The sequence below is a fragment of the Centruroides vittatus genome, unplaced genomic scaffold, assembly GCF_030686945.1.
Source record: "Centruroides vittatus isolate TY-2023 unplaced genomic scaffold, ASM3068694v2 contig_476, whole genome shotgun sequence".
NCBI classification, from domain to species: Eukaryota; Metazoa; Arthropoda; class Arachnida; order Scorpiones; family Buthidae; genus Centruroides; species Centruroides vittatus.
Window position 1 is genome coordinate 79,136 of NW_027122268.1, and position 144,179 is coordinate 223,314.

Consider the following 144,179-nt stretch of genomic DNA (forward strand, 5'->3'; position numbering starts at 1 on the left):
ATACCATCGAGCACGTTTCGCGCGATTCTTATACAAGTGGTAACTTCGTTTTATATTTATTATTTTACATTAATTATTTTTATTTTGAATAATTTAAGGATTGAAGTGTTACTTGTCCATACATACTATCCTACTTAATATTTTTCACATTTTTCACATAGAATCAAAATAGAAATAATCATTAGTATTATTTTTAAACCAATTTAAATACCAAGTATAGTGGGTGCAATTGTTGTATGCAACAGTAGTACGATATTAAAGAAAACTAGAAGCAAACCTAATTGTAATAACATAAAATATATTTTTCCTAAAACATATCCCTAATTATGTTTTCATTAGAAAATATCAGGTTTTCGCTAAAAATGACAAAATAAGGAAAATATGAATCAACCGAATTCTGATAATTGGAATCCGAATATGTCACGAATATCTACAATTCATTTTACTCCAAATAATGATTTATGATTCTCTTGTACTCTCTTGTCCAATAAAATGTATTGAATTTGTGGATATAATAAAATTAAAACAGTGAATTCTGTGTGTACCGTCCTTGTAATCCAAATAATGATTCTGGTAGACGATCATACAGCAATGGTTAGGAAAATTTTCGTTTATTTAATCAAATGCATTTCGGGTTGGTTTATCTCCCAACCCCTCTTCAGTGCTGTTAAAGAATACAAAGTATGGTAAGGTTTCCGACAATATTAAACATCACGTAAATTGGAATACAACACATAAAACTTACATATCATATGTTGGTACATTTTTAAAAATATTTTTCTATATTTTAACACCAAGGTGTATTACATTCTCTATAACATAAAATTTTTTTGTGATTTAATACAATTTGATAAAAAATATACACAGTTATTCAATTTAGATTATTTATATAAAAACTTACATTTGCAGTGAAAGTGCTTTGTTCCTAATGAGGGTGAAGATGAGTAAAGACTAAAAAGACAGGCGTTTATCCGGTCTTGACCGTGTTACAGTTTACTGACATGTGTTGTAATGTTATCCAATACATTCTTGGCATTCCGAACAATGGGGTGTGCTTTAAACGATGTTTAGCGTATGGAGGTGTCCTCTATTAATTTGTACCATTGGGAGTTTATTGTCATACCATCGGAAATATTAATAAGATGCTCTTTAGGGTGTTTTTTAATTTCAATGTGTTCTTTAAATTTCCGTTTGTATGGATCTTTCTCAGAATGTAAAATTCTGATATTGTTTTTATTAATTTGACAATTATTTTCTATTGTGTGGGTGTACCGAGGAGAAGTGTTATGTTTAATTTAAGGCGGATAGCAGCTTCATGTTCTTTAATTCTAGTTTTCTAATATTCGGCCAGTTTCACCAATATAAATTTTCGGGTTATGACAGTTGCATTCTAGTTTGTAAACTGTTCCAACACTCTTAAGGATGTTTGTTCTGTTGCTGTATTGTTTATTAACGTTATGATGGATAGAGTTGGATATTTTGTTGGTCAAAGATGGTGCCAAACTGATGTTGTCTTTTTTAAGGATTTTATTGCAGTTTTCAAAGATGTTTTTTATATATGGGAAGGGCTTATATATTTTGTCTGGTTTGTATTTCGTATTATATCTGTGTTTCCAGTATTGTTTTTGCCATGTGTTTAATTTCGATTTGGGATAGTCGTTAAGTAAAAATTTAGTTTCTAACTCTCTTAATTTAATTTTCCGGCAATTATCATCTGATGTTCTTGTGTAAATGTTTTTTAGTTCCATGACAAAAATATTCTTTTTTATATTTTCCGGAAGATATGAGTAGTAGTTGATGGTTTTGTTAATTCTGTGTTCATATTTCTTCGTATGGGTTATTATTTAATTTAATATAATTTATATTGTTAATCTGTTTTATAGTTTTCTTTTTTAAATTATTAATATCTATTATGATCAGTTGGTCGGTTTTGTCAGCTTTAATTATTGAAAGATTATTTGTTATAAGGAAATTTATTATATTTTTTAAATTAGTTTTAATTTCCTTAAAGCAAAGAAAATTAAACACTAATATAAAATTTAAGCAGATATGAAAGAAATAAGGTACAAGGGAAAATTTAAATAAATTAGCAATATATATAATGTAAAGTTATGCTTGATTGATTCGATAGTTTTCATATATCCAAAGTCTGATTGGTTGTAGTTTCGAAGCTTTCATTGGCTGTAACTCACCGACTGCTCCGACTCGACTACAAATATTTAACTTTTTAAATCTGTCCGACTGGAACGACCAGTCGGTGGGCCGACTGCTGTTGCCATGGCAACACGACTTGGAGTCGGACCGGTCGGTCCATTCGGTCATAGTGTGAAACAGCCCTAATGCAGAGGGATTGTCTTCTCACCCGTCTAAATGCGCTTTTACCTAATTTCGGTTACAGAATGGGATGTTTGGGAAGTCAATAAGTGTCTGTATCATGATCGTCTTTAGACGAGGTAAACGGAGCAATTTGTCCTCCTTTAGGATCGAGTAAAAACTTCCACAAATTATAATTATAGAAGACTGTGATGCCATCTTGTATTCTATGATCTATTTGTGAAAACCCGCTCAAAAATTAGATAATGTAATAAAAATTTCTTCATGTATTTACTTGTCTGCAAGCTTTGTCCGTCCTTCCCTGGAAAATTTTGCCAACAGGCATGATATAATACTGTACTATGCTTTAGATAGACATTATAATTTATATATATATATATTTCCTATAGGAATAAATATTTAAAACACAAAGATATGATATTTTAATTTTACGTACCTTTTCCTTCTTACAATATGTTAAAATGTTTCGTAAAAACAAAATTTATATATATGTTACACCGTATATTTAGCCTAGAATTCAACCGTGCAGAAAAATTGTATTACTATTATTAAGTGATTATTATTTTTGTTTTATCATCAAATATAATTGATGTTATTTCGCAATATATTTAATTTTTTGTATAAAAGGATAAGAATAAAGCGCTTTTCTCCTTTACCCTTTTTACCCTCTTAATCGAAAATAAATAAGTGGAAAAGATTTTTCCTTTACTTGTGAAAATACATACGAACAGAACTTAACAGCAGAGAACACTAGCATTATTTATAATCGCTTAGTTATTGATCAATTTTAAATTAGTCTTAATTTAGCTTTAATGAAATTATTATGAGTCATCATTATCACGTTGCATGCCATTAAATGTGTACTGTACAAGGATATGCCGAAATATATCTTTAATTGTATAAATAAATATATAAAAACAACGTTTAACAAGAATTACTCTGTTTCCGTTTATATTTTTTACTGAAATATATCTTGTTATAAAGAGAAGGGAATGTAACGAGGACCTTACAATGTACTGTACGGAACAAATCGGACAAACCAATCTTTCTCAAATAGTTTTATTAATCGTACGGAATAAACAACTAATTGCCTGATTCCTACAGACGACGATATTCTTACCAATTATAAGAATGGCAACGGTACTGCGATCGGACTAGTAATTACGACAAAAATTATAAACTAATACGCGATTAAACTAAGAAAAATATACAATTCTTTACACAGAGGTATATACAGTAGCCATATTTCAAGTCATACATTGTTATGAAATACGGTTTCCTTTGTCAGCCACACGTGGTTATTACTTGGCTCGTCACATATATATCATTTAAGATTTTACGTAAATAACGCTCTTACTAGTGAATCGGGTGATCTTAGAGTCTTCTTCAACACTTGTATATTCTGAAGAGTAGAACCACAGCCGGATGGAATTGGAATGTCTTTTAACATTCCTCTTCCTTTTTATCCTTCTATCTCTATCTCTTCTTTCTGTCCAATCTCGCTAGATTCTCCCCGCATAAAAAGTGGCTCACACGTGGAAGCGTTTTCCTTTATATCTCCCACCATCCGGGGCTTCGTCTACGACGTTTGCTTTTTCCCGGCCAATCCAAAACCGCGATACAGCCATGACATCAAGGGCGGTACAGGACACGTGACAAAGATGGCTGCGTGTTGCAACTAAAACACGATACTTATCTCGCAGCAACGGAATGAGATTACATTAACATTTCAAAATATCAAATTATAACAATAGTCGCGGAGCACTACAAATGACAGAATGCCGAGTTTGTTATGAAGACGTCACACGAAGATTACACAATGAGCCACTTATAAAAGAATATCAAAGACAGAAACTTTTTCATATTCTATTTTAAAATTGTGTTTTTTTAATACAAAAAGTTTGATCTACTAGCCCGTAACAAAAAAGTGAATTTGATATTGTTATTATGCAGTTATTAATTTGTTGCGATACACAACTTATACACATTCAACAGCAGGTAACGAAGCGAAATTCATTTATTTTTCTCCTTTAATATCGTCGATTCAATTTCATATAAAAAATATAATACTCGAATTTCGTCAACCTATTTTTTCATCACGTAAGGCAACACAGGAACATCATATTACTTTACTCACAAATAGTTGATTGGATATAAAACCACTAAATATTGTAGCTGGTTTCGGGTTTTTGCCTGACCAACTGCAGGCACGTGACGTTTACCGAATTTACTGTCCGCGTCTAACATCTAAACACAAGAGTCACCTTACAATAGGAAATATCTTCCCGCAGATACACTCCTTCGCAGATTGCTCTCGTCTTACGTTACGCTACCTCACACAACAACACTTTATTCACTTAAAAATCGCCAAATATAAAACAGTAGTAAAAGTAGACCAAGTATAAAAGCCTCCGAACATAAAGTCAGAGAAAGTCAACCGCGGAGCAAATTAGTTCCTGTTTCAATTCTATATAAAGAGCTGTAATTCGACTGTAATTCGCAATACTAAATTGTTTCACCCAGAATCTCCCGCTGAAGACGGAATGTTAGAAGAATTCTTTTACATTCTAGCAAGAGTAAAACATTGTTACATCCCTCAACTACAAGAAAGACATTCACAATTTTGTAATCTCTACTTTCTCTTAAAAAGTATTTCGCCATGCTTATCAAGGGAAATTGTAATATACAGTCGACTACGCATAAGTCGACACCCCAAGGGAAAGTGGAAATGTGTACAGTAGCAGCATACAGTAGCGTAGACTTACAAAACATTGTGTTCTCCATTTACAATTATTCTGTAGATGAAAAACTGAAAAATTCGTTTAGTGTTGTTTGTTTCGAGCACTTAACTGTTTCGACTTTCTTTTTCAACGATCACGAACGCCTCGAAAACATCATCTTCGCAATTGTCAATTGTCGGCAAGTAACCCCTAAGGATTCTTCGTGCCTCTAGCGTGAGAAAATGCAAAATTGGATTCTGGTGTGACGTTGATGTAGATTGTATATTTTTCTTTTGTTTATCTGTTATTATTTTATACATAAAAATTCATAAAATGTTAAGGCATTTTATTTAATATGTATATATATTATTAATATTAATGTATTATTATATTATTAAATATATTAATTATATATCAATAAATAAATCGACTCCCCCTTCTGAAAAACATGAGTTCGTACCACACGTGCGGAGTGAATTCATTTTTTCGGGAGGGGTGACGACTTATCGGAGTGTGGGACAGAAAAAGTATGTCGACTCATCCGGTGGTGTCGAGTAAACCGGAGTTTTTTTAACATTAATGCCTATGTAAGTCGGCCGGGACTACAAAAAGTGAGTTCGTACTCCACTGCGGAGTGAATTCATTTTTTCGGGAGGGGTGACGACTTATCGCGATTCGACTGTATATATATATATATTCAGTACAGCAAGAAGAAAAAATACACCTTAAACATAAAATTACTGTATATATATATATGTTTAAAGCTTGTACTGTACGTTTAAATTGTATTTTAAGCTCTATAAATGAATTATAATTTATTATTTTTATAGTAATTTTTATTTACCATTGAAAACTATAATACTATTATAGAATGACTTTAGATAATTTTTGTGAAAAAGCCGATTTAATAATTCATTCACAAACTTTCATTCAAAACATTTAATTTATTAAATACATTTTTTAACATTAAAACATCACACATTTATTATTCAGTTAAAGATTCAGGAAGCAACTGTACAAAATACACCGAACAAATGTCGATAAAATTCACGAGTTTCTAATTTGTTTTAATGTAATTACTTCGGTTTGTAAGGTCCAATAATCTTGCGAAGTTCATCCAATTCGGGAATTCGCTCCCATTTTTGATTGATCGTAATCAGCTAGAAAATATATGTATATATGCTTAATTAAAATTTATATTTTAGATAGTTTTAAAAAGTCATTTTGTGTCATAATAATAATACAATTAAGACATTTTTAATTTAAGTGTGTCTACACTTTTTTCATTTGTATTATTCCTTCAACGGGAAAATTGTTGATCATACACACTTCTAATTATCATGTTAATCTAATTTATACTTTGAAAGTGGTATTTGAAGAATCCGGAAAGAGCCTATTGTTCTATTTTTAAAAAATAAGATTATTTCTATAACAGGACTTTTCTAAATAAACTGCTTTTGATATAGTTAATAAATCAAACTTTTTAATACGAATAAAAATCCATATTAAAATCCTACCTTCTGTGGTTTCTCGGGATCCACCAATTCCCATCTCGGACAGGCTCCTTTTACAAATCTGTAATTTTATATTAGAATAAACATGTTATTTAATTTATAATTTTATACATTTCTAATTAAAAATGTCAAAAGTAAAAATGAAACGAGACATAACAAGTAATATAAAATTTTTTTTTTTAAAGTCAATTCCTACTTAGGTCGACAAAGAAAAATTTTATTTCAGTTACATTTTATGAAACGTCACGTACCTTGCATCTAAGTTGTAAAATAATTGATATATAACAGAAGAGACCATTCCTGTCGCAGCGGCTGCCGTAATAAAAACTAATGGAACAAGCTGTAAAAAATCAAAAAAGCCATTCACGTTTCCTTTTATTTAAGCAATTTATGATAAATATTTCAATAATAAATCATATAAAAATAAATGAAAATATACGGCACTAAGGTGTTACTACGATACGATTTAGAAGATAATTGTTTATTACCAGTTTGTATTATAAAAATTAAAAATATTAACGTCGGTTATTCATTTAAAAAATCCCAAATACAATTCATCGATAAAAGAAAACAGCGTCGATTACTTTTAAAAGTACTAAAATTATTTCTATGACTGCATTGTGAAAACAACGGATTAATATACTCAATAAATACATATTTATGTGTTCATCATAATTTAACGATATTTTACATAAAACTTTCATACATAAAGTAAAAAAACTATTCATTTTAATTCACTGGTTTTCTTTTTACTTCGATCATTTAAAAAAGGTTTAAGAATAAGTCTAGAATATCGAGTTTAATAAATATATTAAGTTGTATCTAGTAACATTTTTCGAGATTTCAATTATCTTATAAATAAACTGAAATACATACCTCCGGATGTGTTCTCATTGTGCGCAAAGAAAATAACTTTCTGAAACTGTCCATTAATGGATCCCGTCCGGGACAGGTACCACGAAACTTTTCAAAACCCATTTCAACTTTATTCTATAATTTAAAAGTGTATTGAAAATTAACTTATCGTCAACAAAACATTTCTTATCTAAATTGCTTATATCTAATACATTTCAATTACCTACATAAATTTTAAAATTAAACTTTTCTTATGTATAAATGAATAAAGAGTATTGTTCATTAAATTCAGCTTTTATTTGCGAATCTGAACTACGTAAACTGTCGCTGTTCAAAGGGAAAGTACATGAAAGTCTGTTGTCAAAAACACATTAATTTCGAGTTGGCTAGGTACTGTTCAACAACAGTTATGAATCGCGATCCACGTTACAAATCGTACTGCAGCGAAAAATATAATTCAGAAACTCGCCATGCCTTAGCCTATCTTAAAACTAAGAAAACAGATATAAGAGATATATAGAAGAAACGAAGTGAATTGATACCTCTTGTCTCAAAATGGTGAATGGTGGAGACGATGCAGTCTTAGCTGGTCAAACGTGATCCTACACACGACTTTTCAACAAGTGGCTCGTATTTACCGGTCCACCGGTATATATCCTTCTGTCCAGCTCCCCCCGCTGGGTTTATTGTCCCCCTAGGCAACATATCGACAATACAAAAGCAATTAGGAAAGTGGCCAGATGGCCGAGCGGTCAAGGTTAGCAGTAGGGTTTCTTATTTCCCGGTCTTTTGCTTGTCCCGGGATTCCGGGATAAAAGTGAACTGTTTCCCGGGATATAATAAATTATTTTTAAAATATAAAAAATATCTTGAAATCGAATGATATCATTATTTTTCATTTTTTAAAGTAATTTAAGTGTTCTACAACCTCCAAAATCGTATTAATAATGATGTGTAAAATATATATTAAAAATACCTTTGAATTACGTAGAAAATTCACAAATAAAAAAAAATTTGTTAAAGTTTGTTCGAAACTGCTTATAACAAAAATTGCCTACGAATTGAGTTAAAAATTTAAAGAAAAAAACTGAACTTTGATCAAACTTCTAACTTAGAAAATGATATTTTTTATTTAAATAAAACATAATACAAATATTACTGTAAATTTTTATAATGAGATTTTAAGAAACAAAGATGGTCGATACTCCGATCACTCAATCTGGTTCTTAATTTGGTAATAAAAAGTCCTGCTGCCGAGAATGCCCTTTCTGATTCAATCGATGTGGGTGGAATCGTTTTTAACGCATTTAACAGAAGACAGATGTTGTGTGTTTTTTCACCTGTAGCCTCAAAGATTTCTATTTCGTTCTCGAGACGCGTTTCAGTACTGCTTTTGTTGTCCACTTTTCTTGATCTGTCTATCTCAGCTTCTTTGATAGCAGCATCAAGCTTTTCAGCTAAAGTCATTGCAGATGAGCTTGCGACATCTGGTAGTTGATCTGTATCACCGGAAGTAGAATCAGTAGATACTTCAAAAAGACGATCTAACATCTGTTTTGCTGATAAAATTAACATAGTCTTGGTTGGTAAGGCTGGCAAACTTTTTTCACTTGGGAAAGTTGAAACTTTTCCATAATTCTTTCCACTATTGAGATATTGTATGAGGCCAGTCAGTTTTACATTTCTTCTCTCTGCTATGCGTCGAATAAACGACTCTTTTAGTCTTCTTGAAAAAGGTGTGTTTAGTTGATTTAACTCATTTATAATAAAAGAAAAAATACCTTCCGATGAAAGTAAAGTCGATCCTCTGTTGCCAAGCTTTTCTGCTCCAGCTTTTAATGGCTGCAGTGATGCCACGATGTCACGAATTACAGTAACTTCTTGTTTGTCAAGATCAAAATTGTCCGTATCTTTATTACAGTCAATGATTGCTTTCGATATGGATGATCTTATTTTAATAAATCGCTCTAACATGGCTAAAAGGCTATTCCATCGGGTTTTGGAATCCAGAAATAAGTGCAAATTTTTCCCATGTTCCTGTTCAACGTATTTTTGTAAGATGTTATTCTTTAAAGGTGATTTGCGAAAAAATTTTGCTATTTTTCTAACCTTATTAATGATTTGAGAACAGACGATTTCATTACCTAGTGTGTCATGTAATTCAAATGAAATATCTATATCGAAAGGATCTTCAGCCAAACGCTCACACAAAACACTTTCAAAATCAATACTATAACTAAAGTCTTCTTCATCTTTCTCAATATCGTCATTGCGCTCTTCATCTTCAGTTTGAATTTCTTCAGAAAGAGGGACTGCTACTGAAGTGGTTGACTTTTGGTACAAAACATCACATACCGCTAAATGAATTCCGTGTGCATAACATAACTGATGCTCACATTCAATTAACCTTCCAAATTTCACCATTACAGCTGCACCATCAGTAACACAAGCCACCACGTGTTTTTCTAAAGATATGTGAAATTCTTTTAACTTTTCTTTGATTACTTGGACAGCAGTTTCTGCAGGTAGAACATTGGAAATCTTCACCATTCCTAAGTTCCAAAATGTTCCGTCACTTTTGTGTATGTTTATATTTAAATACCGGCGATTGTTTAGTGAAGTATATTCATCCAAGGATAAACTAAACCTTGATCCTCCATTTATTTGGCTATCAATTTCAGAACATAATCGTTGTTTGATTTGTTTGTAATGCGAATGGATGAGATCCATTACATCTGATGGATTTTTTGGTAAAGTGTATCCTCTGTCTGTCAATGATTTTCTGATGAACTCACTTTTTGTAATAGAGTTGATAGAGATGCCATCTAAAGTCGCAAGTTTTGTTACTATTTCTTCACACGTTTCTTTTTTAATAAAAAGCGATGGTAAGGTTTGTTGAGAGGCTAATCGCTTACTGCTAGTTTCTCCAGTTTCCTCGGCTGTACGCTTAGTACTAGTGACAGATAATTTGTCAATATTATGCTTGTTACGCAGATGTCTGATAAGGCCGCTTGTTGAAAAACCTTTACACTTTATCTGTGTTTTACATTCATTACAGGTTGCAAATTCTTGTTTCAAATCCTTAACGAAATATTTCCAAACAAATGATTCTGACATTCTTGATTAAAGGGATTGGTTACGAACAAAATAAATTATAAATTATAACGTAGTATAAATGTAGATAATAGGCGATTACAGGAAAATCCTTGAGTTAACTCGCAGCTCACAAATTCACAAAAGGAAGTGTGACATATGCACAATTTATAAATAATTTTAATTTCAGTTATTCACATCAGATTTGTTAAATTTTACAGGATTGTATTATCTTTCAACTTTAGGGGAGTAAAGCTTTTTTTATTTTCTCCCGCGAAAGTAATAGATTCTACTAGTCCCCCACTTTGAACGACAACAAAGTGCTAATCGTTTTATTACTTTGTTTTCAAAAACTCCCTTATCTGTCAGTAGTGAGTTAAATGACTAACAAATTGTTTTTGCACTCGGGGGAATGTTTTCTTTTAAATTTAACAACTAGTATTGACAGTAATGAAGTCTATAATTTTGTTTTTAATAATTAAAAAAATATTGATAAAATAGCCAAATAAATGTTCGGGTCACAATTACTAAATGGTATTGCTACGTAATAAACATAGATTTTAATTGTTGCAAAATTGAAAGTATTAAATTTGTAAATAGCGTCCCAACTGAATAAAGTAATGAATAATCTGCCAAGTATTGAATAATGTCACCGTAGTGTGTCTGTAAAAAAGCAAAGTAAACTACAACACGGTTTCATCAGAATCAAAAGTATTAAATTTCTTATCGTGTTATGATCGCGAGACAGCACAGCGATAACACCGAGCGAGAAAATCGCGTTGTCAAAAAAGCTGCAATAACTTATTTGAAATTAATTGGGATTTGGCCGGTCATTGAAACCAGGAGAAAAAGATAGAATGTGTAGTATTATGGTAAAGGTTAAACGTTCCACATTGTTATTTTATTCAATTGCAATTGTGCTCATAATAATCGCGAGAATACAGAGCTCTCACTCTGCCAGATAATTCACTGCAGGTGGTAGTAAGGAATTGTTTTTCGCAAAATTTCTGTAAATATATATATATATACAAATTTTTAAAACCTCTGTTGGAATCACTTCAGAACGTATCAATTGAGGATTACTACAAAGCCCGCAGTTCAACAATTATTTATTTTTGAGACATATAAACAAAAAAAAACTAATAAGCAGGCTTAAATTAATAAATATAAATGCATTCCGGCATTCTGACAGTTTATGAGTTAATTATACTTTCTATTTGTAAAATTTCTTCAATCTTAACACAAAATAAGAAAAAAGTGAACTTTTAAAAAAATTGCGGGATTTCCCGGGATGAGAAAAATTTCCCGGGATATTTCCCGGGGTAAAAAAACAGCCGGGATCCCGGGATCCCGGGATCCCGTTTCAGAAACCCTAGTTAGCAGCCTGCTGCCCTGGGGGACCCGGGATCGAATCCGGACGGGTCGAAAAATCCCCAGGATGTTTTCGGGGGGTTGTCCGTCCGGATATGTCGGTCCCCGTCTCTCACCACCCGGCCGCCCCATTGTGGGCCGGTCCGAACCCGTAATGGGCTTGCTGTAAGAGACCCTCTTAGTGCCCACAGGGCGGAAAGAGTTAAAAAAAAAAAAAAAAGCCATTAGGGAAGACACAAAAAAGTACCACTAAACATTCTAGAAATGTATATGAACAACGAACAATGGTGGCGTTAACTAGAAAAGCCTCTTTGTTAAAAGACAGTTTCGCTTTAAGTTAATTAAGCTAGCAGCTGTAGCCTTAGCAGCGACGTCCCCGCACGTTTAGATGGCTGCCGCCACAAAATATACGTATTTTACGTACTGTGTGTCAAATCAAGTTTGTCACTTACGAAATTGTATTTTAATCTGCTTATAGGAAAAATTAGAAACGCAGTTCTACACATAATCTTCTGTTCGGACATAAATATTTTCCGATTTATTAGTAAAGGCACGTGTTCTACTCACGTTGTTGTTTACAGTTTTACGCAATATCGTATTTTCTCGATCGACTGCCTCCGATATTTTACAGTCTCGGAGACAATTATGCGTCGTTTCTGATTAAATATTTTTATTCGTTCAAAACAACGTATATAAAGAGCCCAACAACAAAAACGAGTAACACGGGTGTAAAAGTGTTGCCCACTAAAGCGGAAATTTCTTAAAGCTCTTTCCATCAGCTTAACTAAAGTAGCTTTACGCTCCATTAACTTTAAAATCGAAAACAAAAGATTTCATTAATCATTCAATATGCTTTAAACTTTGCACTTTGAAATCTGAATGAAGACTGAAATGTCGTTTTAAATAAATAAATATTTATAAAAATACTATAGAATAGTTTTGAAACATTTTAAATTATATTATAATTAAAAATATTTTAAAACTGTTATTATTATTAATGGTAATAGTCTCGAAGACATCGCTTTTAACGTATAAAACAGAACATTCCTCGTGTTTCTAAATTTATCCCATTTCGACGTTCCTGGTTGTAATTCTTATCTCAGCGGCACACTCAATATTTCATCTTGGGGAGCCGAGTTCAACGGATAAAACACTTTTTAATGCGAATTCAATAAAATTACCATCCTCTTTGATAGCCAATTAATACCTGACATAGAAACTGAACACTGAACACACGACACAATATAAATTTAGAAAAAATGAATTTTAATAAGGAAAATACTTCTGGAAGATTCACTATTGTTCCTTTTACTTTGTAAAGGTGCCAGGGTCCCTTTGCCCATTCCCTGCTGCGCCACTGGATTACTCACGCTGAAGTTATTTCTTCCAATCAATTCGTCTTATCGATTCAAATTCTTTTCGAATCTTTTTTCAGCTGAAATATTGTAATATCCTGACTTAAACGGCTAATATCGTCAGCTGTACTTAAGCCGACACTAAATATCGCTTTAAGTGGGTTCCAAAGAAATCATGGCGGAGGACATCACAATACAGTTTTTATTTGAGAAAACAATCAGGTATACAATTATGCTCGTATGTGTGTAAGATTAGCATCTAAATACAATTACAAGTAAAACTAATTATTACTTTTCTACCAATGTCTACACCATACTCAAACGTCACTTTATAAGACGAAGCTGTTATCCACGGATATTCCTTGTTTTGTATTGAAAGTTAGTTTCCGGTGGCAATTTGCGTAGTCGGATAGGTGCATTTGAATACAGAGTAAGCAATGGGCGCGGGCAACAGTGTCTACGATTCTGTTATCAGTTACACTCGTAACTGATAAATGGGGGTCATCAGCTATTCTTCGTGTTTCGATTCTAACTGTCAGCAGCCCGGTGGCAACTTGCATTACATATCGAATTTTCAGTGTAGACTACTTTCTCTTCTCTTTTCTCTAACATACGGCTTTACACATCTGAAACGAGATTTATAATTCGTTCTAAACGTAAAAATAAATCAATCATGAAGAGGAATGTAGAGTCACTCAATAGATCTCATCATCTTTCTTTTATTTCAGAGCGTAAATATTCCTACGATGTACAAGCTTTTATCTATGAAATTCGGACACTTAATTTAACAAACCTTCACTTTTATTAATAGATTATAGCGTAAATTACAAATGTTGATAAAATTGGGTTTACTATAATAGAAGTTTATTCTTTTTTCGGTTGTAAGGGTCATCATAAAATCGAAGTTTTTATTCAACTTTATACGAGATGTTCATCGCAAAACACGATAATATTAGTTTTTGCCTACATATTAATGTTAACACGAATGCACGAGTATATGCAAGGAAAGGTCCGCGGAAGTCGCGAAATTCGCCCATACTTTTAATATTAAATTTCGTGGCAACGCAACAATAAAAGTCTGTATATACTCTGTAATAAGAAATTGTCAGAATTTTATTGTTGCGAACGGTTGTATTTTCAGTTCGTGCGATTAAAAATTATTTATTTCAAGTGTTTTTTCAGTTTTTATTTATTTGCTGCGAGTTTATTGTTAGACTACGGTGTTTCTATATTTATGCATTTTTGAACATTGTTAAGCCGAATATCATAATTAGTGTCAATGATTTTCCGACAAATCGCTATTTGCACGACAATTGATCGGTTTATTCGCAGAGACGACGAATGAAATCCTTCCACTTATTTTGGGACGTAATTTTTACTCTTGTCATTGTTAATTTTCGTTAAGCGCAAAGCAAATCGAATTGTTAAAGCAAAATGGAAATTAACAATACGTACATTAATAACAGTTTATAATTTATATACACATCGTATCCCATATGAAATTTGCACCGTTATAGTCTAAACTTTAATTAAACAGAATAATTTCGGGTTATTCGTCATCACGTTTTCTCTATTTTCACACATGTTTTGTGTTATGGCAATGGACACGATTGTATAATTTGTAGAAAACCGGTTTCTCTAATTATATATCGAACACTAAAAATCTCTGAAAAGTTCAAATTACAATATTTATTAAAGATTTCATTATAATATTGATTTGTGACTTTTTGTTATAATTAAGACGTCATCTGTCATATTTTTAAAATTATTTTTTCATTAGAAATCTTACAGTGTACATTAAATACGCATATTTTCTTAACGAATACAAGTTGCATTTTCATAATAGTCGTTTCTTTCTTTTGCAGAATGGAGAATTTCAAAGAAGTGGCACACCTCGGCAGACGATAAGCGGGAGGAAAGCGCCTCGTCGTCTTCCGCTTCGGTTCGAGTGATTCGGGTGCTTCCGAAAGATGTCGAGGAGCGCGAAGAGCGCGAGTCGCCTACACCCGACAACAAACGGGTGGTTGTCATCACTCCGAACGATAGCGCCACGCCTGTCGTCGACTACCTGGGACGACGCTACCCGGAAGTTACAGAATGGACGGTGGAGTGTCGATCACGCGAGATAAGACTCGATGGACAAGAGTCGAAAGTGATGGTGGAAACATCCGTCAAGCGGAAAGAGCCTTGGTGGAAAATGCTTTTCTTCTGCTGCATAAAATAAGCCTTTTCTCTGCCGAGGTTTGCTTTCATCCGTGTCCACTTTTCACCGAATGTGACTGCCACCCGAATGCGACTTTCTTACCCGGAAATGACGTTTCACTCGGCTACGACTTAATTCACCGGACTTGACTTTTCATCCCGAATTAGGTTTTTTCCTTTTCAATTGACTGCCAGACACTTCTGCAGTGTCAGATGACTCGTTGTTCCACTTCGATTAAATTAATAGTCATAGAACAACGACAGTTAGCTGGTCGGCAAAGTGACATAAGGCAGTGTTTGTCGAGTTTAAAGACTGTGTTACGATATTGTTTAATCGTCTATAAATGGAGAAGGCGACTTATATTATACGGACATTCACACTATTTAAATCGTTTAACTGTTAACATATTTCACCATAAATAGCAAATATTGGTCGCTAGTATGCATTACAAGAGGAAATCCATTTCAACGTTGAACTTAAATAAAAAAGACTGTAGTCGGTATACGTCCAAACCAGAATTATAATTATTTCAACAATTAAATTTATAAATCGAATTGTTTTAAGCGTATATAAACTTTTATATTTAATAAAATTTAATATTTAAAGATTCGATATTTATCAAAATAAATATTAAAATTCCACATTTTTAGATTCGTTAAAACTTTCTCTTGCCTCCGGTGCGAAATTACCTTGTGCACCGAATTCGAGAATGACCACGAAAATGCTGTTAGCGAGGTTTAGTCGTTAGTAAATAGGCATATGTATATACCGGTAATTCAGTGGCGTAGCGTAATGGGACGGCACGTATAGGGGGCGGCAAAATTTCACAATAAATAATAATATCTTGTAAAAATACCTAAATAAGGGGGCGGCTGACACCCATGCTACGCCACTGCTTTACCTTCATTAGGAACAAAGCACTTTCACTGCAAATGTAAGTTTTTATATACAGGGTTCCTACTCAAATTTTTGATTTGAATTCCCTGACTTTCCCTGATTTTCCCTGACCAACTTTGTCCAAATTCCCTGACCCTCACATTTCTTACAGTGTGGAATATCGACATAATAAAACAGCATTTTATTTACTGCGAACATCAAGTATATCTATCCCTCTTTTTGCCTAGTTGTATGTTTCAAAGACCGCCACATTAAAAAAATACAGTATGCATACATCCTGTAGAAAAATGTATAATAGAATCCACAACTTCAATGTAATGAAAAAATAAGCAATTTACAAATGAAACACGAGCTTTTTATTTTATCATCATTTATCAATATTATTTGTATGTAAATCTAGTAAATACAAGATAGCATAAAATCAACAAACAGTATTCTTTGATATACAAATAGTACTGTAAAAATCGATCATGTAAAAAAAAAGAAATAGTTTTCTTTTGTTAACCACATTATTTCAAAATGGCGTAAAAATAGATTGTATATAAAGAGGGATAGGTGTAAGTTTTTACTATATCTTCTCTAACAAATCCACTAAATCTAGCAAAAAATTAGCTGATTGGCAACTCATTAAAAGAAAAAAAATGTTTCGTTGCCACCATTTTGATTTTGGTTTCAGTGTAAAGGCCAGAGTTTTAATAATTATTTTTAATAATTTTTATTTATTATTTAATTTCGCGTTAAATTTTGTCTTTGCATAAAATTTTCTTAAGAATGCAGATAAAATTTATCTGTTTTAACCCTTAATTACAAATTTTATAATTATTGCAAATCATATCACAAACCATCTTTCTCACTTTTATAGCAAATGAACTAATGTTTTCAGCAATCTTAAATAGCCTTTCTCAGGTTTAACATAATTTCAAACGTCAATTAGAACATAAGATTTGAAACTTTACGTTTCACTTGTGAGATATGATGATTCTTTCCCTTTGGGAAAATAAAAGGGATAAAGTTAATTCTCCCAACGTCAGGAAAGTCGAGGGACTAATAAGTTGTGGGAAACATGGTACAGATGGACGAAGACACCTCTTTACCATTTAACCCGTTTATTGTAAAAATATGCTTACAATATAGCTAAAGTTGTCTTCGTTTCTGGTCTTAAGTTCATAGTGGCAGTAGTGGAATCTGGAATTCAAAGCAATGTTCAGTGAATGATCCAGAAAGGAAAGTTCATTTGATTTCTGTTTGATGTCTAGCACTAACATATATCACTCGTGCTTTTCCTGAGTTAGAAAAGTCCTCCTTTTGAAAGGCAACTGTTAATTTGTGGAAGGAGAAGGTAGCCCTCGATCGTTCCCTGGATTGGTTTCGAACCATCACCCACGCTTTATGATGGGGGATCTAACGGATTCTCTGATTTACTTACGTCAATTGAAGAATCCGAGTTCACAGAAGTATTCATTGTCTTTTCAAACAATGGAAAATTCAACTCCAATCCAAATGATCAATCTTGAGAGCTGCACTGTCTTGACTATTTCTAAAGTTTCTATAAAAAAATTTTTATTCATTCCTTTTTTTTCATCTAATAATTTAATTTTTTTACGTTTTTCTATTTTGGGTGAGACTTGTATTCCTATGACGTCATAGTATTACGAAAATTAGGATTCTTAAAATGTATAGAATTTAAATAAAATAAAATAAATACACTCAAACCTGTTTTTGTGCGGTGAATAGGAACCACATAAAAAAAAGTCCACGTGGAAAATAACTCAAAATTGTACGAAATAACTAGGAACTTGCTTTTTTAACTCCTTGGGCCTTTTTCTGCAATCCTTAATGGGGGAAAATCCTCTAAGAAGTTTATTTTTTATATTAATTATTTCCACTTAAATACGAATCTAACATTTAAAAAATTTGCCGGGAAATAATTCCCGCGAAATAAACACCCTCCCAAAAAGTGGCTTTACAGAAAAACTATATAAAAAGTTAAAAGTAATCGTTAAAAAATACTTTTATTTGATAAATATAGCTGCAGGAAGTGTTATTATTTCATTTAACAAGGCGTGAAATTTCACACCTGCAGTCTACATTTAACACAATATTTCTGATTTTTATGCTATTAAAATACGAGGGGACCGAAAAAAAGGTAAGAGAAAAAAATTTTAGTTAATAAAAAATGAAAAAAACTTGATGTCATAGAAAACATCCAATAGAGTTTTAAAAAATTTTACAGAAGTCAATTATGTTCCAATTTGATTGAAATTTTCATATACCGCACAAAAACAGGTTTGAGTGTACAGAAATAAACATCAAACGAAATTACAATTATATGTTAATAAAATATAGAAGTTCAGCGCACAAAATCGTAACTACAAATCTTTTTCTTTTGCAACATAACTATAAAAATTGTTTTGTTGTTGTTTCGCACAAAAGATAATCAAATTTATTTTAATTTTTTAGTAATTTAATTAATTTTTTAAAAATTTACCACCTTTTTAAATTTATAATTAATTATAAGCGAGTTAACATTGGTTAAACTATCGGATTACCTAGTTGATTTTCAAAATGATAACTACGGTATATCTATTACAAGTATGATGCCTAAATTTGCCAAAATCAGTGGATATTTGTTACCAACATCATTTCTGTTAAACTAATTATTAAACTATGTATCGAAGTTGTGGAAATTAACGGGAGAGGCGGGAAAATACACTTGCAGTACAGTTCTTTTCAAAGAAAGTTGTAACAACGAAATGTAAAAAACTACTAGTCGGCGCCAGCATTTTACTGTAAATGTCGGGTAGCTATTTATAATTTTTTATGTTGTATAGTAATGTTTTAAACGTGAAAAACAATTAAATCACGGATTTTTACTGATCTATTTAGCTATTTTGAAGCGAACAATCTAATAAATTACGATTTCAAGTTTTAAAAGTTTGTAAACTAATTTTTAATTAGTTATTTTTTATTCTAATTAACAAATTCATCTTTTTATAATCGCTGAATTATTAAAATTAAAAATTAAACACTATTACATAATAGTAGTTTATCCTGTTATTAATCCACGACTGTAAAATTATATGGCTTCGGAACGGTGAAAAGAGCCATTTCGGATTCAAAACAGATTCTGGTATATTTTCTTATTAAAGATTGCGGCATTACTTCTTGCCGCCTGCAGATGGCTACGCTTAGTCAGCCATATTCGGCAAACGAAACCAACGAGGCAGTTAAGGAGACAAATTCCCTGACTTTTTGACAGTTTTCGACAAATTCCCTGACTTTCCATGACTTTTTCCGAAACTAATGAAAATCCCTGACTTTCTCTGATTTTCCCTGACTTTCCAGGTGCGTAGGAACCCTGTATATAAATAATCTAAATTGAATAACTGTGTATATTTTTTATCAAATTGTATTAAATCACAAAAAAATTTTTATGTTATAGAGAATGTAATACACCTTTGTGTTAAAATATAGAAAAATATTCTTAAAACTGTACCAACATATGATATGTAAGTTTTATGTTGTTGTATTCCAATTTACGTGATGTTTAATATTGTCGGAAACCTTACCATACTTTGTATTCTTTAACAGCACTGAAGAGGGGTTGGGAGATAAACCAACCCGAAATGCATTTGAGTAAATAAACGAAAATTTCCCTAACCATTGCTGTATGATCGTCTACCAGAATCATTATTTGGATTACAAGGACGGTACACACAGAATTAGTATACACAGCAACCATACTTACTACGTTAATAAAACAGTGAAGCTTTTCTATCACAAAAAAAAAAATAATAATAATAAAATCAAACGAGTAATTATTTGTGACATCGTCACAATGCCGGGCTGCATTTTTTTAGATCTCGATTTTAGTAGTGTCTTGCCCCTGTACGTCATACTTTTCCTATTAACAAAAGAGTCATTCCAATCATCTATCTTAGGGTTTTCAAACTTTCTCTTTTAAGTATCAGTTGCTGAAGACGGAGAGCCTTTGCTTACCTTTAACTGCGTGACACTCCTTCGTCCAATAAAACAATAACGACAGTGCCCCTAACGTTTCGGAAAACACGAGAGCAACGTGCATATAAGATGAAAATAAGACATTTCAGCTGAAACATAACTTCCCAGCTGGCCAATTTTAGTGGGAAACGTGTGCTTGTTTTTTACGGCATTAAGGTTCGTATTCTTGGTGAAAGGCTGCTTACAGATACGATCGAATTTTGTTCGAGATGAAACCAGCTCCTGGGTTTAGTCTTTATAAGTTATTCGCCATGGTAGAAAATGCTTTTTCACACAAGTATGATGAAATGGAAGAAAAGCTATAATTGCTTTGCTTGAAACTAAAGGATGCGTTTATTTAGCTTCGCTTAGAATTGTGTTAGTGATTGGACTGCAATTTGAAAAACTGTATACCTATAAATTACCACTGTCGGCTGTCTGTCTGTCTTTCCTTAATCTTGAAAACGGAGTTAGAAAGAAGGACGACGAAACCAGATCTGAAAACCTTAAGGCTGGAGGTCTCGATTAACTATATATGAACTTCCGATACAAACAAACCAGAAGTTTTATTATTTCAATTTAATAGATGACCGGACGACTTTATTGTTAAAGGAAAAGTATGATGCACAGGGCAAGCCACTACTAATTTGAGGTGGAGAGCATATATTTCAAATATCATATTTTTAATTTATTTTAAATTAAATAATTTAAAAACACGATGAAAAACATTGCAGCTCAGCATTGTGACCGTGTAACAATAAATAATTACTCGTTTTTCTTGGAAAAGTTCGTGCATATGATGATCTTATGCCATGTCTATCAGCGTTTCTTGCTGCTGGACAGAAAGCGTGAATTGCACCATATTGTCTATCACAAACGGAGACACAACTCAGCGACTCTCGGTGTCACTTCTCGTACGTAAGAACGGGAAATATGACAAAAACTCATATTAAAGCCTCTGCAAATGTTCCACAATACCAGTTTGTATTTTTTTTTTTTTTTTTTTTTTTTTTTTTTTGGCCTTTAAGTGGCAGTAATTAAGTTTAGCTAGAAATTCAGACAAAATATGAAAAGCATTTAGATTTCCATCGGTAACATGATTCTGCCAAACAAAGTTTCTTGTGAAATTCCGAAACTTTTACTTCCATTGTCAAAAATGTGCCCATATCCTTGCAAAGACAGATTCAGTTCATTTAGTTTCCTAAATATGTCCGCAAGGTATGCAAGGCGGGAAATCCAAGATACGTTCTTGAACTTATCTTTGAGGAAAAGGTATACTGTCATTGGACACTCATTTCCAACAGAAATGTGAAACACGTGCTACAAATAACGCTTGACGTGAGAAAATGCAAAATCGGATTCTGCTGTGACGTTGATGTAGAATTATATTTTCTTTCTGTTTATCTGTTATTATTTTATATATAAAATTACATAAAATGTTTACACGTATTAATAAAAATGCCTTTATTAATAAATAAGTTGACTCCCGTCACACTCGTTTAGACGTCGACTTATCGGACGTATAAACGAGTGTGGGACAGCAAAAGTATGTCGATTTATCCAGTGGTGACGAGTTAAACGGTGTCCAGTAAACTGGAGTTTTTTAACATTAATGCCTATGTAAGTCGGCCGGAACCACAGAAAATGACTACTTAGCCGATGGTGTCGAGTTATACCTATGTCGACTTATGCGGACTCGACTGTATTTGTATATAATATGTAGCCCAAAAAGTAGCGAATGCGCCAAATGATATTTCTTACGCCAAACTGAAACGAAGGGTAGCCAAATTTGGTGCAAAGTAGCCAAATCTTGCAATACTGGAAGGAATACTAAATAAAGCTGGAGTTGGGACTCGAAGGATTATAGACCCAAATGCGGGGAAAAGAGAGAGAAAAACAAAAGATAAAGAAGTGAGGAAGGTTGAAAAATTAATATTTGTCAATACAGTAGAGCATCGATTATCCGACCCCTGATTAACCGACTTATCGGTTAACCGACGCGTTCTAGTCGGCAAATTCAAATGTCCGCTAGTGATGTGGCGCTACAATATTTGGTTGTCTTGGCTACTTTAATATTATTTTTGTTAAATTTTTGCATGTTTCAGCTGGCAGCACTGGCTCGACCATGAAAGAGAGGCTAGTATTTAAACCAGGCCTAATACACTATACTAATAATGTATTTTTTCATACTTTTCGGTTATCCGACTTTTCAGTTATCCGACCAACCCCAGTCCCCAATTGAGTCGGATAATCGATGCTCTACTGTATTTGCATAACAGAAGATCTATTTAACCTTTCTCACTACTTTTCATCTTTTGGCCTTTCTCTCTTTTTCCTTAATTTGGGGACTAATCCTTTTGAGTACAACTCCTGCTTTATTTAGTATTCCTTCCTCATTCATACATTTCCAAATATTTGAAAATATTTCTTTTCCACTCAAAAATAAAATATGTATAAAGGTTTACGGCTTTGTGAAACTTTGTTGGATTTATGCCGTTGAAATAAATAAATAATAAAGAAATTTTAAAAAATTTGTCGGTTTTGTTTACACGTTTATTGGGCCGCACGCGGCCCGCGGGTTGGACACCCCTGATTTAGACATTTCTAAAATTTAATTTGAAATTGGTCATTAAATTAATACGAGATGACAGCATAACTACCTACCTCTAGTCAAATTAATTTATTTCTAATATTTAATTATAGCTTTTACATAGCCGAAGAATTTGGCATATCGTTTGGCGTGTTTATTATGGTTGCGTTTACTTCTGAGCTAATTTTACTGTCAGCACGCTCAGCCTGTATACTTTCCTCCGAGCGCTACGCTCATTGGCGTATACTTTAGAGCTATGTGACGTCATGTTTAGTGAAATTGGTAAGCTCGGAGTGCCAGCTAGGGTGCGTTTACTTTTCAGCTTATAGTGCTACTTCTGAACAACGGATGTGACGTCATTAGCATGTATATTCGTGGTTACATGTCTAGTTCGAAAGTAAACGCGAACGCTAACAAGAAATATAGAGATTTCCTGCGAATGATATTGTCAAAGCTGCTATTTTAAATGTTGCGTTACAGATAAAACTACTTGATTCCGAATAAGACGAGGATGATCTTATTGTGGATATAATTGTAGAAGAAATGAAAAAAGAAAAAAGAAAAGTAAGGTCAAATAAAAAAGATAGAAACTTTTATTGAAGAAACTGTACCTTTTTATAGTCCAACCGATTTTAAACAGCACTTAGACTTACAAGAGAATCTTTTGAAAGTCTCTTTTATACGAACTTTAGTTTTGGGTTATTATTAATGCTGTTCATTTCTTTACAATTTATTTAATGCTCTGAACATAACATTTCTGAAGATTCCAAACGCCTATAAGGTAAACTTCACTTTTAATCATAAACAAAGAGTAAAACTTAATTTTTTTCACATCTATTTATGAAAAAAGTCATCTAAAGTGTGAAGTCCCAAAAACGGGTTAACATTAATTATTTATATTAGAAGATTGTTAAAACGAATGTAGAAAATCGTCCATTGTTAAAAGGGACAAAAACCTATCAAAGATCGGATTTGACGCGTTAGTCATTTGAAACCGCGACGCATGAAAAAAAAAGGAGAAAGATGTCGAAAGACAAAAAGGCCTAATGTAAAATAAAACGCAATAATTGTAATGAGTAATGATTGTAGACGAATGTCCTCCAGTATAGATGGATCTTTGACAAGTCGCTCGTATACAAAATTTAGATCATTAAAATTAGGAAAAAGGGAAAAGTTAATTATAAAAAGGAACTTCATATCAAAGCATTGAATTTCAAAAATCTCTGACTAGACAACGATAGGGAAAATATGAGCGCAAGTTTCAAAGTTCCATCAATTCTTTCCATCCTGAGTAAACGGAGGGTGTAAAGTAGATTTGTATAGGCGGTTCTTTCTCGTGACTCGAACAGGGGTCGTTTTTCGCTTGGAAACAAGCGAGGGACCAATCGAGAAGAAAGAAAGGAACGACGTGGAGCCAATCAACATGAAACAATACGAAAAAGAGAGATAGGAGTAATCGCCGAATTGGAAAGACAAGAGACTTTTTTTCCGAGAGGTTTCAAGGGAAACAAGAGGTGTTCCAAGGTGTCCATCGAAAGGTCCGCCGACGCCAACCGACGAGTCGCTGCACCAGCCGCTGCCCCGGGGCCTTCTATCGAGCGACGATAGGAAACACATCGGCACAAAAAAGTTCGAACGTTCACCTTTGTAACGATCTGTGCATAGTGTGAGTTGTTTTATGTTTAAATAAACGGGTTTCTTTGTGAGACACTTATTGTCTGTGTCATCCTCCCTCACACCCACACGCGAACGACCCTAGACCATCCTGTCGCGGGATTAACGATACCCCCCCTAAAGGTCGGCGAACTTACAAAAGCTATTGAACCTTACACAATAAAAAAAAATCATTGTAAACATTTTATACAACAAATAATTGAAATTTACCAATAAAAATACTTTCTGCCGTTTATTTTTCCAAAAATGATTCTATTTTCATTACTTTGTACAGAAAGTAATTTTTTCATGGGAGCAGCCATATTGAATTAGCTCAAAGCTCGACAACGGACTAGCTGGCACTCCTAGCTTACCAATTTCGCTAAACATGACGTCACATAGCTCTAAAGTATACGCCAATGAGCGTGGCGCTCAGAGGAAAGTATACAGGCTGAGCGTGCTGACAGTAAAATTAGCTCATCATCATCATCATCATCATTAGACAGAGGCGTGTGGCAACTCAGGCCTTTACGCCGGAAGAGAACAGATTGGGAAGAGTCGGCCTTATAGAAGACAGCCAGTCCGAGAAGACGGAGGAGAGGTCACAGATGCGACCAAAGTCGGCCTTATAGGAGACGGCCCCCGCGAGAAAGGGAGATAGAGATGCCTTCCGGAAGGACTTGGGGGGAAGCTGGCCCCTATTCAGGCGTCATATGCAAGGAGGAAAACCCGGAAAAAACTCCCGCTGCCAGCTCGTCCGAGTGAGGGGCGAACCCCCGATCGAACGCCGGTGTTTAGGGTCTGGTCTCCGCCAGTATGAGCGGAGACGGAGTCCACTCGAACACCAGTGGGGCGTAAAATAAGCTCAAAAGTAAACGCCCCCTATATGGGTGTACTATAGATTACTATCTATGGAATTTCGGGACTTTGAGTATATATCTGAACTGAGGAGACCGAGACGAGTTCAACTGTACCCTACTTTTGTACCGGAGACAAAAAATAAGAAAGTTATCATAGTTACAATTTCTTGCCTTTCACAATGCATTCTACGCCATTTTAGAGTTTTCCACTAGGTAGCGTTCGACTGTTCGTGCTCCCGACAGACTTTCCGGAGGGGAGCCGCCGGCAGGCCGCCCCGTGTTTAACGTCACTAGTTATTGATTCACGGTAGTTCTTGAACAAAAGAAAAAAAAGAAGTGGCCTTCGACTGTTCGTGCAATTTCTTGCCTTTCAGAGTGCTTTTTTTTAATGGTTTGCAGACTTTACCGCAAGATGGCGGGACTAGCAACTACGGTGCCGTCTGTATGAAAGCATTAAAAAAGTATGATAACTTAAAAACTATGATAATTTTCTTATTTTTCGTCTCCGGTCAAAAAGTGGGTATCGTTGAACTCGTCTCGGTCCCCTCAGTTCAGATATATACTTAAAGTCCCGAAACTCCGTAGATAGTAATCTATAGTATCCCCTATTATATAACGGGCTATGGTTCTCGATGTTTATAAGTAATATGTGTGAACACAAGTTTGGAAATATATGTGATTACAAGCGACACTAACAAGTAAGATGCTAGCGGAACGAGTGCTAAACACGGACTGATGGAGTATGCGCATAATCCGGGACTTCCCCTCTCCTCGTCACTCGTTATGCGAGTCATTTTTTACAATTTGTTTTGCTCGTTATGCGAGGTTCCACTGTATTTCATGGCAAATTTTTTTAGATGTTGTATTTTATGTTAAGAATATAATATAAATTTCTTAGAAAAGACGGAAATTTCATTACATAATAAAAAATAATTATATATAAATATTTTTAATTTTAAATAAATTATTTTATTATTTTAACCTGCAGAGGGCAGGCATTATAATTTTTCAATATGGCTGTTGCGAACGGGCCATGTGGAATGTACAAACTTCAACCGATCTATGATTTTAAATCGGAATTCATTGAATTACCGACTAATATGTATTCTTTGCATAACATCTACGGCAGATCTCCTGACTCCAAGCATGTATGTTGTTAAATAATTTCAGATAAGTTCTTGAATTATTTAGATGAATTATATGTCATTGAAATAAACAATGTTCTGGATGTTTTAAAATTGAAACGAAATTCATTATTCATTCATATTTAGCTAATAAATTTGCACAGAATTTCAATTTAACGTGTTTGTTAGGTTCATATATGAAGGATATCAATAAGATGAATTTAATGTAAAAGTTATAAGAATAATCCATCTGGAAAAGTATTAGTAGAATAGTTTTCCAGATAACTATTCTACTAAGGTAACATTAACCATATTCTTTAGTCTTGTTGATGACTGTAACAGTCATCAACAAGACTAAAGAATATGGTTAATGTTACTTTAGGTAGCTAAGATGGCGGCTCGTCTCTGATTTCAGCAAGGAAACAGTGGGACGCACGTTCTAATCTAATCTAACCTAAGCTATTCTAATAAATTACCATAATTATTACCAACAAAATTATTATTAGGTTAGGTTAGGTTAGAACGTGTGTCCCCACTGTTTCCTTGCTGGAATTAGACGAGTCGCCATCTTGGAACCATAGGTAACATTAACCTAAATTTTTTCTAGTAGAATTTCAGGTTATTCAAATTAAAAATTTAAACGGAATGTTTTGTTTATGGAACATTTTGTTAAACTTATTTAAAACCTGACAATTGGAATATAGCAATAAGTTGAAAACGTTAGTTAATAAAGATTCCTATCAGGAAATGTTCAGATGTTGTAGTAAGATTGTGTTAATTTTAAGTTATTCATCTATATATTATACAAATTACCTAAAATACGCTGACCACATTTACAATCCAACTGGGAACATTTCAGAATCAATGAAAATGGGGTCTAAAACTGATTGAACTTTAGTTATTTTTTAAAATTTATTTATTGATCTATAAATTGATGAGGATATATTGGTGTGTTCATAAAATTGCTCTATTTGAAGATTGATTCTACAATCAAATACTACAAATGAGTAAAACTGGACGGCCTCCAGAGATCAGAAATGTCTGGTCGTCCTACCTAAAGTAACCCCTACTGTTTTTCTTAATGTTTTGGTTTATAAGGAAACGGTTAAATCTTGGTGCAGTGATTAACAATAAATTCTTCTAAGGCAAAAAGAAACATAGTTCTCTATATAATTCCTATTAGCTTAACATAAAACTTTTCTTGGTTGAATGACTGCTATAAGTCTGTTTAAGTGATACATTTTCTTACTGTGCTTGTAAAATAACAATATTTTCCTTTCTTTATAACAAAAATAATGCAGAAAATTAAATTATAATTAATGTACAGTATTCCTAAGTAATGTGCATTCTTGCATTCTTTTAATACAGTGATTCTACCATAAACATTACCTGAAGGCAGTAGGCATTTTTTCTTTTTTTCAACTCTGTCCTGTGGACAGAGAGATTCTTTTACAAAGTTACAATATGTTATAAAAATTTTGCTTATTGTAATCAGAGTTTATTTATTATATTGTTGAGGTTTGTGAGTTATACTTTGTTGACACTGGTGGCTGTATACTATGCCTAACAATATGACATGTATTCAATATAGTGGCCTTCTGTAGTGTGATGTATGTGTTTCTATTTAATTGTAATGTTCCCAGGCTTTTGTGTAGTGTGTGTGATATGACACCTGTAGAGGAGAGAACAACAGGTACAATAAGCACTCTATCCATCCTCCACAGATGCCTTATTTCCTGGGTGAGTTCTGTGTACTTGCTAATTTTTTCAGTGCTTGCATTTTGTATATTGTGAGTGTTTGGAATGGATATGACTATAATGTACAGGTTTACCTCGAGTTACGTCGGTCCTGATTATACGTCGTTTGTCGAAAAAGTATGTGGAAAAATAAAAATCAAGTTTAAGTCAGTTTATTCGACTTTAAATCTCGTCCGCCACAAATATTGAAGTCGTAATATCACTAGAAAAGCGTTGAAAGCACATAAAATCATATTAAAATATGTACATTTACAGTAAATGTTAATATAATCATCATAAATTCTAGAAAACAAAACATGAAAGCATCTGTGTTTCTGTGTTATTTAGCGGTCTTTAAGTGCTCATATTGGCGTTTCCTCCATTATTGGCATTTAGTTACGACGTAAGTCGTAACTACACAAGTAAATTCGACTTATGTTGCCTCTCCTGGACCCAATTACCGATGTAAGACGAGGTATACCTGTATGTGATTTTATTTGTTTGTCAATGAGTGTGTGTGATATCTGGTCTGTTGTGGTAAATTGTTTCATCTGTGATTATGGCTCTGTCGTAGTACATTTTGTGCGTGTTGTTTTCCAGTACAGTCTGTGGAATGTATTTGTAATATGGTTTGTGGATGTCTAATAATTTGTGTTTCTTTGCAAGCTCTTGGTGTATTATATTTGCTACTTGATTATGTCTATGTAAATAATCTGTTTGTGCCAAGAACTTGCAACCAGAAGTGATGTGTTGTGTAGTTTCTGGCATAATGTGGCATTTTCTGCATGTATCATTTGTGAGTGTTGTATCTTTGAATATGTGTCTTCTGTAGTTTTTAGTATTTATGACCTGATCCTGTATGACAATCATGAATCCTTCTATCTTCCCAAAGAGGCATCTTTGAGCTAATCAGCTGCTTGACGCAGTTTTGTTAACAAAATACTGGGTCAGGTTGTAGAGATGTCTGCCGTGGAGTGCATTTCAAATCCACAGTTGCTTAATGATGTCTATGCCTTTATATGTTATGTTGTGTCCATAAGTTATGAGTGTAAATTTAATGGTGTGTTATTTGAGTTTGCTAGAGTTACTGCTTTATGTAACTGTGATGTTTCTTGTGTTTTGTAGTAAAACTCTTGCAGTATCTATTTGTTTGTAGTGAAGGTTAATTATGTTTATCAGACCACATCTGTCATCTTTATGAGGAAGGTTTAATCTTTCTATGACAGATTTAGGATGATGTTATTTATGCTTAGTAAGTGTTGTTCTTGTTTTCCTTTGGAGTTGCTCGAGATCTGTGTGAGTCCAATGTATAACTTCAAAAAAATAAGTGAGTACTGGGAAGACATATGTGTTTATTGCTTTAACTGTGTTCTGAGAATAGCATTTAACCTACTTTGGTATTCTTTAATTAATCTTTGCTTTATTTATTCATGTTCTGTTAGTTTGGCCTGTTGGAATCCTAAGTACTCGTAGAACTCGCCCTCTTTCATGGATTCAACATCATCTCCATTTCCAAGTGCAAAATCTTATTTCTTCAGTACTCCTTTTTCTATGTGAAGTGTTTGCATTTGTCTAGGTCAAACTTTGTATATGAATGTGTGATTTGCAGAAGTTGATGAAGTTGTTTTTCTGTGGATGCATAAAGTTTTATGTCATCCATGCACATAAGATGTGACAGTGTAAAATGTGTTGTTTTTTCATGTCTGATATTGTAACCATATTGCGTGTTGTTTAACATATTAGAAAATGGGTTCAGGGCTAAGCAGAACCAGAGAGGACTCGGGAAACCTCTTTGAAAAATTCCTCGCCTAATGAAGATTTGGTTTGTATGTATGGAAGTGTTATGATTACTGAGATGTAGTGTTGTTATTATCATCATCATTGGATAAATAGTACTTATAAATTATAAACAATGTATATGTAATTTGAAAAACTGGATGCACAAATCAGCAAATGAAATCAGAAAATATAGCAGAAATTTTTTGATTTGTGAATGGCTGCAGTGATGATCACTGCTCTTTCCAATCAAATATTTGTTCAATTTTGTGTTTTTTTAATAGAATGTAATTAAACCTGACGATGACCAGTGATGACAGTTGAAAATGTTAATTTTCTTATTAAAATATTCTTTTCTTGCTGGATTTTCTGGTTTTATGTGTTTTGTTGATAAACGGTTCTTTTTAATTGAGCTCTTTTTTGTGCTGTCAGCCAAAATAGCTAGAAAATGTGTAAATAATGAATGTAAATTAAGAAATAAAAAAGAATGGTTTTTATGGTAAATCTTTTTTTTTTTTTTTTGTCTGTATTATTATTACTAGATATACATATTTTTGCCTGTTTAGTTTCTTTTTACAGTTTTTATCATTTTTTATTTTTATTGATTCATCTTAATATTTATTTTATTAATATTATTTATTATTTCCTTAAATTGTAGTTGAATTACAAATTTTTCTTATATTCCAAAATTTAAAATTTTGGAATCTATTAATTTGTTAATAAAGAATTCTGATGATGGTCCATAAATTAGATTTAAACATTTCTCACTGTTTAAAAATGTTTCTTTCAATTTTAATTTTAACAGCATTATTAGATAGATATATTTTGTATGTTTCAGATGCATATTTTGGGCTAAAAAATTGCATAAAAATCCAATGTTTACTTATCAGTTATCAATCTTAACCAATGTTTCAAACATTAAATACTAATTGTTTTAATAGGGATAGACTAAATAAGGTTTTTTGGCAAAATATTGAATACCGTATTTTATGGACTATAAGATGCACCTTAATTTTTAAGCAATTTTTTAAAAAAATACCTATAAGACACTACGGACTATAAGACATACCTGAATTTTGGAGGCAATTTTTCGAAGAAAAAGTGCGTCTTATAGTCCGTAAAATACGGTAATTATTCAGTTGTTCCTGTTGTCGAGTACTGAATGTTCTTGCTTTCTTCTGACTACTGAACACCAAAAATTCCAACTCTATTTGGCCAAAAATCAGTCGATTTACTATATTTGGAACTTTATGAAAAAAGTAACATGTAACTAGTATCTTTATATCACCCTGTTCAATTATTTGAAGTCAAGATAAGATAATGATCTCTTATTATTTTAAATGTAAGTAGCTAGATTCTTTCAAACACTGAGTGACAAAGCAATTGACAAAATTTTCACAGCAAAAATTTTGAATAAAACTGTGGAAAAAGTTTTGTGATATTGCATGCTTCAGTGTAATAGTTAAACTTGTCAAAATGAAAGAATAAAGTGCAGCTTGTTTTGCCAGTATTTCAGCTTTATTTAAATAAAAAAATTTAACTTTTCCATCTTACCTATATTACCCCCTATATATATATATAAAAATGAGGATGTTTGTTTGTTTGTTTGCTATACATACCTAGGCCGTTCGACCAATTGCTGTGAAACTCGGCAGTTATGTTCAAATACTTCTAACAGATCTATATATTGATTAATTGCTGGCTTTACATATAGTGCTCTCTATTGGAAAAAATTTAACAAAATAATTGACTAAATACAATTCTTACAAAAAAAAGGATATAATTTTAAAAAGTAAATATAGTCAAACCTCAGTTTACAAACTTAATTTATTCTTAAAAGTAGTTTGGAAACCAATTTGTTCTCAACCAAAACAAATTTTCCCATAAGAAACAATGTAAAATGGATTAATCTGTTTCCAACCCTCAAAACAAAACCTGTTTTTACCTTTTTAGCTGTATTTCGTGCATAAAAATGCTTAAAAATACAATGTATTATTATATATAGTATATAAATATTAGTTTTTTAATATATAATTTTATATTAATAAATTTTTGGTTTTTAATTTGACTTAAGCAACTTTAAACATGAATTTTTGGATGCCATTTATATTATGTGAATGTCAGTTAATGCAGTTTTTATTAATTAATTTGATTTACATTGAATTGTGACCCATATCAAGAACAAGAATTAGTATCTTATCTGCATGCACATTGAAATCAAATTTGGATAACAACGTTGTTGAAGATTTGTGTCATGACGTTTAATGACACCAAGCGAATCTCAGTGCCACTAACTTGTGAATTGGTAATCTTATCATTGATTGGTTGGGCCGTCGACTTTCTTTAACATAAGAAGTTGACCGTCGGTGGCTGGCTCTGTTGAGTAGCTTGTTCGGAAACCAAGTTATCTTACAGCCACCAGAGCTAATGTGGCGTTCAAAATTTTGTTTGTAAATCAAATTGTTCATAAACAGGCACTCATAACTTGAGTTTGACTATAGCTATAAACCTCATTGGAAGAGAGCTATTTGATTGAAGTGAAACATTTTAATTTTGATTGAAACATTTATGTCTCAGTCATGCATATGTTCAATACCCATTTGATAGTACTTATACATGTAGGCTGCTGCCATGTACTCTAAAAAGTGATGATTGACATGTGTCCCCTTGATTTTCCAAAAAAAAATCTGGTCACTCTACCTAATGCTCTCGTGCTTTCCAGTGCCTCTTGTATCTTCTGCTCCCAAAGAGGCTATAATGCCCACTTTGGAAATTGTTTACTTAGAGTAAAATGGAAAGCAGTTTCTTCTATTCAATAATAAAGCTTACATTTTTTATTTTTTAAAAATTATTATTATGTGACAAAAAGTAAAAGAAGTGCCCAGAAGGGGTAACAAAAACGTTCGTCACTTAAACGTTATTTACACCGGTTAATTGGTTGGTGAGTCTTAAGTTTTATTTACATCCCGGTGTTGTGCATTTAACTATGCATGGCTATTGTTCTTAACAGATGTTTTATTTTCCAAACATTTGTATCTACAAGCTGACAGTGATCTAAGATTGGCTGAAAAAACTACATATATTCCTTCTACAAAAAATAAACTTTGGCTTTCAGGAACATCTGAATCTTTCTAATATCAACTATAAAATATAAAGACACTGAACACACTTTACACATTCTTCCAGAAATTAACTATGTTCCAAAAATAGAATCTCTATTGAAAATCCTGACAAAAGTTTATCAATCAGGCTGAAAACATTTGTTTTAATTGAAATTGTTGGAAAAGTTTGTAAGGTGTGTTGTTCAGTGTCTTTATATACTATGGTAGTTCTTTTACTATTATGGAACAACTATGGTTGTTTTAAGATAAAAAAAATTTTAATTTTTTAATTAAAGCATTTTGTTATATTAAAATGCTGTGATGTGTGGATGGCTCATAAAAGACTTTTAACATTGATAAAGTTTATATAAAAATAAACTGTCTTAAATTTAATGTTTAATTAAATATGAAATTTCATGTACTGTACATATGAAAAAATTATCCTGTTTTCAGTTATGTATTTTCCTTCAGATAATAATAAAAGTTATGGAATTTAGTCTTTATAAGCTTATTAGATAATAATTGCTTATTATTATGTTGGAAAATTTACATAAAATGAAATCATTAATTATTTTTTAATATTTATATAACGTAATTTGCTTTATTTAAAATTTACATTAATCAATTAGCAAAAATTAATATATATTATAGATTTTACTCTAAAATACTTGTGAACAAAATTATAAAAAGTAAAATTGTTTTTATTTTATTAGGAATCTAATGAATTACTGAATCTAGCAAAACAACAAGAAAATTTATTGGATAAGTTAAGAGTTCTAGAAATGAAGTTGATGGAAATGAATGATGAAATTGATACAGATTTTGGAACAGTACTTGAAGTGAGCTCAAAATTAACTGATTTTCCTATTGCTGTAAGTAAATTAATAATGTGTTTAACTCTAAATAAAGTTTTATTTCAGTGTATGTATGTGTATATATATATATATATATATATATATACACATACATACATATATATATGTGTGTATATATGTATACACACATACATATATATATGTGTGTATATATATGTGTGTATATATATATATACACTGAAATAAAACTCTATTTGTAACTCAAGTAACAGTGTGTCTGTATATATATACACACACACACACACACACTGTTACTTGAACAATAAATTCTTTTGCATATAATTGTTTCAGTTTGATTGAATATAAAATAATTTTGCAACATCATATGTAAGATGATCAAGTCCAGTTTTTGGTGTTATAACCTTAGCATGTGGAATTTGCTTAAAAGCAAATGCTTTATCTGATAAAAAACAGATCAAAGTCTAATTTATATCTTTTTTAGGCTTGGATATATCCCAGTCTAAAAAGAAGAAAATATGGAATATATTATGTAAAAATTTTTATTAATTATCTCAAAATTATAATTTACTAACATGGATCATTCTTACTCTGAGGTTGTCAAATACCAAGGATTTATACTCAGATATTACTCAAGTTTGCTGTGTTATATCTTTTAATTGGCAACAAAATTCACGAGACTTTTTGTGGTTACCTGTAATTCTTTTTGTCATCATAAAATTGTATGTGTAAACATTTGAAAAAATGGTGCTGCACAAAAACTGAGAATGCAGAAAATGGAGATCATTTAAAACTTTGTTCAAAATCTAGGCAAAGCTAATATTGAGAAGGTTGCAAACTATTGTCTACACTAAATCCTCCAAGGATCAGAAACATTGCCATGCAAATTTGAACTTGCCAGAGGACTGTACAAAATGTAATTCATAAGGATTTGAAAGCAACAAAAGTACAGAAGACTAAAGTACATTGCCTCTTCATAGAACAAAAAATGCAAGACAAATGTAAACTGTATGAGTGACAGCTGGCAGCAGGTAGATCAGAATTTATGGTGAGAATGAAGCATATTTCCATTTAAGCTACTGCAATCGCATTTAGAACATCTGTTACCCTTTTCCTGGTCAAATCATTCCTGAAATTTGGTTGACGAAGTTTTATGAAAACTGGCCAGAAGGTTCATGATCATCAGTGGAATGATTGGAAGAGGAACACTTCCTCGTATAAAAGTCCCAAATAAAGTTAAGGTGAATGCCAAGTATTATATCAGCAATGTACTGAAGCCATATTTAGAAAGAGAAGTTCTTCACGTGTACCCAGAAAAAATGGACAAAGTTGCATTCCATCATGACAAAGTCTCTTCTCTCACTGCAAAGAAAACTGAGGAATATCTTGAACATCTTAAAGCATCTAAAGGTTCCAATTACAGTGAGTGATTGGTTAACAAACATAATCCATTCCAAGACTTTGTTCACTTTCCAAATTGTTCGTTAACTGATTATCTGTTTACCATAAGTTTTTATGGGAATTTGATTAATTTGTTCTGGAAACCCCAAAAAATTAAAAATATATACTTTCTTACTATGTTTATTTATATGTAATAATAAAAATACGTATGTACTCAGTCTTGCATTTTTATTAGTCATGTTTTTTCCGTTTGTGGGGTTAAAGAATCTGTCCAGTGTCGATTGCTTTTCTCTCTTCTTCAGGATTTTTCAGAAGTAATTAATAGCATTGTCATTGTAGTGATCCCCAACCCTATTAACCTCAACCTCAACTTTGGATGCCATTCTAAGATTGTAGTTCTGACATCCACTTCAAAAGATTTTTAATAGCAGATGTCGGCATTAATCCTCTTTTTCAGAAAACATATCTTGCCGAGTTTCTTGGTGTTCTTCTGTCATCAGATCAGTTTCGGGTTTCATTATGAGCTCTTCAATGTTCTTTGTTTCTCAGATGTGATTTTTGTTACTCCTTTAGCTGCTTGGGTCTTCTTGATTATACAGTATCTTTCTTAGATAAGATTGAACTGTGGCCTACTGTAGACCTGCTCAAGCCATACTGCTTAGCAACATCAGACATCTTCTGCTCACTCTCTACCTTTGCTATTATACTTTCATCTTTCGAAAATAAAAACAGATGCAAAACTTAACGAGTGCCTGCCTGACGGTCTTGCGAATACTGTAAAAGAATTGTTTCTGTCAGAAAAATAAAAGGCAGGAATTACAAGAGAGAGTTTAAAGTTTGGAGGAATGCTATCTGATCAGTATATAGCGGATTGAGCGTCAATGTCGACGTCTCCCGCACTCCGAAAAGTTTCGAATTGTTGCCCGAAGACAAGGGAAGGCCAATCAGTATTCATTATTTTACGTCGCTTCTGCTTGTGTTTGTACTGTGAGGTGTTTGTTGTCCGAACGTAAAATCTTTTGCGAAAGTGTTCATTATTCAATTTGTTCGTTAACCGATCACCCACTGCATATAAAATAAATTGGATATTCCTACTAAATTGCCAAACATTGGCCATTTACACTTCTTTTGTTTAGGATTCCGTAACAACTTTTCCATCACTTGCTATACTAAGTGAGCTTTGGAAAGTACTAAAGACAAATAGTCAAATGTAACACCCAAAATATGTAAACAAGTGTTTGACTCATGGAAACAGCAATGTAGGCTTGTTGAAAAATTGTAAGGAGCTCACATTGAACAGACCAAAACAATTCACAGGAAGGGCTCTTAAAGACATTAATTAATTTTGAAGTTGAGTAATATTTGCATATACACTCTTAGTATAGCTTATAAGGTATTGAACTCTAACATTTATTGTATTTTTTGTTATTGTTATTATATTTAGTTTGGATATTTAGTTAATTCAGAATAATAAACTTTATATGCTAGATTTAATAAAAATTTTCATTTGATCTCTTTCTAGACAATTTTTCAACCAAATTTATAAGCAAGAGAATGTCAAATTAAATTAAAGAAGTGATTATTTTAAATATATTGTTATGCAATAAAAATATGTCTTGAAAACTAAAAGTATAGTCATTTCTAAAAATATTATTTTTGTTTTTAGTAAAAGATAATAGTAATAATATGTATTGCCTTCAATATATAATTCTTGATTCTACAGGATAAAATAAGGAATAAGATTTACTGACACATAATTAAAAAAGAATTAATGTAGGATAAATTCAGTTAATCTAAAGGAAATAATTAATGCCAACTCTGACACATATCTTAATAAATTTATGATTAAAAAATAGCATATAATTTAATGTGATGTCATTTTTAATTATTAAATTTTTTAAATTTATATTATTAAAATATAATTATGCTACATTTTTTATTATATTTATTCAAAAAGTGCAATTTATTTTCTTCATAAAATCTGCAAGTGTTGTTTAAAGTGGAAATTTCTTAAAGTGAAGTATTTGAATAAAATGAAAAGAGCATAGTTAATTTAAAACATTTTCAAAATTTTATAAAAAGAAAACATATGTCTTATATGAAAATATTATGGTGTAATGGAGAAAAATTTGAATAATATAATTATAGTTGAACAATCTGCCAAATCACCAGGATATAATGAGGCTAAGTTAAGAAATAATTAGACATGAATTTGCCTAGAGGCAGGTGTTTATGTTTAGGTAACCATGTTGTGATAGTTTTAAAAATTGTAATAAATTAATTTTAATTTAGAATTTCTGGAAGAAAAGAATTGGCTCAGAGCAGGCCTTCCAACTGTGCAACTTCTTCTAACTTTGCAGATGCATTGCCACTTATGTTACCCACACTTCCATCTGATTGAGTCCTACTCCAGGCTAATTCTTTTCTTCCAGAAATTTTAAATTAAAATGAATTTATTGTAATTATTAAATTTATCGTAAGATGGAAGCTTAACTACCTACTTCTAGACCATTGGTCACCAATCTTTTTTCACAGTGGGCCAAATAACAGAATGACAAGCACGGGCCGCATAACCATTTTGTTTGATACAGTACAGTGAATACACAAAAAATAAAGACATCAGCATATTTATTTACTAATACACAAACACGATTACTGCAGCAAGCTCATAATCTCTTTTCTTAGAAACTCCATTGCAGGTACAATACTTACACAAAAAGCGCTCTGATGTCCAAAGATGCAAAAAATTGCCAAATTTTTTATTTCACTGATTTTCCTAAAAATTATATTACTGTCAGATGCAAAAATCAGATTGGACTACTACTGGCATTTTTACTTACACCTATTTTTATTTTTCCTACATAGTAAGTTTATCTACAAACTGATATTTCCAGATATATAATTACATTTTACTTCATTTGTGCATAGTGTGGTGGCGGGCCAGATGAATTGACCTCGCGGAGCTGCATCCAGCCCGCAGGCAGTAGCTTGGTGACCCTACTCTAGACAAATTACTTCATATCTAATTTTTAACTTAGCTTTATGATTTGGCAGATTGTTTGGCTGTAATCACAAATTATATTTGTGGAGTTATTGTTTATATAAAGTAATTATTATATCAACAAATATTGTATAAACCATTTTTTTTTCCTTTGTTTTACAGATGAGTAAATATCAGGATATTGTGATAAATGCGAATCCAAATCATCCCCCTCTAAGTGTGTGGATACTTTGCCGCTTATTGAAAAAACAGTCAAACATACTACTAAACATCCACATTCATTCTTCAGTTATATCTTTACCTGATCATGTGAAATTATTAGAAGGAGATAATTCAGATGATTTAAGAACTAATCATCAAATAGTAATTACTTTAATTTGGAAAGAAAGTAAGTTTTTGTTGTTTTATTAAATTGACATATTTTTATTTGTAGAAATGCACTTGAAATCATTTGTACTTACTCATTCACTCATACCTTATAATCACATCATCTTTGATAAATTATAAGTAATGAAAACATGATTATTGTCATTTTTAGAAATTTTTTAGCTATATTTTGTTTGTCATTTTTAATTAATTAATTAAGCAAACTAAAAATAATTTATTGAAAGAATGTGTATAAAAGAACATGTTAAAAATTATTTATTGATTTTTATTTTGATACGTTCAATAAAAATTAAATTATTGATATGTTATTGTTTATTTAATTGAACATTATTAGATGAAAATAGTTTTGATAGTAAAATAGATTTTCAGTATAATTTATGCCATTTGAATTATTGATTAAGTATGTTTATTTTTATTTACTTAAAAATTCAGTTGTTATGAATTCTTTAAAAGTAAATATTGTACAATTGTTTTTTGGATTTTATTTAAGTATGATTTTGAAAATATTCAATAACTTTATTTTATATTTAAAAAATCATTAATATCTTTTTAAAATTTCAGCTGTTGGAAAAGATCCAGAAATGATGATAAGCCCAATAATGCAAGCAGCTATTAAAGGTGAAATAAATATTGCAAGGTAATATATTTTTAAGATATATTTTTATTTCAATTGATTTAACACATTGACTACCAACCTATTATTGCTAAAATCACTTTCCTCACACTATTTTCATTTTGTATATTTTACTGTGTATTTTATTGTGTAAATTTTTTCTGTTTTTCTCAAAATAAATATTCTGTTCTGTGGTGCCACAATTGTTTTCAATTCTTTATCCAGATGACCACTATCCATTATTAACATTTATTTACTACAAGTATGTTTGCTGTAGGCTAAATCACATTTCTTGAGAAAACTTGTAGGTGGCATCTTAAAAAGAAACTGTCACATACAAGTTAACTTGTAATTGGTAGTTATTGTATTAAGTAAAATTACTATGGTATTATGATATCCTAAATAAATTTAGTTGTATTTATTCTTTGGGAGTAAGCACAAAATTGCTAAGTAGAACTTATCACATAGGAACCCTATTAGATGAATAAACCATGTCCCTCTTCATTTCATATTGTACATTTGTTAAAACTGAAATAATATTTGCATGTGACTGCTGGAATAAGAAAGGATTTAAAACAACAGGGTAAAAAGAGGGGTAAACTAGTAAAACTGTAAAAGTTAAAACTTGCTAACAATGTAGAAAATGACAAAACTTTAAAATGAATAAAACAACTAAAAAGATTTTTTGTTGTTTTATTTGTTTTAAGATTTCAACAGCCCAAACTGCATATGTTTCATTAAATAAATTCTGCAAATAAAGTCTATTTTATTCATAATAAAATATAATTTCATTCTAATAGTGTTCGTGTGTTATAAGTTCTACTTAGCAATTTTGAGCATAATTCCAAAGAACAAGGAACAATAAAGTATTAGATGTATTTAATTTGATAAGAATTTGATTTTTTAATTCAACAATATGCAAACAAAATAGAAATATGAAACAAATAAATAATATTTGTTATACAGATATTGCTGATATATTTTAATTAATTTAAATAAATATTTTAAAAATAATTTATATGATAATGATGTTTTTAAAATAATTTGCAAGTGATAAGGTCATCATCATCATATTTTTCATAATTCAAATAGTCCGTCATTCAACATTGATAACTGAACTGAATTTCTGTGTAGCATGCTATTTTTTTTTTTTTTATCATATACAGTGGTGCCTCGAATAACGGACACTTTGAGCAATGGACTTTCTGTTTGGCCGTTACGTGACTCGAGCAACTGACTGGGTTCGAACAACGGACTTTCCGTTCGGCAGTTACGTGACTCGAGCAATAGACTGGCTGCAAACAATGGACTTTCCGTTTGGCAGTTACATGAGGCAAACAACGGACTTTCTGCAAACAAGTGCAAATGATGTTTCCACTCTTTTGCCATTGCCAATGACAATCTACTATTTTTAGATGTTTTCCCCTTCTTGGCTTCCCAGAATAGCTTCTTGATGTAGGTATTTCGGAACCATTTGAAAACAGTTGTTCTTTGGCTGCAGAAGAGTAAGCTGTTTTTTTTTTCTTCTTCACGAGCAGCCCAACGGTTGAGTTCCTTCGCTGCCTGAAGTACAGAGCTCCCATTGGGATTTGGCTTGCTCCCTTGGTAATTTAGTACATCACCTTGGTGCAGGGTATTTATTCAAGTGTTGTGCAAATCATGGCTTCTAAAAAAACAGAAAGGTGATTTCAATTGAAACAAAGCAAGAAATCATCAGAAGGAATGAAAGTGGGGTAAAACAGTGTGACCTTGTCAAAGAGTTTGGTCTCAGCAAGACCACCATCAACACCATTTTAAGCAAGAAAGATGCCATCAAGTCAGCGAAGGTTGCCAAGGGAATCTCCAAGATCTTCCATGTGAAGCATAGGTCTTCACTCTATGACAAAATGGAAAGGCTGTTGATGGTTTGGATCAATGACAGGCAGGTGAGAGGTAATATCTCTTCCCAAAATGTTATCTGTCAAAAAGCCAAACTCATCTATGAGGAATTGAAGAAAAACACTGCTGGAACAAGCAGCAGCAGTGGCAATGAAGAAGAGGAGTTTAAAGCCAGCAGGGGGGAGGTTTTTTAGGTTCAAGAAAAGGTGTGGAATCCACAGTGTCACCATGCATGGTGAGGCTGGCAGTAATGACAAGGAAGAAGTGGAGAAGTTCTCTGTTGATTTTCAACAATTTCTTGAATGAAGGATACCGCCCGCAACAAGTTTTTAAGGCTGACAAAACTGGTCTTTTCTGGAAGAAGATGCCCAACACGACCTTCATTACCAAGGAGGAAAAGACTTTGCCTGGACACAAGCCCATGAAGGACAGGCTGACACTCCTGTTTGCAGCCAATGTCAGCGGAGACCTGAAGATCAAACCCTGCTGGTTTACCATTCTGAAAATCCCAGGGTTTTCAAGAAGAACCACATTGTCAAGTCCAACCTGCCTGTCCATCGGAAGTCTAATCAAAAAGCCTGGATGACCCAGGTTGTCTTCAAGGAATGGATCCTGGAAACCTTTGCTCCTGCTGTAAATACCTGCTTGACAAAGAGCTACCGCTCAAAGCCCTGCTGATACTGGACAATGCCCCTGGTCACTCAAAAGACCTGGAGGAGATCCTGGAAGAAAGCTATCCTTTCATCAAGGTGCAGTATCTGCCAGCAAACACCACTGCCATCCTTCAGCCAATGGATCAGTAAGTCATTGCCAACTTTAAAAAACTGTCACCCAAGCTCTCTTCATGAAGGTATTTGAAGAATGTCAGCTTTGTGGAGATATGACTGTCCAAAAGTTCTGGAAAGAGAAGTTTGAAGTTCTTGTGGCAATCAGACTCATTCAGATGGCCTGGGAAGAAGTCATGCAGAAGACCCTGAATTCAGCCTGGAAGAGACTTGTTTCTGAATGTTCCCAGGAAGAACCAGCTGAGAATACAGAAGTGGTGCAGGAGATCATCTTGACGACCCGAGAGTTGGAATTGGAGGTGGAGGTGGAGGATGTGGAGTAGCTCATTGAAGAACACCAAGAAGAACTGACAACTGAAGAGCTCCAATCACTTCTTGCCCGGGAACATGATGCCAAGCTCAAAGGGAAGCTTCATCTGACGACAAGGAGGAGCAATTCAATCAATCAGTTTCAACTGCTGCCATTAAGGACTTCCTTGTCAAATGGGGAGAGGTTCAGGAGTTTACCAACACTCATTATCCAAACACAGCTGAGGCAAACAGGATCAACGATCTCTACAATGACACCCTTACTTGTCATTTCCAACAGGTGTTGAAGAAGAGAGAGAAACAGACCATCTTGGACATGTTTTTCAAGAAGCCAGCTGCCAAAAAACAAGGATGGAACAAGAGGAGTTGATCCTGCAAGTCCCGGTAGCCTCTCTTGAATCTGACTCTGATTAAAAAAACAATAAAAAGAGACCTGCTGCAATGAGTAAAAAGTGTGTGTCTGTATGAATGTGTGAAGAAAGTGTTCCTCCAACTCTTTCTCACAACATCTGACTACCCAGCATAATTGGTGACTGCACCATTTTCATTTTATTTTATAGTACAGTACGGTTATTTTATGCTGCAGAACGAACTAGATGTTTTAACATGTATTTCTACGGGAAAATGCGTTTCGTATAATGGACTTTTCACTTAACAGACATGAACCCGAAACGGATTAAGTATGTTATATAAGGCACCACTGTACAATAATCTCTACCAAGCCCTCTGCTATATCGGGATGATGAAACTGAATAAGTAGCTTATACAGCTTTTGTGATTCTACATGGATGCCGAAAAGACTGGATATCCATCAAGTAGATGATAGTTTTCTTGGGATGATAGCAACACCTTATATTCCTAGATCTTCACTGTCCTACTAATCGAGTTCCTTGCTATTTGACTGCAGCAATCAAAACAGAATCAGATATATAATAATAGATGTATGGAAATTTTTTAGATTTGTAACCTCTTAAATTATAAACATAGATATAAAAAATAATAATAATTTGAGTTTTTTTGAAAGGTTTTGTCTGTGATAGAACTGAGTACTGAGATATAATTTCTGTTTGTCACAATTCTGTAAATGAAAGCTTTATATATGTGTATAAGTTATATAACAGATTTCATAACATTATATGGTAACAGTTTGAGAAAGGAATTTAAAAGATTATTACAGTTCTGTTTGACAGTTGGATGACTGAGGCAGTTAAGTTATCAGCCAATCGTTCTGGGATCCAGGGTGAAATTTGAGTGAGAAACTCCAGGAAGTTTTTGAGGGATGGTCTGCTCTGAATATGTTGGGCTCTGTCTGTCACCATTCAGCTACACCCATTGTGGACCTGGTTGAATCCAGAATGGATATGAAAATAAAGCACTTTTAATGTCCACTAAATAAAAAGAGCGAAATAAAAAACCTATTTTTATATTTTGACCCATCTCTAAAAAATTTGTTTAAAAAAGAGCAATTCTATCGGATATTTTTATTCCTGTAGATAAAAGAATATTAAAGTAAATGCAATAGATGATCAGTATTTAGTAATTTATGTAATATAAACATTGTTATTATCCATTTTCCTTAATTGTTTTTAGACCTGATGATAATTTTGCTAGTCAAAAAGTATAAAAATGATTTTATATAAACAACAACAGCAATAATAAATAGTTTTACATCAAGAATAATATACTTTTAATTAATAAGATTTTAATAAATGATTTTTAACAAAGTTTATAAATTCATAAGATAAAGAAGGAAGGGCAACTTAACACACTATCAGTCTTATAGCAGTGTGTGTTAAGACATTACTTTTAGTTTATCAGTCATAAGTTTATGTGAATGACATTGTGCCAACTGTTCAACCAGGTCCACAAAAGTAGAACTTGTGAGAACTAGCACAAGGAATTTGGCAATGTTGGCAAGTCAGGCTTGCTGACACTGTCAGCTGGAGTACAAAAAGCTTGACTCAGCTTATTTCAAGTTTGACTCTCACTATTACTAATTTCCACTTTATTTCACCTGATAGATACTCATTTCAGTGAGCACAATAAATTTTTAGAAATCTTTTTTCATTTTTAGTCTGTTAACTAATGTGTAGTTCTTTGCGTTTATATAGAAACAGAATATAAGCAAAGCATCTAGCTGAAAATAAATATAAGAATAGATCAGTTTAAATCAGTGGTTCCCAACCTTTTCTAGGATGCAGAACACTTTTGTGAGCAATTTTCTTTAGCGGAACACTTACTTAAGTTAATATGAAATACATAAGCTTGTCATCAGTTATTTTAATAGAATTGAGCAGTTATAATTCAAAATCTCTACTCATATTATTAATGCCAATTCTAAGACAGGAAAAAATATACCTAAATAACTTTAATGGGAAACTTGTGCCTGATGTTTTTTACATATTTCATTCAGTTTTCATCATTGCCTTTATCTTATTCGAAACAGTAGTACACTCCATAAGTACGAGTCGTACATATATATTTAAGTTTATGAAAATTTTATGATTTTAATTTTTTGATATTCGGCGACTCAAATACGATTGTACACTTTCCGATTTGCGACTAAATCTGCGGAACACTTGGGAGATGCTTACGGAACACCAGTGTTCGCGGAACACCGGTGGGACCACTGGTTTAAATAATGAGAGTAAATGAGAGTAGGTCATTTCTTTTTTGCAAAATTATTTTTGTACTTTTGTGATAATTTTATTATAAACTAGCTGCAAGTACCTGCTTTGCTGGGTTTTTTTTTGTTTGTACATTTATATGTAATATAGTTTTTTTTACTATAAAAGACATGCGTTAAAAGACTTTTCTTTTCCTAGCAGATAAGTCCAGCATTGCTCGGGCAAAAAGTAACAATAGCGAAGATTAAGATTATTATGTTATAGCCAACCTTACCCGTTTTCACAGAATGCAAGAATTAGGTCCCCCTCTTTCCAGAGACTAATTAGAGAATTTTTAGATGAGTCTAAAAATATGTTCGATTTCCTGCAAAAACGCATAAAACCGCATCTGTGCCTGTAAATCTTGTACGTCGTTTTCTCTTAACACTTCCATTGTTAACACTCCCATTCTTAACACTTTTATTGTTAACACTTCCATTCTTAACACTTTCAACCCACATATCTCCCAGCTGTTATCGCGGCTTTGCTTGTGCGGATTTTGCAAGCAAACCCTATTTACATTCAATATTTCAACAACCATAGTAATTGTTATATAACACCTACCACTGAGAATTGCTGAGAAACCAACTGTTTTTAATTTGATAAATTTTCAGGAACGTTTACAATCGTTCTATAATCGAACCAATATTCAATAACAAATTCAAATTTAAAACAGTTTGAACATTTGGTAAAAAAATCGAAATATATAAAAAATATTTAGAACAATGTCTGAAATGTTATCAATTTAATACCCTCTAAGTACTCAATGAAGACTAAACGTAATTAAAAACAAAAAAAAAGTGTTGAACACAAGATCGTGTTAATAACAATCACATGGCTTTTTCCACCTTTATTTAGTTGATATGGTACACGTTTCGGGCCTTATGCCCTTCATCAGTCAACTAAAATAATATAAAGAATAGTGTATACAGCGTTTTAATATTATTTACAGTGCAAATTGTATAAACATTTTAAAACGTATGTAACGTACCAGTCTTCCCCCAGTATGGAACTTGCACACGGTAAGTTTGCACATTACAAACCCGAGAATTAGAAGGTTATAAAATTCTTGTACATCTATTTAAATTAAAAAGGTACATCTATTTAATATAATAAAGTAATAAAATTACGTCAACTATTGGGTAATAGTGGGACAGGTTCTTACTATTAGTTATCTTCTTTCTCCTATTAGAGACGATTAATGTACTATATGTTTTTCAAGTTCATTTGAGCACTTCCTTTGGTACGTTTATGTTGAGACAAATTTCAGAATTTTTCTTATAGACAAATTTCTAGACAAGTCCTTCAAGTGTAAGCTTTAGTTTAAACCTTCTTCTATTGAGCAGTGTTTGGATTGTGCGATAGTTGAAATTTACATAACAACATGGAGAGGGGTTGAAATGAATTCAAGCCTTCTGGTGGTGTTTTTTGGACAAAAGTATTAAGATTTATAGTATATTTAGCTAGTTTTTATTTATATTTATACTTACGTTTTTATTTATACAATTTTTTGAGTTAAGTATAGCTAGACTTTCTTTGAACTTTCTATTATATGTTTCTTTTTCTTTGTACAGAATTTTGGTGTTGTCCTTATCAATATATCAATCAATAAATCAATCAATAAAAACAAAAAAATCACATCTAAAATAGTACAGTAGAAGCCATTCTTCAGGTTAGGACTTAATCCTTTTCCTCTCCCCCCGCGGAGGAAATTTCGAAAAATCCCTTCTTAGAGTGCATTTTCATGACGTACCCTACTGAAACGTAGTTAAATGCAAAAGTTCCATCTAAAATAGTACAGTAGAAAGCCATTCTTCAGGTTAATGCTCTCCCTCTCACCCTTGCGGGGGGAATTCCGAAAAATCTTTTCTTAGTGTGCATTTTCATGATGTACTCTGTGTACCAAATTTCACCTCTAGGTTCTGGAAATTTCTAGAAAAAACTGGAACATTCTCATTGAAGCGTCGCATATTTTCCAAGTCAAAAACTTTCAACCCTCATATCTCCCACACCCTCACAGCTATCGAGTCTCAACCACCATAGTGCACGATGGGAGACTTGGGGCTACTACCACACACAAACACCATTCATGTGCGATGTGTAGTTTTGGCTGCAGAGTGAGATATAGGTGCACACACGTCCATTTTTATATATAGATATAGATTAGAAAGATATTGAAGATATTAGATACATTTTGCCACAACTTTTTCTTGATATATTGCCAAAGAAAGAATACAGTAATTTAATTGGATGACTTTTTCTAAATAACTTAATTAAATGAATAAATTTTAAATTATTATATTATATTTTTAATGTAAATTATTTGCGTGTATTATTTTCTTTTTAGATATCTTGCTCGCCTCTTAACACCAAGTTACGATTCCGGAGACGCAGTTAGCGTCACAGAAATCGACAATTGGTTAGATATGGCCCATTCTTCCATTTTACACGGCAATAATAAAGAAAGACAGTACATATTAAAAACTATGAACTCGTGTCTAGGAAAACAAGACTTTCTAGTTGGTGAAAGTATGACAGTAGCAGATATTGTTATGTGGAGTGCATTATGCCAAACTAAATTAACAACTGGTTTATCAACAAATATTAACAAATGGTGGAATTATCTCAATTCTTGTGAACCATTTGTTATGCCAAACGAATTCTTATATTAGTGTTGCATTGGATAGTAGTTGGTTTGTTTCAGTTAATATTCATAAACAAAAATACAATGCATAAACACATTTTATATTTTAAGAATTTCTAACTCATAAAAATGATTTATCATCTGAAATTTGTTTGTTTTTTTTATATATTTAATTTCTGTTTTAACTATATAAAATTTAATTTGCTCTTGTAATTAACTTTATTCCAGAATTTCAAGATTTCAGTAAATATATATTTTCAAAATTTGAAGTTGTCATTGAATTTTAAAAATGTATACATAAAAGTTTTATATGACATTTAAATTACTGATATATCTAACTTGCAAAATAAAACAATTGTTTTCAGTAGAAAAAAGAGACTTTTTAAAATTGAAGCACCATATTCTATGAATTGAAAAAGTTTTGTATAAATTAGTTTGAAATTTTTGTGATTCTTTGTTTTAATTAAAAATTGCAGGAATCTGAACAATGGAAATCACAATTATTAAGAGCAGAAAGAAGAAAAACATTCAAAATATCTATGCAAAAAAATAAAATTCGGCATTTAAAAACAGCTGTCAAATTAAAATCAAAAATGTATTAAGACCCAAATGTTGCAATGTTCTGATTTTTTTGTGATTGTCCTACAGGTTTTTTGCTGTGAATTCAGCTGTTTCAGCTTAGCATAAATTACCATAAATGGAGGGGAAAAAACTAAAAATCGATTTTGTACAATTGGATTCATACTTTAGCAAAATAAAACAACTTAGAAGTTATAAGAAAACTCTTATAACTTCTAAGCAAATATCCCTATCGTCTGTTGGTATGCCTGTTTATGCATGTGAATGCCATCGCTAACATAAAGTAAGAAGTCTTGTTCTTCCCTACGTGCAGAGATGTGCTTAAGTAAAAATTCTCCATAGAGGATTTGTACCAATTTTGAAGAACAAATAGCACTAGTGGCCAAGCAAATGAAACTATAGAACAGTGCTAGTGGGTTCGTGCCTGGCCAACAAGCTGGCCACATGGAATTTACAGGGCTTTCTTCACATTTATAATTAAAGGTAAAATTAATTTGATTACTTTTTTATACCTCTATATCAGGATTTTTGGCGACTTTCGTAGTGCTGTCAATTTTTCTTTTATGGAGTAGTAACTAACTAACTAGTTCTGAGTATTCGAAAACATGTTGTTGATTACAGAGATTAAAATAAACGTCTAATTAGACTATTAAAGTTTCTTGAGATTAGATGACGGAATAACTTAGTCTCTGTATTAGTGTAATGCAATTAGAATTTCCTACTGCAAAACAAGACACTATATTAAAAATGTGCCTAACTGTGTGACATTTATGTGGTATAGTTTAAAGAAAAATGAAGAAGAAAATACTAAAACCTGTACAAAATGGGAAAAAAAAATTCGGTATTGCGCGATTCTGTTTTACACAGGTTTACTGTATTTCTCTTTGAATTGGTTGCCATTGACCGTATGGTCCCAACTTTTTCGCTTACCGACCGTTGTTAAGAAAACGGTTCCTAATTAATCGTATGTACTAAATAATTAAACAATATTAAAATATGCCCTTTTCAAACTTCATATTGCGCCAGCCGGATGACCAAGGTGGGATTGCATTAATTCCACTTTGGTCATCCGGCTGGCGCAATACGCAGATCAGAAAACTGGACAGTTGACCTAAGACGAATATTAACATTTTGTTTTTAAATACGACGCTGCTTTGTAGACTCCTATATGAAATTATTGTTAAACAGAAAAGAAAAATAATGGAATTCCAGGAAGAAAATCTTCAAAAAAAAAATCAACGTATATGTGAGGGGACTGAAAAGGGGAAAAGAGATTTAAAAAACAAATAACGATTATGAGCGAGATCGTTATCATCTTTATTGCCGTCTGGACTTCCGAGCAGTCGAGGCAGAGATCTATGTCTCGTTTACAAACAACACAACCCGTTTATTAGACAATTAACATACAATACAAGTACTATTGTCACGAAGGGTTCAAGTCCTTGCATATTTCGGCGCATAGTTTTCGAAAAAAGAGGAGGAAAGTCCAGTGACCAGGGTGGTTTCCTATCGCTGACCGGATGTTGCATTCTAAGACCAGTTCTCGAACAGGAATTGAACGATATCCGGTGAATGCAGATCAGAATTTCCGAAGTTTCCCTCAACGAAGTTATATAACTTTTGGAGGATACATTGGCGAAGGATGAAGATGGAACTCTGCGGAAAACACAGGGACATAGCTTGGCGGAATACAAGTGTCTTTCCTTCTTTCATTCACAATTTAATATGGAGATTATAGCCTTTGCGGCTCTTTCTCCGACCAATGTTGCCAGTTGCTAAGCGAAACGACTGGTGAGGCTAATGTAGTGCTCCAGCGCCGCCACGTGGTGACTAGGAGTGATGGAGGCCGGCGGCCAGTAGATAGGCATCAGCGTGCGCACCAGAGACATGTTTAGGGTCATTGTGTTGCCTAGCTCCTTGCGGGCTATAGCGTATTTGGGGCAATGAAGCCAGTAATGAAGAGTAGTTTCCGCTGCGCCACAATGGGGGCACCCTGGAGAGTCGTGTAGGTGATGTGAGGAAAGGAAAGCATTTAGCGGGGCCGTCTTGGTCCGGAGCCGGGCCAAGACCGTCTCCGCATGGCGAGACGACGCGCAACTGTACCTCCAGGGGGCGAATGGGCAAAGGTGGTCCCAGCCTTTGTTGCGGAGTGCCGCTGACCAGGAGTCCGTCAGGTGGCGATGGTGGTGTTTCGTATGGCCCGGGTGAGGTCGCGTGGCGTGAGGGGTTTCCAGATGGAGCCACTGAACGAGTCGCGACGGGCCACTTTGTCGGCCGCCTCGTTGATCGGAATGTTGGTGTGACCTGGTGTCCAACCGATGACGATGGGCACCGTGTGGACGCTGACAATAGCTGCGAGGTCAATGATGATAGGTGGTGAAGAGAACGAGACGTTGGCCCTAGCTTGGATGACCAAGCGGCTGTCAGAGAAGATAACGGTGGGTTTGGCAAGCGGGGCGCTGATGTGGATTGCGTGCAGAATACCCTGGGCTTCTCCCCGAAGACGCTGCAGTAATTGTGCAGGGACCAGGCCTTTGTTTTGTTTGTGTTAGAAAAGACTAGCCAATGGCGGTCCGAGTACTGGATTTGGATGCATCCACGCCTAGACAGAGCCAGCCCGGCCATTTTGCAGCGACTGTCTCCCGGAAACGGACGCTCATGACAACTGGTGGGTCGGTGGATGAAGTGGGGTAGTCATTTAGACTAATGTGTGGATGGACGCTGGCAGTGCTTGGTGGTACGCACCGCTGGCGATAGATGAGAGTCATCAGTTGGCCTTCCCGACGGTAGCGGGATATGACTCGGTGCACATATGGTTTCTGGTGACGGCGCCAGCGGTAAAAGTCCAAACTTGAGGCGTTTTGGTATAGGTCGTGTAGTGGGCTGAAACTGCCCCTCGAAATTTGAGCCGCCGCTCAAATTGGGAGAGTGTTCTGAGGCGTAGCCTCGGTCGTAACGGCACATAACCAGTCTCTGTGTAAAGGGATAAGAGAGGGGTCGTCTTGGGCACGCCCAGTGCCGTTCGTAATGCGGCGTGGAGGGGTTTTTCAATGCGATTTATGGTGGTGGACGGGGCGCCATCCAGGAGCGGCGCTCCGAACTCCGCCATTGGGCTGAGAACCATAAAGAAAAGCCGAAGGAGCTCCATTGTGCAAGCGCTGTTACGGCGAGAAGTGAAGAATTTCAGGAAAGATCCCGCTCTGGTCAGTTTTGTGCGTAAGGAGGTGTCGTGGGCCGTCCACGTGAACGTATGAGAAAAATGCATGCCCAGGACTCGTATGATGGTGCGTTGCTGGATTCTCCCTGAAGGCAGGGTCAGCACTTGGCGGTCGGTTTTGTTTAGGTGACAGGTCCATGACAGCGCTTTTTGTTGCGGAGAAGGAGAGGGCTGCCCAGTGGGTCAAATGGTCAAGCGCACTTTGCGCGCAGATGGTGGCCTGAGTGGGGCTGGTACTCATTACGAGTAGAAAGAGGTTGTCCACGTAAAGGATTGCCCTGATGTTTGGAGGGATGTCCTCCCAAAGGTCCGCCACGTAGCTGGTGAACAGGAAAGGCGCTAAAACGCTGCCCTGCAGGACACCCTGCGTAAGAGTGTGGAAAGATGACAGCGCGCCTCTCCAGCAAACCCGGAAAGTGCGTTGGAGCAGGAAAGAGGAAAGCCAGCACAATGTCCGGCCACTGACGCCCATGGAAGACAGCTTTGCCAGAATGCCATGGTGGCAGACAGAATCATACGCTCCCTCCAGATCGAGGGCGACCAAGTACGTCCAACGGCGCTGTGCCCGAGCTACAGCTATGTGGTGATGTATGGTGATCAGTGCTTCCTGGACGCCACGATAGGGTAAGAAGCCGAAATGGTGGAAATGGAAGTGGTTAGTGTGCATTGCGTGCGCCTGGAGGCAGTGCAAGACAAGGTGTTCAAAGATCTTGGCGAGATGAGATGTCAGAGATATTGGTCTATATGAGCCGCAGCTCGTGGCGGGCCGGCCCGGTTTAGTGATGGGGATGATTGTAGCCGTTTTCCAATCAGGGGGACAGGTCCTGGAGATCCAGAACTCGTTGAAGAGGTCCAAAAGGGTGAGGAGGCCGTCAATCAGGAGCACCCTTAAAGCCCGGGCGCTGATGCCGTCTGAGCCGGGCGCAGTGTTGCGAATCTGGCGGAGTGCGTGGACCAGTTCCTGGATGTGAAAAGGACAGTCGTCGCTTATTGCTGTGGGCTGGTGGGGTGCCGAGAGGGGAGCGAATGCTCCGATTGGGCGATTTTTCCCGAAGAAGTCGGCTAGTGCTTCTGCCTGTTGTAGCGGTGTAAGGAGGGTGGTGGGGGTCTGGATGATGATCTGGGTATCCGCTGTTGCAAGAGGGCTTCGCAGCCGGCGGAAGATCTGAAAAAGTATAGAGTGAGAGGGAGGGGACGCACATATGCTGTTCCACCACTCACGGCGGGAATGGCGGACCTTGCGACAAAGCTCAGCCCCCAGTTTTTTGTAGGTATTCCACCAAGTGATCGATGCTAACTGACGGGCCTGCTTAAAGGCGCAGCGTTCCTTGGCCCGTAGGCGGCTGCATGCTGGGGTCCACCAGGTGGGAGTTCCCTGGGAGGGGCTGCGCGACCTTCAGTTGAGTCTGTGAGCGCCGCGCGGATCTTATTGATTAGCGAGTGGTAGTTGTTGGGGTGAGCCTCCCCCTCCGTCCAGCTTTGGCTGATGTTGGTAGCATACTTGTCCCAATTTGTGTGCCAGTGTATCCGAGAAACGGCCGGGGTGCCAACGGTGCCTGGTAGGGACATAGTAAGCAACACCGGAGCGTGGTCGCTGGTGAGTGTATCGGCGCTGGTGCTCCAGGCAATCGTCCCCATAAGATCTGGTGAGCATAGGGTTATGTCAATGGCTGAGGCGCCTCCTTGGCGGAAATGGGTGGGTTCCCCCGTATTAAGGCAACTGAAATTGGCTGTCATAAGCCAGTTGGATAAAGTTCGGCCTGCCCCATCGGGGCGCTCGCACTTTTCATCCCATAGGGGATAATGTGCATTCCAGTCTCCTCCGATGATACGCGGCTGATGACGATTGTGTGTGAGAGCATCTAGCATGTCCTCGGTAAAGTCCCCGTGCGGGGCATAAACGTTGATGACGGAGAGGGGCGTCCCCGTTACGTAGATCAGTGCTTCTTGGCATTCGAGGCCCTGGATGGTGGGGTTTTGCGAGCAGTACCGGACAGGCCAACAGTGGGCTATAGCTGTGAGTAAACACCACAAGTGTCTTTGCGGCCTGGGCTTAAATATCTTGTGGTCTGGCAAATCGTTAGTTTATTGGTTATTAATCCCGTTTCTCGGTCCCTGATTGGTCTCTCTGTTACCACGTGAAATTGGACCAGATCGGTTCCCGAGAAAGACAACTGTTTATTAATACAATCCGACACCGTCTTTCGTTTGGTGTTGAACGAACCTTGTACCTTAACTAACATTTTTTTTTTTGTTCGTCTTGTCTTATAAAAAATTTAATTTACTTATTTTTCTCCTTTTTACTGCGTGGTTTTAACACGAAAATAATTTTATTTTTTCTTTCTTCCTTTATAATTTACTTGTCTTAATCGTGAAGATCAAGATTCGTTTTTGTTTGGATATACGGTTAAAAGAATGTTTTTAATCCCAGCGCAGGCCTCCCATATACAGTCACTGACCAAAAAAGTTACGTATCAAGTAGGAGGCATTTGTGGTGCTAATTACTAATATTTGTCTTTTATATCTGTAACTCTTAACACTTAAAAAAACCGGGCCTAGGCTCAAAAGTGCTCTAGAGAACCCTGCACGTAAATACAAGTATTAACTATAGGTTTTTTTATAGTCCGAGTCAAATGGTTTCCTTAGGCACGTTGATAAATCTAATAAAGAAAGAAATATTGAAAAAGTAGACTAAAAAGATGAATATTCTCCTTGACGTTCCTGTTGTATCTCGTGTATTCGTCCAACACCTTGTATTGAAGTACTGTATAAATTTCTCTGTCTAGAAGGGATTTTGCCCTTATCAGTTTTCGCAGAGCTAATTCAAATAAATTATTTTTACCATATTAATAATAATAACACACTTTAAATAAGAGCAAAATATTATTTAATTTTATATAACATTTTAAAATACTAAAATATACATAAACTCAAAACTATACGAGTTAAAATAGAAAATTAAACTATTTTACCGTTTTTAACGGCATTAGAATAATTTATTGATAACAATATTCAGTAAATACAAAAATATGCGTATTTCACCGATAAAATTAATTTATATTTATGTAACATTTTACAAAAGTATTTATTTTGTATCGCGTATTTCCTAGCCTCATTATTTTTCCCAATAAGGAAAAAAAAAAAAAAATGTAAAATTATCAATAAACACCATCGGTTGTTGTTACGATTGTAACATTAATAATCAAATCGACATAGTTTTTGTAAAGTAAGTACGCGAGACACCAGCACATTTAAGCTCGCTACACGTATACTCGTTAGAAACGAGTGTGGGGTCGATCAGCGTGGATAAGACACGAAAAACTAATGCTATGTACTGTACTATCCACGGAAGGATAGCAAACCGTACTTTATCTTTTAACATTTCAAACGCCAAGCACTACAGAGTGATATTCACTATCTTCGTACATTACGGTATTACATTATAACGCGCACTCTACTGTACATTGAGAAACATCGAATGAAGTAAAAATTCCATTCGTGATAGTGGAAAGACGAGTAAAACGTTTTCTCTTAATTATAAACGGCTTAATAATTATTTAGGCCACGGTGCCAGACTACTTGGAGCGAAGCACAATTTACGAGAAATTTGATTTTATACGGTGCTCGCATTTCCAAGTAAAACAAGATCGTACTGTAAATGAATTCGTGATGCCGAAGAATTGATTATAATTGTTTTATCACGCAAAAATTTTACTCGATGTAAATAAACCCGAAATTATTCGCGATACAAGATATGTAAAAAATAACCATGGTTATTTTTTACATTTCTTATTTGATGTCTGTGTTGATATGTTTCAGATATTGAATATGATGAATTCTTTAAATATTTAGTGAAAAAATTTATGGAATGGGTATGAAAAATAGTTTTAATCTACGATATGTTCAGAGAATTAAAATGATGCCACAGTTTTTGCAATGCGATAACTCCCAAAGAGTTGGTTAACATTTTACATACAAACGGTTGCACTTCTCGTTGTCGGCAGAAATTATATTTCATTTGAAAGTTATCAAAACATAACACATTGTCACCAAGACGGTATTCGAAGGTGTTAAATAATTTGTTGATAATGGTTGGAGCAGATATGTCCTAGTGGAAAAATTATTCAAAAAGTACAAATTTAATTAAATAGTAAATAGACTGCGAAAAGGTAAACCTGTCAATTTTCGACAGGTTTACTTTCACACACAATCAAATTTCATCTTTCAGTTCAATCCATTTCAATCCAGTTCAAATTTCATCTTTCAGTTCAGTTCATCTTTCACATACAATCAAATTTCATCTTTCAGTTCAATCCATTTCAATCCAGTTCAAATTTCATCTTTCAGTTCAGTTCATCTTTCACATACAATCAAACTTCATCTTTACTTGGCCCATATTGCAAAATCTAGGGAGATTAAACGGGAGCTGTATGGCATTTGGAGCATTCGATATCGCCTCTATCAATTTGAGACGAAATTCTTCGTCTAGATAGTCAAACGTTTTGTATACACACAGCTCCAACTATCCCTGTATCAAACACTTAAAAGACAATTTGTTTCTAATAAACTGTTCAAATATTATATTTTATGCCAGACGTAAATATACCTCGATTATAAAAGTAAAGAACGAATAAAAACTGAAGTGACAATGGCGACGACGCCAAGTTGATACTATTTCTTTAAGTTCTTTTGTAGATATAATAGATCCAGTATAAATTACAAAAGATTAAAAATAAAAATGGAAATATATATCTGGATATCCTGTCATAAATATTAACATCTTTAGAGTCGAAGAGAAATTGAGTTTTGTCTTTAAAAGCCGAAATCCAAACTTTTAGAATACTTAATACAACGTGTCTGCTTTTCGTATCAACCCACGCAGAAACCTTAGTCTTTTTATCCTGTTAATATATATGTATATATGAAAATATAAGTAATTATAACACAGAATATATTATTAATTAAAGCTTAGATTTCCACAGACAAGATTTATGTTTTGATTAACGGGTCATTAAATATTATCCTTCTATTATTGACAAAATACTATTTTATAAGATTACTTTAGTGAATACGGAACCTCGATTAATTTCGGATTAAACTCTGTCGTCAATAATTCGATTTCGGTTAATTCATCGATAAGCGAGTTAAAAAATTTTTTCATTGACAAACTAAGTCACAACCGGATAGAATTGTCCAATTGCTGCAAAACTCGGCACAAATAGACACGTAAATGGTTATAGTTGTTGTTCGATCGCACGCCCGGTATGCCACAAGAGTGCTTTGAACTCGCTATTCCGGATTTTATAAAAAGACTGATAGTAGCTCACTGTTTACAATTTTCAGTGTATCTGTTCGGACGACTCCAAACGCCAGACACGCCTGTACGACGCAATCAAAGACATTACGCGCAGCTAATGGAGTTTGAAAAAACCGCATTATAGGGCTGAGGGAAACAGAATGGCCACGTCGTCGAACTGGCTGCCATCCGGGCCGTCCTGGCCTAATTGTTAGCGGGTATTGAGTACAATGTGTACGTGACAGCGCTACACGGCGGGCAGGCCAGAGACGATTGTACGATCGTGAGATAAGCGCAAGCAGCTTTGTCCACTATCCACAGATACCCGGAAGTCTCTCTACAGAACCCTCTCTATCCGTATACTTACTAGGCGATTAGCGAAGAAATTTGCATGTACGAAGACCTTTTTCCATGCTTTTTTTGTCATTGTACTATTGCAAATAAAGCCGACATTGTTCAGGTACTAATGTCGGCTTCATTTGCAATGGTTACGTAACAGAAAAACATGGATCGATACGGATGACCAAGCGTATTCTTTGGTCATCCGTATCGGAGCCACCGGTGAACGCTTTTTCCTCTACTAATGAGCGGCACATTGGTACGCTAGTCTGGTAGTCATCTCGTATCGCAGTCGATCGTGCGAAAGTAGCGATAGTACAAGGAACGTTGACGGCACAGCGATACGTTCAGAAAATCTTAATCCTACGTCCTAAGTATTACCTTACGTGGTAGGGCTGTAAACAGGCATTTTCTAGCAAGATAATGTTCGTCTTCGCACAACTAGGATTTTGGAAATGTCTTCGTCACATTGTCACACTTCATTGGCTGTCCGGTCTCCAGATTTTGCCCGTCAAGTATTTGTGGGACCAGATGGAACCTCAGCTTCGACCATTTACAAGCACGAGCGGATGGGACTTGTTAAAGCAGCGCGGGAAATATATATGGACCAGCACCCATGCCTACGAATAATCCTACCGGCGCTTCTGAAAATTTCCCAACTTCCCGATGGCCCATCCACCCGTCTGCGAGTGTGAGGAATGTGGAGAGGCAGTGTCAAAATCTATGGGCAAGTCGTCGTAGGAAATCATACGGTACCTACATGCCGCCATACCCGACCGTATTGCCCATGTATCTATGCAAGAGGAAGTCCTACAAGGTACTAGAGGTTCCTTTAAAATCCTTCGAAAGATCATGAAAATTTCAACAGGAAAAATTTAATTTCAAAAATCGCTACAAGATAATTATGTGGAGCTGTGAATAGCTATAAAATTTCAATGAAATGATTGGAAATATTATTTTTTTTAGCATCTTAAAGAAAGTTCATCCTTTCCTTTAACTGACATTTTGCCTACGACCAGTATTTCGATAATATTCTGTATAAGTGGAAATCTAGCTTTATAAATCATAATAACTAAATTATCATCATTAAAATATTTTGGAATATTTATATTATAAAAAAATAAATCATTATTATTTACCCTTTTATAATTTTTATGCATTTTAAATAAATTTTCTGAAAAATTAAATCAGTTTAATTTATTATATATTCTGTCTACCAGGACTGCCTATTAATAGGACTTATTGCGCTGGTGTTTTGGCTTTAGCAATCGAGGAAAACCTTATTCAGAGAAAACAAACAATCTTTATTGGTCAACTTGTATTATACCTGTATACACTTTACGCACTTTCTTTGTGTTTCTGACCTTCGAGTCCCTCCTTCGGCAGGTTTACAAAAACAATATATATTATTTTAATTTTTATAAATTTATGTTTTTGTAAACCTGCCGAAGAGGGACTCGAAGGTCCGAAACACAAAGAAAGTGCGTAAAGTGTATACAGGTATAATACAAGTTGATCAATAAAGATTGTTTGTTTTCTCTGAATAAGGTTTTCCTCGATTGCTAAAGCCAAAACACCAGCGCAATAAGTCCTATTAATAGGCAGTTCTGGTAGACAAAATGTATAACAGTAGAAAATAAATGACGTAGAAACATAGCATTAATCAGTTTAATTTAATTTAGCAAAATATATACTAAGAACATTAGAGTAATAATGTATGCAATTTAACCAATTTTATTTTAAGTACCAAATTAATTATATTTATTGAACTTTCATTTTTTTGGAAACTGACTCGCGCCTACTCTATCGCAGGCTATAGGAATAATAACAGCATATTATTATTTAGGAAATTATTAAAATTACTTGATTATTATATACAGTCAAACCTGTTTTTATGCGCTCTTTTTATGTGCGATTTTTTTAATGCGAATTTTTAATTTATGCGGTATAGTTGGCGACTAGTCTCGTGCGATTCGTCATGTCTCACGTTGACTTATTATAGCTAAATAAACTTATTATAGCATAAATGCACTTATTGTAGTAATATTATTGCATGAATATGCAAAAAATGAAATAATTTACTTTTTAAGTCAACAAAACACCACCTGGACAAAAATATGTAAAACAGACGATAGACCAGACGATGCAGTCAAGTGCTGACATCTGTTGTCAATAAATTCTATTTCGTACGGTTTTGAGTTATTTTCTATGTGAGACTTTTTTTATGCGGTCCCTGTTGACCGCATAAAAAAATATTTTTAAATTGTGTTGCGAAAACTATTTTTTACAGCCATTCGTGAAGTTTCGTGCTATTTTTTTAATGCGTCTTTTTTAATGCGGTCCCTATCCCCCGCATAAAAACAGGTTTGACTGTATATATTTTTCTATTATATAAACATTAATCATATAACTTACTTCTGTTTCCCTACGAACATGTTGATAAGCTAGAGCAAATTCTACTAAAGATGCAAACACTTGAATTACGCAAACAATAAACCAGATATCCAGAGCTTTAAGATAATCGACGGGAGGGACGAAATTCCTGGACTGGACAATTTGTGTCACTAAAGTCAAAATAGAGGTTACTCCTAAGGTGATGCGAGCCGGAGCAGCATTTACATCGATCCAAAACGATAACCAAGATAACACGACGACTAGTGTACTGGGAATATAAACATTCATAATATTGCCGGTGAGTCGACGAATGAATTTAAAATTAGCTATTAATTCTGTAAAATTACCTATTAAGTATACAGAAAATGAAATTATTAGTTAAAATTATGCAGTAGTACATAATTTTTTCAAAATATTTTGAAATTATAGTGTTAATTAACTTCTCGACTGTTTCGGACAGTACATTTAAACACTAAAATCAATATTTAATAATGAGTAATTAATGGTCTAAGTTCACTAAACTTCAATCGAGTCTAATTAATATAAAATATGTTTATTTAAATTACATTTATGTATTAAATTATCGTAGAAAATATACATGTAATGTGTAGGATAGTGCAAAAGTCAGTTAAGTTAACTTTGTTTTGTTTCGTGTGTTCCACATACCGTACTTGTAAACACGAATCATAAATTTAATTTGTTAAGCTACTGTCATTTGTGCATCGAACAAAAAGCATACGATTGCGAATAATTTATGTTACTTGTAAGTAATAAAGTATTTAAATAAAACAACAATTTAATCTGCGTAATGGTTAACTGACGTTTGGATTATCTTATATTTTGAAAAAAATTATATCCATTTCGATTCGAATGTTCGAATATCATACAGTATTTATTTCCAAGTTTTCGTTAAGTTTTAATCGTATCAACGACGTGTTTTCTAACCAGTTCTTAGAATACAGAAATGAAATTAACAATGGTTTCGCAGAACAAGAACGGAGTCGAGATCCAACCTAGGCTACACGCGCGAAGAAAAATAGCCCTACTTCCGTGTTCATTACGAAGTAGAACCAAAGCCGTGTTTAGACATTTATTATTGGAGCACGAAGGCCGAGATTGTCCGTTCAAAGTGCCGTTCGAGAAGATTCGCTCTTCTTCCTGTCCTTCGACTTCCCTTTTTGTACCGTAGTTTCTCTCTTAATTCCGAAATATATACTAATTTTTGTGGTGTGACTTTTACCATTGTTCGGGAGACTTTTCCGACATTGGGAGCGAATCGCTCCCCGAAAATAACCATTCGCTTCGCTTCTGTATAGAACGTATATTAGAAAATTATAAAATATATTTAAACCGTTCTAATCTGTTTAAAATTACCAACATTTTAGCAAGAAATTTGAGATTGTATAAAAGCGAAGCAAAAAAAGAAAAAAAAATATTGCACCACATCTACGAAGGGTTTGAATTTTTCAAGATTTAATTAATTTTATCTTATTCAACCGTTTTATTTACGGGTTCCTATTTGAATAATTGGCGCTGGTTCACGCGAGTCGTTTCGATGTTACTTCAAAAGTAATTAGAAAGAGCAACGTTTACAAACACAAGACATAGAAATAGTTATTAACGTATACTTTCAGTTGCGAAAACAAAATCCATCTTTGTCAATCGAAGATGCAGTTACAGCACGCTTTGGTTCTGGCGGGTGTGTCAATTTGAAGTAATAACGACTGCCGACACGCGACGAGGCGGATTTTGCCGGTTAAATTCGTCGATTTTTCTTTCGAAATGAGTCTCCGCTATTAAAAGTTTTTTCCTGTATCCTGATTTACCAAATATAAGAAGCCAACTTTGCATCGAGTATTGAAATAAATTCCATTTCTGTTGGATCGTCAAAATCGGAATTCGAAATGAGCAATTATTTATCGTGACACGTCACAATGCCGGGCTGCAATTTTTAATCATATTTTTAATTTACAATAGAACCTGGCTTAACGAGCATAATTCGTTCCAAAGTCTTACTCGTAATGCGAAACACTCGTTAAGCGAAACAATTTTTTTCCATAGAAATTAAAGGAAAATACGATAATGCGTTCCATGCCGAAAAAATGCTCAAATGTTTTATGTATAACGTTTATTCAAAAGAAATCACAGCTAATATGTTTGATAAACACTCCAAACGATATGCCAAATTCTTGGCTTATGTAAAGGCTATAATTAAATATTAGAAATTAATTAATTAGACTAGAGGTAGGCAGTTACGTTTCCATCTCGTATTAAATTTTATAATTATAAATAGTTAATTTTTAATTCGGACATTTCTAAAATTTAATTTGGAATCGGTCATGAAATTTAATGACCCAAGAATTCGGCATATCGTTCGGAGTGTTTATTATATAACGGGCTATGGTTGTTGATGTCTATATGTAATATGTGTGAACGCAAGTTTGGAAAAATATGTGATTGCGAGCGACACTAAGATGTGAGCGGAACGAGTGCTAAACACGGACTGATGGAGCATGCCGCATGAGCACAATTCGGTACTTCCCCTCTCCTAGTCACTCGTTATGCGAAATATCCGTTAAGCGAGGCAAATTTTTACAATTTGTTTCGCTCGTTATGCGAAATACTCGTTGTGCGAGGTGCTCGTTAAGCCAGGTTCCACTGTATTTAATTTAAAATGTCAAATTAGTAGCGACTTGCCCCTGTACATCATACTTTCCCCGATAACAATGGAGTCATGTCGGTCTATCTAACTCCGTTGTGGAGATTAAGGAAAATTAATCAATTACAAATCAGTCATTCCGGTTAGTATGGAATATAACATATTTAAAATGTATATGAATAAAATAACACAAAGAACAAGCGAGACTGAAACACAAAAACGAGAAGAAGAACAAATAATTAAAATGTTTATTTTAAATGATTAATTTAATACCGGAAAAAATAAATTCAACTAAAAAATGTGTTATAGAAACGAAGAAAAATACGACATAACAGAAGAAAAAGGTGCGGTGTATTCGTTTAATTGTAGTTGTAACCCGAAAAAACATATATTGATGAAACAAAACGAAAATTAAAAATACCATTAAGTGAACATATTCGAGCAATTAGGGGAAAATATGCAAATTCGGCGGTGGCCGAACACTGTAATTCAGAAGGTTGCGAAATTGATTTGAATACCGCGAAAATAAGGAAAAAAGAGGAAAATAATTATAAAAGACAATTATACGAACACATCAATACGATTAAACAAACGAATAGAATAAATAACAATACCGGAAGAGAGATACACCCATCGTGGAGAGGAATCATCGACGGAAGAGAGGGGGAGACGTTTAAAAGGAAAGATTGGAACGGATAGGGGTGAAGGCCCCACCAGTGGGCGAGTGGTCTCCGTTGCCGCTCATAGTGGTGGTGACCGGACCCTAAACACTGGGAAGTTCGGTCGTGGGTTCGCGCCGCGACTCGGACAGGCTGGCTGCTAGGAGTTTTCCGGATTTTCTCCTAGCCAATAACGACTGAATAGGAAGCCAGTTCCCCATAAAAGTCCTCCCGGAAGGCACGGTTTCCCTCGCGTACGTTTAGGCCGTGAGATAAACGGCCGGCTCTTCGGTCGCGTAGCGATCTAATCATCACTCTTCGGAGGAAAAAGCGCATACGGCTAGAACCTCCATATGAACCAGACAAAGACAAAGATAGGGGTGAAGTTAAAGCGAATGTGAACAATCAATGATGTAAGTTTTAAACCCAAAAATTTAATTATTTATGTTAAAAAAAAACAGGAATACGTATGGAATTATTTGGTTAATATTGATTTTGAATATGCTCGGAGTTAGGAATGTGTTTAAAAACCCAGAATTTGTAAGAGTTTTATTGTGGGGAATTTTATGTTTATTTATGATTGTAGAAAATGTCTTTTAAATGCCTGCTGATGAGGGACAAACGGGTCCGAAACACAATGTATGTGTTTGTGTGATTTTAAATAAACAATATTATTTCCGATCTGTAAGACCTTATTTCTGCATCCATAAATCCAGTATAATAAGTCCCGTTAATTGATAAAGTAGTAGTAGACGAGATAAGCTTAAATTAAGGACACAAAGGCATATTAATTAAAGAAATTAATGTATAAATGTTTACCTACCGCTGACCCATTTTTCAGTAATTCGTAAGGCTTTAATTTCATTCATCTCAAAATTTAGTAGATTTAAATTTCTCACACGAATACTTTTTCTAAAGTTCTGTAAGGGCTATTGCTTTCCCCCATCCATTTAAGTACAGCTTCTCTGTCAGTATTTGCTCCTGTTTTTATGATTAATCAAATAAAACAATGCAAAAAAGCTAATATCGATACGAATGGTATATTTATTTATAATTTAAAAACATTTTAATTTCATATTCAAATTATAAAAAATAAAGCCTTAAAACAATATGTTACTTTATTTTAGATTTACAGTGAAACTTGCTAGTGTGACTTCCCGAAGGGACCGGCTCGAAGTGGTTACCTTACACGGCTGGTGGCATTAGCAGGTTTCACTGTATATGACTGTATACCGATATACTTCTAAATTTCTTTCTGAATTTGAGTTTTTAATTGGCCTTTCGTTACCCAATTATAAAGTTTAAAAACTCATACAAACCAAATAAATCATTATGCAAAGATTTAGCTTCTTAAATATTTTACTTGACTTACAATATATGATTTTAATCGTATAGAGCCATTGTTTCACTGTTTAGGATCTGAAACAATTTTTCAGACACTCTTAAGTTAAAGTATAGTGCTGTAAATATACATTTAATTATTTTACATACATCTTGGCTTTTTCTTATGGATAAAGAAATATAATTAGTTTCTGTAATCGATAATTTAAACTGTTATTGTTTTAATATACATCCGAACCTCTAATAACGGCCTCTTAATAACAGCTACTCTAAGCAGCAGTCTTTTTTTACGGCTGTATTTGGATTATCAATTATTTTATCCTTGACAATATTATTAATTTTAAAAATTAAATACAATTGTTTTAATTGCAGAATTTTAATTAAATTTTCTAAGATTTTTCTATTTTTATCACGAAAATTAAGTTTAAAATTATTTTAATAGTATAAATACACAAACATTTTTAAAACTTACTGAATGTAATAATAAAAGAACAGCGTTGAATATCCATAGGAAAGTCGTGTAACTCCATCGGACAACTGACTATAAAGTTTAACCTAAATAAATATTTAAATATAATTATTTATACATTTATTTACATATTTATTACGTTTTACTTTATATATATTACTTGATGAAATGGTTAAAGTAATTAAATCTATGTATTAGTCTAATTTTACTTGAAATTAAGTAAATAATCTTAATTTTTTTAAAGCAGGAATGAAACTTTTTTACGGGTTTCTGCACCGATGTTACTCCAGGCGCTCTTTAGTTCTTCCTTGTTTAATGGATTCTGAGAATTCACAAAGCGCTCAATAAACATCACTGATTTTCGATTGGATTTAAATGCAGACCGTTCGGTGGTTGATCCGTCCTTTCCAAATTCTTCGAGTGAATAATTCCGCAACTGACATATGTGATACCACGCACCGCTATCTCGAAAGATGAGTATATTTTCCAAATGGTTTTCAATTGTTGGGATAAGAAATCCTTCTAGCACGAAGCCTCTGTTATTAACCAAAATTCGTCGAAGGAAAGGACCGTAATTTGCCAAAGAACGAAAAAAACTAGACTGTATATAGACTTCTGCATTCACAGTGACATTAAGAACAGTATTTCAGGTCCCTCTGCTAAAATATATGCCCCTGTGACGGACTGAAAAAATTTCACTTTGTATTTCATATACTTACCTCGATACTCCTCACTTTTCCTTCACCACGCGAATGAACAATCGTCATCGACTCATCGTTGAAGATGACACGATTCCATTCTTCTATAGTACAGTTTTTCATTCTTTGATGTATAACGATTGTTTCCGTCGGTGAATTTTGGTTAACCTCGACTCGATCTTAATTTTTCTATAGGAATAACAAATGAAATTGATGCTATTTCTTATTGTTCTGTTGAAGACTTGCGCTGCTGATCTCGGACCAAGCATCATTCGGTTTCTTCGAGATTGCTCGACTGCAAATTCGGCGCAACGTCCAGAAGTTCTGGATCAAAGTAATTGTTACCGTTTTTGTTGTTGTATACTTCCATGTCTTAAAGCGGGCTGTGAACACACATTCTCTGGATAACACGATGTTGGGAATATCCGATCTTCAACAATGCGATATGACTTTTTATGTCATCGGATAGTTCAGCTATTGGAGCCATTTTAAGTGACAATATAAGGAACTGCTGTTGGAAGTTAAAGCGCACAGATTAATTTTGCATTAGACTCGCGATACCTAATTTGCGTATGTTTTGCTTATTTCGAGTGAATAAGCAGAAAATTCCATACGATTCCACAGCCTTGTGCGATTGTAAAGTATTTCAAAAATAATTTAAAACTAAAGCAAATCGATGGGAAAAGTCGAATTAAGTGTAGTAAGAATGGATCAAGGTTATCCTAATCATTTTATCATTGCGTATTCAATCCAAGTATAATAAGACCCTATTGTACTATTATTTTAGGATATTCATTTAGTATATTGTAAAATATTCCAAATAAATAATTAGTAAAATATGACATTTATTAATAATAATCAAAGTGTTGATTATTTGAAAATAAATTCGTTGGAGAATTGCCTAACTATTCACTAAAGACTTTTGAATTAATTCAAAACAATTTGTTTATTCGTTTATTATATACATTTAGAATATTCTAGAATCATATAATCTTCATAAGATCATATAACCATTGATCAATGTTTTCGATAAGGTATGATTCAGTTTCACTTAGATATTTAACTGTTAATTAGCAAAAATAGATATGGATAAGATACTGTATATAGATGATATCAAATGAAGAAATTATGATAAACATCATTTCAGAATGTTTATTATTTATTTATTGTTATTTCATTGTTTCGGTATACAAGTATCCCTCGTATAAAACGGTAGTTACGAAACGAAAAAGTGCCGTGTTACGCGAATTCGTGCTATACGAAACAAAGGACTAATACAAAACATGGGATTAGGTACGAAAAGTAAGCAAATGGTTAAAAACAACGTATTTAGTAAAGTTTATTTAAACAAAGATTAATTTATAAAACCAAGACACGGTAGGTCTTAAAGGCTAAAATCTGCAAACAACGACAACGACATCTGGTTGATAGTGCAATTTTTTCCCTTTTCGTCCTACTTTCCTATCAGTTTACGTTAAACCCGACGAAAAGCACAAAACAAATTGAAAATTTCAATATTCTAAAATCCGTGGGCAAATTTTCGATCAAATGCATGCTTGCTCGAATTAAAAAATATCCAATAAATGAGTTTACACTTAAAATTTGGGAGAATTTCTCAAATTCTCGAACCGAAAACCGTGTTGTACGGGGATATCCCCAATTTTCAAACCGCGTGAGAACGAAACGGTATTGTCGAAGCGCCGTGTTGTACGAGAAATACCTGTGCATTATAATAATAATGTGCAATATATTAATTTCGTTATATTAAAAAAAAATATATAAATTGCAATATTTCATACTTACCTTTCCGAAAGATATAAAGATCCATCAGGTAAAACTTTTAGAACCGAATGCCCCGTACCGATGTCAAACGTTTCTACGTATTTGCAATTTGGAAATGTGAATTCTGGTATCCATATTTTCGATAATCCCTCGTTAGGGAAAATGACTGGATAATCGGAAACAAAATGAGATAATTTTAACCGTGGATCTTTCCAAATGCTGATAATGCCCACTATGAGTCGAAAATCCTGCGACAGAAAGAACATTGGTGGAATCTCATTCAATTACAGCTTTGTTTCGCAAATTAATTGATATGTAATGCATTATTTAATACTGTATTTATTTTATTTGAAATACGGAAGAAGTTTGTTAATCCGATACCCGATAACTCGGAATATCCAGTAATCTGGCAAGCAAATATTCCACGAATCGGATTTTGGATAGGTGAGGACTAAAGACCTCGGATTATGACGTGTTTAATAACGTTTTATAGGCTTCTCGATCAATCTTAACGCAGAATATTTATGCATTGTATCATTTTCAGACTGATTAAAAAGCGCCCGTGAAGAAATCGGAAGCATGCAGCAGAGTGCGTTAGTACAAAAGCTACAGCAAAGTACAAAAGTGTTAGGTTTGGTGTTATGTGAAAAAAATGCTTGACCACGTTCTGATTTAATTGTTCTTCATACCCAGATTTTTCCACATTTAACGTGTTTAAGATAGGTTCATAAAAATATTTCAAAAGTCAGAAGAGATGTGTATAAGGTAAATTTTAGATCTTTTCCAGTGGCGTGCCGTGACATTTGATGATAGGGAATCTGTGTTTCTGTAAGAAGCCGACTTCCAGGGGCAATCAGTTAATTGCGCGTCAGTAATGGTCTAGGGTCTATTCGTACATGGGTGGTGGCTGTAGAGACAAAACCGTTTATTTTAACATAAAATAAACATACACTATGTACAAAATAGTTTGCTTTAGGACAATCGGCCGTTCGGACGTCCCGAGCGTCGATCGAAGGTGGCCCCGGGACAGTGGCGTCGACGAGTCTGTAAGGCACGGGGAGACTTCGTCCGTGGGGACACGGTCTAACAAGTAAGTCCGAAGTGACACGGGTTACGGTTTGGCACAATTTTTTGTCCTTTTTTCTGCGCGTTGACACACGGCGTTTTGGTTATTCGGAACGTTAACCGAGTGCCGGGTGTCCTCGATTGTCAGAGATTGATATAATCTCCGTTCTTTCTTTCGTCCATTTTGATTGGTCGTTCTCCCTCGATCACGCTTCCCGAGTGGTCGGTCCCCGGTTACTAAACGTAACGAGAATCTTACCCGGAGAGCGAGAAAAGTTAAAATCGAAGACGAATTCGATCTTCCACCGATCGTAGGACGACTTCCTTCCGCGATTTATGGTTTCTGCCTGGCAGTTTGATATAAACAATGGCTGTCCGACTACAAACGATTTTTCTCTACGTTTTTTTAAACTAATAAATTTTTCTCTAAATTAACCGTTTTTTCGCGTTTTTCGTGACGGGTCAAACCTGTCCGGTACATGACATTTCCATAAAAGTTCTAAACAAATACTGGAAATGACAAAAATAAACAATTTATGTATTTTACTTCTAAAATACAAATAATACAAATTGATATGATACAAACAATAATAGAAAAACTTTTTTAAATTTTTTATAAAGTAATTCTATTCGGCGATTTTTTCCGCCAAGTCGTTAATTACTTTATCATAAAATTCTCTGGTCGTCGACTCCATCAACGTATTTGAAAGCTCTTTTTCTATCGAAAGCCACGCTAGCGACCCAGTGTTCCTGGCCAATGTATGACATGAATTCGCTCCGTGGTCGAAAAACTGCGCTCAACAAACCCACTGGTAGATTTTACCGTAAAAATTATTGATATTAAATCATATAATTCTTTTAGTACGTCTTTGTTCGGATCGACATTAATTATAATATGTTTTATGTTTAAGAGTTACTTGTCAATATAGTCCGGACACGAATATAAATATTGCGATTCATTATGTAATTTAGATAAATCAAAAAATTTTCCATAAAATTTACTTAATTTAAAGAATTAAAACCCGCTAGGAAAAATTGTGATAAAAATTCTAAAGATTTTATGTCTGAAAATCTGCCAATATAATTATAATTTTCTTTTAATTATACTGTAATTAAATATAATTTTGCAAAGAAACGTACTGTACATAAAAATAACATTGAATACTCTTTACTTTTTAAATCTTAAACAATTCACTTAGTCAGTTAGCTCCCTACCCAGTGGCTAAGGGATAGAATCGTTGGAAGCGTTACGCGTGTGTAGTTTCCACCGGCTAAACCGGGTGAGGTTGGTGCTCTGTAAAGCGCACGCGCCAATGCCCTCTGGCTGCTTTACACCATTCAGTTATTCTCGCCGTGAAAGCTGTCTCGGAAGCGCTTCCATTCTGCCACTGACATTCGAATATACATTATCGTTTTTTTCACATATAGTATAGAATTTTTTAATAAGATACATAATGCAGTTATAATAAAATATTAATTTTAATTAATTCAAAGTACGTTAAAATATGAAAATTTATATTTTAGAAAATACAAGGGAAGGTCATTGGAAGGTGGATGCGGCGCTTCCACCGCTTCCAATGACGGCACGCCACTGATCTTTCCTAAATTTAATGCCTATTTATAAAAAAAAATTAGTTAAAGATATAGCAATAATCATTCACTCATTCGAGTAACGATAAGCGACGAAAAGTATTTAAAGATAAATAAATGTACAGTACATAAAATAATTAAGTAAAACAAGGAAATGACCAGGATGTTCAATAATCAATCGTAAATAATTAAAAGCAATCGTATAGATACAACTGATTCCTTACCATTGAAGCTTCTTTTATATTATCGATACCTAAAATTTGAAGAGAAACGTATACCGATACTGGACGACCTGTTAATAAATATAAATTTAATCAATTAAAAATTCGATAAATTAAAAATATTGTATATAAATTTTTACCATATTTTATTTTCTTGAAGACACGCACACAAACACACACAAATATATTTAAAAAATACGTTAAAACGGAAAAATGTAGTGAGTAATTATGATTGCTTACTTTACAAATTTCGTTATGTAATTTTTCGATGTACAGTAGACCCCCATAACACGGGTTCGTATAACACGCTAAAAGAGACTCGTATAACAAGGTAAAACGTCATCGCCGACTCGTGTCCCGACAGGATTGGTCGAATCTGGACCAATAGCGGATATTGTACAAACTGTCGAGTTTAACCGAGCACTGGACCTACTAAAAAACATTTATTATTCAACGGCCATAAAAATTATATTTTTATTAATGATGTCTCCAAAGTTAAGTTATTTTTCTGCGGAAAATTCGCTGATCAGGAAACACGCATCCGCCCTTCGATGAGCGCTCCGCGACGAAAACAAGCTTAAGCAATGGCATCGTCGAACGGTGCACACTCAATAAGTAATCCTACAATTTTTTGTTTATAGCATAGTTTATATGGATTATTCCCAAAACATTATATGTGTTTTGGAAATGTTGAGTCAAATTAGTCTAGAATCGATTAATTTTATGGAAGAAAACCTTTCAAACAGCCGTAACTCCTAAACTGCACACGTGTCGGGCTGTGATTGGCTCATGTATTTAAGTGACTCGTACAACACGGATTCATATAACACGGAACATATCTACCGTGTTATAGGGGTCTACTGTGTTTAATATCAAAAATTTAATTAACAAATGATTAATAAGAGTCTAAAACTTAAAACCATATAATTTAAGAGTTTAAATAATGGAAATTTATTTATTCGTATCTTCGCTTTACAAAAAACAAATTTATTGCAGTAAGACCCCATCATACTCGACCAATATGTGCCAAGATCTCTTGCATAAAATAACATTAATTACTAAGTGTCCCTATATCAGCATACTTATCACGCATCTTTTTAAATATATAAATAAGGTTGGTTGATGGAATAAGGTTACACAGCACGTGAGTGTTGTGCCAAGGAGTGTACCTCCAGGGTGGATTTTTCGTGGGAAACAGGCCATATATATACGTAAGGCACGAGAGCAAATATTTGTTGTGACATGGTCACAATGCCGGGCTGCAATTTTTAATCATATATCAATATTTTAAGTTAAATAAATTTAAAAATATGCTCTTCACTTAAAATTAGTACTAGCTTGCCTCTGTACATCATATATTTTCTGTTAGATAAATAATCAATTTCATTATATTACTAACTCCTTTCAGAATATTTTAGAATTGAAATAACGTGACTTCGGTTCTCAGCCGAAAGTCCGTTATATAGCGGAGATCGGACTGGCAACCCGAGTCGCCAGGTAAAATGTCGCTGACCTTGGAGCGACATTTTTAAATGGCGGGGAGCCGTGTAGGGATCGCAAAAACGCGTAAAAATGGTGAATAATTATAAAGTTCCGAAGTCGGAAAGTTTCGAGAGTCAAACCGTGTCAGGAACATGTGTTGGTGATGTAAACCAGACACGAAAGAAACTCTCCCAAACTTATCCTAAAACAAACGCGACACGATAATGAACGACCGAGGGGATGTCAACCGAGAGAGAGGGAGCTTTGTCCAGGTGCTCGTGTACGAGTGTCGGAAACGGGAAACAGAGGGGGGTAAATGGCCACCGAAGCATCTGGCGGACCGCGTGAGGTCAAAAACGTCAAAGAGAGGACCATAACGGCCGGAATATACGAGCACGAACTTCAAAGACTCCGTCAACACCTCTCGGAACTCTCCCGACCCAGATCGGTCTCCAGTTTCGCATAGAAACAAAAGAAATGACCAATCGGGGTAAGGGAGAGGAAGAATAGAACCAATCAAAAGGGTGAAATTCAGGGGGGAAACTCCTATAAAACTCCCGAGTCGCAAGGTCAAGGGGTGGACCCTCCTTCCGTCGTTCTTGGAAGAAGTGCAGCAGTTCTCCTCTGGACCAGTGTTACCTCAGACGCCAGAACCTACGTCCGCCAGCTGGTGACCCCCGTCCAAGCCACACGTCCAGTGCAATAGACAGTTCGTCATCCCAGCCCCGGGCACGCATCTTCGGAAGACGGACCGCATCCGACTACCGACAACTGGAGATCTCTATCACCACAAGAGTCGATCTAGATCGCAATTTGTACCAATAATATGTAAGTTAACTTAGTAGTTAGAATAAACGGTTTTGTGTAAGACACTTGTCATCTTTGTCTCCTACCGCCACCACCCACATACGTTTTCGACCCTAGGTTTTCCTGACGCGCGATTAACTGTTTTCCCCTGGAAGTCGGCGGTCTTACAATGGTGTCAGAAGTGGGATATTTAATTGCCCCACACAAAAATTTTGAGTAAGTTACGCCGACGAAAAGTTTTTCTAACAAGTGGGTCGAGCGATGGAGGCAGATGCAAGTGTCCCGACGCGACCTCGTGACGGTGGCAGTAGCGGCTCTCTTCCCTCCTTTTCCGCATTTGGCGGGTTAATCCCGACGTTTTCGGGAGAAACAGGGCGTGTCACCGATTTCTTTGACACGTTGGGAGAGATCGCTAGTCTGGCGGGATGGACTCCTCGGCAGTGCCTGAGCATAGCCAAGTGCAAGCTCACAGGTGTAGCCCGAGATTTTGCATGGCGCGACCTCAGCATGAAAAGCATAACGGAGTTCGAGACCTTTCAAAAGCTGATGATCCGGCGTTTTGACCAAGAACCATACTCGATTCGCGTTCAGAAATTTCATACGTGCTCTCAAAAGAGAGATGAGATGGTTCAAGAATTCGCGGTTCGCTTGCAATCCCTCGCTAGCGCGACAAGCATAGAACAAACGGGCGCGAACGAACAGGAGAACGCAATTATCAAACGCTGTCAACAGCGGGAGCTGGACGAAAAATTGCGCGTCCAGTTTTTGCATGGCTTAACGGACAGGCTAAAAAGGCGTGTAATGACGCATGACCCTGCAACTTTCGCCGAGGCCTTAAAAATAGCTATCCGCGAAGAAACGATAGATCAATTGGCAGGAAAAACGCGAAATTTAGTTGCCGGCATCAATGATGCAGTAGAGGGGCGCGACACGCCAACGGAAGAACCCAATTTACGGAGAGAATCGGCTCTCGACGCAAAAATCGCGCAAATTTCGAAACAATTAGCGACAATAGGAAAAAGGCTCGATCAACCGCCCTTGCCTAAGCCAACAAACAATTTCCAAAGGGGAGAACCCTCGCGAACAAATCGGATACAAGGAGCTGATAGAGCAAATGACGGGATGCGAAATCCGCGGCATCCCCCGAGCCCGCAGCGACGCCCACCGCAACAATTTTCCCCGCGATCTCAACCCGCTAACCCGCAAGGACAACCCCGCACGCGATATCCTTGCTACGGCCCCTTTTCAGAACAAGGTCCGATACCCCCTTGGAGAAGGAATGTAGATAGATTATCAAAATTCCGAGCGATAAATCCTAATTGTGCAGAATACGGAGATTATATGCCGACGCCTCTGGATTGGTACAGAGGAAACGCCTTTCCTCCGGATCCCCGGAGGTGGGGAGCGAATCAAGAAGTTTTCGAATGGCAGATACCCGTTAGAAATCGGCCGAACCCCTTTAGATTTAGTCAGTCGGAACAGATACCCTTTTCCCCTACGCGGTTTAGACAATTTGAATACGAAAACAATGGACAAGGTGTTCCGTTGCCCTTTTATCCCCCGCGTTACGGTCTAGGTTGGTCCGGAAGCAGCTTCGATACGGAGCGCGCACCGAACCACGTAGCCGCCCCTCGATTTTTAGCATTACCTGCCCCAGAAAACATGCCCGTGGATAATAAACAAACGCGAGACTCCGACAGAGTCACTTCGGTTGCGTTTAGAGAACGAAATAGCGAAATAAATCGACCGCCGATAGGTCCAGAGACACCCCAATTAGCGGGAATCAATGAATCAAGAGGTAGAGAATTGCCCCCTTGTACAATAATTTGCGAGATAGAAAATAGGAAGGTTCAGCTGACAATAGACACAGGTGCAGCTGTTACTTTGATTTCTAGAGAGCTATTTCCCGATACAACGCGATTGCGGCGAGCGGAGACTAGAATAGTAGAGTTAATAAGTGTCACCGGACACGTTATCGAGACATTCGGAAAGTTTAAGTTAAAATTCCAGATCGGACGTTTGACCTTTTTCCACGATTGTTATTTAGTGCACCCCGAGATTACTACGCCTAACGACGGACTCTTAGGTAGAGATATTATTCAAAAATACGACGTTACGATCTCGGTTAAGAATGCGACGCTTAGTTTCCCTTCAGGAGACACAGTGACCTTTTGGGGACTAGCCGAAATAAAAGAAAGCGACGATAGTTCCAAATTAAATGAAAGCGTCGAAATTAAGAGCGAGAAAGCAGGCGAAAAAATACGCGTACCGTCAAAAGACGATTTAAATGTAACTGTAAGTAGCGATAGAGAAAATAGAACTATAGGAGACGCGAAAACGAAAAAGAAAAATAAATGCAAGCGAAAAACTAAACGGGAGAAGTTAAAACAAACAAAGGTTAATAGTTTAGAGCAGGGAGAGAACAGCTCTCCTAAGGAAGTGACGTTAGCCGACGATTACGTCATTCCCCCGCGGTCAGAAGTCATTGTGGAGGGGAAAGTTCATTCCCCGTTGACAGGACAATTAGGAGTTGTTGAACCGACACTCCCCGAACGAGAAGGCGTGTTTGTTGCCCACACGTTAGTCAAAACACGGAAGCAGGGTAGAGTACCCGTCAGAATAATGAATGTAAAAACACAACCGATTAAGTTAAACAGAGGAAGTAAGTTAGGAACTTTTCTCTTAGCGGAAGAGGAAACAAAGGAAAGCGCGAAACAAAATAAAATGACGCGATCAAATGAAAACGAACTAACTAGAGCTCAATTTGCGAATTTATTTAACTTTAGCGAAGTAGGAAAGGATAAGCTGACACCTCTACTAGATTTATTATACAAATATAAGCATGTATTCGCGAAGGACGATTTCGATTTGGGTTATTGTGACTTAGTAGAGCATAAGATAGATACTGGAAATAATCCCCCAATATGTCGTGCCCCATATCGAATTCCATATGCCCAGAGAGAAATAATGGATGAATTAGTGGATAAAATGATAAAGAGCGGAGTGATAGAGCCCTCCAGCTCTCCGTGGGCATTCCCGGCTTTGATGGTCCGTAAATTTGATAAAAGTTATCGAATGGTGGTGGACTATCGCCAATTAAATAAAATTACCCAGTTAGACCCTTATCCGTTGCCCCACATCCAGGAATCACTGAGTTTGCTGGGAAGAGCGCGATACTTTTCTTCTATGGATACCCTAAGTGGATTCTGGCAGATTCCCCTGAGCCCTGAATCCAAAGAAAAGACGGGGTTTAGCACTCCGTCGGGCCATTATCAATATAATCGCCTTCCAATGGGAATCGCATCAGCTCCTGCGACATTCCAAAGGATGGCAGATTTAATATTAAGCGGCTTGAAAAACAAGATTTGTCTCGTCTATATGGATGACATATTAGTATTTAGCCCAGATTTCGAATCGCACTTGGAACGATTGGAGTTGGTACTCCAGCGACTGGCGGCAGCTGGATTGAAGCTGAAGCCCCGGAAATGTCAGTTTGTAAGGCGACAAATAAAGTTTTTAGGACACGAAGTTTCAGAAGATGGTATCCGACCGGATCGGTCAAAAATAGAGTGCGTTAAGAATTTTCCTCAACCCCAGAATGAGCGAGATGTTAGGGCATTCTTGGGTTTGACAGGATATTATAGACGACACATGTCTCAATACGCAAAAATTTCAAAACCCCTTTCGGATTTATTAAAGAACGACGTAAAGTTTCACTGGAACCAGGAACATGAAACCGCGTTCGAGAAATTAAAGGAAATTTTGACTACAGCACCCTTGCTTAGGTCCCCAGATTTTAACAGCCCCTTTATATTGGCAACAGATGCTTCCAACACAGCGATAGGTGCAGTGTTGTCACAAAAAGATGAACGTGGAGAGCTTCCCGTAGCGTATGCAAGCAGATTGTTAAAATCAGCCGAGAAAAATTACAGCACAACAGAAAAGGAATGTTTGGCCGTGATTTGGTCGATCAAACACTTTAGACCCTATCTTTATGGAAGAAAATTTACAATTATCACAGATCATAGACCCCTTAGGTGGCTTATTAACGTTAAAGACGAAAGTTCGAGACTTAGTCGATGGAATTTAGCATTACAAGAGTATCAGTTCGAAATAATTCATAAACCAGGCAAGGCTCACACAAATGCAGATGCGTTAAGCCGAATGCCCGTAGCGAAAATTTGCGAGATGCAACCTATATATAGTAAGGTACAAATAAAGGAACAACAGTTAAAGGATCCCTTTTGTAAGCAAATTAGACAACAGTTAATGGGAAAATTGTCCTCCCGTGAAACAAACGTAGACTTCGCAGATTATTATTTAGACGCAGACGAAACCCTTTATCATCGAAAGGAAAACCCCGAGAGAAACGAAAAATGGGATAGAATAGTCGTACCCAAGGTTATGATAGATTATGTCTTAAAGTTGTTCCACGATATCCCCAGTTCAGGACATGTAGGTAAGAAAAAGATGCGAAAGAAACTACAGACACAGTTCTTTTGGCCAGAAATGAATAAGAACATAGCCCATTATTGCGATAGCTGTCAAGAGTGTGCGATGAGGAAAAGGCCCCAACACGGACACCAAGCCCCACTGCAGACGTTCCCTCGAGTGTCAAGACTCTTCGAACGCACTGCACTGGACATCCAGGGTCCCCTTCCTATTACTAATAACGGCAACAAATATCTATTGGTCTTTATCGATCATTTTTCTAGATGGGCCGAAGCGATCCCATTGCCCGACATTACGGCAAAAACAGTGGCAAAAGCGTTCGTCACGCAGATTATTCTCCGACATTCGGTCCCGAAACAATTACTCACTGATAGAGGATCCAATTTCGTTTCCAAGGTTATGAGGGAGGTTTGTGAATTGTTAAAAATAGAAAGACTCCTTACTACAGCGTATCACCCCCAATGTAACGGAATGGTAGAGCGATTGAACAAAACGCTGATAGATATTTTAACTCATTATGTTGACGCGGATCAGCGCAATTGGGATGAAATGATCCCGTATGCTCTCTTCGCGTACAACACGACAGTACACTCGAGTACTAACGAAACGCCCTTTTTCCTTTTGTATGGACGCGATCCGACTTACCCCTTTGATATCGTTATCGAACCAAATAGACCCCGTTATGACATAAGTGAAAATTACGCGAGCGAGTTAAGAGCGAGGATGACCTCAGCCCACAAATTAGCTCAGGAACACGCGGAAAAAGCCGCGTACGATAGAAATACCTATCATCAACGTAGGCACAAGCCATACAAATTCTCAATTGGAGACAGAGTTTTTGTTAATGAGGTAGTTATACCCGCGGGAGTGAAGCGAAAACTGGCCCCGCGATGGCACGGTCCCTATAGAATAATTGCAGAGACGAGCCCCGTAGACTTTATAGTCCAACACATCCAATCCGGGAAGAAATTACACACGCATGCTAATAGGCTGAAACCTGCAATCGCTAGGTTGGAATTTGTACCACCCGATGCAGGAGAAGGAAGCCCCGGCGTGAACAACGCAGATCCATCATCCCTAACGGAGGTGCAACCTCAAACAGAACAGGTTGACCCCTGGGACGAAATCATTTTAGACTCACTGCAGCAAAGCCAGACAGATATCACAAACACCGCCGGAGACACGGAAGTCGAACAACCCGTGATCCCGTCACAACCTACACACAACTATGCTCTCCGAAGTCAAGGACCAGTAAGCGATTATCCGTGGGTCCTTCCCAAGTCTTCGGGAAGTATACAACCAAATATGGGAGCGGTGCGGGACGCGAAGGTCGCCGAGACCGGTCGGCAAAATGAGGGCCTTCCGCGGCTGCCACACCCTACTCCAACTGGATTGTTCGCCGATTGTAAATGGTAGCTTCTCTTTCTTGTGAAAGAGGAGATATCATCCTCCAACTGGAGCGAGGTCTATTGTAAATACGCGTGCGCATTTAAATCAATTGTCACCAAATCGAAACTAGTAACAATGTAAACTCCCTTTTTGTCAGATGACGATGGAAAAGTTTATAGTAGTCTATGTGTTCATGTTGCTAAGCTACGCTGTAAACGACGTATCAACGATCGTACCTGCATTGACCAAAGGTATCATATTCTTACATCAGGGAAACTTCCTTATGACCACGAGTCAATGGACTATGGTCATCGAGATATCGTTCGAAGAATACGACAATTATCTTCGTGGTTTGCACCGTCACTTGACCTCATTAGTCCCCGTCATTAAAGAAGGTAAACGGAAGCAAGATGACCCTATGCAACCCTTGTGGACTTTAGCTGAAGCAGAACTGACAAACCTACAACGATCCCTCACCGACTTCGAGACAGAATATAAAGAACTAAAATCCACCGTAACTACAGGAAATCCCTCCCGATCGAAACGAGGATTAATTGACGTTGGAGGAAAAATCTTGAAGTTCCTCTTCGGTACTGCAACCTCGGAGGAAGTTGAAGCAATGAACAGTCAAATAAATAAATTATCCAGAAATCAACAAAAATTTGTGCACATTTTAGAGGCCCAAACAACCGTCATGAACCAAACCCTACAAGCGGTCAAGGACAACCGGAAGTACATCGACATGATGATTAGACGTCAAGATTATTTAGACAAACAACTCCAAATGTTCAGTTATACATTCGTCGTAAGTACAGCACTTCGATATGCAGAAAATGCCGTCATGGAGTTCCGAATCGGCGTCACGAACTTAAGACAGGCAGTCGAGATGCTAGAGAACGACAGACTCAGCTCATATTTCCTGCCAAGGTCACAGCTGTTAGAAGCACTAACGGAAATAAACAAACATTTACCTAGCGGAATCTCGTTGATCGAGACCCTAAACAAAGACAACGTCTTTAAATATTATCAATGGATAACCACCATAGCAGTGGCACTTCCGTCGACGCTGAGAATCTTTGCTAAGTTTCCATTAATCACCCCCGAAGGATATTTTGACTTGTACGAAGCGGTACAATTTCCCGCATACTTTCCCGCTTCCAAAACATTTGCCCATTACCAGACCGAATATCCGTATATCGCTTTATCGAGGAATCGACAACTTTACATGTTGCTAGAAGCCCATGACTTGCAAAAATGTAGGTCTGGATTGACCACGATTTGTGCACCAGAAGTCGCCGTGTGGAGACTTCCATATCAGTCGTGCGAATATGCGTTATTCATGGCAGATGAGCCAGTAGTAAACAAACTCTGTAAAAGAAGAGTATCTGTATATCCGAAACCAATGTTCCGTCGTATCGACGAAGAAGGGACTTGGATATACTCTACCCCATCACCTCTAAATTTGGTTATCGAGTGCAATCTGGAGAGAGATCAGCAACGCTCACCAGTCAAGATGATTAAACTGAACAACACAGGAATATTTAGACTGCCGATGACCTGCACCGGCCATGTGCCCGGCGTGCGACTCACGGCACACTTCCAATCAAGAACCTCCTTTAGAATTGCGCTCCGAAATCAATACGTGATACCCGCAATATCGGACGTTCTAAATCGTACTGAGATGAGAATTTTGCAGGGATACATCCGGGGAAACATCACCCCGGGTGTGCTCCAACCCCGAGGACAGGAGTGGTCCCTGGAATTATCAAAACGAAGACTACAGGAAATAGATCAAGAGATCAAATCAGTAAAGACGGATATCCCTTCGTCAACACCAGGTGTGTCAGAACAACCATTCTCAATGTGGAATCTAAGTCTTGTGGTCCCTGCTGTTATTATATCGATCCTTCTGATGGTTTGGAAATGCCACAAGCGGCCACACTGCTTGGGAAGACAAAGGTCAATGAGTCCTTATCCATCTTTCCAAAGGGAAGAACGAATAGAACCCGTCATATTGGAGATGACAGAACAGTTACCGAGGACCACGAAAGCGAAGCCACTTCCCAACATTCCTGAGGAAAGAGAGGACGAGCGAGAAAAATTAACCGAACCGAAACGGGAAGAAGCCATAACACTTCCCGTCGGTTTTGAAACGATTCCGTCGCAAATGAGACGGTTATAAAAAAAAAAAAAAAAAAAAAAAAAAAACCGGCGCGAAAAATTTTATCTCGTGTCGCAGTAGAATTTTATATTAATCCGTTAGTTAGAAAACTCAACCAATTTTTCTTTTCCTTTTGTATAGAAACGAGGAAAATGGAGGAAGACCGAGCAGTGGCTATCCCGGAACAGGCATCACCCGGAGACTCCCTTCCGGATCCTGCCCTGGTGGCCTTGTTCGAGTGTCCGGTATGCTATGAACACATGGCACCCCCTACCTTCCAATGTCTGTCGGGCCATACAGTCTGTGCCCGATGCAAATCACAAGTTCGACAATGCCCCGTCTGCCGCGGAGAATTGAGAAATATTAGAAATCTGACCCTAGAAAAGCTGGGCGAAATCATAGCTCTGCCGTGTGCCTATAAAGACAACGGATGTCCGGAGAGAAGACCTCTCAAGGACAGAAGAGTGCATGAGCAATACTGTCCCTTCCGGACGTGTTCTTGCCCCTCCTTGGATGATGCTTGCACCTGGGAAGGAGTATACCAACAAGTAATACCGCACCTAACCGAGCACCACTCTTACATACATCATATAAACCATAACTCAGTACGGATGTCCATCGTAGGATTAGATGCGTCCATACCGCTCACGTGGATATCCTGTCTCCATTGTCACCAAAAGGATTTCATTATCCAAATCATTAAGACAGAAACAATCGACGAGAACTCCCCACTTTATATCATAGCTCAAAATGTAGGAAGCCGCAAAGAATCAGGGCGCTTCCGAGTAAGAATTGAAGTTCGCGGCAGAGGCAAGACATTGCAATGGGAATCTATTCCCAGGAGCGTGACCGGAGACTTAAAGTTCATCATACGAATGAGAGATTGCATGACCGTAAGCATAAAAATGTTAGAGCGGATGCTCGAGAGTCACGTCCTAAATGTGCTGGTGACTATCTTCCCCGTAAGAAATCGAGGGACTGTCGAGGAACCCGAACCGGATAGCGAGAACTGAAAGGGCCCCTGTTCGGCGTCAGATGAGGTTCCCCTCCTCGGCTTATAAAGATACATATATGCATACATATTCGGGAGAGATCGCGTACGAAATCGCTCTTCCGTAGAAAAAGAGGGGACCAGCCGGCATATTAAACACGCTTTCATCATTTAATCATTCTTTCCTTTTATCTTTAACAGAAAAGACAATCGACATGGAGACAACATGGAATACGGAAGAAGGCGGCGCCGAGAGAGCAACAGGCCATTCGGTATGGCCAGAAAGCGAATTCACGGTGAACTCGGACACCGTGAGGGGCGCCCTTCGGCGGGTGACACAAAACCCCCGGCGGGGAAACCCCGAAATAATCCTCTTGCCGCAGCGGGCCGAAATAGACCCTGACCTGCGGAGGGAAGTGGAAAAAGCGGTATCGGCGGCCATAAACAAGGTGAATGGCACCCCAAAGGAGGACGATTCCCTGCAGGCGGGAGGAGCCCGATTGCCGCCGATGAGAAACAACGACGCCCTTTCACCTCGGCCCCGACAGGGGGTGGGAAGAGGCCAAGCGATCTTGGAACAGATGCAAAGAATTATCCAGCGCCAAGATCGGGAGAGACAAGCTTTCCAAAAAAGGGAAGAAATGTTCCTGGCGGCGGGGAGAGCCAGAAGTTGGCGCCCCCAATGATGAAAACAAAAAAAAAAATATAAGCATTTTATAATATTTGTTATAACCCTTTGTTTTGTAATTATCTATATTAATTATGATGTAGTTAGTATATGTAGTAATAGAAAATTTTTATAATCCATATTAAACTTTTTGTACTAATTAGTTTGTTTGACGGTCAATGCGATAACCGATCGGTCGCGAACCAAAGCGGAAACCCACGCGGTTCGGCCGGGGAGGAGAAAACGGGATCGCAGGTTCTGCAGGCGCGGAGATCGGACTGGCAACCCGAGTCGCCAGGTAAAATGTCGCTGACCTTGGAGCGACATTTTTAAATGGCGGGGAGCCGTGTAGGGATCGCAAAAACGCGTAAAAATGGTGAATAATTATAAAGTTCCGAAGTCGGAAAGTTTCGAGAGTCAAACCGTGTCAGGAACATGTGTTGGTGATGTAAACCAGACACGAAAGAAACTCTCCCAAACTTATCCTAAAACAAACGCGACACGATAATGAACGACCGAGGGGATGTCAACCGAGAGAGAGGGAGCTTTGTCCAGGTGCTCGTGTACGAGTGTCGGAAACGGGAAACAGAGGGGGGTAAATGGCCACCGAAGCATCTGGCGGACCGCGTGAGGTCAAAAACGTCAAAGAGAGGACCATAACGGCCGGAATATACGAGCACGAACTTCAAAGACTCCGTCAACACCTCTCGGAACTCTCCCGACCCAGATCGGTCTCCAGTTTCGCATAGAAACAAAAGAAATGACCAATCGGGGTAAGGGAGAGGAAGAATAGAACCAATCAAAAGGGTGAAATTCAGGGGGGAAACTCCTATAAAACTCCCGAGTCGCAAGGTCAAGGGGTGGACCCTCCTTCCGTCGTTCTTGGAAGAAGTGCAGCAGTTCTCCTCTGGACCAGTGTTACCTCAGACGCCAGAACCTACGTCCGCCAGCTGGTGACCCCCGTCCAAGCCACACGTCCAGTGCAATAGACAGTTCGTCATCCCAGCCCCGGGCACGCATCTTCGGAAGACGGACCGCATCCGACTACCGACAACTGGAGATCTCTATCACCACAAGAGTCGATCTAGATCGCAATTTGTACCAATAATATGTAAGTTAACTTAGTAGTTAGAATAAACGGTTTTGTGTAAGACACTTGTCATCTTTGTCTCCTACCGCCACCACCCACATACGTTTTCGACCCTAGGTTTTCCTGACGCGCGATTAACTGTTTTCCCCTGGAAGTCGGCGGTCTTACACATCTGTCTAACTCTGTTCTTTCTTTTGGCAGTTACCAGCACCAGTAAGCTTGCATTTTGGAGCCACGCTCCCAAGGTAATTAGCGTAAATGAAACAAGAAGCACACCGACGACACGATGTTACAACACTTCTTTGGAAAATATATTTTGCCTTTGAACAGCGTACAGTCTGATACAGAAACTTGTTATTTCAATATTTGCAATATTTTTTTAAAAAACATACGATAACTTGTATAGTATGTACTACACAATTTAACGTATATTTAAGATTTTTAAAGTCATTAAGAAAAGCAAATTATAAAAGATTACAGGAAAATACAGTAAAACCTGTCTAAAGCGGAAAAATTTTGGAATAAGAATTCGCTACTAAAGTACTATTATAAGCCGGAAGCCTGTCTAATGAAGAAAAGGAAGACTTTTTAGAGAAAATTGCATAACGTAACGGATTACGTTATGCAATTTTCGAGTAAAGCGAATAAAGCGAAAATTTTCGGCTTAACAACAGCTAAATTTTATATAATCAAGATGGTTAATAACCGTTTGAGCTCTGCTCTTATTATTAATAGTTGAAAGTTGAAATTTGGCACACAGTTGTCCCCGTTCGCACCGAGCATTTCAATTTAGATTGTGATAAGATCGGCGACTGCGCTGTGACGCGACCTCTCTCGAACCCGGTTTCGGCCGTGATTAAAACGGTCGAGAGACCGTTTTAATCACGGCCGAAACCGGGTTCGATCGCCATCGACGCAAGAAAGATGTTTTGAAACTAGATCCAGTCAGAAGACAGTTCCCACAATTCCACGCGCGCGAGAAGAAGCGAGATGGCAGCGAAAGACGCGTTGGGCAAGAAGAGAAATAAAAGATATTTGCAGAGATGATGAGATCTGGCTAATCTTAGATAAATGACAAGAAAAAGTATTTATAGTATTTCTAACCAAAACTTTCATCTCTTTGTTGGTGTTCGTGATTTATCGAGTAGTTATGTCAGTGTTATCGGGGATACTATAGATTACTATCTATGGAATTTCGGGACTATGAGTATATATCTGAACTGAGGGGACCGAGACGAGTTCAACGATACCCTACTTTTGGACCGGAGACGAAAAATAAAAAGTTATCCTCGAAGTCCTGAAATTCCATACATAGTAATCTATAGTACACCTGTTTTATCATGGCGTGCAACAGCCAGGTTCTTTTCGAGCGGATGCCTGCGCGAAGAGCTCGACGTTCGACTAGCGACAGTTGCAATCGAGATCAAAGTGAGTCGTGGATTGTGAAAATTGTTTTTCATAATATTTAAAATCATTAACACGTAAAAGTGATAAAAATTCTAAAGATTTTCTGTCTGAAAATCTGTCAATAAAATTTGAATTAAAAGAAAATTATAATTAAATATAGCTTTATAAAGAAACGTGCATAAATATAACAAAATCTTCTTTACTTTTTAAATCTTAAAACAATGCACTTAGTCAAATGGTTCCCTGCCAGTGGATAGTATCTTTGGAATTGTTATACGATGTTTTGATATGTAGCATCCACCAGCTAAACCGCCAGGGGTTGGCGCTCTGTAAAGCGCGTGCGCCAATGCGCGTAATCTGGCTTTACACCGTTCAGTTATTTTGGCCGTGAAGCTGTTCCGTATTTGACAACGCGGCGCTTCCATCGGGAATATGCGTACACGAATTCGAATATACGACAGCAATCTTATCGTTGTTTTTCACATGTAGTATAGAAATTTGTAATAAGATACGTAATGCGGTTGTAATAAAATATTAATTTTAAGTAATTCAAAGTACGTTAAAATATGAAAATAATCGCATAATATGTACCGTATTTACTCGGGTATAAGACCATCTCGCATATAGGACGAGGTGGGACTTTAGACATCAAAATAAAGAAAATTAGATTTATTAATACAATTCTAATTTTATTTCGTTTAATCACAAATAAAATATTATCAAATGCGCGTATTAAGGCAAACAACTACGTTTGCCTTAATACGTGATGAATGGAAAACAAAACCAAAACATTGTAATGCGCAGGACCGGAAAAAGTTTGTTTTTAATGATTCAGAATGTGCTAATATTCGTTAAAAATAACAATTCACCTAATATAAAATAACTATATTTATAATCATTGATAAATGACCCGTATTTCATTAATGTTTTTATAAATAACTAGAAACTATTTTCTGCCAACGAATGTGATGCAACGCGATTTTTAATTAATGGACGGAGGATTAAACCGATAAAGAAAGGAAAGTGTGTCTTAATTTGTTTACGGTAGGCGCCAACTTACGCTAAATAGACTGTAGACCTATAATGACGGCGTGAAGTATACACGGTTCACAGAAATTATTTCAAAACGCAAAAAATCCTTCGCTGGCGCGTATAGGACGACCTAGGTTTTCGAAGCAGTGAAAAATGAATAAAAACCTCGTCTTATATGCGAGTAAATACGGAGTATTTATACGGGTCTCAAAAAATCATGAAATATTTGGTGGGTCGCGAGTATAAAAAGGTTAAGAACCACTGCCCTAGACCAGGGCTTCTTAAACTATGGGTCGCGACCCCATTTGGGGTCGCTTAGCGAAATCTCGGGGGTCACGAGATTTTAATGTAAAATATTGAAAATAATTTGTGAGAGTTTGAAAATGGCATGCTTTGTGTCGTAGATTTCGTGAGTTGCACTTTGTGTCACTTCTGGTGCAGCGAGACAACGATTCGGCAACACTGATTGTAGTGTGAACTAGTGTAGTGTTGTTGCACTTTAGTGTATTCAGTTGTCTGTACCATTGTAACACAAGAGTGAACTGTGGTAGTACACCATTATTGTTTTTGCAAATTTGTATATATCTTCAATATACAGTATATGTATATTTTCATTGTATTTCACATGTACGTTGCAAAATATTTATATATCTTTATTATATATATTTTTTGGAGGTCGCGAAAAAAGTCACAATCATAAATGGGATCGTGAATAAAAAAATTTAAGAAGCCCTGCCCTAGACCATCACTGACGCGCAGTTAACTGATTGCACCTGGAAGTCGGCTTCTTACAGAAACACAGCTTCCCTGTCATCAAATGTCACGGCACGCCCCTGCATAACTATAAAACGGAAAATTCTGGCCGATACCATTGTGTTCTATTGTAAACAGATTTTACTGTACTGCCTTATGTTTACAATCCCTTGTGATTTCCTTTTTTTATTTTCATCATGCTAATCTCACGCAATTTGTTCGGATTAGCAAGAGTACTGTGTATATGTAATAAAAACTATACCTATACATGTATAAAATCTGAAAGAAAATTCGATAGACTCGAGTCTTTTAATCTAATTTAGTGCAGTTGAAACAGTAGATTACCATAAACTGTAAATATACTACAAAAGATAGCGCTAAATGCAATTTATAAGTGACCAAACAATGAAGCGGTTGCTAATGAAAGTCGGAACTGGAACAAAATAAATTAGGCGAAGAACGATGTTACATTTTTAATATCGTTCTTCGCCTGTTAACAGCGCATCGAATGCTCCTGTTAACAGCGCAGCGTTAAATTTAGAATTACTCAATTCTAAGTTTAACGCTGCGCTGTTAACAGGAGAAAATCTCCCATTTTTACAACGCCATCACTCTGAAGTTCACAAAAATGTACGCGGACAGTAGTTTTTTTATCCCCAAAATGAAAGCTTGTCCGCATTAATAAATACCGCCTTACCTTGTATATAGCTGATAGAAAAAGTACGTTTAGTACTCAGTTCATTGTTGGACTGCAATTTAAAAAATTGTAGACCTATAAATTCCCCACTGTCGTCCGTCCTGTCCTTTCCTTAATCTCAAGAACGGAATTGGATAGACAAATGCTGAGACCAGATATGGAAACCTTAGAGACAGAAGGCCTCGATTAACTGTATATGAACTTCCGCTGAAAACCAGAAGTCATGTTATTTTAATTCAAATTTTCCCCCCGAAAGGTGTTAAATGAATGACTGGCGCGACTCTATTGTCAAAGAACAAGTATGGTGTACAGGGGCAAACCATTACTGATTTGAGGTATTTTAAGTTTTAATATTATTATATTACAGCGTTTTTCTGTTTTCTTTAAAATAAAGACACACTTACCGTTAATAATAGGAGCAACAAATTTACTATAATCCTCTGGAATAATTCCTAATTCTTCTAAATGATTTCTAATTAAAAAAAAGCATATATATCGTTTATATTTAAGTATATATTAACTTAATATAATAAAAATGCTCCAGTTAAGTAAATACTTATTTTATTTATCTAAATAATAACATTTGTTAATTATTTGATCTAATCATATACAGTATTTAATATAATAATTTTTCATTATAATTATATTATTTTGCTTCCATGTCTGTTTTTACAACTCATTTAAGCTTATTTTTCTGGATAAATATAAATTATTTTGTAATTAACAGTATGTCTACAAGGCATAGGCCCTATATATATATAAAACTATAAAAAGAATGTATATTATTGATTAAGTATAAAAGAAAACAGCTTGTGTGTAACTTATACTGTACTTAAATATGTAGTTGTGCAGATATTTTTACTTAAAAGTTTTATATTAAAAGCAGAATTGTTTATAAAATATAAAACTCAAACAATTGTCTGTACTTTTGTGTACACGCAGTCTATATACTTACAGAAATCTGAAATTTCGAATGCTTTCGACATCGATCAACACACGATCCCTGAAAAATGTAGGATACAAACATACGGGGTTTATTATGCTATATAATGAACAAATTTCAAATCTTCTGGTAACATTCTCTTTATTTCGAATTCTGACCATTTACGTTGCGGCAGACTACTAGGTACTGTACATTTCATACTTGCAAAGTCGCAACTGATGATTTGTTCTCTTTATAACAAACACTCAAAGCATTGTTCCCTTCAAATTCCTTAATTAGAAAATTTTCTATTTACAGTATATGGAAAAATACAGACAGACAAGTACCACTGACTGGATTCTAATCTTATATCTATTTGTGGACTACCCCGTAAGTAAGCATTTACAAACAGTTATTAATCTATTATAAAATGTTTTCTGTAATTATTTCTTCACCGTTCTTCTCTTTCCACTTAGTTTCACTTATTAATTACTTGCCAAGCGGACGGTCAGTCGCATCGATCATCCAGCTGTCAAGTACAATTTACACTAGGCTACATGGTGTCCAAATGGCACTATTGTGGTGTAGTAAACCGTATATTAGATCTATCGGCCAATTATAATTTTAAAAAATCTTATGCCATAACATTTATCGCTTTAGAAAAGGCATTAATTAATTTAGAAACACAATATTCAGGTTTTCATGCGGCAATTACGATGTAACAGAAGAAAATGTTCTCTTGCAGGAATATGAGTGAAATTCCCAAAGTTTTAATACTAATGATGAATTCAAATACTATAAAGCTAGCCTAACTAAAGCAAAAATATAGATCTTTTGCGCAGAGCATTACTTATGATCAATATAATGGGCCTTGAATCAGATTGCGCTTTCTCAGTTGCAAGTTTTTTGTTTTTTTTTCTTTTTTTGTGTAAACTTCGGACAAGAATTTCACCAAAAATCAATAATGCTCTTTGCTTGGGATCAAAGAAACCCCAGGAATTTTTCGGGGGTGATCCGACCGGATACGTCCCTCACCACCCGGACGCCCCATTGTGGGCCCGGTCGAACCCATAATGGGCTGGCTAAAAGAGGCTCTCTTAGTGCTCACAGGACGGAAAAAGTTTTAAAAAGTGCTCCGCTTTTTAAGGTGCAATTTTTAAATAAAAATAATTAATCTATTTCCGTTTTGTTAGAAGGCCACTAATTTCATTTCCGCTTACGTATGATTATTCTCTGTTCTTTCTATTTTTCAATAAAATTTTACTGTACGCGACCGAAGTGTAAAATAACGAGCGATTATTTATTGTGAGATCATCACAATAAATAAGGGCTGTAATTTTTAATCATATTTTAAATTTTTTTTAATTTAAATTATCTCAGATTAGAGTGGCTTGCTCTGTACATCCGCTAACAATAGTGTCACACCGGTCATCGATCTAACTCCGTTCGGGAGAAAAGTTTTGAATTGAAATAACTTGACTTTTGGTCTAAACAGGGAATTTGTATATAGTTAATCGGGCCCTTCTGCTGCTAAGCTTTTCGTATCTGGTCTCGACTCTCATTTATCTCATTTTTTTAAAATTTTTTTTTGAGATTAAGGAAAGGCGGACAGACAACAGACAGTAGAAAATACTATACTTGACTTAAAGGATTACAGAGTTAAAGTAATAAGAATACAGCTACCCTATTTAACGATGTCAATTATAAAATTGATTTTAATGTTAATTTGCAATACATTTCAACGCATTTATTGAGAATTTCGCATTTCGTTATTTATAATTAACACCATAAAAAATTTAATCGCATCGTCTTTATATGTATACGGAACGTTTTCGGGTATATTATAGCAAGAAATCAATTTTTCGCTCCCACAACTATAAATTTTCCTATCACTTATTCTTCCTATGAATTATCTTGTTTATTCCACTATAAATTGGTATTATAATTGGTAGGATAAAAAATTTCTGAATAATTTATTTACCTTAATCGTGAAAGTTTAAATAATGTATATATATTTTTTTAAATTTTGAAAATAAAACTTGAATTATTATATTTATTTTGTGTACAGTATTTGTTCTGGCTTTAACGTGTATTTACAACGTTTTTGTTATGTTATCAGTTAAGGACGAACGTTTTCTGTGTTATTATTTCAATAATAGTTATAACCTTCTGAAAATTTAATATGGCAATTTATAAATTTTTACGATATTAATATTTAAAATAATATTTTTATTACTTACACAAGTATACGGTAAATTTTTCTTAGAATAAAATATATTTATTTGTTTTCCTATAAAATTATACGTGCGCGGCCCTTTCGCACGAAATGTCGCACGAAGTACTGTACAGGGCGTTTTTTAACCTTTGTTATCTCCCGGCATAGCCGAACCTATAATTAAATTTCCACGGAAAAAATCACCCGATTTAAAGTCGTGTTTGTGAACATTCGATGGTCATGTTACTTGCCACTTAACCTAATTCTTTTCGTCTGTACTTTTTGTAAATTAAATAAAACAGTATTATTGTTTCTTGAAATCGCAGCGGGTTACAACATTAGTTATTTAAATCAATAATTTATATTTACACGAAAAAAGCAATTAATGTTAAGTCTCGATTTGCATTTAAAAGTGGCAGGATGATTGCTTTTAGAAACCCGTCCAATGTCCCGGTATTTCCGAGTTAAAATCATTTGAACTAAATATCGACAATTACAGATACTCTTATTGTTCTTTGGACTTCTAAAACAATAGTAGTAATCCTAGATATCAGAGTAGCGACAGACCAGTCATCGCCGCCATGTTCTGTCGACTGTCAACACACGGTCTATGGGTTTACAGTAAGAAATGTCGGTTTTTTTTAGTTTAATAAAGCATTTTATTCGTAAAAATGCTTTATTAAACTAAAAAGCACCGTCATTTCTTACTGTAAACCCATAGACCGTGTGTTGACAGTCGACAGAACATGGCGGCGATGACTCGTCTGTCGCTACTCTGATATCTAGGTACTCTAGTGAAGAAGTATTTACCCTTTTCTGTCAATTTATCGGGCAGTTCTGTCGCATGCGTTTTTACATAGAAAAAAACATTGAAAAGAGTCGAGGCGACAGTGATGTACGCGTGTTCTATATTTAATGTATATTATTAAAATGTTAACAAATTTTCAACTGTTATAACAATTTAATAATATTTTTTTATTTATTAACTTTTAATGATTACTACAGTTTTAAGAGGGAACGAAAAGGCTTTTATAGGCCCTATATTTTCATAATTTCTAGAAAATTTATACTCGAAAATAAATAAATTATTTTAGGTATTAAATTCTTTTCCTTTATTAACATAACATATTTTAAAGCCATTTTACTTATCCGTGCATATATTTAATAAGCGTGAACAAATAGCTTTCAAAATAAGAAAACTGAATCTATAGAGGGTTTCGGTTTGTTCGACTTCTCTTCAGATAATGCCGCCGAAGAGAGAGTCGAGAAAGGTGCGATGGTTCGGGCGTGGCCAAGTGGCGAAGGTACAATTTAAGTCTACGGTTCAAACGTGTTGGTGTTTCACTCCCCTGTTAACTTTATCCCGAGAATTTTGTACTTTGCAATTTCGTTATTGTAAATACCGAGGCCGATAAATGTACTGTACATTTCGGTAACTAAGACCATTGTTTTTACCGCCCTCTCCCAACTCGACCCCGTGGCTTAAAAGCCCGAGCAATGTCGGGAAAATGCAGCTAGTTTGTAATTTACTCGCACGATTTACTACAATAAATTATAGTTAAATTTTTCTAATTTGTTTCTCGTAACGATTTTTATGAATTTCTACGCTAATCGGCTAAACTTTAATCAGCTTCTAGTAATTAGTAGTAGTGATTCATTAGTAGAAGCACGCGTATCCTCTACTAATTAGTCAGCTAAATCAGGAAAAAAAAAGGTGTTTCAAATTTTCATTAATTGAGGTATCAATAAATTAAAAAATGCATTTCTAGCTTGATTAACATAAAGAAAAATAAATATAAATTGTCAAGATGTCCTTTCGATAATTCATGTCGTCATACAATTAAAATTACAATTAAATTGTCATATTTAGAGAAGAAAGTAGTGCATAGAAGAAAATATAACGAGTACATTTGAAAGATAGGGAATGGATTGAAGTGATGGAATGAGGAAGCGCAACACAAGGACGGTCTGCCAAGGAGGGAGTGACTTTTGGAGGACTTTTTCTGAAAACCTGGACCCCGTTTAGGCGTAAGATACGTAAAGTAAACTCGAAAAGCTGCACGATCGTCGATGAGGCGCGAACTCCGCTACCAGTGTTCGGCGGTTTTATCTACTCGACCACTGGTGGACATCGGTATATAAGTTATATGAATTCATTTTTATGTACAAATTTGAGATAATTTTGAATACTTTAAAAATATCGATAACACGCTATTTAGAAAATTACTTAATGTTTTTCCTACGAAAAAATGAGATCTTTAAATTATAAACATATTTCTCTTCTTATTATATTTTATTTTAAGAGTCGGTAGATTTTTTTAATTTCATCTTTCCCCTCTTCCGATTCTGCCGATTAGTTTTATACTAGAATTTCATAAACTATTCTATACATTAGTTCTTTTTAATGTAAAATTTCGGTTATCGATTGATATTCTAGGACACATTTGCTTAATAAAATTAAAATCGAATAGGATTTTAAAAGACTGGTATGCTGGTTTAATCAACATTTCGTGTAGTAAGTAAAGTTTGTCTCGTACATTATGTAGACACAAAACTAAATGTAAAAAATACATCTAATTTAATAACGCTATTTTTTATTTAATAACGCTATTTTTTATTTATTTAGTAAATTTAAATACTAATAAATATAATTATTATATAATTACGCTAATTCAAACTTAAGATAAATAATAAATTAAGATAAGATAAATTTTGCTATTCAGTCATTTTCGTGAATTATTAAGTAAGTAGTTTTTAAAATATCTACTCACGTTGCAAAGACAAATTTAAGAAATAGAAAATAAACGATAACACCTAGCCACAATTCCATAGTTAATATCATGATATAAAGTTTAGAAATAACAAAGCCTCAAATGTGGTACGTCGCGTAATCTTCGTACACGTACAGTGGAGCACCCAACAAATAAGACTAGATATTGATTACCTCAACGAATATCTGCAAGCAAATGCACGCAAAAACTTACTCAATAAAGGTCGATTAGAATCCACAAGCGGATCGAAGAGTAAATATAAATAAGATAATCAAATTCGAAAGGATAATAAATTATTCCTACTCTCTCCCGCAACCGATGATCCTATACGTACGGTGCATTTTCTCTATAATATAGACTATACAATAGGCTACCGGTAGCTTATTGAGAGCAGTAATATATTAATCGATATTTAAAAAGAAATACAATAGCTTATAAAAATAACGCTAATGGATTTAAATAATAATGATTTTCGGCACGAACACTTTTATACTTTATTATATAAAACAATTAGGCTATTTTTCTGACGTTTCATTCCGGAAAAAATCGAAGAAAAAACGTCAAATTCCCATCTTAAATGGAGAAAAGTCTTTTTAAAATGAAAACTGTTTTCTTTATAATAAATAATACGGTAACTGGAATTTATTGATTTACTCGATAATATAAAATTACCAATTCAAATTAAAAGAATTAAATAAATTTATTTTAAGTATATTATGTAGGAAAAGTCGAAAGTTTTAAAAAACATTAGCTACAGTTCTCAAAAATATATTCTTAAAATTTGATTATAAGAACGAACAGTTAGCCTATATAGTACATAATTAGAGATGTCCCGATACCACAAAAGTACCGATACCGGTATCGCGAGTAGTTTTAAAGTAGCGATACTGGCCGATACTGTTTTTACTACCGACAAGGTACACCAATCCCTCTTTTCGCGCGGTAAAGAGAAACAATACATATGTAAATTCGGAAACCATGCAATAAATTGGATGTACGATACTTTAATAAAGAAAAAAATCGTCAAAAACCCGATTGGACCGAGATTGAAGTAAATTTAAATATACATATAGACCTATTATGTTCTACGTAATGAATTTGTTCAGTACGATGCGGGGTGGTACGGAAAAGTTATATCGTGATAATACTATATTATAGCGGTATCGGCACGAATTTATTTCTCTCAATCGAAATATAACACGTATTAAAATAAGGAAAGGCTACCGAGTAAACGGCCCACCGGAAAATCGGGAATTTCCTAGTGGGCCACTGCTCCGTATATACGGAAAATTTGTAAAATATCGCATAAATTACTTTGTAAAAAGTATCGCATTCATTTATTTTTAATTTGAAATCCTAATAGAATATTATAACGATAAGCGGGATCCAATAAAAAATAGGTGTATATTTTATAAAAATTAAGGATAATATACAGTAAAAATTTCTGCCTTGACCTATTTTATGTTCACTACGTAACTTAGTCACGGTATTAGTTTTTTACGCATTCCCCCGTATAAAGCGCGTAAAATTGCCGAAATGTTTTCTGGGAACATTCCCTTAAAAACGCGTTGTTTAAATTCTACCGTCGAAAGGTCTTTTTGCAAATATTTTCGAGCCTCGCCGATAACTTTTCCCCCCCGCCCCGCAAAATTTCCTGCCCGCCCGACTAATCTAATCGTTATACTGTATTCCCTAAATTTATTTTCCATCGACGTTTGATAAGATGTTATAATTATTTTCGACAGTGTATAAATTTTGATTAAAAATGCTCCCTATTTAATACAGGCAATTTAACTAACCCGTAATCGGCACAGCGAAGGAGTAGACGTGATTCGGCCGCAGCTAGAAGGATCTGTCGGGTGAAAGGAATGGAAGGAGACACATAGATGTGTTTGTCCTTTACGTTACTAAAACGGTTTTGTACTATCTTTGTCGTAAATAATTTTATTGTTTTACAAATATTAACTAATATCCGATTATTTTCAGTTTGTTTCTGCATATATATATTTGTGCTGGCGTGACTACGGTTCTGGAGGGCGCGCCACCAGCGCCACGGAGCCACGCCGGCTTCTGATTTTAAACATTCGTTACGAACATATTTTGTGAAATATAATTGTTTTAAGTTACACAAAATCACAGGTAATAAAATATTTTGAAGTTCCTTCTAACGTCAAATTCTTAAATAACTCGAAAGCGAATAAATGGGAGAAAAACTAGTCTTTACCTCACGCTCGTCTACAATGCGATCGATAAGGGTTATTGCCGAATGCTCGGTAGATTTTTAATGTCATTATGACAACAGAAACTATTGCATTTACGCTGTAAACATTCTAACAAAATTATTAGAAAAAAATGCGTTTATTTCGAGCGTCGATGCCGACAAGAAATCAAATTAGTATTGTATTTTCGATTTATAAATCTAATTTGGGGAAAATTTTAAATAATTCATACCGATCGAGACGATGATAGCGTGAAAATGTATTAAGCGCAGTTCAAATTATACCAGCTGTTAGGAAATTTAGAAATAACCAGCAATTAATTATTGTAACGTCGTCGCAATGCCCAAGTTTTAATCATATTTTTAATTTATTTAATTTAAAATATATGCTATCCACTTCAAATTAGTAGTGTCTTGCCCCTGTACATCATACTTTTCCTGTTAACGATAGAGTCGTGCGGATCGACTATTAACTGCTCTCGGGGGAAAGATTTAAATCGAAATAACGTAACTCTTGCTATAAACAGGAGGTTCGTATATAGTCAATTACGGCCTCCTGACCCTAAGCTTTCCACATCCGCTCTCAAATTCCATCTATCTAGTTCCGTTCTCGAGATTAAGGAAAGACAGACGGACGGACGGACGACGGTGGGAATTTATAGGTCTACAACTTTTTCCAATTGCAGCCAAAAAATGACGTTTAGGTTTTACTTTTTCATTGGCTTTCGTTTCTAATTTTGGTCCCGCGTAGTATTTGGCATATCGGTACCAATCCTGTGGCATTTGTGTCATCTCCTCGATAATAATAAATAATGCTGAAGCTGAAATATTATAATAATATGAGGTATTATTGTCATTATTATTATACAGTATATCCTAATTTCCGTTAAAAAGTTGAAAAAGAAAAATTACTAAATATATAAAGTGTTCGTGACAGTCATCCCTCTTGGCAAACTCGTGTGTTCCTTTGCCTTATCCCACCAAACCAAACTAATATACTTTTTTTTTTTTTAAACTCTTTCTGCCCCGTGGGCACTAAGACGGCCTCTTTTAGCCAGCCTTGGAGTCGCCTTTTAATTTAATTAGATGAATAGCATAGAATTATTATAACTAAGACTTAATAATGCGTAAGATTTGTTTGTATGTGGTTTAAAGATAAAGGCTACAATAAATATTTAATATTAAAATATATAATTTTAACCTTAAACAAACCACAATGTATTATTGACAATTGTAATTTCCTTCCATACTTTTAAGGAAAATAAAATTTACTCTTCAGTAAAAAAAAAAAAACAAAAAAGTTAATAATACTAGTACAGAACTTCCGGATGGGGAGGAAAGGCGCGGTTACGTAGCACTTCCTGCCAATTCGAGGATGCCCGGATGCGTGTTATCTTTTAACTTTCCACTTTGGTTCGGGTCAGAGTAAAATAGGTGTTCATTCGTCACTTCTTTTGACGTTGCACCGATGAGCACAGAAGCTTCGAGCGAAGACGATTAAAAGATTTTTATGCTACTGACACAAACTCGTGTCTTACAAAATGTCTTTTCAATAACAATTTTTTTTTCTATTATATACAGTTTACATATATAATTTAATTATATATTCTTCTGTAGTAAGCATTATTGACTTTTATATGTTCGAAAAATTGCTATGATGATATCCTACTTCGATTTATCTGTATATGTTACAGTAAAAACCAGTTTTTAGTTAGAACGCGTTTTAACTAGTTGAAACTACACTGGAGGGCAAAAGTTAAGTTACAAGTGTTTTTTTTTTTATTCTTACTTTAAAATAAAATGGAAACTTTATTAAACTAACAAATTTGTTCACTCAATAGGGCGTGTGACCACTCCTTACAGCAATACAAGCTAGACACCTGCTTCTCATACTCTTTACAAGATTATTGATCAATTCATTAGGAATTAAAGTCCATTCTCTTTTGAGAGCGGTCCTGAGCTCATCAAGGTTTCTGGGTGGGGGACAGAGACTTTCCACCTGTCTTCCAAAAGCATTTCAAGCATGCTCTATCGGGTTCAAATCTGGAGACATGGATGGCCAGTCCATTCTTTGGATTCCAACGTCTTGAAGACACTGAGTCACCAAGTTCGCTCTGTGGGGACAAGCATTATCCTCTATTAAAACGAAATCTGTGTCTTTTGTGTGAGCCATTGGATGAATATAATGCTCGAGGATCTCATTGCAATACCTCTGACCTGTTAAGGAACCTCCTTCAAAGACACGGAGCTTGGTGTGCCCAGTGAGAGAGATGCCTGCCCAGACCATCACACCACCTCCACTGAAGTTGTCTTTTTTTTCTTATGTTTGATGGCATATATCGTGTTCCAGCCTCTCTCCAGATAAAGCATCGTCGAGAATCATTTGTAGGCTAAAGCAGGATTCATCTGTAAAGAGAACTTTGCTCCAGTTGTGGTCTATCCAGTCTTGATTTTGACGACTCCAATTCAAGCGCGCTTTTTGTGAAACGGTGACAATGGAATACACACGACCGAGCGTCTTGCATAAAGACCAACAGCAGCAAGCCTTCTGGATACAGTTCTGACAGAAATTCTTTTTCCTGTGACTGATTCAAGCTCAGAAGCAAGCATCCTGCGTTAGTCCTCTATTGCGTTTGGCAGTTACTTTCAAAAATTGGTCATCTTGTGGTGTGGTAACTCTTGGATGTCCTTCCACGGGAATTCAGGAGATATCCCCTCTAACTGTAAACTGTTTCCAGAGTCGTAAAACTGCCATTCTTGAAACTTTTAGGTGCCTTGCTGCATCAGTTTGACTAAACCCCATTTCCATCCATCCAATAGCATGTTATCTTAAAGAATCATCTAAATGATGCCTAGAAGCCATTAGAATGTTAATGAATATGCCTTAATTAAAAAAAGCAGTTTGCTGTTTTTCTGTAATCAAACTTTATTTAAAGTCAAAGGAGTGTTCTAACCAGCGAATCACTAAAAGTTGAATTAAACGTACGTAATTTGCATATTGACAAGATATTTTGCTATTTTCTTATTCGTCATGTAAATTTGCATATATGTCTACATTTTCAAAACATTTTGGTGCTTTATTTCAAAAGTTATGAGGCAAACACTACTTGTAACTTAACTTTTGCTCTCCAGTGTAGTTTATACAGGTACTCCTCACTTTACGACCTATCTGCTTAACGACCACTCGCACTTACGACCAATCGAGTTTCGACCTGTAATTCGGGGAATCCCCTTTCTCAGCTCGAGTGTCGGTCAGTGGTGAATGGTGACACGCGCACTAAGCGTACTATAATAGGCTAATAGTCTTTTTATGAATAAATTTGACGTTTGTTGCATAATTTGTATAATTTTACAACGATCCCGGCGCAAGCTCCTCGCTTATCGACCAATTCGCTTAACGACGTAGTTGTCGGAACGGAACTCGGTCGTAAAGTGAGGAGTACCTGTACTAGATGCCTTTGTTATAACTAGAATTTACTGCTAGTCAAAAATGAATTTGAGTGAAACTGCTTTTAACTAGTCAAAACAGGTTTTAACAAAGACATTCCCTATAAACTAGTTTCAACTAGTTAAAACGCGTCCTAACTAAAACTGGGTTTGACTGCAACATATATATGTACAAAGTTTGCGTAATGTGACATGACAGCTGTGACTGGTTTTCATCCTGTTTCCAATATGTACGAAGTAGTCTCTGATGAAGCTTCTGAGGCTCTTAAGCAAAGCCTGATTACTGATAAGTGCCTGTGCTGAGCAGGGCTAGTTGACTCCTTCGGAATTTGTCACCATCCTGAATTCCAGGTGGGATTTTTCCATAATTGGGCACTCATAAAGGTAACGAACAGAACCATCCTCCTCCCCACATAGTACACAATCTCCGTCGCCCTGAATATCAGACCGGCACAGACAGCTGAAAAATCAACAATGCCCAGTGATAAATTGAATTTCCTTGTGAGAGAGGCTGCTTTTTTGCAGGTGCCTTATCGAGTCCACTGTTGGGAAAAAGAGACGAATGATTTCTTCAGTGCCCTCACCTTTCCACATTCTTTGCTACAGATAGTAATTGCGAGTATATCCGGGATATTATGGAGCTGAGTGGCCGAGCATTTTAGATACAATCACACAGAAGCATGCCTGCTGCCTCGTTAGCAAGTTCATCTGCTCCGTCATTGCCATTATTCCCTTAGTGACCTGTAATACACGTCAAAGAATACCGATTGTTAGAATTAATGGTGCACCAATTTATCCTATTAACGATGCAATGGGTATTAGTATCATCGTTTAGTGCAAAAACAGAGGTAACTAAGTCAGTGTAGATGTTAATGCATTGTCGATGACAGTAATTATTGTACCATTCGACAGCACAGAGGATAGCGCACAATTCAGCCTGAAAAACAGTGCAGCTATGCTGAAGATGCCTTTGCCGAAAAGTAGTCTTTAAGTTGTTGGTATATGCCACAAAGGGACAACCAACCCTGCCAACCAGTTTTTAGTTAAGACGCGTTTTAACTAGTTGAAACTAGTTTAAACTGGATGTCTTTGTTATAACTAAAATTTACTGCTAGTCAAAAATGAATTTGAGTTAAAATAGTTTTAATTAGACAAAACGGGTTTTAACAAAGACATCCACTATAAGCTAGTTTTAACTAGTTAAAACGCGTTCTAACTAAAAACTGGTTTTTACTGTAACATATATATAAGTGAGGATGTTTGTTTGTTTGTTCGCTATTCACTCCTAGGCCGTTCGGCCAATTGCTATGAAACGCGGCAAGTTGTAGAACAGAATGGCACTTGTATAATTTAATAAATGTATACTAAAATTTAAATCTTCCGCGTTTCAATTTTCCTTCAAAATCGGCACGAGCTATCCGGACGACCCAATACTTTCAATTCCTGTCTACTCGACCATCGAATCTGCGCCATTTCGTACCGTTCAAGTATGGCGATAAACGTGACAACGGTAGGCCGAAACAACCACTCTTTATATGGTTTGCGTTTTAATTTTCGTTATAGTGTAGGCTAGTATATGATTTATGTAATTACAAAGGTTATCTTACGTGAGGATTTATCACACAAAGCGACCGATATAACACATTTTAAAAATTCTTTAAATTGTGTACGGTAGAGGAATAAAGGATACGCTATAATGCACTATAATAGAAGGGTTAGAAGTAAGAAATAATCTATTGGATTATTTCTTATTTCTAATCTTAATCTTTGATGTCGCTATTTTTTACCCGGGCAAAGCTGGGCTCATCCGCTAGTATATACGGTGGAACCTAACTTAACGAGCAAAACAAATTGTAAGAAAAATGACTCGCATACCGAGTGACGAGGAGAAGGGAAGTCCCGGTTTTTACGCGTGCTCCATCAGTGGGTGTTTAGCACTCGTTCCACTAGCATCTTAGTGTCGCTGGTGATCACATTTTTCAAACTTGTCTTCACACATATTACGTAAAAACATCGACAACCACAGGCCGTTGTATAATAAACACGCTAAACGATAGGGCAAATTTTTTGGCTATGTTAAGGCTATAGTTAAATATTAAAAATTAATTAATTCGACTAGAGATAGGCAGTTACGCTGCCATATCGTACTAAATTTAGTGACCAATTCCGAATTAAATTCCAGAAATTCCACGTGCTGTGAGAAATGTGTTAACTCGGGGTGAAAATTACGGCAGAAATAAGCCACGTACTGTACAAGGCCTAAACTCCCTACACTTAGAAACGAAAGAAAGGTTTTTTTTTCGGCTACTGACCGTCAACGAGCTGCCTATCAGAGATGCAGCATCGACATTGCCAATTGCAGTTTCACCAACAACTGTATGGAGATGTATGCGTAATCACAAAAATGCCAAATACACAAAAATGGCCGCCAAACCACAATAAACACAATTGCATAAAACAGCTAGATTAAAGTAAGCCAAAGACGAGATGGCACGGAAAGAGGAGTGGAAACAAATAGTCTTTTCAGATGAAAATAAAATGATGAAATTTGGATGGACCTGGCGGTTATAGTCACTACTGGCGTGATTTGAGGAAGAACGAAGAAGTCGGAATAAAAAGACAATAAGGTGGAGACTCCGTGATGGTGTGGGCAGGATTTGGATTGGGGGGGGTAAAACAGACACAGTATTTATAGAAGATAGAATGAATTCAGAAAAGTATCAAGAACTGTTGTATATCGAAATTTAATAACTTTTGGATCACTTATGGGGCAAAAAGACTGGCAATTCCAACAGGATAATGCAGCCATTCGTGCATCAAAGTCAACTAAAAATTGGTTTACTGACAAAAAATTAATGTAATTGATCGGCCGTGGCGGAAGTTATTTTTAAAAACAGAGGACTCCGCCAGCAATTTTAACTTTAAATTAGCATCGTCGTGTTTTTGAACTTAAATATTTTTTAAAATTTTAGTCACAACTCAAAAAGATTACTTGTTTTAAGCTTATTTGATTACTTAAACTTTATATCCTCGTATAATTGAAAATGGTCGGACCCCTAATGGTCCTTCGACCTCCCGTTACCAATTTTTTTCGAAACTAAACGAAAGTAAGTTATTCGTAATTTTAAGTTTTTATTACAACGATACGTACGAAGAAAGTAATTACTTCAGTTTAATAAATGATTTAGTGAAAATATTATTTTAAAATATCTTTATTATCCGAAATTCCTTCATTATAAACACTATACTTATTGCTATAAAAGTATTAGTAGCACAAATAGTCTTTCGCACGTAGCATTTTCTTAGTTCCGTTCTGTCTGGATAATCCTTATCATTATTGTTTCCTAATTAGATAAACAATCTGTTACATCAACCGAGTAAAGTTTTCATTTCTTTTTCTTTGGAGTTTTGTTATATTGAAAAAGGACGGTAGAATTTGATTTACGAGAGAAGTAATTAGAACAATTTATACATAAATAGATAAATTTTAGATTTTTACAACAGGAATCTGCCTCGGGGAATTCTGATTAAAACGTATAGAATTATTGGAATTTGGAATTGTCGTGGGCGTGGAGATAAATTACGTCAAAAACATCACGTACCGTACATACAGATTTATTACGACTGAAAAAAATATCATCGTAAAATATATAAGCTTAATTATGAATTTTACTGTATTTTTATATGGAAGAGTATTGTAAAAAATTAATATACAGTCGATTCCGCTTAATTGGGACACGGGGGGACTAATCCATTTTAGCCCAATTAAACGAACTAATAATAAATTCTATAATAAAATATATAATACGTAGGTAAATAAATAAGTAGATAGATAAAAATAATAGTTGGGTACCTATTTTAATGCTTTATTAAATCAAAATACAGAAAATACTTGTACTATAAATTTGCCAGACTGACGAGGATAGATAACCGATTGGCATAATGCTAGTGTTGCCAAATATTAGTAGTGACGTACACAAAGGTTGCCCATTCGATCCGTTCCCGCTCGAACAATTTTTCCTTTCTTTCTGGGAGAAAGAAAAGGGTTCGTCCAGAAATCATTTTACGGTCTTCCTCCGAGCAGTTTCCTTTACTCGGACACGGGCCACTTCAGAGTGTCCGAAGAATCCTCCAGCACCGCGATGGCCGCCGTCCGAATGTAGACGTAATTACGCGCGCAACACCTTCCCAGGGAACACTAGCCGTCTTCCAACTAGATCGAGAGACCTGGAAAAATTGTCCGGCGACCTTCGTCCCTCCGCTTTTAAGGGGATCGTCCGGTCCAATCCAGAGCTCGAAAATAAGCTCGAAAAAATTTCATAATTATTGGCTTATTCCTTCGTATATTTATGTATTTATTTATGTAAATATAGTTTTTTTTTCTCGGGTTTTAGGTGATAAAAATTCGTAGCCCGTATATTATATGACACGATGCACGTTCCGAATAATATAGGCTATATCGGATCGATAAAATAAATTCTCAAAATTATTCTGGTTTCGTCGTACTCGTACATTTCGAAATGGTTTGACTAATTCTCAATAAAATCAATATTCGTACAGCGCGTATAATTACAGAATGGCCTTATATACTACGAGAGAGCGAGAGACTAACACCACACAAGCGGTGTTTAAGTTTGGCTCTACACGCGCCACTCGTGTAGTGTAGTGTTGGACAAAGCTTAACTTTTTTAAAATTCCGAGCCGAACTGAGGTCTTGACGAGCCAGCCGCGAACTAAGCCGAATTTAGACCAGAGCTAGACAATTACTATCATTTACGTATACGTGCACGAACCGCTCTATTTTCCCCGAATCTTCTATCGCCATTTGCAATTTCTACCGCATTACGTACGAACGATTTCGTCTCGGTTGCATTATGCAAAGATTATCGATCTTTTATATTCTTCGTATATTAGTGGCAGAGTTTCTAATTTTATTAAATCATAAAATAAGAAATTTAGTTTAATATTCCGAATAGCTTATTGAGAGGATTGAATAAGTGTTACCGCTTAACTATTGATATTTAAACCGGCTCTTTAAAAACTTAGATTCCTAACGGATAGCCGTACGCATTATCTATGTACTAATTGAAAGAGGATTTCGGTTTGTCAGACTTACTAAATTAAAGCTCTTAACCTGTAGATGATGCCGACGAAGAGAGATTTGAGAAAGGTGCAATGGTTCGGGCGTGGCCGAGTGACCGAGGTGCGTATACAATGTTAAATCTATGGGACAAAGACGTCGATTTATATAATTCAAGTTAAATCATTTCTGAAAATTATACCTGTCTACACAATATAGGCTACAATTGTCACGTATAAGGTGGTGTGGAGACAGTTTCGTAAGATCGTATTAAATTAACGACGAACTTCCTTTGTAAATAAGATTTATTCCTTTTTACTCGTTTATATGGCGAGAAAGATGTTTATCGAAATAAATTTCCAGTAAAATCAAATTCGTATTTAAAACAATTTTATTTTCGATTATTTGACATTTTAATATCTACAAACAACGTTCGTGTTTATAACAAAACGATACATCTCTACATACATTTAATTTCATATCGCATTGCCAGTGTTATAACATAGCCTTACATTATGCAAATATATATAATCGTATGCGAAATAAAACACCAATTTAAGTTTAAGATTATATTTCCAACGAAATAATGACAATAATACATCGAGTAATGCGTAAACGAGTTACCAAATTCCTATTAATAACTATTCAATAAAATTTCGTATAATCGTCGAATAAGGCGTAAAACAAAAGGATCCCGCAAAATGCTCATGTCTTACTTTCCTCGGTTTCGGAAGTGGCACCGGCAGAAGGCAGCCATTTTTCCAACAGAGGACACTTCGTCTTCAACTTTTTAAGGACTTTCTTGGTCAAGGTGAACGAAATGAAGACAAATATGCCATAGAACGAAGTAAATACGACAAAAATCCAAGCGGTTGCCGTGGACTGAATAACGAAATGAACGATGCCGGATATCCAAGTTAAACCACTGACTACAAATAAGCGAAAGTACGAAGCGCATCTTTTCATTAACACGTTGAAACGTTTGTCTTTCGACATTTTATCGGTGTGGCATATAATATACGAACTCCAGATAAAGAAAACTAGATTGGAAACCATTACCAGTACCAGAGGTGTCAAGAAAAATATATGAAAAGGAGTCATACTATTGAACCAACATCGTTTTTCTCCCAGGGCGGGTCTAAAATCTCCTTTCACGCCGGGGGAGTTGTCGATAATAAGAATGATCAGAACCAATAAAACCGGAGTGGCCCATCCAAAAACGGAATATTGTAAATATCTCTGCAGCTCTTTATTTTTGGCATAAAATCCGGTTTCGTATCTCAACGTTTTCAAAGATCGCCATATTTCGAATCCGATGACACTCATCCACAGAAAGGAAGATATTAAGAAATAATAAGTTAATACCGCAAATATTACGCAACTTGCTCTAAATTTTACGTTAGAACTAACGATAAAAAACAGAAAACTGAAAAAGACTGCAATCGTTAAAGAAAACAAATTTTTACCCGAGAGATTTCTCATTTCGGGGATACAAACGAAGGCCAATATGTGAAGTCCCAGACACGTATTCGACAACGATATTCCTATATTAGTTATAATTTCGAACTTTTCGTTGGTGGAGGATTGCTCTATCATTTCCTTTCTCGCGCACACAAACATTACCTTACCGTCGGTATAATAATCGGTAGCTTTGTATACGGTGAAATACTCGGCTATGTACATAGTAGTGTTATCGATAGCGCAGAATTCGGTCGAGTCCAGCGCGATATGGGGACAGTTCAGGAATTCTTCGCTCCATCCCTCCGAAAGACTTTCTACGTAAATCTGTTTGCTTCTGTTTCCTTCAAAAATTATATTCAATTTCTCCAAAATGTCTCGGGAGCAGACGTCGGCCAACATCTTAGTTTCTAAAACGTGTTCGTCGTCGTACGCATAATCCGAAGAATTTCCCGTTGCATTGTGTACTTCGCCGTAATCGTCGGCGTTATTTAAAGCCGCGGTTTTCAATAATGTCCACATTAACAACTGAATCCTTAGATCCATTACGATGACACTGTCTCGACACTTTAACTTTACCTAGGAAAGTAACAGGATTTGTTTAGCGAGGAAAGGAAATTCTCTATCAGCAACGAAATCATCATTTCTCAATTTCCTTGTTCTGTTCTATTTCTCAATTTCCACTCGCTTCAATTTTTAATATACTTTTATACGTGTTATCGCGTAATTTTTTATACAAAACGCTATTTAATTTAAAAAAGACACGCCACGACTTTTAAGCCGCCTCGGTCGAAATGTCGAGCTTTAATCAATCTTTTAAGATAAATATTAAGAAAAAGTCTAATGTCGATATTCGGAATTAGGTCACATTATTAGAAGCGGATCCAGAAAACACATACGTATACTCGAGATCGACTCGAGAGTTCTCGGGTCCCTAGGTACTGTGCATTTTTGGTGCCACGGACGGCACGGGTTATTTAGGGTGCCTCGACCGGTTAGATAAATTTAGTCGCCTAAAGTCTAGTTAAATTTAGGGCGCTTTAACCGATCCCGGTTGTGGCGCCCTAAGTTTTTGCGCCCGGTGCACTTACATCTCGGGCAGGCCCCGCATATAATAAAGAAATCGTTACGAACCACGAAGCTCGCTTAAATAGATAAAATAAAAATTACTCCGTAATACTAGTATATATCACTCGTGGTTCTCGAAATTTTTGAGCCTTTACGATATAAAACGTGGCAAATTTCTCACCTCGAATCAGAACACAAAACAAACTGAAAATCTAGGATTGCCAGACGTTTTCTTCTTCCCGAAGAGTCCTACATTTTATCCTTACGTCCACGGTCTGGAATAATTTTTCAAATTATAGCGAATGTCCTACATTGTAAAAATTGATTAATGTTACCTATGGTTCCAAAATGGCGTCTCGTCTCCGATTCCAGCGAACGGAAGAAAGGAAACGGTGGCGACGCGCGTTCTAACCTAACCTAACCCATTGTAATAGTTTTGTTGGCAATAATTATGGTGATTTATTAGAATAGGTTAGGTTAGAACGCTCGTCCCCACCGTTTCCTTCCGTTTGCTGAAATCGGAGACGAGACGCCATTTTGGAACCATAGGTAACATTAACCTAAAAATTTGTAAGGGGACAAGAAAATTAAAATTTAAAATTGATTTATGAATTAATTACACCAGTATTTTCTAACAACTTAGTTTCATTTACTCAGAAAAACACGCATCCCACATTTTCCCAATTTTGAAATAAACCGTGCTCTTTTTCCTCGGTGGCCATTTGGTCACACTAGAAAATTGAAATCTTTCGCGGTATTTTCCGGATTTTTCTCCGTTTCCGTAAATACTGTATTTATTCAATTTAATATCCCGGTTTATTTATGCGCTGCGCGAATCACTATCAAAGGTGACGTGATATTTAGGTTGACAGGATGGAAGAAATATTTCCTAATTTAATCCGGAGCAATTACGCATTATTTCAGATTAATGACCTTTAATTTCTATTTTAAGCAAATTATAATAAATAAATTACAAAATTTTACGTACATTGTTCGAGTTTCTTCTACGCGGTTAAACTACGAGACTTCAATTTTGCATAATTTTGTTTGTGATTCGGTTGCCCTATCAATGACAATTCGTTTATTATCAATGACATAAATAATCACATTTTTATGAGTTTTATACGGATTGATTCGTTAATTAATGCGAACCATCATTGTTTACGCACCGAATTACCCACCGTAGTTACATCAATTACGGAACAACCCGAGTCCGATAAGGGGCCGTCCATGGGAGGCCGGATGGCCGAGCGGTCGAGGTGGCAGCCTACCGGTCTGGGGGACCCGGGATCGAATCCGAACGGGTCGAATAATCCCCAGGAATTTTTCGGGGGTGGTCCGTTCGGATATGTCGGGCCCCGTCCCTCACCACCCGGTCGCCCCATTGTGGGCCTGGCCGAACCCATAATGGGCCTTCTAAAAGAGGCCCTCTTAGTGCCCACAGGGCGGAAAGAGTTAAAAAAGAGGGAGCCGTCCGTAAATTACGTAAGGTATTTTGGGTGGGTGGGGGTCGAGGATTTCTTACGATTTCGGGGGTAGGGGGTTAAGCACCCGATCGAGCTACGAAATCGTACCCCGCAATGATTTGCTATGGCGACGAGCGACAACGTCTTAACTCCAGCTACTTAAAAATCCGGATGGCTTACGTATATTTTGAAATTAAAATGTATTGCTTTATGCAATAATGTTTGTAACATTGTGGTTTGAAAATGTTTAAAGTAGTAATATTTTTTATTCTTAAATATGGGCATAATATATATATATATGTTGTATATTTTGAAAATGTACAGTACATTGTAAGTTTGTATGTGAAGTGGTGTAAGTTTTAGAAGAACTAAAGTGACGACACCTAAACGTGTTGCATTTATTCTATTAATTCTTAAATGTGAATAATTATATATTTAATAAGTGTAACTTACCTACAACACAATGTTAGTGTTCTAAATTTTAAGAAACGGACTTACCGAGTCTAATACTGTATACAAATTATCTGTGGCAATTACGGGTTCGACCAGGCCCGCAGTGGGCTCGCCGTAAGAGGTCCTCTTATTGCCCACAGGGCGGAAAGAGTTAAAAAAGAAAAGACTGGAGGTAGCAGTTGGCTGGAAAATATTTTAATAATATTTGGCTACAGAAGCTAAAAACATTGGCAACGACGAAATTGTCACGGTTTTAGGGTTTTGCCACGTGTCGATTCAGCAACAAAGAATTGTATACAAGCCAGACTTCTATCTCGCTTTGGACTTTGATTTTCATTCGGTTATTCGCAATAATTTTATACACTTCCAAGTTTTAAACTCATTAGTATCACTTTATTAAGTAATTTATAACAATGTTTGCAGTTAATATTGGTCAGTTATTTTCAGAGGTAAGTAATCTAGCTCAATTTTTTTCTAAATTAACGTTTCGCTTTACATGTTAGGTTAAACGCGAGTGATAACGAAATGCCACCCGATACACCAGCCAGAAAAAGGCCTGGTACACACCAAAATTTCCACGTTTAAAGACTGGCTGCGACGTGAGAAAACGGACAAAAACTCCAGCTTTTGTATTTGCTATAACACAGCGCTGAAAAATGCTAACGAGTCAATGATCGAGACACACACGAAAAGACCTAAGCGTAGGAAAACTTTTGAAGCTGCCGGAGACAAAACAGCTAAATCAATTGATGCCATCTTCAAAAAAAGAAACTCTCGGCTAACGAAGAAACTGCGAAGGCAGAATTGCCGATAGCGGCATACTTTGCCGAGCCTGACGTGCCTTTTAGCAATGCAGATCGTCTCACAGATGTTTGCAGAAAGGCCTTTCCGGGTAGCTAAATTGCAAAATCTATTGGGACGAAACATACCAAGTTGTCGTATTTAATGCAGGATGGCATTGCTTATTACGAAAAACTGAAAATTGAAGACATATGCAAGAAACAAAACTTTTCAATGATAATTGACGAGAGCGTCGATATTTCAGTCTCACAAATTTTGGCTATCGGTGTTCGTTTTTTTGATCATAAAAAAAATGATGTAAACGATGTTCTTACAAAATACGATCGGGTTTGCCAGTGACAACTGCGCTGCAATGGTGGGTAACAAAACTGGACTTCTTACATTATCGAAGCAAGATTTTCCATCAATTTTTGCTATTGGTTGCATTTCCCATTCTTTTGCCCTTCGTGGCAGTCTTGCTGCGAAAACATTTCCTTAAAATATTACATCGTATTTTGCTGGCAGCAGCGAAAGGCAAAATAACTCGAGAGGTTGTCGACACGAGTCAACATAAAATACCAAAATTATCACAAACAAGATATCAACATTATTTGAGAACAATGGGATGTTTTAAAACTTTATTTTCAATCAGAGATGAGAACAGACAAAATCGATGGTGCCAGAGGTATGAGTGATACGCTAGTAAACAAAGGAACAAAACATACATTAGTTTTTCTACAGTATCTGTTACACAAAGTGAATGTTCTAAATACCGAATTTCAATCAGAACATTTTCGCCTACATGTATTATATTCCATGATTTCGGCAGCGTATGGTAATATTTTAAGTATGTTTATAAAGGAAGAAACTTTGCTTACTACATCTTGGTGATTCTTACATCGCCTGGGTCCGAAATTGACCCAGGCGATGTAAGAAATCAGCGAGATGTGAAAAAATATTTCTTGGTGGAAGAACAATGTCTCTGTTAGAAACTGAGCCTCTGTCGACCACTAGTGTCGTGCGATTTAAAGAGAACTACTTAAAATTTCTTGTTGAACTTTGAGAGCAAATTAAGAGGAAATTTTCGTTCGACCCAAACGGCGTTATTGCCAAACTGCCCATTAGTAGCGCACGACCTAAGCCGAACACCGAGATCTCTAGCAAGTTTGGTAGTTCGTTTCCAGACATTAATTGCAGAAAATGAACTTAACCAGTTCGATGACGAATGGCGATCATTTCGTTTAGCAAAAGATTTGGTCATGCAATATAATTGTATACCAGAATATTGGTTCTTGTTGCGCGACATACAGGATGGTTTTGGTAACTGTAAATATGCCCTATCATCTTAATTTATGACGCGGCTCACAGTTCTTCCACATTCCTCACCCTGTATCGAGAGAATATTTTTGCAAATTAACAACATTAAGACCAAACAAACTAACGGGTTAATGGAAAAAGAAAAACAGAGTAACTGAAATAACATTAACTACTGCGTAAATTAAGTAATAAATGTTTTTTAAATTTGTATCATAGTGTCTGTCATAGTACATTTTTGCTGTTATAATTACGTTTTAATCATGAATTTTTCTGGGTTTTTTTCCATCCAGACTGGGTTTTTTCAAATGTCGCGAGTGGCAACCCTGGTACTAACGCCATCTCGTGTGACATGATAGAATAACAACACTAGCAGACTCATTATCACGGGAGAAAGGCCGTGTGGTGGTTTCTCTCTTTTTTTATATTAGAATAAGTGCACCACTTCTACGGGTGTAGACGTTTCTGTTTACACGTACACTAGCTGGTCGAGCTGTCAACGTTTTTTGCGTCCTTTTGTGAAAATGAAAATTAATATAAAAATGAATATTATGACGTTGATTAATGATGATAATAAAAAGATGGTTAATAATTAAAAAATACAGTTCTTAAAATAAATTGTTCATTCGAATTTATTAAATTTTTATATTTCTTCACAGTCTTTTATAAATAATAGTACATATATAATTATTAATTAATATTTTGGACCTAAGATTTTTAGGGTTTCGTAAAAAAATTTTTTTGTTAAAATCTTTCTATCAATATAAAATCATGCTTAAATATTACGTAAGATAGAGAAAGGTGGGTATCGAAGAAAATATTACGGTTTCTTAGACGGGCGGGTGGGTGTCTAAAATTGCCAAAATCGTCCTTACGTGATTTATCGACTGCTTCTTACTGTATTTGCCATTTTAAACGTAGAAATATTGTTTGTTTTTATTACAGTTTAAAATCACTTAATAATTAAAACAGCCTCCATAAGAATATCACTTTTCCATGTTCAATTATTAATTTTATGATACTGGTCTAGAATGGCCGAAATCACCCTTAAGTAATTTATGGACGGCTCCTAAGTTGTTAGCTGACTCCATAAAGATGGCCCTGATGCTATCATGGGCATTTTTCCCACGATGGCTGACTCCATAGCGAATTAGGATTCTCTAGAATTGCCCAATTCATACTCTCCGACATAAATTATAGCGGTCTGGACAGGATTCAATTGACTAACAACTTACCATCTGGTTGACGATTTTAATGCAAATCTGAATTAAAACTGGATTAAAGGTGGCTTACATTTTTCCATTGCCGAATCCTTTATTTTCGCACATTTTTTAAAAATTTAATCTGTTTATGCTACTGAGAATAAAAAATACACAATACTAACCACAAATAAACCACTACCCCACCCACTCTTATGTTTGCACTAGTGTATAAATCCAATTGGTTTATTATTATTTATTTTTATTTTTTCTTTCTTGAAAATGCTTAGGATCTAAGATTTTTGACTAAGACTAGGTTTAATTTCATAAACTTTTATTTTAAATACGAACTATTTAAAGTCAGGTAGTCATTTGGTGCTCTTTTCCTGTTAGAATGAACTTTCCCTTCGGATCGTAGTGGCAATCAATACCCAAAATACTAGTGACAGCGGCTAAAATTATGAATTCCGTTATTGTTTGCATTTAGCTGTGTAAAGGAAGAGACAATTGTTGTATGTGCAAACAATACAGGTATTTTACTTATGTCTCAATAACAGGGACAAATATTTCCTTCCCCTACCTAGCAGTTTTCTCCTTAATCTTTCACAACATGGGCAAATGTCACAGTTTACCTTCCTTTGGTTATTTATCCTATCCCATAATAGCATTCTTTTTATGCCTAAAGATGATCCATTAACAGAGTTGAAAATTTGCATTTTCCGAAACTGTTAAAAGGTGTATTGCTTACTTCGTTAATTAGATTGAGTAAATATTTGAAACAAATTGTGTATTGAATATACAGGATGAGTTGAAGTTTCTACAGAAAAACACCAAGTATCCGAATAATACTTTTGACGTGCGTATGCACGTAGCAACAGACACGTAAACAAGCATTTATATTCGGTTTGTTGGGTTTGAAGACAGACTATAATTTATTAATGAATCCACGTACACTTTGAAGCATGCCGTATTTTACATTTTTCTAATGAAACAGCATATGGAAGCAGCTTTTATTATTAAATTATCCTAAAAGCAAACATAATAATCAAATCAGTATAAAATGAATTATGTTAATAACTCTTAAATTTACAACTAAAGTAAAAATTAAACTTCTTAGATTTTGCCGTATACAGATTATATGCATTTTTTTCTTTTTTTTTGTCGATTAGAGGAAAAAAATTCAACGTCAGTTTTACTTATTTATTATTATTACAAATTTACACAAGTCACAACAGTGTCCACAAGACAAAAGTCATCTTCAAATAAAATAAAAATAAAATACCCAAATAAAAATTACAATATATAAAAAATATGAAAAATAAAAATAATAAAAAACAGAACATATATAATTTTTACAATGCTTTAAATTTCCAAAAATGATATATAGAAATTGACTCGGGTATTTGAGGTTCTACCGTATTCATTCCTAGCTTCGAAGTAATAATCACACATTCCATAAATTTCTATCAAACATTTTCCTACCTCATGCATAAATATAATAAAGTTACTTCTGATACTGCTCATGTAATAAACATTATCTGGATTATAAAGATTTTATATCGGTATTTTATTATGTTCGGCTACTTAACTTTAATACGGTAATGTAAAAATTTTCAATTTAAATTTCTGAGATGTTTTCAAATACTGTAATTAAGGTATCATTTTACGGTCCCCGACTTTTTGACACAATGTATTCGTAAAAAAACCGCGTACGAAAGTATAAAATGCCGAATAATAGTCGAGCGGTAAAGTCGCACGCTATTAAGGGAGTTCGGTTTCGAGAGAGCAAAATATAAAAATTATAAAATCTCTCGTTTAGATAAGTAAGTTTTACTTTTTGTACGGTGAATATATCGCAATAAAACTACAGATTAAACAAAAAACAGCCGTTAAAAATTAATTATCAAAATTGATTTTACTGAAATCAAAATTTTGAAGAAAGTGTCATACACCATGCTCAAAATGTTTGTTGGTTGAAATGTACAAAAACCCAAATTTAGTGTACAAAAAGCAATTCAGGGATATCGAAATATCATATACAGAAGGGCAAGTTTTCCAAACATGAAACATCCAAAAGTGGACAAATGCCTTTAAATCCCATAACATACGTATTTTTTCTCGATCAAATTTTTACACATGAAAAAATTTAAAACTATTTACAGGTTTATTAAACCAGAATGAAATCATTGTAAAATGATACGACTGCTCTAGGATATTGACAATTAAGCATCCATAAAAATTCTATTGTAGATTAAAAAGATGAAGATGTATACAATAAGAAACATTCAGCAAGGTTAACTTAATCAAGCCATCTTTCTGATATTTACATAATAAACTGCATTTGTAATACCTGGTGCAATTTCTTTTTGTTCAAATTATCCAGGTCTTAAAATTCTGAATCGGTGCACGTTAATGCAACGTTAACATTTATGGGAAATGACGGTGCAACCTGCGAAATCCGAATTAACCAAAACTTTGAATTATCTGCCTGAATTTACAAAAGTTTAATATCTGGAAAATGTGGATATTTGAATATCTGAAAAATTACAGTAAAATTAAAACATCTGTACTTAAAACTTTTTAAAATTTATTTCAATTTAGCATTTATTTTATATTAAAAATACTTATCTACTTTAAATTATTGCATTTTACTTTTTACAAATTATTATAATATTTTAATTAAATATTTTTAGCACAATAAAAAATTTTAAAACATTAAATTTTTTTTAATAGAGATTTTGATTTAATATTTTATTTAAATTATAAAAATATTTTTTTCATATTTTTTAGCAAGGGCAGACTTTCCAATTTTTGTGTGTGTATATATATTTACAATAAAGATCATAATGAAGAGTAATAATAATGCAATATAGATAAATATTTACAAGATTATGACTTAAATATAATACATTCAATTTAAATCACAAAAATATTAATTACTGTTCATCTTCATACGGAAAATTCTAATTTTTCATAATTTGAAGATGTAATGGGTACGTGTTGATAAAGTTCATTAGGATTTGTTAAAATTGACGAAGAAACCTATAAATATAAATATATAATATAAGAATGAATTTAAAAATAGTGATAACAATAATTAAGATGATAAATTATTTATTTTTGACATCTATATATTAGTTTTACCTGCAAATCAGGAATTTTTCCTTCACGACTGGTATATTCTCTAAGCATGTAATTTTTATTACACTATGTCACAAAAAAAAAGATGTTTGCAAATTTGTTATATTAATTTATATAAATTAAAAGAAATTAAAAATAAAAACTTACCTCGTGATATATTCTCGTATCTAATATCCTAATTAGAACATGATCAATTCTCAGAAAATATCTTAACAAGATGAAAAAGCTACCTTGCATTACTCTCTGAAAAAAAAAAAAAAAAAAAAAAAAGCTGAAATTTACAGAAAGATTACAAATATACTTACTTTATTTAATATTAATAATTATTACTTCTGTTTAATTTATTGCACAAAAAACAAATTTCTCATTCTACACACTAATGAAATCAAATACATAGTCATAATTTTTAGACTGATTTTATTGTCCATACTGAAAATATACTAAAGTTGCTTTTAATATGTAGTATTTCTGAATTTTACAGAAAGATTTCCATAAGAAATAATTTGGCATAAGAAAATACTTTCTCTTCCAATGGTGTCTCTCTCTACTTTGTTGTGGTGGAGAAGCTTGCATACACAAATGACTCGGAGAGCTACGCTGGTGGTATCTTAACTACTGGTAGGGCCATCCTAGCCGGACAGGTCAAACAGTAGGTGCCAGACAAAAAAGAAACACCCTGGTCCTCCAGGTTGTGGGTTTGGACGATAGGCCTGCACCCTATCTCCAGTAAAAAAAAATAAATAAATAAATAAATAGAAACCGCAGCAGAAAGCTCCAGGAAAAATCTTGGAGATTGGAAGGCGACGTCAGACGCCATAAACCAAATATAGATAGATCGAAAATACTTCCATCATCAAAATGTTTAGTTAAAGATAAATCATTTAACTTTGAGAACTTTAGTTCTAATTTCCAGTGTATTAGGAAATATGGAATAATAATACAGGATGATTCATACAGACCCAAACCTAAATCTTTTATTATAAATTTTAAACAAATGAATGAAAATGAATGAGATTTTCAGGAAGCATACCTCCACTTATGTTGAACACATCACATCAAGTATTGGAAGTGGTTGCCACCTTCTGCCAGGCATCTGTCAACATGTTGCTGCATGTTGTGTAAGGAACTGAGTCCGAGCGTTATTTTTATTTTATTATTATTTTTCGTGTTATTATATTTTTGTTTGGGGCTTATGTTTACTTAGGACGAAGGTTTCCCACCACCCTCTTAGTAACCAAAAAAGAAGATAATAAACCAACTCACGAAAGAACGAGCGCCGTAGGAAAAATCACACGCACTTGCGCTGCCCAGCAGAAATGAACAGTCCGCAGAAAAAAAATGGAGGGGAGAATCCCCACACTCACTAGAAAAGAAATACTTACTAAACTGTCATAAAACATCCCAGAAAATTGTGCTAAATGCTTTGTAAACAGTTTATAAGATTTTGTTGGAAAATTAAAGCTGCCAGAAAGAAATTTGATGTTAGAAAATTAAGTATGTAAATAAGGGGAGTAACCTAGCTGAATTGTGGCGTCACCTCACAGCATAAAACCAGCACGCTAACCAAAGACGATCGAGGTGATTCCTGATCGAGGTGTACTACCAAGTGAAAAATTCGAGGCGAAGTCCAGATTGAGAATTAGGCGATCCAACGTGTTTAAAGAGGAATTCGATTTGACGATAGCAAAAGGATTGAAGAAACAGGTTCTTAGTATAGTGAGGTGACAGATAGACGTTTAGTTTGTAAGAGATTTTGTTCATAGTTCTTAAGTATTTGATTTGTTGAATTTTCAAAGGGGAATTAAGATTAAGTTAAGCTAAGTAGCTGAGTTTTATTGTCGGGTTGACTTGTTGATTTTCGTTAATAAATTTTGTTTTGGATTATAGACAATTGTACATAGTTAAATTCGATTTACTAATTAAATATATTTGAAACTTTTGCTTTGACTTGATATTTGTTGTTATTCTTACTAATTTTTTTGGCGCATGCGTAAAAGCCCAGGCCTGGCAAACTAATCTCGAATTCGTGTAAAGTACCAGTTAGGTTAACGGAAGTTTTACCGGCCGCAGTTAGTGTTGGTTTCCTAAGATACTAAAAATAGTACTTTACACAGTTGTTGATAACACATCTCAATGTTGTATCATAAATGTTTTGGATCTCATTCCTAATAATATCCTCTAAGACATCAATCATGTACAGTTTGTTGCAATACACTTTTTCCTTAAGATAGTCCCACAGAAAGAAGTCTGGGCTGGTAAGATCAGGAAATCGTGGCAATCACAGATTCTTAGAGATGACACAATCCTCAAAAAAGCTCTGGATTGTCACCATTCGACTCTGTGACATGGAGCAAGTTGCTCCATCTTGCTGGAAGTAACGCTGTGTCAGTTCCAGATCAAACTGTTCAAACAAATTCTGTGAAAATATGCACATATGCAGTGGTGTTCAGTGTTTCTCTAAAGAAAAATGGACAGAGTCATGCCTCTGCTACACCTAATTGCCAGTTCCAGCACTCAATGTGTTCAATGTAAGTGGAGGTATGCTTCCTGAAAATCTCATTAATTTCTGTTCATTCATTTAAGACTTATAGATCAAAACCCAAATTTTTTATTATATAAATATTCCTGTGTTATTAGAGTTTAGTATTAGGAGTGGGACGATCTTTCCTATTACTTGATTTAGTTTAACTCAACAGAGGTCTACATTTTATCAGAGATTTTTGTAAGAAGCCAGGTTAGGTTTCACTCCAGAAATGAATAAAATAATTTGTATTAGATTAATATTATCCTCTTTTCCAACATAATACATTTAAGAAACACCAACACAAAGAATCTTTCATATCACTAAAGTCTGAAACAAAATGTGCCAGCAGCTTAGAAACTTGCAACCAGAACTCCCAATGCAGATAATAATTCAATATGGATAAATATTAAACTATAACCAATAAAGAAAATACAAAAATACAAATATAAAAATAGATATAAAAAACTGTACTAGCTTAAACTTTGCATTTTAATTAAATGTTATTCACAGTAAAATACATTTCTAAGATAATGGAAAGACCACCTCAATGCTAGAAGAAATTTTACATTTTTAAGCCAAACTCTCTTGTTTTCTGATAAAAAACTGATTGATTAAATTTGATAGGTATTCTGTTAATAATGGTAAGCTGAAATTACTGCTTACTATTAGATTTTGCATTTTTCCCCCCATTTTCTCTTTGGTAATTCTTTGATTTAAAATTATTTTGAAAGCTTATCTTTATTTCAGTTTGTAGTTTCAATTCCAAAGAAAATATTTATTTATTTATTTTTTATCCTTTTGACTATCCTATTTGTATTTTCAATACTTATAACCTGTAGCTGATAATTTCAACTATTCTTAAAAGGCAGTGTATTCTTCAAAATAAAATTCTAAGACATTAAATAAAAAGATACTTTTGTAAGAATTGGTAATATGTAATATGTAAATTAATTTAATTTACATATTTAATAAATAATAAAAAAATTTTTAAAAATCTAACAGTTATGAAAATTGAATAAAAAGTTTTTAAATGCAATATAATATTGTTGGTTGATTATATGGTAATAGTATTCAGATTTCAAAGCATGTTTTTCAATATTATTCTGATATTTTTGTTGTTGTTATCATCCTTTAATCTACATATTTAAAAGTGAACAAAGTCAGAGTGGTCAGTGATCAAACATCATGACCTCTAAATGTGCAGAAAACTATAAAAAATTAAATTATATTTAGACTTTATTCAATTATTAACAATTTTAGCAATTTTTGGCTGGCCATGTGATCAGTAGTACTTTCACATAAATTATTATTAGAATCTTTTGAATTTTATGATAATTTTTATTTTAAATTAATTGTCTTAATGTGTATATTTCATAAAAAAATATATATATATATTATATATATAAAGCTTCAAATACATTTATAACATTTATTTTTATAAAGCCCTTTTACATTTTGTTATGTGATTATTTGTGTTAGCACATGCTTCATTTTCACATTATTCATAAGCAAGATGGTAAAAATATAAATTTATTATGTTTTTACTTCACACATTAAAATTATTTCATGTTCATCAAAGTTTGATTAAGTATTGAATAAAGCATCGAAAGTTGCAAATCTCTTTCAGATATGTCTACATAGTTTAGTGTTTCATTAAATATCTTTTTAAATTCAAGGTTTGTAAGTTATTACTTTCTTTGCTTTTAATAAGCAAGTATCATGTTCAGTAATGTCCAAAAAAATGCTGCAGTCTTTCTTCTACATTAAGTTCTCAGACTGAAAGAACTGTAATAAATTTAGGACAAACCATTAACAAAGTTAACCAGGGTAACTTTTTTAAAATTGCATTAAGTTCAGCCGATAATATTTTTCATGAAAATAAAAATGACATATAATGATGATTAAATAGATATATCTACCAGAAGTTTTCTAACATATACTAAACTTTTCAATAAAATATTGTACATAATAATTATTTTATTTCATTTCACTTTACTAAAAATCATACAATCTGTCATTCTTGATGGGCAAATTTACTGGTAAATATAAAACTAAAATAACCATAGAATCAATAAGTTTGCTCAATTAATTACATATATGTAATAAATTAATGTAGATGTGTAAAATAAATTTGTATAATTTGAACGCTAAAGAATAATCCTATTGAATATTTGAAAACATTTGAAATTCATTAGTAAAATAAAACTTTTTCAAGTTATATATCAGAGGTGGGCAAGCAAGAGTCCGGCGAAAGCCGAAATGTAGGTTTTGTAAAATGCGTGGGAGCCATAGTTCTGTACTGTCTTGGCGGATAGTACGGTAAGGCAGGAAAGAATAGGGTGTCCCCATCCGGGTCGAGAACTTGTTTTAAAAGAATAGATTTGAAATGTCAATTTGATTTATTGCACCAACTTGGAAATAAATTACTAGATATTACATGTATATAATTACATATTTTCACAAAATTGTGGAAATAAAATTGTAAAAATAATAATAAAAAGCAGAAATTAACACTTTCAGTAAGAGCTGCATGCGACTCTACAAGAGCCACATTTGCCCATGTCTGTTATATATTATTTAGGTTTACTCTTAATATTAATTTTCTTTATTGATCATAACAAATTTTAAACCTTTTCAAGAAAAAATTTCTGTTTTAATTTTTATAATTTTAATATATGAATCGATTTTTTACATATCAAAATGATTCATTTCCATCCATATAATTCATATATAAACTAATTAATTTTAATATTCTTTTATACAAGAGCTCAACTTTCAAGTTTTTCATTTTAATCAAATTTATTGTAATCTAAGAATACACTGTATTTCAATTTATATTACATCTACAATATTTATACACTTAACTATATGTATTTTAAATCCAAAACTAATACTTTTATTAATTTGTTTTAAAATAATATTCGTTAGTAATTTAGTATTAGTATTTATGGCTAAAGATATTGAAAAATTTCTTACAACTTTAACAGAACATTGTGCACATCCATTATCTGCAAGTTCATCTTCAAACAGATGGATATCATCATAAAACATAATTTTCTCCTTTACTTTCAATTTTTCTAAATCAATTCTTTCTGATGTTTCTGATATCTGAATAAAAATATATTTTATTTGATGATGTAAATTTTCAATTTATATTATATTCTATTACTGTAATATTAATATTGCTAAATATTTACAGGCATACTCCTGGTTACATAATGCATTCCATCAATAGTAGTTTTATCATGAATGGCTGTATTGTGAATTGCCATTTCTCATACATTGTTTTTTAGTTAGTATTATTAAAGTTTCTTTGTGTAAAGAAAGTTTCACCTCATGGAAAGTTTTGGAGCAACGACAAATATGATTTCATACTCCAGCATTCTGCAAAATGTCCCTTGTTAAATTGTGTGATACTCTACAGCAGCTGTCACCAACCTATAGCCCATGGGCCAGATCTGGCCTGTGAGATCAATTCATCCGGTCCTCTGCCACTCTGAGCCACAAATGAGTTAAAATATAATTATTTATATGGAAATATCATAGACTGTAGATGGACTTACTGTGTAAAAAAAAAATTAAAATAAGTGTAAGTAAAAATGTCAAAATTGATCCAATCTGATTTTTGCATTTGACAGTAATATAATTTTTAAGAAAATCAGTGAAATGAAAAATTTGGCAACTTTTTGAGACTGGATATCAGAGCACTTTTGTGTGAGTACTTGCAATAAAGTTTCTAAGAAAAGCAATTACGAGCTTACTGCAGCGATCGTGTTTGTGTATTGGTAAATAAATATATTGGTTCTCTTTATTTTTTGTGTATTCAGTATACAATATTGAACAAAATGGTTATGTGGCCCGCACTTGTCATTCTCTCAGTTATGTGGCCCACAGTGAAAAAAGTTTGGTGACCCCCTACTCTACAGCAAGGAAAAAAGAGACTGATGTCTAATATTTCTAGATATCAAAAGGTGAATTTGACAATGCCTGATAGTCTTTAATTTTAAAACTTATCAGAAATACCAAAGTATCATAAATTATTTTCTACTTGCTCAAGGATATCTTAAAAGACAGAACACTCAGTTTAAATGGACTTTGTTAAAAAGAAACTTGTACCATAAATAAAGGCTGTCCTCAAGGATCAGTATCTGGAATGTTTTTATAAATGGCTTGCTAATTAAATTATAAGACTGTCTGTTTGTGAGTTATAAAATCAGCTATGTAAAATAGAATTAAATTGACAATTTGCCAAATTTTCTTAAAACACAGAAATGTTTGGTCTTTGCCCAACACCTGACACAAAAACTGGACAGGTTGAAACACTTGGAACGATGAAGTGTCATATCAGTGGGGATAGCTAATGAGGGGATGGCATGACATTGGGGTCATTGATTTTAATCAAACTTCATAAGGTTATAGTACATCCCCAATGACTAGCATGTGCAAAACAGTGAGACAACAATACTCAAAATTAAAGGAAATGATTGAGGTTGAAAATTGCAAATCACTTAAAACCTTTAGAATTTCCATCATTTGCAGAGTGATTGGTGGCTCCTTGGTGGGGACATGCCAATTTCATAATTGTGAGGTTGGTGTTTTGAATCTTGGTGGTGTGAATGTAATTATTTTTTTACACAATTATACTATTTAATTTATTCTTGGTATTTTTAAATTTATTATATTTATTTAAGAATTATTTTCAAATATTCACATACATATCGATTCATATTAACATTTATTTATAATTTATTTGGAAACAGGATTAGATTTAAACAAAATTATTATTATTGAAGGCCAGTTTTGTTAATAAAAGACATTTTTATTAACATTATTCAATCTGTTTGTTTTCCAGGAGCACAATTTTGTAGATGATAATTGTTGTAGAAGCATGTGAAACAATTAACATTTCTGCCGTACGTGCATTGAATAAATACAGATTTTTACAATAAGAAGATTTATGTATGTCACTGAAAAACAAACTTAATTAAAAGCCCTTCTCCATCATCGACTAACTTGGAGGAGAAACATTCATACCATACCACAGTGGAAAATATCAGTGCGCCTAATGTTTTCTTTTTCTACCGTCTTCACAACTTCTGAAATTGATAAAGAACCCTCACAGCTGCAATTTGGTCTTGATTTTGAAGGATGCTTTCACAATATGTAAATTTTGTAATATTGTCATGCAGTGATTTTCTGCAGAACATATTTCTATGCTATTGATGTTAGCACGAGATATCAAAGCCATCTTATCATTCTTTAGCAAACGAAAATTCAATTATACACACTTTTAGGTTAAACAATGACTTTGCTGTCAGAGTAAGTACCTACTGTACATGAAAACATGAAAAAGTTTTGTTTTTTAAAAAATATTGTTAAGTAGCATTTGTTAATTGCTTTTGACATTGACTTGTTACTTGAAACAGATGGATTTTATTGTTTTATTACCCTGTTAAGTTTTTCTTTCTGACAATATAATAAATTTAAAAATACCAAGAAATAAAAATTATAGCTTTGTGTAAAAACAAAAATTACATTGATTCCACCAAAATATGAAACATCAAACTCAAAATTATAAAACCAACTTGCCCCTACTGAGCCACCAACTACTCTATAAATGCCAGAATTTTTAAAGGTTTTAAGTGATTTGCAATTTTCAGTATTGTGCCTTACTGCTTGGCACATGTCAGTTGTTGGGGGATACACTATAACCTCAGAGTTTGATCAAAATTGGTGACTCCAATATCATACCACCCCTAATAAGTCAGATCATCACAGGGGTAGAAATATATGATGGTTGTGTGTGCAGTTTGTTTTATTGTGAGATGATCATAACCTGGGATATGCCTGTATACATTAATCACTAAAAATATTTTATACATCATTAATTAAGAAACAGAGTAATTACTACAAAAATGCCCCAAAATTTGAACTTTTATTTGGACAAATAATTTTACCCATTCTGTCTTCACCTTTTTTTTTGTATTGAGGATCATCTTTAATGCAATCAACACAATTATTAGTGACAATTGTGGTCATATTTATCAACAGCATTCAAATCAAGAATTACATAATCAAGATTTCAAGATTCCAGATTAGGAATTAATTGGATTAGTGAGTATGAAGTCCAGATTAAGAATTAATCTGGACTTCATACTCACTAATCCAATCTAATGCCAGATTATTTCATATTACATAAAATACTTACTTTGAGTGATTTACCATCTGATAATAATGTTCCTTTGTAATCTGTAGTAAAAGTCCAGTCAAATGGCTTGACAACATCTTTTGCATATTTGCATTCACTTCTAAAAATATTTATTTAATAAATATAAAGGAATATTAGGCTAATATTAACAATAATAAACAAAAAAAAAACCTTATATCACAAATTATTACTAAATATTTTACTCTATCAAATTCTTATACATTAAAAATATTAACCTATACTGGAAGTAGAAAAAATTATACAAATTACCACCTTTTTAAACACTCCAGCAAATAATTTAATGTTGTAAAGACGTTTTCGATCGTCTTTAATGATCTTCGTCAGTTAAACAATAAAGTAAAAAGAACATTAAAGAAATAGAGCATAATAAATTAAAATTATGATGATAATAAGTGCACTTGCACGTACAATGTTGCACACTTGGAGGAATAAATACAAAATAAAATTAAGGATATATAAAAAAAATAATACAAAAATAGCTCAACAGTTTTGCATTAAAAGTTATTCTCTCTTAATAATTACAGTTTATCTTCATAAAATGATTTCCACGCTGTGGACAGAGAATCGGTGTCCCCATGGTTAATGACGGTCATGGATTATGATTCTTTATATCCATCTATAAAATTACCACCGTGTTTCTGCACCTTAAGGGACTTTATGCTTAACAACATCGAGAATTCCGAAAAATACCATACGCACATTCTAGAACTCACAGATTTAATTTGTTACACATCCTTCTTCAAATTTAATGGAAACATTTTCCTACAGAGCAGGGGAGTTTCTAATGAGCTGACCTATGTCACCCATACTTTGTGATCTGGTTTTATGTCAACTAGAAACTACGTATTACCGAAATTCAAGAAAGAAGTCATCCTTTACTCTAGATACGTTGATGACGTATTCATTCCATGGAAGAATAATCTCAACGTTCTATCTTTCTTAAATAACATCAATAATAATAACTATGATTTAAAGTTGTGACTGGACCAAGAAAGCATGAGTAATGTCCATTTCCTTGACATTAATATCATATGCAAAGGAGGTGAACTATGGACTAACATCTACCAAAAACCAGGCCCAAATAACATCATCATCCCAAATAATTCAACGGATCCTAGACACTTGAAATATGCAGCTTTCCGAGCGTGGATCAAACGAGCCTTCACTCATTGCACAAGTATACTTGATACAAGGAATTGAAGTACATCATCCAAATAGCACAACAGAATGGTTACCAAAAGAATCTTATAAAATATCTCATCGCAACCTTTCAAAATAAAACTAACCAGTCTCCCTTAAGCAACAATAAATGCACGACGGTAATCAACTACCAACCATTATTAAGAAAAATGATGAATGATATTGCAAATATCAATAACTTACAGATCATTTATTATCATAATCCCAGTGTACAAGTTACTGAGAAATGATAAAAAGAATGACAACCAGATTGCTACCTCAGGCATTTACTCCATACCAATCAAAGACCGTCGTTTTGTTTCTGATAGTGTTTATGTAGGTTGAGAAGTTTGGAGGGAAGAATCAAAGAACATAAATACTCCATTAGAAAAAACAACAATAGCACCATTTCAGCATCTTACGCCAACGAACAGAAAGTTAGTTATATGGGACCAGGCTTCCATTATTAGACCCACGTCTAGCAAGCACTCTATCAAACATCTTGAAAAACTTGAAATTTATAAAGCGCAACTAAAAACAACTTGTATTAACCATAGGGACACCAACTCTCTGTCCACAGCATGAAAATCGTTTTATAAAGATAAACTGTAATTATTAAGAGACAATAATTTTTAATGCAAAACTGTTGAGATATTTTTGTATTATATTTTTATATATCCTTATCTTTATTTTGTATTTATTCCCCCAAGCATGCAACATTGTACGTGTAAGTGCACTAATTATTTTCATAATTTTAATTTATTATGCTCTATTTTTTTAATGTTCTTTTTACTTTATTGTTTAACTGACAAAGATCGTTAAAGACAATCGAAAACGTCTTTACAACATTAAATGATTTGCTGGAGTGTTTAAAAAAGTGGTAATTTGTACAATCCTTACACATTTACCTAACTAAACTGGCAAAGCTAATAGCACATATGCTCCTTATAGAAGAACTGCATTTACAATTTTAGCATATGACAGTTTTTACTAAGCATATTATTATCTAAAAATACTTTTAGATAAAAATTACAGTTAATTAATTTTGACAGATCAATTAATTGATCACAATCAGATATAAATTTAATATTTATTGATTTCAGTCACACAGAATAAAATAAATTATACTTAGGTGCACATTTTATGTTTTCATTTTTTCTTAATGTAGTGTATTGTAATTCATATTATGTTTACTCTAAATTTGAATAATGTATATATTTATTAAGTACAAATAGTTGTTCAGTTTAATATTTGTAATCAAACATTATATTGTTTTTAAAAACATAAAAGAATTTTGTTAAAAACAGTTCAAGAAAAAATTTATTAAAAATGCTGAAAAATAATTTCTAACATACTGCCTACTAATAAAGTACATACAAATTATTAATTTTACACAACTTTTCAATGTTGAAACAGCTTAAACAGCCAACACGTCATGTGAACGTGTTAAGGCAGTGTTTCTAATTTGCCAGACTGTAGGGTTCAAAATCCCACTAAGACACGTATGTTTGTGGATTTTAATGGGGATTGTTGTTTGGAAGGTGCTTTAAAGCAATTAAAGCAGTGGCATTGAAGATGACAATTAAATAATAATAAAAAAGTTTAGTATAATGGTTATTTATTCCTCAATTATGTTTTTTTAATTTAAAAATTTTTATTTTATTTAACCTATGAATATACATAATTAAAAAATCTAGATATACTGTTCTTGAAAGTAAAGTGTTGTGAAATCAAATAGTTTTCCATTAAACTTTTACTCTATTTAGAAGTTCTATTTAAGTATCAGAAGTATTTTTATATAACTCTTAACAAAAGAAAATTTTACAAATAATTGGAACAGGTATTTTAAAAACTTAGTATAGATATAAAAATTAATGAAATGATAATTACATTTAAAAGATATTAAAATAATGTTAATAAATCCAGAAATATAAAATGCTGTTATTGATCTTGCTATTACATAAAATTCACATTTCTTTCGATTACAATATATTTAAGAACAGTTATTAACTAAAAAACTTATTAAATATAAAATTTAACCTTGCTTGTTGCCATATCTCTGCAACTGCAACTTTCATTAAATCTTGTTTGCTTTCAACCAGTTTTAAAGCATCAAGACAGTTAAATTCAATTCCAAATCCATCTTTATGTTTAATACTAAGATTATTATTTGCGAAAGTCATGTCTGGAAGTTGAGGTAGTTGTAATTCTTTTTCAAATCTGAAATACAATAATAAAAACATTAAGACATTAAAATATTTACAAAGAAATTCTTTCATTTAAATAAACTGTTCAATAAAAAAAATAATTTAAATTTTTATCTTAAATTAAACAAAGTTGCTTTCGAAAATAAGAGTGATAAAAGTTTAAAATTTTAGCTAAAGCTAAATATTTTTAGCTGTTAATTATGAAAATTATGAAGACAAAGTTTCTGTCGACTTTAAAAAAAAAAAAAAAAACATTTCATAATATTAAAACTTTTATTGATTTTATGAAATCATTCTAGAAAGATATAATTTAAATATTAGTTAATCAATGAAAATCAATACATTTTTGTTTTGATATTTGTCATATGTGTTATAAACAACAATGTCTGTAGCGTACACTCTAGTTTTGCTAAATAACAATCTCCATTAAGATGATAAACATTTAAAGTAAAGCATTCAAATCTACAATACAATAAAATATTCCTAGTTCATCATGTTAAGATATTTTTCTGAACATTTTAACATACGATCTGACCAATTTGAAAATAATATTTCATATTTCAAGTATAATTTTTATTTTATTAACTATTTTAAATTTATTTATGATATGATTAAAGTTTAAATACAGCTTACCTACAAAAAGTGCAATATTTCATATTACTATCTTCAATTGATTTCTGTCTGAGAACATTACAAATATCTGCACTAGTGCATTTAGACTGCAAAATATGGCTTTTTATAGATGTAAGTGTCCAAGGACCAAAGTCAAAAGTTTGTTTTAGAACATGAGAAGATTTATTTCCAACAGCATTTCCATCAATTTCATCTTCCATTTTTAAGTATTCCAATATAAGATATCTTATTCTTTCTAGTTAAAAACAATTATTATTATATACTTTTTCTTAACGAATGCAAAGAGAATAAATACAAATACTATATATAAATTTTAAAATATACATTATTGAAAATTTAATACGAAAAATATCGTACTTTTATTAAATTATAATCGCGAGACCGAATCGAACGACTTCGCGATTAAACCCGAAACGGAAGCAACTAAGAAATCGTTTAAGAGAGTCGACATTTTAACGAGATAAAATGCTTTTTGAGATCGTTCTATCCCATTGTTAGATCCAAATATTTAACTTTTACAAACGAATAGAACAGCTTCCTAAGTTCAAATATCTCCCAATAAATATCCCCAAATCAGATTTGGAGACAAGCTAGCAAGGACATCAGATTTGGCCACTCTGGACTTCTTGCAGGGGTACCTAAAGAGTCGGACGTTTGCTACACGTCCTCAAACACCGGCGAACAAGAAGAACGGTACGCGCGACGCCGTGCAGAACGTCGTCTCGGAAACGCCATATCGGGTAACGTAAGTTTTTGCGTGGCACTCGAAAGAATTCGTCGCTCGCGACGGCGACTCACCTGCATAATATCGGGAAAACGACTTTTGAAGGTCACGATATATAAATGGCATACCTTTGGCCGTGCACCGACGTTATTTTGAAATATATTCATCCGGCGGTTAGGTTTTTCTGCCTCGATTATATCCGGCTATACATTTTTCACAACCCCGTACATACTTTACTTTTCTAGACCTCGTAGGCCGATTTGGGGAGAAGCCCGAACGGTAGCATCGTAGGGAAAACGATAGACCAAGTAACGAGTAAGCCACACGAGGGTCTAGATCGACTACCACTTTTCCTTTGTTTATCAAAAGTTCTTTGGCTATCGTTAGCTGCAAAAATTTTTTATTTACAACATTAATTTCTGCAATCTCCCATTAGACGCCACTTTTTTATTAACTACGAGTCGCTCGGTCAGAGTCGGCGAGTGCCCGGCTCTTTTTAAATCTTCCTCGTGTTTGGTAATTCTGGCTTTAAGGGTCTGGTTTGTGCTCCCAATGTAATATTCCATTTCATCATCCATTTTAATGGGGATCAAGTAGACCCTGCTCCGTCCAGTCCGTTTATTGTTCTTTCGTCGACGCGAGACCCAGCCCGGTTTACCCGACCTAACTTCCCAACCCTCTCGGCGTATCGGAACGTTCGACGTTTCGTCGAGCGTTCGGATACACCGAGTTCGACATTTACCCATTTAAAAAGTATCGGCAAGCGAAACCGTGCACGAACGCGGCCAGTTATAAAAATGGAACCAATTCTACAATTAGCATAAAATATTTTTTCTTAGTTTTAATTTAATGCAATAAAAACTTCCGACAAAGGAACAATTAACCAAAATTCCAAAAATGAACATCGATCCAAATTGTCGAATTTCAGAATTTTTAAACAGAAAAATTAATAGTAAATTATTCCTAATTTGTAATAAAAACAATATAAATCTATTTTTTTTGTCGCTTGACTGTTTTTTATCGTACGCTTCGAAAATTACGTGAGAAAGAATAACCTATGAGCGAAGCACTCCCAAACACAGAACAGTCGGTTATATCACACATAATCACAACCGTTCGTTCACTATTTCAGAATCGAGGGTCAACACCGTTTATCCGGTGTGTTTTTGAAACACTACTTCATTTGACCGAAATGCGCGGTAAATTACGGCAAAAAACTTACGCGTTAGAAAAAATCCCCGAAAAATATACGTAAATAACACTACACTGGCTTTGTCTTCCACGCTTCGCTTTGTTTACCTATGTACTGTACCTTATGTGGACGTATGTTGCACGTCACCTCTCCATCCGGCAAGTGTATAAACGGAGCCCAAAATCTACTTCTCAAACAATTGCCGATTGGAAAACGAAAGATCTTCGAAAGACTTTAAAATATTACGCCATATTGGACGATAGCGATAACCGGTTTGCCAGATGTTCCATTCCTTTGTTTTTTTTCAAATTTTTCTTCCATTTTTCGAATTTAATCAAAAATGTTTCTTTGTGATTATAATATCCATTAAAATAGTCGGGATAAACAAATAATTAATTGAGAAAGTTATCGAAATGATCTGGATATGATTGAAGTTTCGTTATTTTATTATATTCGCCAACTTATTAATTCATTTAATTATCAATAAGTTGAATAACAATTTATTAAATTTTCATCAATTCCTTAATTTTTTTAAAAAAAAAGGAGGAGAAAATAGAAAGAGAATTTTCTTTATATAGCCTATAAAGGAAATTCCATTATGGCTTGGCATCAATTCAACTTGAAAATGCCAATATATTTTGCAGCAGAAACACATCGCGTTTAGAATTAAATTCTTCAATAAAACGTGTTTCGAGAAGAATGGCTTTTACGACGTGATGGCATCGAATGCTTCAATTGTTTTAAATATTTTTTCCATCTCGAAGGACTAAGAGAACCCTTAACTCGGTGCTGTTCAATCTACGAGTCGCGACCCCAAGTGGGGTAGAGGAAAATTACCTTGGGGTCGCGCTGTTAAAATGTTGAATGCCATTGCCTTAACTCTTTCCGCCCTGCGGGCACTAAAAGGGCCTCTTTTTAGCCAGTCCATTACGGGTTTGGCCGGGCCCTCAATGGGACGGCCGGGTGGTGAAAAACAGAGCCCGAAGTATCCGAAAAATTCCCGGGTTCCCCGAGCCGTAGGCCCCCGTCTCGACTGCTTGGCCATCCGGCAGTCGAACCCGTATAATCGAGAGAAGTTGTAAGGTATGTCTAAAATGAGAACGGAATCCGTACCATTACTATTAAATCGCGTCGCGATTTTACCACGCTATGAATTTAAGCGTACACCACGAAAACATTAAAAATCTCTTCTATAAATGTGCATTTTTAAAATAAATTTAAGAAAGATAATAGAAAATGATAATTTATAGAAAAGATAAAGAGCTATCTCTGAGTAATTCAAATTTTTTGAGTAAATAAATATAGATTACAAACATTATAACTGGTTACGTGAAAATCTCTCAAAATTCTAATTATTTTCATAATATAAAATTTTGTTTGAAAAATCTTATTTTGCTGTATTCTAGAAAATCAAAGTAATTTGTGTAGATAGGCCTTCGTAACAGGCCCTTAGATAGGCCTTCGTAATTAAGATGACCATAAGCGGCCGGATGGCCGAGCGGTCAAGGTTAGCAGCCTACCGCCCTGGGGGACCTGGGATCGAATCCGGGCGGGTCGAGAAATCCCCAGGAATTTTTCGGGGGGTGGTCCGTCCGGATATGTCGGTCCCCGTCCCTCACCACCCGGCCTCCCCATTGTGGGCCTGGCCGAACCCATAATGGGCTTGCTATAAGAGGCCCTCTTAGTGCCCTTAGTGCCCACTGGGCGGAAAGAGTTACAAAAAAAAAAGATGACCTGATGGTGAGGACGAAGAACCCCAAATTCGGCCCTTTAGTTCTTTTTTCTCTTTTCCCGATGGAAGTTCTGATCTCTGCCTTCTGACCAGTATCTGCTTTCGATCTCTGTCGACCTCCGACGAATTTCGGGATTACCGGTTCGGTCTTCTTCTTGACTTGATTCGAGTTAAGCTGAAGACTGTCTCGTTTTTTTTTTTTTCCGACCCGGGCCAATCTCCCTTCCGTCCTCTCCCACACTCGGGAAACTGCGGAAGGTCCAAGTCCGAGCCATCCGCACTCGATCGTACAAACTTGCATGGCGCAGCCAACCGTCGTATCATCGTCGTTCTTCCACACCTGGAGACGCTTTCCATCGATAAATGCCATGGACCGGCCCTTCGTGCATATTTCATTTACATAAAAATCCTAACGATTTTTTTCCTCACACCGCCCATTAAAACTACTTCATTTCGGACCGGGAATGAATTCTGGTTCACCAAGTTGACAGGATAGAAACTTAATGTGTCTTCGAGTCCTTTTCTACCATTCACCGAACAACCGATTTCCAGTTGTTTCGCAATAACGCGTGACATGTGACGTACTTTGTACTGGCTATTATTTTTAAATAACGGTTGAAAAATGACAGCTTGTTAAAAGTACCATATTTTACAAATAGACCGGTCAAGGTGGTAGTCACCGTTCTGGGAGTCCCGGGACGGGTAGAAAAATCCCCAGGAATTTTTCGGCGGTGATCCGACCGGATATGTCGGCTCCCGTTCCTCATCACTCGGCCGCCCCGTTGGGGGCCTGGCTCAACCCATAATGGGATGGCTAAAAGAGACCCTCTTAGTGTTCACAGGAGGAAAAGAGCAAACTAATTTGCGCATGCCTTTTTGCTTCGATGGTCTCCGCTAAGTTGGCTGAAAAATATATCGCACTAGTATGAGTGATTAGACGGCCGGATGGCCGAGCGGTAAAGGTGGCAGCCTACCGCTCTGGGGGACCCGGGATCGAATCCAAACGGGTCGAATAATCCCCAGGAATTTTTCGGGGGGTGGTCCGTTCGGATATGTCGGGCCCTGTCCCTCACCACCCGGTCGCCCCATTGTGAGCCTGGCCGAACCCATAATGGGCCTACTAAAAGAGGCCCTCTTAGTGCCCACAGGGCGGAAAGAGTTAAAAAAAAAAAGTATGAGTGACTAAAGGAAATTATATAAAACTGATATTACACTCTGCAACGTATGACGCACATTAAAACCCGCAATGTTAATGAAATTCTGCACATAGAATTGTAGCGAAAAAAAATAAGAAATTCGCGGCACAAGGGTACTGTTATGCCCGTAAAATAAACGACTCTCGTTAACGTATATAATTAACTTTATTATAATGAAACGTCACTATGTGATAATACAAACGTAACTCTGTGCCGTGTCACCATAGCTAACGCACGACTGACCGAAGACAAAGGAACGCGGCAAAGGTCGGGGGGGGTGGCCTAACTAGGTCAAGGGGCAATTGAGTGTGGGTTATCCCCCGGAGGTTTACATACGTAACAGGAACGTCATTGAAAAACAGTTTCATAAATGCGACGTATCAGTGTCGTAAGCATCTCCGATATTGGTCAGTTTACATTAACTGCCAGGCTGAGTTTGCAGTTTTTCCAATTTATAGCATTTGTGACGAAGCTCTTCTTTAATGATGTAAGGAATTTTTAAATTTTTTTTTTCACTTTCATTCTACCGCCAGCTTCAAATACTTTTAATGAAAATTTAAATCTAAAAATAGACTTTTACATTTAATATTCAATCGAGAATTATTCAATTTTGATGTCTTATAAATAAAAAAATTTACATTGCCTGCGTCATTCGGGTTTACGTAATTAAACTTGTACGAAAAATGTCGAAATGGAACGAAAAATAACTCGCAATTCCAAAAAACTTTCTATTCCAAGATGGCGCCGGCGTTCGAAATGAAACGAATTCGAATTTGTCGAAAGTTGCGATAAATAATAATAATAAGAACAATAAAGAAAGAGGAGGGGCTGCCTGCTTTTGCAAACTTAGCCCACTAGGAAGAGAAAGGGGTGTAGAAAAGGTTGAAGGGAGGGTTCTGAAAGGATAGGTATAAAGTAAAAGGAGGAAAAGTAAAGGTGAAAAAAGTTCTTAGGACCTCAGAGCGCTGCATCGGAAATTATTAACAACCATAGTTACCGAAGTTGACAATACCGTTACACAATATTAACAATTACAAGAAATGGCCCGGTTACAGTAAAATGCAAAACCCATCACATATGGGTAGGTTTTTTTTTTTTTTTAACTCTTTCCGCCCTGTGGGCATTAAGAGGGCCTCTTTTAGTAGGCCATTATGGGTTCGGCCAGGCCCACAATGGGGCGACCGGGTGGTGAGGGACGGGGCCCGACATATCCGAACGGACCACCCCCCGAAAAATTCCTGGGGATTATTCGACCCGTTAATATGGGTAGGTAGAAAGTAACCTTGAACAGTGCAATGATACAATAATATTACAAAAAAAATTACAATTTTAATACGCAGAGAGAATAAAGATAGCAGCTTACTATGATATAATATAATATAATAATACAGAATACATGATACGTGAGGACTCGATACATATTAATGGGAAATTATTTTATTTTTATTTTATTTTATTTTATTTTATTTTATTTATATTTTTAAATTATTTTTTAAAATCTAGAATCTAAAACTAAACTAATACTAGACAACTAAACTATGTACAGAAGAATTTTACACGGCCGATTACGTTGTTTCGCTGTTTTCATTCTCAGGAGTTTTTTCTTTCCTGTAGAAGTCTGGCAGAAGAGTCCTGGTGCTTTCAATAAACTTTTCAAAACACTTCCACAGATTTTTCTTATCAAAAAATGTTTTGTGGTGTCGGTGGCCAATTTTGACCTTCTCGAATGCATTCTCTATAGAACGGAATGCGTTGATCTTCATATCGTTCACAGTGGAATATAAAATGCAGAGCATCTCCTACGCTATTATTGTCGCACCGGCATTTATTAGTGTTTCTCTTCTTAAAGCGGTAGAGGTAAGCCATAAAGTTGCCGTGCCCCGTTAAACATTGGGTGGTTTCGGATCTAGGTTTGTAGTAGTTAGCCCTGATGCGATTAGTAATAGAGGGAATAAACTGGTGGTAAAGTCTCCCCGTTGTAGAATTATTCCAATCTTCCCGCCATTTAATTAGTGCCCATTCATTTAAGAAATTTTTCAATGCTGATTTTGGTAATCTGGTATGTGTATCCTGCGTCTTGAGAGTACTAGCCATCCTGGCCAAAGAATCGGCCAGTTCGTTTCCTTTATGTTCTTTATGAGCTGGTATCCAACTGAATTGGATATTGCGAGTAGCACTGAGATAATGCGCTACTTTAATAACTTCTTTGCCCAGTAGCGTGATGTTTTCAGTTTTTGCCAAGACACGAAGAACCACCTTACTATCAATAAGGAATTTTATGTTACCTTTGTATTTATTTAAGTTATCTTTTATTTGGGTGATTGCTTTGTACGTGGCCCATAGTTCAGCTTGCGTAATGCTACAATGTTTAGCGAGTTTTAATCTGGCCTGATAAATTGTCTTATTGCTGTTGTTTTGAATGCCCACACCAGCTCCCACTCCGCACTCTTGCTTAGAGCCATCCGTGTACACCATCCACTGAAAGTATCCGTGTGAACACTTTTATTTACGAGTTTTCGGAAAGATCAAATATTAAAGTTTTGAATAGTGGATATTTTATTTTTTGCTCGATTCTATATTTATGCTATTCTTATTTTTATATATTATACTGTATAAATACAGCACGGTATATTCAACCCATTTAATCTTTTATGTTTATGTAGAGTTTTTTGAAAAGTGACAAAAACTCAGTTCGATAATATTATTTTGAAATACTTTTGAAATTTCTGTCGGGTGTTCTTAGTTTGTGAAAAAATTTTATCTTTAAAAGTTTGATAAAATGTTAACACATTAAGCCACAAAGCCACGTCAAGGCGACACCCATTTTGTGGTAGTTTTTTATTTTCCAGAAACTAACCCTGATTGCTAGACAGAATAACAATCAGAGAATAAAACTGGATATTCGTTGCTGTCCTATTAATTCAATCAACTGAAATCATTCGCGTAAAATAAGATTATTAAGCCAATGCAATCAAATGTTATTATTAGGTAAGAAGGATTTTCGAGACAGATTTGTCGGTTTAAACTAAAATACGAGAGCAATTTAATGTTAAAAATCTTAAGAATTAACATTAAACTGATATTAATATTGTTCATAACGAGTGCAAATTTTTATCTATAGATATTGCCATTAATGGATCATCTCAACGTATAAGCAATAGCAACGAATAAAACACGAATTGCTTACGTTTTCAAAGTAACAACTATTTGCATAATATACATATAACGCATTAAAACACATATAATTATAAAATATATTACAAGTAATTCTAATAATATGATAGTATTTACTTAGCCTACACTGGCCTAAGTACTAAATAAGCGTATGATTATTTTCTTACAGGAATATGTTTAAATGTGGAAAATATTACGAATTTATATTATAAACAGGGCCGGATTTACCAATCCAGGGGTCCTGGGCACAAATTCGGTGGGGGCCCCCTTTAAGACTAGGCAAATTTGATGATTTAGAAAATTTACATAAAATGCTGTATTTAAAAAAAAAATATGTTTTCAAAAATTTTACTTATTATTGTAAAAGTGTTTAAGCTTAAAACATTCTTATAAATTCATATTAAATTTAATACATTGTAATATATTTAAATTAAATAAAGCAAACTTAGAAAAATTATGTAAAATATTTTCGTGCTTTTTTATCTGCAAAATTCTTTACTACATCTTCAATATTTATTTCACGTAATACATTACCTTCTGTACTTATGACCATTAAATAATTTAAACGTTCTTGTGTCATAGATGTTCGCAACACATTTTTAATAATGAACAGTTTAGAAAATGATCTTTCACCGGTCGCATTGCGTTTCATTAGCGTTAAATATATTCTCAAGACCATTTCAACATTTAAAAAAGATTCTCGAACTTTTTTTCAATAATTAACGAATACATTGCTCGCTCTCTACTAGTTTATAAATCGAATTGCAATAAGTCAAGGCAAAAATATTGAAATTGCAACAATTCCGTTTCGAGATTAGCGTCTAAATCTTTTGGATAGCTACTAAGCAATCTTTCAGAACTTTCTGAAACTTCAGCCTGACTGAGTTCACCAAATTTCGATTAAAAAACCGAATCGCAATTCAATTTCTTTATAAGCTGAAATTCTTTCATCTAACGCATTTATAAAAGTGTCTATTATTGAAAGACACCGAGAGATGCGGAAAGGTTCGGAAACGGTTAGTTCAACTTCTGGTGTTCTACCATCGTCCAAGGGATTTAAACGAACGTTTGACCTTCGCATACGATCGTTTTTATACTCGTTTATACCAGTCAGTGTTTTTCCTATATTCTCATAATGTGAAAAGTTACCTCGTTTTTCCGCAATATATGTTTTTAATGATTTAATACACGAAATTGCGATGTTTATAAGTATTTTCGGATTTCGAATCGTACTGCTCGTTTTATTTAAATTTTCAAGAATATCGTCTCAAAATGATGCCACGATTCCCGTTTCCAAAAGACACATTTTCTTATAAAGCCCTAAAGCCATCGTGCTTTTGTATCGGAATTTTGAGATAAATTCAATAAAGTATCTCTGATTGGCTTATAGCCAAGTACGAATGCCTTATTAGCATTCCCTCGAGCACACCGTCTAGTACAGTCAACTCGTTGCGGTACTCGTATATTGACGTCCCCAGTTTTATACGATTCTAACTTTTTTAAGCAATGCCCAACTTGAATCTGAAGCTAAAAAGATACATAGATAGCTTGCAGAAACATAAAATAACTTTTTGAAGACATAGAAGCATTAGAAGCTTTTTCCCCAGTCAAATTTAACGAATGACCTAAACAAGGTACCCAAATCGCCTGTTTATTTTCATTCGCTACCAAAGCTTGAAGTCCAATAAATTTTCCACTCATTGCTGATGTATTATCATACGATTGGCCGCGGCAATCACGTATATCGATATCGTTTTCTTTTAAAAAGTTTTTTTAATCCACGAAACCCATCTACGGCTTTATGGACTTGAATGGGTAAAAAGTTTAAAAACCTTTCAACTGGAGTAGCATTTTCTTCGTATCTGAAGATTAAAGTCAGTTGAACAACATGACCTTCATCAGTTGTTGCATCTAAAGAAATCGAATATATCTTTGTCTTTTTTAATCGATTGAATATATTTGTTGTTGTCGTTTATCAGCCGCTGACCGACGTTTAGCACTGCCGCTTGGATATGCCGTTTACTTCTGTGACTATCACCTTGTTGACTCATTGTTCTTTTTCATTCACTGTACACTTTTACACCATACTCGTATAAACTCGTTGTGCAAAAAAGTATAAAGAAGACAACATTAGCAGCTCACAATGTCAGTACAAACTCGTAACAGCGTAGATGTATACTCTATCTAACTAGTACTGTACGTAGTAGGTGGCGCTAGAACGGTCTTGTACGAACTTGTATAAATAATCGCGAGATATTTCAAGTATTATAAAGATTTCAACTAGGAAGTTGTAAATTTCATTTTAAAATAAGGTTATTGTAAACATACATATATTTTACTGTGTAAAACTAATTATTTTAATTTAATTGAAAAATACCCAAGTAAAATTTTTTTCCCGAAATTTCCCTATATTTCACAGGTTTTTTCTCAAAGTTTGGTTTTCTCTGCCTGTGGCCCTCGTGATTAGGCCACACTAGGCTGTCGCAGTAATAGAAAAAAAAAAAAAATTATGTTTAAACACAGTTTTGTGGGGGTCCTGGGCACAGGCCCCAAATGCCCTTATGTAAATCCGGCCTGTTCATAAATATTAAATAATAAGTATATGTAGTTAACTTTATCTAAGTTTATAAAATGTACAAATTATTTATGATTAGATAATGAAAGAAATACCACATATTTCGACTTATTTCCAGTGATAATTAGTAAGTTTCTTGTATCCTTGGAAATTTCGTATTCAGCACTGAAACCTTTTGTGTTATTCCTTCATCAAGCGCCACTCTTCGTTTCTTCCTACGTCCTCTTCAGAAATCGGCAAGCTGCAGTCTAACAGTTTTCGATCCGGGAACCGGATACATCATTATAGAAGTCTTCTTTTCTTCTATCTTCTAATTCAAACGTTGCGATATGGCAAGGAAAAAGTGTAAACGAACATTTGGATAACAATTACAAAATCTTCACACATTTAAATATTCCGTTTCTAAATCCCAGTACGAATTATTGTTTCGGTAAAACCCGACGAACCTGACTCAAATCACCACCTTTAATAAAAATAAATTCAATTCAATTGTTTCGAAATCTGATCAGTTGTATTAATTACGATTTTTAAGAAGTTTTAAGCATTTTTTATTTACTTCTAGATGATTTTTCACGAATTTTTAATAGACGACGATAGTTTGTGCGGTAAAGGAATCTCTCTTTCAGGATTTTAAATTGTCGCTTTAAATTATCTTCTAATATTTTACGTATGCGAGTCAACTAAATATAATTATTTGAATTGATGTTAATATCATCAATATGCAATTACTATTTATTCAGGTATCAAATTTATTAAATTAAATCGTTTTACTTTTTCTTTAATATCGGGTCAAATTTTCGAGAAAAACGTTTGCTTTTCTTCATTTTGAAGTAACAAATTTAATTATTTACTCTTTAGGGATTAAAATAACTACAGAAGGAAGAATTAATTGAAATTTAGCACTGATGTTTATAAATTGTCAGAATTCAAATACGATATTCCAAACGTATTACAGAAGTAGAGTTTTCTCTGTTTTAGCAAATACAAAAAACTAAATAATTAAAGTAGACTAAATAAAATTTTCAATAAAAATCTTACCCTTCTGTCGTTTGGTGCAATTAAATTAAATTGCTAGACACAGATGTAAAAACTGTACAAGCTGTATACTTCTTTCTAAATTTTAAGTAGTTAAATATGGGTTAAATAGGAATGGAACACCTTCCTATTTAACCCATTTAAAGACGCAAATTAAGCCGTTTTATTATAACTTCACCCACAAAACAAAATTGTCAAGCACCTAACACTACACGTAAATTGTGTTTAACTTCTTGTATATTATGATAATGCTAAATTTTGCACGTTGTGTAGGAATAAGTTCTTTCTTTGTTTTCCTTCGTTGAAATTTGTGGAAATTTACATTATGTATTGAACATTTATTGAGATAAATGTGTTTAAAAGTGCAAAAGATATTGTTCTCTCTTCGTGTTAAGTAAGGAGTGTATGTCATTAATTTTTCACATTGTCCCCCCTGAGAACAATTCAGTTCTGGAAAGTGCTTTGAATTATATTAACTGTTCCAATGATGTTATATTTAATATAATAATTTCCGAAAGAAGATAATTTGTGGTGTATTACGCATATTGATTTGTAAAATGATAATGTAAAATATTATTAAAAGATAAGACTCTATGCCAATTCAAATTCTTAAAAAAACCCAATTATCGCCTGTTAATTATTATATTAAATGAGAAAGAAGTGTAGAAATTAGACTACTTATCTCGATTCTTCTTTCTTGTATCCTGAGGAAGAAATGTCATGAAAACTTTTGACCTTGGAGGAACACAAACCAGGAAATCCTTGTGAAATATCTGAAATGAAATGTTTACAAAATGATTTTACACGAGTGGATATTATCGGAATTTAGTGCTTTAAAGGTTTATGTGAAAAAACGTGATTCTTGGAGAGTAAATAAAAGTGTGGCAGATAAAAAAAGTGTCTATTAAAAATTGCTATTTTGCCATTTAAATGTAACAATTGATTTTGATCAAATTATAAATTAAGTAATAATGCTATTGCTGGTTATAATATTGTTTTTACAGTTTTATTTGACTTCAATACTCCATAGTAAACCTAGTTGTTTAGGTCATCGCTTATATTACATATATTTAACACCATCCCTGTTCGCGTGTTCACGAATCAACTATAGACTAAGATATAGCTTCTTTATATACAGGGATGTTTTCTGTCAGTTCATTTACTTTATGTATCCCTTATTGTTATTCAAACATAAAATATCGCTTATAGATTCCGGAATTAAACTTCTCTACATACCAAACTATATCTTTCATAAAGTTTGTTAGGAAAATTAATTGTATTTTATGAATTGACTTCTGTTTATTATTACGAAATTATCATACGATTATTTTAATAATTTGAGGAGAAGTACCTAATTTTAACAATAAGAAGTTGATATCTAACCAAAATATATAAATAAATCAACCTAATTAATTTACTACGACGATATTTTGTATAAAATCCTTAAATCTAAGTAATGAAGATGTTTCGAGACGAGGTTCTATCTCAATGTATTCAATTTTAACTACATAAACGAAAACAAAGAATTACTTAAATTTGTTTAGTAGCTGTATATATGTTTAATAGGTGGTTGTCTCTTTAATCCGAAAACATTCGGTAGACTAACTTACAGCTAAACAGGCTTAAAACTTTTTTATTGGTTCTTCATCAAATGCATTTCGGACCAGTTTTATGAGTCCTGGTCCCTCATCAGTGCTACAGGAAACCAAAGGTTTTTTATTAACATGGGTGACGCGAGTACGTACATAATAAGATTTACAAAAAATTCCCTAAAAAACATTTTTAACTAAATACATTTTTTATACCTTTTTAGTTCTTCGTATACTCCTTATTAACTATACATTGCTCACTGGTATCTGTTTTCATATTCGTTTTTAATTCCTATTTTCCCGTGTACTTACAGTAGTACTATAATTATAAAGTTTTCTTATATAAAAAATTTTTTTACAAAGATCTGTGTAACTAATATAGAGTTTTCTAAAAGTAAATACGTACTTACTATTTTTTCCGGATGTATTACAAACATTTTACATCAAATTTTGGTTCTATAAATATATCCTTAAGGCTGTTCGGAAAGCATTGCGCTTTTTACAATACTAGAACGTTTTTCACAGTAGGGTGCCACACATAAAGCTATTAGTCTGTTGCGCCCTCTATTACATAATACCACTGTTGGTCGATTTGCATGCCATTTGACAGATTCACTATTATTATTAATAAGTTACTATTATTGCTATGTTTTTTTATTTCGATGTGTTCTTTAAACTTACGTTTATATATATTTTTCTCGGAATGTAAAATTTTGGTGTTATTTTTTTCTATTTGGCAACTATTGTTTATTATGTGGTTAAACCAAGGGGAGGTGTTATGTTTCAACCTGATGGCAGCCATATGTTCATTGATCCGTGATTCCAATTTACGCCCAGTTTCACCTATGTAATATTGTGGGTGTTGACAATTGCAGCTGATTTTATAAACGACTCCTGTTTTTTCCCATATATTGTTATTATTTGGTTTTTTAACATTACAGATTTGCTGCGATATTTTGTTTGTTAACAAAGGGGCCAAAACAATATTGTCATTTTTTAGGGATTTGGAGCATTTTTCATAAATATGTTTAGATATATAAGGGAACGGTTTATGGTTGGTTTCCTTCTTGTTTTTTATATTAAACCTGTGTTTGTAATAATTGTGTTTGCCAGATATTTAATAAGTGCTTGGGGTAGTTATTAAGTATATATTTATGATTTAAATTTTCAACCATAGTTTGACGTTCGTTAACAAAACTAACAAACAAATCCCTAAATTTGTCAAAAACCTTCTTATTTTAGGTACTGACTTTAACTTACCTACTAATAAAATAACCGTTGATTTAATAGCTGACATAGACAAAAGTATTAAAGATATGCCTATTAAAAAAGAAAAGAAAAGTGATCTTATAGGTTCTGTAATACAAGACATGAAACAATCACACCAGAAAAATAAATATAAAGTTAATAAATTAAGTTTAAACTTAAGAAAAACAAAAGATTTTTTAAAAACTAATAATTTATCAATCATTAAAGCAGACAAAACAAAACAACTTATAATTATAGACAATAAAGTCATAGAAGAAAAAACTAAAGAACAAATTAACAACGAACAATATATAAAATTAAACAGAAACCCATACGGAAAAATTAAAAAAGATTTAACTATAATGGTAAAAAACATGTATCTGAACAATAAAATTAAAGAAATAGATAAAAATTACATACTAAATTTCAAAAATATTAGAACTCCTAAATTAAATATAAGGTTAAAAACACATAAAGCTGGTGAAAAATATAGGCCAATAGTAGATTTTCGAAACTCAATTTTATATAATTTAGAAAATTACATTAAACAACAATTAAAAAATTTTGAAAATTCAAAAAATAGTATTAAAAATGCCGATGAAGTCATTAATATAATTCAAAAAATAAAAATAGATAAAACAGATACTTTAATCAGTCTGGATGTTAAAAACATGTATCCAAACATAAAATGGGATCTAATAAAAAACAGCCTCCTAAATGAAACCGTTGATCATGATTTAATAACCCTAATAGAATTTGCCTATAAAAACAATTATTTTGAAGTATTTAATGAATTTTACAGACAAACTGATGGGATCAGCATGGGATCAAAAATGGGACCAAAGCTGGCTGAATTAGTAATGAAAGATTTCGATATCAAGATACAAAATATTCCAGGTGTGAAAAGAGTAATGAGATATGTGGACGATTACTTATTAATTTTTAACCATCAGATAACCAATGAAAAATTAATTTTTGAGAAAATTAATAGCATAAACCAATACATAAAATTTGATACAGAATTAGAAAAATATAAAAAAATTAACTTTTTAGATATTACTATAAAAAAAGGTAAAGATTGTTTCACTTTTAAAACTTACAAAAAACCATCGGACGTAAACAAAACAATCAATTATTATTCCTACACCCCTAGTACCATAAAAAAGAATACATATATCATGGACTTAAAGAAAATATACACTAGGACGAGCCAACATAACGAACGTCAAACTATGGTTGAAAATTTAAATCATAAATATATACTTAATAACTACCCCAAGCACTTATTAAATATCTGGCAAACACAATATTACAAACACAGGTTTAATATAAAAAACAAGAAGGAAACCAACCATAAACCGTTCCCTTATATATCTAAACATATTTATGAAAAATGCTCCAAATCCCTAAAAAATGACAATATTGTTTTAGCCCCTTTGTTAACAAACAAAATATCGCAGCAAATCTGTAATGTTAAAAAACCAAATAATAACAATATATGGGAAAAAACAGGAGTCGTTTATAAAATCAGCTGCAATTGTCAACACCCACAATATTACATAGGTGAAACTGGGCGTAAATTGGAATCACGGATCAATGAACATATGGCTGCCATCAGGTTGAAACATAACACCTCCCCTTGGTTTAACCACATAATAAACAATAGTTGCCAAATAGAAAAAAATAACACCAAAATTTTACATTCCGAGAAAAATATATATAAACGTAAGTTTAAAGAACACATAGAAATAAAAAAACATAGCAATAATAGTAACTTAGTAAATCTGTCAAATGGCATGCAAATCGACCAACAGTGGTATTATGTAATAGAGGGCGCAACAGACTAATAGCTTTATGTGTGGCACCCTACTGTGAAAAACGTTCTAGTATTGTAAAAAGCGCAATGCTTTCCGAACAGCCTTAAGGATATATTTATAGAACCAAAATTTGATGTAAAATGTTTGTAATACATCCGGAAAAAATAGTAAGTACGTATTTACTTTTAGAAAACTCTATATTAGTTACACAGATCTTTGTAAAAAAATTTTTATATAAGAAAACTTTATAATTATAGTACTACTGTAAGTACACGGGAAAATAGGAATTAAAAACGAATATGAAAACAGATACCAGTGAGCAATGTATAGTTAATAAGGAGTATACGAAGAACTAAAAAGGTATAAAAAATGTATTTAGTTAAAAATGTTTTTTAAGGAATTTTTTGTAAATCTTATTATGTACGTACTCGCGTCACCCATGTTAATAAAAAACCTTTGGTTTCCTGTAGCACTGATGAGGGACCAGGACTCATAAAACTGGTCCGAAATGCATTTGATGAAGAACCAATAAAAAAGTTTTAAGTCTGTTTAGCTGTAAGTTAGTCTACCGAATGTTTTCGGATTAAAGAGACAACCACCCATTAAAGAATTACTTACTTGGAAAAAACGTATAAAATCAAAATTCTTCCGTAATGT

At 34.6% G+C, this 144,179-nt stretch overlaps 5 protein-coding genes across 6 annotated transcripts; 1 reads left to right on the forward strand and 4 right to left on the reverse strand.

The window, feature by feature from the left end:
* Positions 1–6,130: 6,130 nt before the first annotated feature.
* On the reverse strand, positions 6,131–7,673 carry LOC136977838 (normal mucosa of esophagus-specific gene 1 protein-like). Its single transcript, XM_067273425.1, has 5 exons — positions 7,647–7,673; positions 7,445–7,558; positions 6,820–6,908; positions 6,572–6,629; positions 6,131–6,214 (listed from the first exon to the last, which is right to left on the reverse strand). Exons 2-5 carry the CDS (start codon positions 7,544–7,546, stop codon positions 6,131–6,133), a joined length of 333 nt encoding a protein of 110 aa, XP_067129526.1. The 5' UTR covers positions 7,547–7,558; positions 7,647–7,673.
* An 18,753-nt stretch (positions 7,674–26,426) lies between these two features.
* AIMP2 (aaRS-interacting multifunctional protein 2) lies at positions 26,427–47,962 on the forward strand. The gene is made up of 5 exons (XM_067273400.1): positions 26,427–26,592; positions 33,896–34,054; positions 38,580–38,805; positions 39,366–39,441; positions 47,403–47,962. The coding sequence occupies exons 1-5, from the start codon at positions 26,458–26,460 to the stop codon at positions 47,725–47,727; spliced, it is 921 nt and encodes a 306-aa protein (XP_067129501.1). The 5' UTR covers positions 26,427–26,457; the 3' UTR covers positions 47,728–47,962.
* Positions 47,963–56,264: 8,302 nt separating this feature from the next.
* On the reverse strand, positions 56,265–92,893 carry LOC136977818 (glycine receptor subunit alpha-2-like). The gene is made up of 8 exons (XM_067273395.1): positions 92,845–92,893; positions 87,341–87,408; positions 70,012–70,079; positions 67,154–67,380; positions 64,656–64,738; positions 63,666–63,823; positions 59,546–59,871; positions 56,265–56,396 (listed from the first exon to the last, which is right to left on the reverse strand). The coding sequence occupies exons 3-6, from the start codon at positions 70,012–70,014 to the stop codon at positions 63,738–63,740; spliced, it is 399 nt and encodes a 132-aa protein (XP_067129496.1). The 5' UTR covers positions 70,015–70,079; positions 87,341–87,408; positions 92,845–92,893; the 3' UTR covers positions 56,265–56,396; positions 59,546–59,871; positions 63,666–63,737.
* An 11,069-nt stretch (positions 92,894–103,962) lies between these two features.
* Positions 103,963–129,412, reverse strand: LOC136977823 (TIP41-like protein). 2 transcript variants are annotated; one of them, XM_067273402.1, is made up of 9 exons: positions 129,277–129,412; positions 127,241–127,475; positions 126,441–126,620; positions 123,201–123,300; positions 119,969–120,100; positions 114,616–114,711; positions 114,472–114,534; positions 114,268–114,369; positions 113,224–113,863 (listed from the first exon to the last, which is right to left on the reverse strand). In XM_067273402.1, exons 2-8 carry the CDS (start codon positions 127,438–127,440, stop codon positions 114,277–114,279), a joined length of 864 nt encoding a protein of 287 aa, XP_067129503.1. In that variant the 5' UTR covers positions 127,441–127,475; positions 129,277–129,412; the 3' UTR covers positions 113,224–113,863; positions 114,268–114,276. The 2 variants fall into 2 exon arrangements, with proteins under 2 accessions (XP_067129502.1, XP_067129503.1); XM_067273401.1 differs by lacking the exons at positions 113,224–113,863; positions 114,472–114,534; positions 114,616–114,711; ... (3 more) ...; positions 127,241–127,475; positions 129,277–129,412 and adding an exon at positions 103,963–105,626 and having other exon boundaries at positions 114,268–114,350.
* Positions 129,413–133,764: 4,352 nt separating this feature from the next.
* LOC136977839 (uncharacterized) lies at positions 133,765–134,559 on the reverse strand. The gene has a single exon (XM_067273426.1). It carries the CDS (start codon positions 134,557–134,559, stop codon positions 133,765–133,767), a length of 795 nt encoding a protein of 264 aa, XP_067129527.1.
* Between the last annotated feature and the right edge of the window lie 9,620 nt (positions 134,560–144,179).

Coding starts and splice junctions, on each gene's coding strand:
- LOC136977823 (XM_067273401.1), bottom strand. CDS start 105,593: ATGGATCTAAGGATTCAGTTGTTAATGTGGACATTATTGAAAACCGCG.
- LOC136977839 (XM_067273426.1), bottom strand. CDS start 134,559: ATGGTGTACACGGATGGCTCTAAGCAAGAGTGCGGAGTGGGAGCTGGT.
- LOC136977818 (XM_067273395.1), bottom strand. Junction 64,739..67,153: donor TCTTTATATCTTTCGGAAAG/GTAAGTATGAAA, acceptor ATATTTATTTAG/GTTAAACTTTATAGTCAGTT. Junction 63,824..64,655: donor TTCTTTTATTATTACATTCA/GTAAGTTTTAAA, acceptor TCATAAAAACAG/GAGCAAATACTGACAGAGAA.
- LOC136977838 (XM_067273425.1), bottom strand. CDS start 7,546: ATGGGTTTTGAAAAGTTTCGTGGTACCTGTCCCGGACGGGATCCATTA. Junction 6,630..6,819: donor TTTTACAACTTAGATGCAAG/GTACGTGACGTT, acceptor ATAAAATTACAG/ATTTGTAAAAGGAGCCTGTC. Junction 6,215..6,571: donor ATCCCGAGAAACCACAGAAG/GTAGGATTTTAA, acceptor TATATTTTCTAG/CTGATTACGATCAATCAAAA.
- AIMP2 (XM_067273400.1), top strand. CDS start 26,458: ATGGCTGTTGCGAACGGGCCATGTGGAATGTACAAACTTCAACCGATC. Junction 34,055..38,579: donor TAACTGATTTTCCTATTGCT/GTAAGTAAATTA, acceptor TTTGTTTTACAG/ATGAGTAAATATCAGGATAT. Junction 38,806..39,365: donor TACTTTAATTTGGAAAGAAA/GTAAGTTTTTGT, acceptor TTAAAATTTCAG/CTGTTGGAAAAGATCCAGAA.